This window comes from Argentina anserina, chromosome 3 (genome assembly GCF_933775445.1).
Source record: "Argentina anserina chromosome 3, drPotAnse1.1, whole genome shotgun sequence".
NCBI lineage: Eukaryota > Viridiplantae > Streptophyta > Magnoliopsida > Rosales > Rosaceae > Argentina > Argentina anserina.
Genome location: NC_065874.1, coordinates 31,386,111 through 31,527,525, shown reverse-complemented (window position 1 = coordinate 31,527,525; position 141,415 = coordinate 31,386,111). Strand labels below are relative to the sequence as shown.

Here is a 141,415-nt window from a genome sequence, read left to right as displayed (position 1 = left end):
TACGCATAAAACATTACTACGCTATGACGGACGCACTATGCTCCAAAATAGCGATCAAAGACGTCCTACGCGTAACGATTTACTACGCTATGACGGACGCACTACGTTCCAAGATAGCGATCAAAGACGTCTTACGCGTAAAGATTTACTACGCTATGACGGACGCACTACGCTCTAAGAAAGCGATCAAAGACGTCCTACGCGTAACGATTTACTACGCTATGATGGACGCACTACGCTCCAAGATAGCGATCAAAGACGTCCTACGCGTAACGATTTACTACGCTATGACGGACGCACTACGTTCCAAGATAGCGATCAAAGACGTCTTACGCGTAAAGATTTACTACGCTATGACGGACGCACTACGCTCTAAGAAAGCGATCAAAGACGTCCTACGCGTAACGATTTACTACGCTATGACGGATGCACTACGCTCCAAGGTAGCAATCAAAGACGTCCTACGCGTAACGATTTACTACGTTATGACGGACGCACTACATTCCAAGATAGCGATCAAAGACATCTTACGCGTAAAGATTTACTACGCTATGACGAACGCACTACGTTCCAAGATAGCGATTAAAGACGTCTTACGCGTAAAGATTTACTACGCTATGACGGACGCACTACGCTCTAAGAAAGCGATCAAAGACGTCCTACGCATAAAAAATTACTATGCTATGACAGACGCACTATGCTCCAAGATAGCGATCAAAGACGTCCTACGCGTAACGATTTACTACGCTATGAGAGACGCACTACGTTCCAAGATAGCGATCAAAGACGTCTTACGCGTAAAGATTTACTACGCTATGACGGACGCACTACGCTCTAAGAAAGCGATCAAAGACGTCCTACGCGTAACGATTTACTACGCTATGACGGACGCACTACGCTCCAAGGTAGCGATCAAAGACGTTCTACGCGTAAAGAGTTACTACGCTATGATGGATGCACCGTGCTCAAAGACAGTGTTCAAAGACGTCTTATGCGTAAAGATTTACTACGTTACGCCAGACGCACTAAGACAAACCAACACCCAAAGAGGCTCGAGACAGTCCATTACACCATTTGCAACTCAGCATTCCTTAACCGGGGAGTGGGGGGACTCCGAGGGGGTTTGTGGACCCACCACTGATTATGGCCAAAGGCTTAATTATTAACTCCCAATCAAGAAATTGCCTCCCTAGATTGGGAACTTGGGGGGACTTGTTGTCATAGGCTTATGCCCGCCATAATCAGTGCAACTATCAGCGTACTAAGGCTAATAAATAGCCTAGCCCCACAATACCAGCAATGAGCCAGCCGCACTAGGTGTACAATGGGTCGCCCCGCCGCCCAAACCTACTAGGGACGCGCCCTCACGCGCATCCTAAAGAAGACTCCAGAGAATACTTTAATCGGACCTTGTCCCACACCGAAAGATGAGTAAAAGATCTACCTCAACTCAACAATTAAAGGTCAAACCCTTGACCTCATAAGGTAAGTGCACTTAATTACCCACTGTTACTCTGCATAAATTATTACCAACCTGACTTGACTTGAGCATCAAAGAGTTCAAGACCACGCCGCCGTGGTCTCCACTTTGACGACTCGTGCTACTTGTGATAGGAAAGAAACGAGGAGCACGGCATGTCGCATCAACAAAGAATGTAGCGTACTGCATCAGCACAATTCACTACGTTAATAGAGGTTTTAACGACGGAGACAAGCTTGGAGCTACCGAAGCTTTCTGGCGACTTGCCGGCATTTTCCGGCGATCTGGGTTGCAACACATGTACGGTTGTAATCTCCTCCTCATGCTCTTCATTTTTTATGTTGGATGTTTGTTGTTTTGGTGAATTTTGGGGGAGGTGGTGGTGATGCGCATGCCGCCATCTGTGTATGAGGAGGAATTGCAGGGTTTTGGGGCTGCGTGTAAGGTCACGCGCACCGGTTTGGGCGGCGCGTGAGCCCCACACGCCGTCGTATGTGGCGGCGCAAGAAGAGTAATTTCGTGAACAGTAATTGCATGAATAGTGGATTTATGAAATAGTGACCATTAGTACAGAATCGACACCTGAGATTTTATGTATCATTTTCTAAGCACTTTATATGCTCTTAGGTGACCGATGAAACGAGTGAGAGAATTGCTCTCGGTGTCATGGAAATTACATGCAGGAATAAGGATATAAAATCTCACTATGACGAGTCTACCATTAGCTGTGACTCATATTTACGATTTCTTAAAAAAATTGAACTTTGACATGTATATAATATTGTGGGTTGTGTATGTGTACAAAAATGGTAAATATGATACATATATGGGTTGTTATATTATATAATGTTACGGTCTTTATTTTAAATGAGATTATATTGTGGTAACTATATTTATATTGTTGTGCAAGAGTCGCTTGGTTATTGTACAATAAACATGCATTGATTGTTATATTGTACGTGGTTTTAACATTGAGTCTTGTTAAAACGTTTTTCTGGTCTTCGGACGTTGTTGGCAGTAATCGGAACCAAGCCTTGACTGAGAGTCAGTTACGATCAGTTAGAGCTCTAGATCTGCAAGTGCAGATTAGCATGTAGGGAAAGCTTACTCTGAAGATTGCCGAAATTTATTTTTTCTATTTGTGGTGAAGATTGAGAGAATTTTACATTTCCATTTGTTATAATATTTGAGTTATAAACTGGTTATGTATTATTCAAGTCGACTGAATCGTACTATGAACTCAGTTTTGATACACTGTTATTATAAGATACTTTCAATATATTTGAGATTGTTTCAGAGTTTTCATGGTTTCGATTTCGACTTTTATCACTCGAAATTTCGGGTTGTGACATATAGTCTTTAACTATGAGCAAAGAGAAAAGAAGAAAGTTATGTGGCTTGTTCTCTGTGCTCTCATGCTCTCCATTCCTTGTGAGTCTCTGGCTTCTCACCCAAGGCAAGGTTCTTTTTAGTCCTTTGGAGTCTCTGGATCATGCTTTCCTTTGCTGTTCTAAAGCCAAATTTATCTGGAACATTATCTCTAGTATTCTCATTTACATCAGATGTTCTTTTGATGATACTTTAGATGGTTGTCGGTAGAGACAATAATTAAGGAAAAGGTTTACAGTAAGAAAAGAAGGCAGAAAATACTAGTTCATGATTTGATTGATTAATTCAACATATGTAGGAAAAGAAGTGGTCTGCAGCCACATAATAGCATAAAAGGTCCTATAATCTAGGATACAAAAGAGCACAAGGGAGTGCAGCCAAAACAGGTCATGAAATTAAAGAGACATTGCAGCTAAAAGGGACATCGGATTAGCATGTGCTTGCAGCAGATTTGGCCTAATAGGAATGGTCCTAACACATCCACGGCTTTGTTCTCCTCTATCAATTGCCTGAGGCTGCCTCAATTTTCATTCAAACTATTAATGCCGGAGAATGGTCATTGTAAGTCTGATGTGGCTACTTTCAGGACCCTTATCAATCAAGGGCTTTTGCAACACAGGAAACAACAGTGTTGCTATTACGTTACTGAGGAAGATGAACGAAAGAGGATACCAGCCTAACCCAGTTTCCTATAACACCATCATCGAAAGCCTCTCCAAAGACACACTAACTGATGAAGCATTTAGGCTTTTCTCAGAGAGAGGCAGTAGAGGTATCGCTCCAAATGTTGTCACTTGCACCTGCTTGATTCTGACTGTGCAATTTAGTCTGGTGGAATGAAGCTAATTATAAGGCTCTTGGATGGAATGTTGGATAAGGGTGTCTTTCCAGATGTCCACGCCCTCAGTGTCTGTCTGTGTTGATGCATTCTGTAAGGAAGGGATGGTTTGGTATTTGAGCTTATGCTTAGCAAGGATTCCATGGTTTGGTGTGTCATTTTCTTCACCACTCCAAAGTTCTATTCATGTCTGTTTATTATCACTTAATTAGACGAGAAATCCTGAGGAATAACTCATAAGGTGATATTCCACTGCCTCCTTAAAGATGAGCCGAATGAGATTATTTATCAGGTTAGTGAGTGGTTTAGTTTTAATTTCTCACGATGAGTCCTTTTCCGTAGATAATTCTTGCATTTCGATCATTCGTTTATCCTCCCTGTAGTCTGCATCCAAGTTTGTGTGCTAGAAGAAACTTATAGTACACACACCGGTTTAGACGTGCATATAAAGTAACAGTTTTCAATTTTTATCAAACAAATCACAGTTCATAAATGTGTTATCTCTACATTTAGTCTTCCTCTAATTTTTTGAGTTAAACAAATGTTTACCAGTGTAAGGGTATACTCAATTTGGTTGAACAACGTTGGTGTGGTTGTTCTCATTGACTCATTCTCTGCATTTAGGCTAGGTTGGCTGTGTTGCCAAGCCGGAGACTTTGGTTTCTGTATTTCTGACAATCTGGATCTAAAGGTCCACTACAAGCTTCCATAAATGCTCTGTATTTTCAGTACGAAGTTACGTTCTCATAGGTATTCAAAGAAGACACGTAGCGAGCATATAAGAACACCGATATGGATCCTTGGAGACTTGGAGTTACTCAACATACTTGAGAAATCAAGTTCTGTTGCAGAATTTCTATACTGTAGATGAGCAGTTGCGTGTCCTGAATGGTTGTCTGTTTCTGATCTGAGGTCTTTCATTCCTGAGATTTTTTTCCCAGGTATACCACATACGTACGTAAATATATACATACATATATATGTATATCATAGTAAATACTGTAATAGATCACTGCAATCAGTTCAGTCAATTGATCAACACATCCTCCAGCCATGTCTTTTCCAATGGCAAAAGACCCTCCCAAACGTGAACTGATAACTTGGATTGGGTTGTTTTTCTTTTCTTTTAAAATACTTTCTATGTTGCATTTAGAAAATTTTCAGTATGTGCTTAAAAGGTACTCTATACCAATCTGTACAGCTATACATTGAGGGCCTTCTGCATGGCAATTTGTCAAAAGACGAAGCAATCAGTCTCGCAAAATTATTTCAAGCAAATTTCACTGTCCCACCTCTTCCTACCGAACTGGTGTATAGTTACCATTGTATATGTCTGTAATAACCCGAATTTTTAAAAACTAAATGTCGAGTATTTTTAAAGTGTTAAACTTGTGAAATTAATTCAAGACGACAATTGGAGGTTTACGACATTTCAAAACAAAAACGGAAACGTTCTCGGATCGTTTAATTAGAAAACGTAACGTTACCGCAACGTATAGATCGACTTTTATTCCGTCACTCGGTTACAAAAACTTCCTTCACGAAAGTCGTAGAGCTCATCGATACGAATTCGTGGACACGTCATGCGTTCGAATCGGACGTCGGATGCAAAAGTTATTAATGTCAGAAGTTCATTTTCCGATTTTGGAAATAGTATAAAAGGAAGGAGAGGAGATTAAAAATCAGAAAATCAGATTTTTTCTAAAAATCAGATCGGGGTACTGTTCACCCGAGCTCGGGTACTGTTCACCCGACCCAAAAAAACCTTCTCCGGCCGATTTCTCCACCATCCGACGTCGCCTCGTGTCGTGCCACCTATCAAACTGACGGGCTCGACGAGCTCCATCTTTTGGGCTACGCCTTGCACTCCGACGACAACCACACACGGTGTAGCAACCGCCGGAAGTTACTGCTGTGGCGGTGCCGCCTCCTCCGACCACCATGGCTCAAGATTCTTGGGGGGTTTTGCTTGTCTCAGTCCCAGCAACATTCCCACAAAAGGAATCGAGCCAAATCGAAGTGTAAGTACCCGAATCAAAATTTCAATTTCTAGGGTTTGTGAATAGTGCCGATTTCATGTTCTTCGTTGTTTGGACTGTTTAGACTCGGATTTAGACCTTGGTGTCAACTAGGAAGTTGTTGGAAATGTTGTTTAGGTTGTGGTGGTGAAATTTGGTGATGATTGGTGGCGGTCGGTGAACAGTAACGCCGAATGAATAGTAACTATGAATAGTAACTCCACATGAATAGTGATCTGTAACAGTAAATGTGAACAGTGTCATGGTAAAACAGTATCTGTGAACAGTGTTTTAGTAAAACAGTAACTGTGAACAGTGGTTTAGTAAAAACTGTGATTAGTAAACATGAACAGTGTTCCGTGAACAATGTTTTATGAACAACATTTAGCTGTGCTGAACTCGTCTCCTGATATTTTAAGTATCATTTTCTAAGCATTTATCGTGCTATTAGGTGACTGACGAAACGAGTGAGGAAATTACTTTCAGGGTCGTGGAAGTTGCACGCAGGAAAGAAGGTGAGTAAAATCTCACTTATTTACGAATCTACCCTTGCGGTGATTCCAAGATTTTTGCAAGAGTTTTTAATATTGAATTACGACACGTATACAATATAGTGGATTACGTATATATCGTATAAATGGTAATGAGTACATATATATATAGTTTGCTATATTATATACTGTTATGAATTCATTGGAATTGGTCATTTCGAATGACGAGAATTAAATGTTGAGCATGTGATGTGATTTTTGTACAATATGAGGTGTGATTATTGTACGTGGTTTTAACATGAGTTTGTTAAAATGTTTTGTCTTCGGATGAGTTTTGTCTTCGGACGAGTTTTTGTCTTCGGACGTGTTTATGAAATATGACATGTATACGATATAATGGATTATATATATATTGTATAAATGGTAAATATGTACATATATATATAGTTTGCTATATAATATACTGTTATGATTTTATCGTGATTTATGTCATTTCGATGACGAGATTTAAATATCGAGCATGTGATTTTGATTTGTACAATATAATGTGAGATTATTGTACGTGATTTTAACATTGAGTTTGTTAAAACGTTGATTTGTCTTCGGACATGATTTTTGGTACAATATGATGTGAGATTATTGTACGTGATTTTAACATTGAGATTGTTAAAATGTTGATTTGTCTTCGGACATGATTTTTGGTACAATATGATGTGAGATTATTGTACGTGATTTTTAACATTGAGATTGTTAAAATGTTGATTTTTCTTCGGACGTGATTGGTACAATATGATGTGAGATTATTGTACGTGTTTGGCAAGTCGGAACCTAGCCTTTGGCCGGGCGAAAGTTACGATACAGTTAGAGCTCTAGTCTGTCTGCCTTAGTACTGCATGTGAGGTAACGGGTGGTTATCTGCTCATGGGTACTCAGATTGTTTTGGATGTTGGGTAGCGGGTGGCTATCCAACGTCGGCGGTGTATTACGAGAGGGGTAACAGATGTGTACCAGCGTTCTTGGTACCCGTAATATAAATGCATTTGGGTAACCAGAAGGGTTACTTAATTTCTCATGAGCGTTTTATTTCATATTTCTTTGGGACAACTAGATGGGCCGTCCACTGACTCATGAGTGCATTTATATTTGTTTGATTTGTGAATTTTCGTATATATTGATATGCGAGTTATATATTTTCATTTTACTCATACGAGCTGTAAAGCTTACCGGGTTTGTGTTTACAATCCCGGTGCACCAATTCGATGGTGTAGTGGATAACTCCGCAGGTGTGGATTAGCGGGAATTGACGGACCACTCAGAGGACTTGAAGTTATTTATCTCCAGCTTATGTGAGGATTTTGTGTGACTATCTTGTGAGGTAGTTGTGAGGATTATACATTTCCATTTGTTATAATGTTGAATTATAATTTGGTTGTAATAATCGGTTTGACTGAGTTGTATTTTGAACTCAGAGATGATCCGCTGTGACATTTTAAATGATTTCGATTTCATCGAGATTGTTTGGTGTTTAACGACTTTGAAATTTTGAGTTTTTATACTCGAAATTTTGGTCTTCCTCCAAATGCTAACATGCTATTGTGAAGAACAAGTCAGAAACGAACTCTGTGACTGAGGTAACTAAAATGGAGTAGATCCTTTGCGTTTCAACATGTTATTTACTATTTTCTTCTTTTATGTAAATTTTGATCCCTGATGTTTCAGTTTCACATTGCAGCTGTATTTTCAAATTGAGCAGGCACTCCAGGCAGTGAGGACTGAGGAGTGAGTCTATATCAGACTAACAGTATTGATGGATCTGTTTCGAAATTGTGCGGGTACAACTTTTTGATCAACTGAGGTAATTTATTTTTGGCCGAACTATATATAGCTAAATTATTGACTTGTGAATGAGTTTGAATTTAATCAGTACTTGATTTTGGATCCAATTATTAGTTTTTACACTGGTTTCTTTATTTCTCAAAATAGGACGAAGGAGCAGCTTGGGTATGTTGTTCTCTGTGGCCGGAATCAGATTTCCAATGTTTTTGGCTTCTATTTCTGTGTTCAGTCGTCCGAGTACAACCCCATCCATCTTCAAGGCAGACTGGAAAACTTTATAGATGGCCTGGAAGAGTTGTTGGTAAGCACCCCAAGTTTCTTCTTTAGTTTCGCCTTTACTACAGTGTTCTACCACCCACATTGTGGTTGGAAAGGATCTAACTGTGTTTTGTCTACTTTCATGATTTAAAATTACCTACACTTGTCTTAGTTCTGTCTTGTTTACTCGGAACTCTGTTGCATGCATGATTATTGTTGTTAGCTCGGCAACTTAGTGTTAGCTCAACAACTTCTTAACTTATGGACATATTGTATTTATGTAGTTGTAGTAATTGATTTTTGTGTTCAATGTTCATATTAGATAGGTCTCCTATAAATGTATGATATGAATAGCAATCATTCTATTATATTTGAGTTGGTATCAGAGCAAAGATCCGAAGAACTTTGTCTTTTTTTTTCGCTGCAATTTATTTGTGGAATTAAACCCCATTGTTAGGGTTATATTTCTTCATAGTATTGACAATGTCGTCTTCTTCAGATTTGTTAAGACATTTTACTTTGGGCACCCAATCATACCAGTTCTCCCGTTTTTCCGAGCTCACCGCCGCATCTCTCCTCCAACATCGACGACAGCCCAGCGTTGGCATCAAATTCAGACTCGCGTCAGCTTGGTTTTCTGACCAGTGAAAGCATCAGTCGGTGTCTGGTTACCTCGACCGGCGTCTACAGCCCATCGCAGGCGTTCCTTTTCCCAGTGTCGTCTTCGTCGTCAAATATTAGATCGACACCATCTCAGTTCCACCACAGATTGTCACCGGCTTTCTGATTCGCCAGTCAAGCATCTTCTCCAGCGTCATCAGTCCGGCGTCGGCAAGCTACCATTCAATCTGGCGTCATCTCCGACATATGCTTCAGATTGGAGTCATCTGCAGCCCACCGGTCCTCTGTTTAGTCTGGCGTGTCCTAGTCTGGCTTTAATCCACAGATACATCCGGTGTTCTTGCCAGGTGCTCCTCCAGTCTCAAAAAGTCCGATTAGTTTGCACTACCGGATTCCCAAATCGATATTGAGTTTGCATATAATAGAGCTTCACCCCATAAACTTTGTGGAGCACCTGAACTGTTCAACATGGAATTCATCATTTCTTTGAGAGTTCTGTTCTTACGCTCAGCAACTCCATTTTGCATTGGAGTGTAGGGTGCTGTTGTTTGATGAATAATTCCATGTGTAGAACAAAATTCAGAGAATTCATTTGATATGTATTCTCCACCACGATCTGATCTTAGTATTTTTATCTTCTTGTCTAATTGATTTTTAACTTCAGCTTTATATATCTTAAACATACTTAAAGCTTCATCTTTACTTGTTATTAAATAGACATAGCAAAATTTGCTACAATCATCGATGAAAGTAATATAATAATTCTTTCCAGATCTACTTGGAGTTGATTAGAAGTCACAAAGATCACTATGAATCAGTCCAAGCACTTCATTGGATTTTTCAACAGATTTGTAGGAGTACCTTGCATATTTTGATTCAATACATACTTCACATTTATGCTTATCAGCATTATTTCTGTTGTTTGATATACATTCTAACTTAGGCTTGCTTTTTGGTAACAAACCCAAGTTTATCATCCTGTTTAGAGAACGATAATTCACATGACCTAATCTTTCATGCCATAAATCAACTGAATCAAGGAAGTAAATAGAAGCAGTGCTATTGCCTGCATTATTATTATTATTATTATTATCAGCAGTTGGAATTACATTGAGTTTGAACAACCCCTCAGAAAGATAACCTTTTCCTACATACATCCCACCCTTGGTGAGTACAAATTTATGAGATTCAAAGACTAACTTAAAGCCTTTGTTGATAAGAAGAGAACCAGAAATTAGATTCTTTCTAATCTCAAGAACATGGAACACATTGGTGAGTGCAAGTTCTTTTCCAGAAGTGAGTTTCAGTATCACTTTTCCTTTTCCTTCAATTGCAGCAGTGCTAGAGTTTCCCATATAAAGGTTCTCTCCACCAGATCCTTGCACATATGTTGTAAACATGCTCCTTTCAGCACACACATGCCTTGATGCACCTGTGTCAATCCACCAATCATTGCTATTGGTCATCAAATTTACTTCAGATACAACAGCAATAAATTGATCTTCTGCCATGTTTGCCTGATTTTTATTTTCAGCAGGCTTGTCCTTCTTGTGGCGACAATCCATAGCTTTATGACCAGGCTTCCCGCACACCCAACATGCACCTTGAATTTTCTTTTTGAACATAACAGCTTTTGGGGCAGTAAGTGCTCTCTTGGCATTATCTTTTCCCTTCTTCTGATTGTGAGAAAACTTGGACCTAGAAGTATTGCCTTCAATCACATTGGCTTTTGCTTTCATTGAGGACCAATCAGATTTTTCATTCTTTCGATTCTCTTCCTCCACACGAAGCTTAAGAATCAATTGCTCAAGGTTCATCTCTTCAGATAGGTGCTTGAGATAAATCTTAAAATCCTTCCAAGAGGGAGGCAACTTTTCAATAATGGAAGCAACAAGAAAAGTCTCATTGAGTCCCATACCTTCAGCAACTAATTCATGAGCAGTAATCTGGAGTTCTTCCACTTGCTTCACCACAGACTTGGCATCACTCATCTTACAATTCAGAAATTTTCCAACAACAAATTTCTTGGCACTTGCAACTTCAGACTTGTATTTCTTATCCAAAGAATCCCACAGCTCTTTTACAGTTTTGAATGTAGAATAAACATCATACAAAGAATCATCTAATGCATTTAGGATGTAATTCTTACACATAAATTCGTTGTGCTCCCAAGCTTCAACAGCTTTCATAGTTGCATCAGGGATATCACCCTCTGTTGGCAATTCAGGAGCCTCAGATGTAATCACTTGTGCCAAGTTCAACGTTGTTAGATAAAACAACATCTTTTGCTGCCATCTTTTGAAATCCACACCTTTGAACAAAAAAGGCTTCTCAATGTGGTTCTTAACACCAACAGCAGCAGGTTGATCCATTTCAACAAATAGAATTTCTGTTTTAGATTGTTAGAACACAGGTTCAGTAAGTAATAGAATCAACTTAATCAACACACGATGTTGTATAAAATAGCCTTTGATTTATACTTCTAATTACAGCAGTAAATTGAGTTTTAAGAACCCAATTCCAATTCTATAAACACAGTAATATTACAACTATAAAATGAATTTGAAGAACACAATTTCAATTCTATGAATACAGTAATATCAATTTCAATTAAACTGAAATCAAAAAGATTGAAAAACAAAGAAACTGACTTGTTGATTTTGATAGAGGCTTGCTTGTTGCAATCTCCTAAAACAGAAATTCGCCCCTACACTTGTGCTTGTAGATCTTTGGACGTCTGTCTTGCAGGATACAAATATCGAATTCAATCGAAGCACTTCAATTGAATCCCTGGCAAATTCTACTTTGTGTTTCTCAGAAATATTGAGGAAAGAAGAGAGAGGAGAAAATTAATTTTTTTCTTTAACCATCTGCTTTGGTTTGTCATCCTTATATAGAAGATTGGTGATGCTTTGAAAGGGTATGACTATTCACTTTAGTTGAAACCCAGAAGTCGTGTCCTTTCATTCCAAAAGACACGTTTGTTTGGTTTGTTCCATCTCCACAATTCATTTTTACCCATAAATTCTCCAACAGTGTCCAGGTCCGTTTTCTATTGGTATGAAACTTGGGGAGCAAGGTCATGAAGAGGTAGTGGCTAAAATCATTTTCAGAAATTTTGACAGCATAACGGCTCTTCCACACATATTTTAGCATTGAAACTAGATCGTTCATGAACGGCCTTTCGTTCCAATGGTATTACAACAGCTGAAATTGCATTAAGACTTTGGTCGTTCATGAACGGCTGTATTGTCTGTTGCTTCGGACTAAGGATCCTGCATGAGGTTGCTCATGAACAACCTCTTTTGTTTTGCAGCAAGCTTGATCGATGGATCCGGTGCGTCAACTATTAGAGCATTTGAGGGCAGCAAGTGCGTGATGACTTTGTCCGTCAACACGCATAACAAATCACCAGGGGACCTATTAAAGGGCCGGTACATGTATGGTGATAAGGATTAAATGAAGAGGCCTGTAGCCATCTTCCTCCTCGGCTGCGTTTTCTTTCTAGCCCTGTATTTATTTTTCTGTCCGTTTCAATGTGTCTGCCTCTCTTTTTTCTCTACGTCCTCCTTGCTACCTTTATATGAGAGTAGAGCCGGATCCATGAATGTGGATAGTTGAGCCCAAGGAATGAAATATCGGCGAGAACGGAGATATCGATGATCCGAAAATTGGAAATTTCGATGGAAATTTTGAATGAAACTTTGAGAAATGTTTATTTGATCAATTATCTACTATATGTCATATAGAATTATTACATAACTATTAATTTATAGTGGGTTATAGTAATTTGAGTTGAAATAATCGTCGAGCATTATTAAAAATCTACTTAATATATATATATATATATATATATATTTACCTAAAGGAAAACTTGCTCATCACGCCTTATTTACATATGATATATTAAACATGAAATTACACGAGTGATTTAGAACCACATAAATGACCTATGAGGTACAAAAATTTCACTAATTTCATCATGTTTTTGAGTAAAATCCTTAGTATATTGTGAAGAATAGTCATTAAATGATACCTCCCCTTTCTAATTTTGCATATATTGACTTATATGCCAACCATATGAGTCATGAGTGATTAACTGTGGGTTGTACTACTGGTAGTTCCCGTTTGGATCAAGCATTTCTCGACTTTGACCATAACCATAGATTTGTGAAGATTGTGCATCCGATTGTGTCCATATGTTTTCATTTGATTACATCTCATTAGAGAATAAATATGGTGGATAAGGCATGTTGAATTTCCCCCATACGGATGCTTGGTTCATATTTGAATTTGTCAGCTAATAGAGTTTGGATGGATTAAGACACCAGCAGATATGACGGTATATATATTTAGGGAACCCGTAAAAATTCATTCGTTTTGGACATGGTTTGACCGTCCATACCTACGGTCAATAGGGGTTTTGACAAATCGGTTTCCTCGGTGTGACCGCGCACGATCGGTGACAAAAAATATGTGATTTCAGATATGCAAACGGCTTTCGATGTTCGCATCTTAGTCATATGTCTTCCCTCAGGGTATATTAGTGGTGTTTTTGGTTTACCGGAAAATCTGACGGTCAAACGAGGTCCGAATAGGATGAAATTTTTACAGTGTCACTAAATATATATACCGATCACATCGGCTGGTGTCGATTGATCTCGAGAAGTTTCCTTCATATAGTCGTTTCATAATGCGATAGTTTTATTATAAACATAATATAAAGGTTATGATACATTAGTGGACACTTAGGCAATCGACAACTCCAGTTTGAAATATGGTCGATCGACACCAGCAGATGTGATCAGTATATATATTTAGGGACCCCATAAAAATTTTGTTTGTTTTGGACATGGTTTGACCGTTCGTACCTACGGTCAACCAAAAAAGAGGCGTTTTGACATATTGAAACCCCATTGACCGGGGCTTTTCCAAATCGGTTTTCTCAGTGCGACCGCGCATGATAGGTAACAAAGATTATGTGATTTCATATATGCAAATGGATTTCCATGTTTGCATCTTTGTAATGGGTCATCCCTTAGGGCATATTAGTGGTTTTTCGGTTTACCGGAAATTCTGACGGTTAAACAAGGTCCGAATTGGATGAAATTTTTACAGGGTCACTAAATATAAGTACCGATCACATCGGCTGATGTCGATTAATCCTAAGAAATTTCCTTCATATAGTCACTTCATAATGCGATAGTTTTATTTTAAAACCTAGTATAAAGGTTATGATATATTAGTGAACACTTCAGCGATCGACAACTCCAGTTCTAAATACGGTCGATCGACACAAGCATATGTGATCAGTATATATATTTAGGGATCCCACAAAATTTTTGTCAGTTTTGGACATAGTTTGACTGTCCGTACATACGGTCAACAAAAATGAGGCATTTTAACATATTAAAACCCCATTGACCGGGGATTTTCCAAATGAGTTTCCTCAGAGCGACTGCACACAATCGGTTACAAAAATTAGATGATTTCATATATGCAAACGGTTTTTGACATTTACATCCTAGTAATGGGTCCTCCCTTAGGGCATATTAGTGGTGTTTTCGGTTTACCAGAAATTCTGACAATCACACGAGGTCCGAATTAGATGAAGTTTTAACAGGGTCCCTAAATATTAGTACCGATAACATCAACTGGTGTCGATTAATCCCGAGAAGTTTATTTCATATAGTTGTTTCATAATGCTACAATTTTATTTTAAATCTAATATAAAGAAATATAAAATTTTAAATCTATTATTAACATATATAATATTATATATATAATTATTATCAAAAAGACATAATTAATATATGTATAATATTTTATTTTTGGCGGGTTTTTGAGGGGCCGGGTTTCACATCTCTAAACTAAGTCCGGTACTCTACTAACGGAAGTGGGCTTTGGCGGGTTTTCTCGCGGGCCGGGCCGAGTAAAAACCCATCAGGCTTGCGGGCCTCCACGGACTAAATGATGAGACCTAACTGCCCTAGTTATTTGTATTGTTTTCCAGGATTTAATATTTGCAGAGTGGATGGCTATTCATATATTGCAAGTCATACATGCACAATCTCTTAACTTCAATTTCTCCATGTAAATGTACGTCAGAGTAATACATGCACAATCTCTTAACTTCAATTCTTCCATTTGGTTTTGAAGAAGTTTCACATCTCCAAGTTTAGCAGTTAGCTTCTTGTATGTGTGCTTTCTTTCTCATGTTTTTCTTGCTCTCGGCATCAATATCACCTTCAATATATGTGTGTTTGTGCGAAGTTCGACTGCTGTAATTATCAACCGTACGTACGTTTTTCAAGAGTTTCTCAGTAGATGAGTTATATATCACTACTAGAAATTAGGCTTGAGGGGACATATATTATGTGTGCCTATTGCTAACTATAGGGACATATATATATATATATATATATATCTCTATTGGCCAAAGGAGTAATTAGTGCAATGTGTCTTTTGAAGGTGTTCCTATTACTAACTTTGACACTTAATTTATGTGTTCCCAAATAAGGCAAAAATATCAATTTGCACCCCAAACTTTGCCATAATTATCAATTTGCACCATGAATTTCCATTTGAGTCAATTTATTTCTTAAACTTGGTAAAAATTTCCGATTTGCACCTTATCCATTAAATTTAAGGTTTTTCATCTAATTTAAGTCACATGTCATGCATTTGAGGGGCAATATTGTCATTATATACTTATTCATATTTAATAATGAAATAAATTAATAAATTACTACAGATGAACATTTGCTACTATATTTTTTATTTTTTCAAACATGTTATTGATTTATATATTTGTTATTTTACGTGATATGGTATGTTAAAATATATTATAAAAACATAAATAAATATATATATATAATTAAAAATAAATGTGTACGTATAAATATATATATATATATATATACAGTCTCTATCCAGAGTGAAGTTCCAATTTTGACACACTTTTCAGTTAATTTTTTTCACCATAAGCGATTCAATATTTAAGTATGCTACTTAATATCATCCCTACAAAATTTCATCTAATTCGGACATCGTTAAGGTATTGAAATTAGATTAAATCAATGAATGAATTAAAACTGTTCAACGTAAACCGTTCGTGTAAATGTCAATTTTGAAAGCTCAAACGATGTCCGAATTAGATGAAATTTTGTAGGGATGATCTTGAATACATACCTAAATACTGAATCGCTTATGGTGAAAAAAATGACCGAAAAGTATGTCAAAATTGAAACTTCACTCTGTAATTTTAGAGTTAAGCTTAACTCTGTAATTTCAGAGTGAAGCTTCACTCTGGATATGGACTGTATATATATATACAACACACTATATTTGAATGGGTGGATATGTTAAATATATAATTCGAAATAGGGTTAAGTATGTAGAAAAAGATGGAAATAAATAATTTGATTAAAAAAATAATCCTCATTTTAAAGAATTTTTTTATTTGTTTTTAAGAAAAATATAAATAAAAAATGATAACATTGCACCTTATGTGCATGATAATGTGACACAAAATTTGATACAAACAGTTAAATTTTTAAAATCAGGTGTAAATCGGTAATTTTTACTAAGTTGAGTGTATTTTGGTCATTTTGCCCTAAAATAAACACAATGGGGCTCATGGTTTCTCAACCTACAAAGTATTCAAATATGTATAGTATTCTTATACATATACATAACTATTATGGGTAGAGTTGTAAGTAGGCTCGAGCCGCTCGTTTTCGACTCGTGTTCGGCTCACTTTTATCCCGTTCGGCTCGAGCTCGTAAAGTTAAATGAGCCGTGTTTGAGCTCAATACTAAACCTGACCTTGAAAATGAGCCGAGCTTAAACAATAAGTATTTGGCTCGTTCAGCTCATTTAACTCGCGAACTAGCTCGGGCTTGTTAAAAGCTCGGCTCGTTTATTAATTAAGCTTGATTTATTAACTTTTATAGTATATATAAAGTACAATTTTTATATAAGAAATAATTTTTTTTTAATTTCTAAATTTTAAAATTTTAATTTCATAAGATTCAAGGCGGCTCAATTTAAGTTCAACCTTATCTAATAAAATGAGCTACCTGGGACCAGCTCGAGCTTTTTCAAGCCGAGCCGAGCTTGAACATGAAGTACAAAAATCAAATTTTGGCCTGGTTCGAGCTTGATCGAATCAAAACGAGCCAAACATGAATAATCTAGTATTCGGCTCGGCTAGACTCATTTACACCCCTACCTATGGGGACACTTAAGCTATATGTCCCCAATAGGTAGAAATTTCATTTCTTTTTTGCTACATGCCTCCTCCAATGAACAATAATTGCAAACCAGGCCATATGAAATCAATTCAATAAATAATTTTACAAAGAAAAATCAATTCAGTAAATAATAGAGAATAATAATCATAAAATTCCATTATATTTTTTCCATTAAACTCTTAGTTAAATATCCAACAAATTAAAAATAGATTCTAAAAACTATTACATTCTCTCTCCAAACCAACTATAGTTAATATACTAAAGTTTGAATCCTTGTGTAGAGAGATTAGAACTATTTTATGTAAATTTCAGTTGATAAATGATCTAGCATAAGTAAGATGAGTACAAAACTTTCCAATTTAAAACTGCAGAAGATACACATCTAGCCTTCAGTTGCTTTTGGCTTCAACAAAACCTTCTTGTATCATTTTGTCAATCATCTTGTGCACTGTGTTCTGATTCGCTTCTCTTTCGAGCTTGTTCTGAAGCTTTGACACTGTCACATACAACATGGGAAGAGCAAGAACAGTACCTGCATGAAAAAACAAAACCCCTCAAATCACTTCAAAAATATTATCTCAGCAATTTGGCTGCTCAAAGTAATAGAAATCCAATTCTATATAGTACACTAGTCCAAGTAATACAAGCAAACATTAAACCTAACAATTCATACCTATAACAAAGCCACAGACTTTATCCTAATTAATCGTGCAAGTACTCTATAGCTAATGTAGATCAATATTAAATATAAAACCAAACAGACTCCAAATAATCAGTAGACAAATCCCAAAAGCAGTATAATCAAACTGACAAACATATCTCTCATTTAATGGATATCATGGGCTTGCTTGATCATTATCATCCATATATCAGACCAATATTTAATAGAGCAAAATGGTGACATACAAAATGGTGATGTTTCTATACAAGAAGAGAATACAAAATTACTAAATACATTTTGCTATGAGGCAATTCCAGTCACGAAACAAAGAGGACTAGACTAGAATACATTGAAAACTTCATACCTCCCCTTTCCATGAGATGATGTAAACTGATCCATCATAATGTTGAAGTAACATATGTTTGCTATGGCTTACAATATTGCTCCTGAGACAAAAAGAAGTAATCAATTGCAAACAGTAGTTGCGAAACATAATCAGCCTAAACATGATCAGCAAATAGTCACAAGTTCACCCTATCCCAACATTCTTCACTCTACCCAACTCATTCACTACAAAACCAACCTCAACATGCTCCACTCACAAATATCTGCACCTAGAATTCACCTCGCTCACCTGATTCAGTTAAGTATTTATTACTCTACTATATCTTCATTTTAGGGTATAAGCTGCAAGTAAACACACATCATCATAGAAAAATATGTGCATCATATAAATTCAAACATAACCACATCAGAAACTAACATTCACACAAACCAAAAATTCCCAATTCCAAAAAGCCCTAATCTTGAGCAACTGCTACTTCTCAAAACCAAAAACTTTCAACCCCGAATTACCCAAATTGAGACAAAATCAAATCCAAAGTAAGAGACGCAAAAGGGGTCAGGAAATTAGATAACTCCGCTGGAAAATATAAAAAAATATCAGAGAAATACCTATTGAAATTAGATTCAATAACAAACTAAACAGTAAAACTAGATCACGAGAGAGAGAGAGGCAATCATACCTCATATTGACTCGATCTGGAACCAAGAGTGAAAGACGATAACTATGCCATATAGATCTTCAAGTCTATTTCCAAGATCACCGAGAGAGAATCGCAACCGGACGGCGTGGTGTCGAGTCATCGACCGTCAACAGACTGAGCAAAGGGGTTCGACTTGAGACCTTGAGGTGTCTCAAACTCTCAGAGGCTGAGTGGTCTGAGCGACATAGACAAGAATGGGGTTATGAGGCTGCGAAGGGTTTTTTCACTCACTATATATACTATGCGCAAACGACGTCGTTTTACTTCGTTTTAATATGTTGTTCAGCCTGGGTTTAAAGATTGGGTTTTTTTTTAATATTTGGAGAGGATGCTTTTGAAGCCAATGATGGATTGAGTCGCTAAAATGAAATAAGATCCCCAGATATTTTGGTCTGGTGCCAGGGTGAAATAAACACTCGCTTTGGGCACGGCGTTTGGAAACGTCTTCGAAGCTCAAATACTTTTAATAGCGTTTAGAAACGCCAGGTAAACAAAGTACCACAGTGTTTGTTATACACCGTCAAATAATATTATCATGATGTTTAAAATGATAGAAACTTGATTTATGTGGTTTGTGTGAATGTTAGTTTCTGATGTGATAGAAACTTGTAAGTCTCTCATAATCTATTGAAACTTGATTTAGCTATTCGGTTATCTTAATGAGTTATTTTGCAGCATAAATTGCAGAATGTTGCGAACTCTGAGAATGTTAGGGTTTTAGCCCTAACTACTGGGTTTAGAATAGAATTTAAGACAAAAATAAGTAAACAATAATTGAAGAACAATTAAGGAAATTGCTAAGAGAAGAAAATATGCTTCAATTCATCGATAGCCTTCAATACAGCACAACTGAGGATAAATACAAGAGACCATTTCATGGAAGACACGTGTCGACTCGACACTCGTCAGAACATGTCACAGCTTATCAGTCAAAACGCTGCGTTTGAGCATCAATGAAATGAACGACACTACAAGCTATTCCTTAGTCATAAGTCAACACCCTCTCCCACCCTCCTTAAAACTGAACTTGTCCTCAAGTCGTGGTAGGAGTAACATCGGTGTCACTGACAGTCTTGTAATCAAAGGTAGGGAAACGCGCAATAATCTGATCTGCATCTTCCCATGTAGCTTCCTCTGTGCTAATGTTTTGCCACTGCACCAACCATTGTGCTCCAGCCTTACTTTTTTTCTTGAAAATCATGCGCTGCAATATCTTTGTTAGATACCACTGAGGGTTGTCAAGGTCAACAACTGGGGGTAGCTATGGAGATGTGACTCCAACAGCACTCAGAGATTTCTTTAAAAGTGAAACATGAAACACATTGTGAATTCTAGCCGTAGGAGGAAGCTCTAACTTGTAAGCAACCTTACCAACTCTTGCAAGAACTCGAAAAGGGCCAAAGTACCTGGGAAAGAGCTTAGTCCAACCTTGAGGGTTCATAGACTAATGTTTGTAGTGCTAAAGTTTTGAATAGACCCAATCATTGACTTGAAATTCTCGTTTAGTGTGTTTCTTGTCATAGAATCCCTTCATTCTGGACTGTGCTAACTGCAAGTTCTTTTTTAGCACTTGAAGTAACTCATCTCTAGTTTGAACTCGATCATCAACATCTGCAACAGTTGTGGAACCAGGTAAATAAGGTACTATTGGGGGAGGTTGGTAACCATAGAGAACTTGAAAAAAGCTCATCTAAATGGCTGAGTGAAATGAAGAGTTGTACCACCATTCAGCCCATGGAATAGCTTGAACCCACTCCTGAGGTTTCTCTCCAACCACACACCTCAAATACTGCTCCAACGTCCTATTCAGGTTTTCAGTTTGTCCATCACTCTGAGGATGATAAGCTAAGGACTTGTTAAGCTTGGTACCTTGCATCCAAAAGAACTCTTCCCAAAACAAGCTGAGGAACACTGGATCCCTATCAGAAATGATATGCTCAGACATACCATGCAATTTAAAGATCTCTTTGACAAACATTTGTGCTACTGAGACTACAGAATAATGGTGTGACATGGGAATGAAGTGTGCATACTTAGTGAGCCTATCAATTACCACCCAAATAACTGATTTACCTTCAGATATTGGTAAGCCATCTATAAAATCCATAGAAATCTGAGTCCATACCTTCTCAGGGATAACATTGAGCTGCAACTAACCAGGAGGTGATATGGTCTCATAATGGTTTGAAATCCACTCAGGGTACTGGACTTCCCTAATGAACTTCATGCCTTTCAATTTGTTGACCTCCTGGCGTATTTCCATGCTTTTTCGTCGTCGAAGGTGTGACGCTTTTGTTTAACTGGATATGCGGAAGGTTTGATGTGTAGCTCGTGCATGATGATGTCAGGCGAAATGTCTGGCATATCCTCGTAGGACCATGCAAAGACTTCCATGCTCTCTCCTAGGAAGTTTGCTAGGTCCTTCTCCACTATGAGGCTAAGAGTAGCGCCGATCTTGATTTTTCGCTCCGGGTGGTGTGGGAAGGGTGTGATGCTTTTCAAGGAAGATTCAGGGTTTGATGGAGTCTTGGCTTCGTAAGGCGTGGTCTTTTTCTTGCCCTTACTTGTTGTTAAATCACCGTCGCGTGCATCGACGACCTTGTCGGTTAAGTTTATTGCTGCATGTACCGCTAAGATTTCGTGACGGTTGCGTGTGCGCCTAACTACGTGTGCTTGGCAATATTTCGCCACGGACTGTGATCCCCGGACCTGTCATGTTCCATTTGGGGTTGGGAATTTGATGAGCATCATGTACCCATCAATGAACGTTCGCATTCGGTTGAGAGTAGGCCGACCGATGATCCCGTTTAAGAACTGTAGGTGTCAACTACGATGAACTCAGCTTCGACGCAAACTGTGCATGGTGTAGTCCCCGTTCTGCATGACCGACCGCCGGAATGGGGGGGTAGGATTGAGAGTGCTCGTGTCGAAGTGCAGTTGCTTCGTTAAATGCTGCATGTGTTTTACAGGAACTTTTTGGTGTGTTTCCCACAGACAACGCTAATGTTAACGTAGTGAATTGTGCTGATGCAGTACGCTACACTCTTTATTGATGCGACACGCCGTGCTCCTCGCTTCTTTCCTGTCACAAGTAACACGAGTCGTCAAAATGGATACCACGGCGGCGTGGTCTTGAACTCTCCGATGCTCAAGTCATGTTGGTAATAATTTATACAGAGTAACAGTGGGTAGTTAAGTGCACTTACCTTATGAGGTCAAGGGTTTGACCTTTTATTATTGAGTTGAGGTAGATTTTTTACTCATCTTCCGGTGTGGGACAAGGTGGGGCGACCAATTGCACAGCTAGTGCGGCTGGCTCACTGCTGGTATTGCGAGACTGGGCTATTTATTAGCCTTAGTGCACTTATAGTTGCGCTGATTATGACGGGCATAAGCTTATGCCAATAACCTTTGATTTTGAGCTCCAAATTTGTGCTAAACCCAGCCAAGAGATCAAAATCGAGAATGTAAGGCTCGAAACTCACCGGCGACGAAACTTGGATCGGCAATGGATTTGCAGAAATTGTCGGCGTGGCTTCTCGGCGGCGATGGAGGGTGCATCTCGTCCAGGGGTTGGAGCAGTCGACCGTGCGTTGGTCTTGGGACCGGCGGTGAAGACCACGGTGGCTGGAGAAAGGAGATCGGCGGTGGTAAATTTGGTGAAGGAGGGTCGGGGTCGAGGGGAGGGAGAGAGAGCTGCGCCGGGGGGGGGGTTCCTTTTTAGGTAGGGCTGTAAACGGTTCCAAAACCGCTAAAAATAGCTGGAACCGTAAACCGAACCGTTTTAATTAAACGGTTCAATTTTTTTGTTTTTCAAAGTAGGAACTGAACCAAATGGTTCCGTTACGGTTTCGGTTCCAAAATGTTCCTGTAAAACCTGTAGCTGAAATACTGTATAAACAACTATATTCCAAAAAAACATGTCGCTGTTCAAGTGTTTTTAGTTTTCATAATTGAAGTTGCAGGGTTATTACACATTTAATTTTTTGCAAGTTCTATTCCAGTAAAGAGAAAAGATATGCAGGAAACTAAGAAATACAATGTACCAAATACACATAGAGAAACAAAGAGGCAATTAAGTGAATATTTACTTCTTCTGACTAATAATTGCTATTCTGTAGTCTGTACTTTACACACTTTAGTGCAAAATGACAGTAGAACAAGAAATATCATATATATGGATACTACTGACTGATGATCATCCAGGTTGTCGTGGATATGGCTCTCATCATCCGATAAATTACAAGTTTCTTAGCTTGATCTTCTCTGCCTCTCACATGATTAACCTTTAATATGTTATCAGTCATAATTTATCTTGAAATAAGTAGGACAGAGCTAAGAACATAAGAAGTTATCTCTCTTTCAGATTAACATAAATTTAAAACAAAGAACAATGCTAATCATCTATAACATCTTCAGTTCATGATAGTTCATTTCTTTTCCTTGTACTGAATTCATACAATCATCCCATTTCCATCTGATCTTAGAACTAAAACAACAAATGTGAACTAAGTATATCAATTCAGTTCTGATATCATTTTTTCCCATGACCTAACAACTCTACCAAATAACTTAGAGTCCCTTTATCCCACACAAACCTTAACCTTAACAAAAAAAATCCATGGATCGAAATCACTAAATTTAAGGATAAACTCTATTAATCATTCAAAAGTAATTGATTCAGTGATTTAAGTTCATTTAGATCAATTCACAAACCATGAACTATTTTCGTATTCATTCTCTCATGCGTTCTACACATAGAAACCCATAAACAGAATTCAAGATTAGAATAAAAGGTCGACTCCTCTTCCAAGGTCATTCTCATCTGCCTTTTACATACAAAACCCAGAAACGTACATCACAATCAAATGGTCATCCATTCCAAGTTCATTTTATCTATATTCACTTATTCAAATTACAAGAACCCTGAAAACAAAAATTCAAGTATGAATAAAAAGATGCATTATCTTAGTTGAGACCTTTCTCATCTGATATTTTACATACAAACACCCAGAAACATAAACAACGCTCCATGTAATACATATTCTAGTATATAACAACATGAAAGAGAAAAGAGGAAAGTACCAGGATCAGTTCCTTCAAAAAGTTTACATCCTTCGTTCTGAACCAATATGAAATACCTGGGTCCGAATCTCTTTGATGTGAAGCTTAGCAGCTTCTTCCCTCTGCGTCCAAATTTCATCTACAAGAGACTCATCTGAGCTTGGCGAATCGTCCATGGCTTCGTCCTCACTCATAACTGAAATCAAAGGCGAAAACCCATACAAAACCCACCCCAATGCGAGCGAATTGGGCAGCCAAGAGTTTGGAATCAGATTCACCGATTCAGTGATTGTTGGCCGAGAGTTTAGAATCGGACTGAGTAGTGCCGGACTGCAAGTGCTTACTGAATTCAGTGAACACCGCGGTGCCGGTGCGTACTGGGCGGCGGAGGGCTGAGAGTCTCGACGGAGAGTTGCGTAGTTGGATTTGGGTTTTGGAACGAAGAGACAGGAGTTACTCAGTAGTTGTGACTAGGGTTGTGTTCCCCCCGAATGGCCGAATGATATAAGATCTAACGGCCAGTATATTAATAACTTAAAATCCAACGGTTCGTATATATTTGAGATTTTAGAACCGAACCGAACCGAACTATATACAAACGATTCGGTTCCTTCATGTAGCATAATTTTTTATATGAAACCGAACCGAACTGTTCTTAAATGGTTCGGTCCTAATGGTTCGGTCCTAACGGTTCTTTCAAGAACCGGAACCGATTAACAACCCTATTTTTAGGAAATTAGGTTTTTCCAAAAAATTTCCTTTTATAGCCTTTTAAAATCGGAAACCAACTTCCGTCGATAATAACTTTCACATACGATATCTGATTAAGGTGTGCCGTGTGTCCACAAACTCATATCGACGAGCTATACAACTTCTCTGAAGAAAATTTTCATAGACGAGCGGAGGAATAAAACGATTTCGATTCGTTGAGAATGTTTTGGTGTTGTACGACTTTAATATTTTGAGTTTTTATGCTTGAAATTTTAGAGTCGTTACAGAGAATACTAGAGATAATGTTCCAGATAAAATTGGCTTTAGAACAGCAAAGGAAAGCATGATCCACAGACTCCAAAGGACTAAAGCACCTTGTCTTGGGTGAGAAGCCAGAGACTCAAAAGGAATGGAGAGCATGAGAGCACAGAGAACAAGCCACATAACTTTCTTCTTTTCTCTTTGCTCATAGGTAAGGACTATAGGACCTTGCCTTGACCAGAAACACGTACTGCAAGTTCCGACACTTGGGAGATGATGACTACAAATCTGTTATGTAACAGCGGATCTGTTTTGCAGACTCAAAACATATACCTCAGAGTCACAGCACAAGTATTCGAAAGATCAAGGGGTCAATTGGTCAAAGTCTAGACAAAGCATTAGATCAAGCAGAGTATAAAGTTATACGCTATTTTTTTTGGGTGAGTTCAATACTTCTCAAAGGAATCATCATCCAGTCCATGCAAATGCGCTCGACCAAGAAAAGCAAATAAGTTAAATCATGTTGGGGGGGGGATTGTTTTGCAAATGATTCAAGAGCCCAATGTACTGAAAAAATAGTTACTGCCAAACGAGTAGCCATGAATGTCCAAAACCACTTGAAAACGTCAGCAAGACAGCAACACATTTGCATAGAAAGGTTCGGAGCTTTTTTTTCGGAAAAATAAAAAAAAATATAAACAAAAATAAAAAAACAAGAGGAACCAAATTGTGACGTAGCAACAGCTGGGTATAGTTTTCGTTTCAAAAAAAACAGCTGGGTAAACTAACTCTTGTATCAGGCAGAGGATAGCTTCCAATAGTTGACTTCAGCCAATTTGTTCAAAGTTTGAATCTACACAAATACATAGCATAAATAGCCTGAAACTTGTAAGCAGATATCAACAGAAAAACTTCATGTCTGCATTATACACGGCAAAGAAACTAAGACTTTAGAAAACCAAGAAGCTGCTATGAAGCCTTCGAAAACAGTAACAAGCAAGAAAGAGATGGTGGCTAACTTCTGTGCCACACCAATATACTGAAATTAAAATCATCATTTATTGCCCCAAATAGTTGCCAAGGGATAAGCTTCCTCTATATATACTGAACTGCAGGATGGCAGCCTAGAATTTAAACCACTACAGGAAATCTAAGGTCATAACAAATAACTGTAGCAGCAACAACTAAAAATAATCAACAGATTAACCAACTGGAAGCGCTAAAACCCTGGTCCTTTGGTTCCAAGGGGTTGCTGAACTTTCCTCGGAAAATAATGTAATAACGTCTCCGAATGATAAGAAACTGAACAGTTTAATGAAGCTTGAGAAAGGGCTCGTTGCACTGCTCATCCATGATCCAGAGATTTATGCTCGCAAGTCTCCAACACTAGGGACATGATTGTTGCAAACATGTTTTGTAACAGCCGATGACATCCTTGATCCTTATGAATGCTTCTCAGTAGTTCTACTTCCTGTTTTGCAGATTCAATCATATGCCTCGACGGCTTCATATCAGAGCACAAGCATTGGAAGTTTAAGAGATAAAACTCCAGACAAAGAATTGTCTAGACAAAAAAAGTTGAGTTTCAAGAGTTGGCCTCAGCCAACTTGTTCAAACTTCAAAGTTTGACTCTACATGATACAAACCATGAATACCCGGAAACTAGTAAGCAGTGTTATCAACAGAAAGCTGCACCATCTGCATTAGAAACTAGAAAACGGAGAAGCTGCTGCTACAACCTTTCATAAAAGTAACAATTAAGATATATAGGGTGGATGTTTTCCATACCACGCAGAAGACTCAATTTGAAATCATCATTAACAGACCCATATACTTAATTGCACATTGGCAACCTAGAATTAAAATCATTAACATAAAGCTAAGGTCCTAGACTCCCAGCTAATCACAGTGATTGCAAATACTATATATAAACAATTAAAAAAAACAGAACCGGATCCACAGAATCCTTACAATGAAACTAACATATCTGGCCTTGAGAGAGTTCAAGAAATTTTTTGTGAACCCTATACAAAAAACTGCAACAAAACCGGATCCACAGAATCCTTACACAGTAAACCAATTATCAATTCCGTAGTTGATGCATCTGCATAGAAACCACACTTCTTCATTTCTTCAATAAGTTTCACAGCCAATGATGTCTTGTTGTTATTTAACAAGCCTCTGATAATGATGTTATAGGTGCAATCATCTGCCGGACATCCTTTCCCTTCCATTTCTCTCAGCAACTTTTCTGCTTCAACTAATAAGCCCTGGTGACAAAGTCCCTGAATCATTATACTGTATGTTCTCACATTTGGCTGAACTCCTCTTGACAACAAACTACTGAAGATATTTCTCGCAGATTCTATATTTCCAGCTTTGCACAAACCTTCAATAATTATATTGTAAGTTACAACACCAGGTTTCAATACGCTGGCTTCCATCTTTTCAACCAATTTTAATGCCGTTGCAAGTTTCTGGTTGTTACACAGGCCATCAAGTAAAATACTGTATGTTTGAAGATCTGGAAGCTGGCCGGAACAATTCATCTCAGAGAACAACTTTTGTGCCTCTTGTAGTCTCCCCACTTTGAAAAGACCATCAATGAGAGTGTTAAAAGTGACGGTATTGGGAACTAGTTCCATACAATGCATTTCCTTGAAAATCTCGTAAGCCTTATCGACCTTTTTGGCCTTGCAGTATCCGTTGATCAACGTGTTACAACTCCGGACATCAACCATAGAGCCCTTGTCAAGCATAAAATCAAAAACTCGTCTGGCCTCTTCCATTTCCCCACGCAAACAGTAACAGTCCATAAGTGAGTTGTATGTGATTGTATCAGGCTCAATATGTCTCTGAATCATCATTTTAATCATTCTAATGGCTTCCACCACATTCCCTTCCTTACTACATGTATCAACCAAGGTATTGAAGGTGTGGACATCTGGAAAGACACCTTTATGCAACATTTCTTCGAGCAAACTTGCAGCTTGTTTCCACTGGCGTATAATGCAAAGCCCGTGAATCAAGCAGGTGTAGGTGACAACATTTGGAGCAATCCCCCTGCTGCTCATTTCAGAAAAGAGCGTCAGTGCTTCATCCATGTGTGTATACTTGCATAGGCTGTGAATGATGCTGCTATAAGAAACAACGTCAGGCATGCATCCTTGTTTTTCCATCTTACTCAGTAAAGTAATGGCAGCAATGTTGTTTCCCGTGTTGCAGAAGCCCTTGATAAGAACATTGAAAGTAACCACATTGGGCTTACAATGACCTTCCTCCAGCATTTTGACTAAAAATCGTGAGGCCTCAGGCAATTGATTGTGGAGAACAAAACCGTGGATGAGAGTGTTGAAAGTGGTGACATCATGTTGGAGACCCAACTTGAAGGAATTCCCAAAGACAGATAGACTGAAACCTATTCGATTCAAATGGGAATAGCATTTGATGATAATAGACAGAGTATAATGATTAGGAGAAATTCGATGCAGAAGCATTTGTTTATAGAGGGATATGACTCCTGGGTATTGTTTCAGTTTCACAAGCTGAGACAATATCTGATTGAAAGGGATGACAGGAGGCCGACGACGCGAGTGAAGCATTCCATCGAACATCTTGCGGGCATCATCAGCATTACTCACTTGAGGTAATTTGGTTCCTCTTGAATGAAACAAAGCCATGGAATTGTTGATAGTAGACGAAACCATACCTCTTGTGCTGCGCCTGACCACCATCGCCATCATCAAAAATTGAGCTTAGCTTTCTTTATGTTCTCACCCCTCTGTGTTTTTCTTGGGTACAAGCTTTTTGTTTTGATCGAGTCTCTCGGCCTTTCCTTCCTCTATATATATTTATTTCCTTCGATATTGCATTATTCTTGGTTGCAAAAAGTAATAAATAATGACGCACTATTTTGTTCTAGGTCACATCCCACATATTGTACAAGTCTCGGGACATTTTGCATTTTTCTATGTACCCCTGTTTTGCTCATTGATCATGTGTAAACGTAATACTAATCAAAGTGCAATGTAATACTGATCTAATTGGTGTTCCGATAGTATTAGAAATTATCCAAAATTTTGAGAAATGTATCGAGGCTAGTGTGACACCACCTAGCTAGTTTTAGGAGATTTTCTGATGGACCGTTTTAAGGCCATCAATAAAACCATATAAGAGATAGTATCGTTATAAGTCGGAAATTGAGGTTAGACATAAACTATTATTATTTACAAATATATATTAACTACATGTATTATATACATTTATATACAAGTTGTCTTAATGAATTTGAGAAATTATTTTATCAAGATTCAAGAAAACATAAAGAAAGAAAACCATATCTACTATATATATATATACACACACACACAATTATATACACTTGATCACCTCCCCTACAAGACAGAATAACACAAAGTCATGTAATTGAATTGCCTCACATCATGTAGCCTTAAATTAATCATGCAAGTTGAATATGAAAACCGAATTCGAAGTATATTCCGTAGCGGCTATATACTACATATAATTTTCTATGATATCCTAAGTGATTATCTCTAACCCTAAAGAATTTCATGTAATACGTCACGTTAATATGTAGCGCATCCATTCAACATATAACACGATCATTAAGATCAAAGGAAGAATTCAGACATGCAAATCAATTATCCGTAGCAGCTTAATAAATATACATAGACTTTTATTTTGTGTTTTGAGCATGTTAATTAAGGAATCCTTTACCTGGAGAGATCTTGCAGAAGAAGTCATTTTCAGTAGAAGATAGAACCCTTTACCCTAAAATTCGTCCATGTGCTTTATGGGGTCAGGCCATAAATAGAACTTTGGTCCACAATATTATTTTCAGTCAAACTAACTTTTACTCACTAAATCGAACATAATTTCTTCAAAAAAAAATTATATTTTTGCGATTTCAATGGCTATGCAAAGTATACTTATAAGGTTTTCCATCGATTTATTACTCATAATTTTTCTCCATGTAGTTTGTCCGTTATGGTCCATCGAAGTTGACTGTTCTACAAAGACAATTCTAGATTTTCAGGTTTCTTTGCTCCTTTTGGTCTTTTAAATTTATCTTTCTCTTATTTTTCTCCAATGAACCTAAAGACAATAAACAAAGTTTAAATGAACATTATTAAGAGAATAACTTAGATAAATATAAATGCGAGAGGTAACATATTAAAAACGTTGCATTATATGCTCTTATAAGACTCATCAAATAATTAAAATCAAATAATTAACTGTATAGACAATACTTCCATATAAGATTGCTAGTATTAATACATGTGCTCTAAACTAAGCTGAATGTGGCATTGATTCTCTTGATCAAGTAGAACAACAACAGAAGTAGAACGCCAATTAAACTATGTAGGATCAAAGTAAATGAGCCGGAGCTGCTACTGCTTGGAACAGCAGGGGAACTAAGAGCAGGGAAGGGTTGAAGGTCGCCGCAATAGTATAAGCTCGATTCGGAAGAATAGGGTAGTCATCTGGAGGTTCGTAATGCTCTCCATCCCCATTGAAGGAAATTCTTCTTGGGAAAGTCCATCCTTCTGTGAATGTGAAAATTCCTTCATCCTTGTGCAACAACATTTCTGTACGTTTGTGCGAACCCTTGGTCTCCCGAGGTTAGTATCATATCGATCGTTATAGTATTTGGCTATCTGATGCCCCAAAACATGCCCGTATCATCTGATAATGTATTGGTTGCTTATCAATATATATAGTACTAATATTCAATCGAACTTAAAAAATGTAGGATGAGATGGAGGAATTGGAGGACTTACGGATGTTTCCCCCAACGTTTTTTTCCACCCAAGTTGAAAATCTGAAAAGCTGCCTGACGCTTCTTAAATTTCGGTGCTGAACAACCAAGTTCCAATCAGAATAGTTTTTTACAAAATTGAGATTGGTTATCGTGATCTTCACCCTCCAATATTCATTGCACTGAACTTGGATGGGGCACATGTAATGACCTAATTTTTCGGAATAAAATTATTTGAATTTTTAGAAATTAATAAAGTTTGTAAAATTAATAAACCGCATTTGTTTCGCTTCGCGACGTTATCAAATCGAAAACGGAACCGTCGTCGGAAATCTAAATTTGAAAAACATTATGTTTCCGTGACGCGGGAGTCGACTTTTACTCCGTCGCTCGTTTCTGAAAACTTCATTCACGAAAGTTGTAGAGCTCATCGGAGGAGGAGGAGATGAGGAGGCGTGAAGGGGGCAGGGAGGCGGCCTGAGGCCGTACAAGGGTAGAGAAGGAAGAAATGAGAGGTTTTGGGCGGTGGTGGGCAAGCCACGCGCTGCCACTGTGGGGAGGCGCGTGAACCCCACGTGCTGCATCATGCGGCGGCGCGTGAACAGTAAAATTCAAACAGTAATTTTTTGTGAAAAGTGATTTTTATACGGTGAATGTAAAAAATAATTTACGTACAGTTAATGTAAAAATATTTTACGTACAGTAATTGTAAAGTAAATTTTGGAGGGTAAATCGGTGATTAGTATTTACTGGCAGTATTTACTATGAAAAGTAATACGTAAACATTACATATATGAAAAATAATACGTAGACAGTACGTATATGGACAGTAAAACATTAGTATTGTTTCGACATTTGAGGTTTTACGTAACGCTTCTAAATCAAGTAAATGATTCACTTGCGGAATTTTGGAAATTACGCTCAGGATTATAAGGTGAGTAAAATCTCACAGTGACGAATCTACCCTTAGTTGAGATTCATAATTATACTTATTTAAAAAGATTGAACTATGATATAGTGGGTTGTGTATGTGTGTATTTGGTAAAATCGATACATATATATGGGTTGCTATATTATATACTGTCACATTTTCGTTTGCAAATAAGTTCATTTATAGCATTGATATTTATTTATTTGAGCATGTCACTTGGTTTTGTACAATAACATGTGATGATTGTTTTGTACGTGGTTTTAACTTGAGTTATGTTAAAACGTTTTTGTTGTCTTCGAACCTGTCTTCGGACGTGTTGGTATGTCGGAACCTAGCCTTGGCCGGGCAACACATACGATATAGTTAGAGCTCTAGTCTGTCTGCCGGTGTACAGACATGAGAGGTAACAGATGGGTTACCGGCTTATGAGTACCCATATTTTTGGGATTATTGGGTGACAGATGGGTTTCCCAATGCCTGTCGGTGTACTGCATGAGGGGTAACTGTTTGGGCCTAAAATAATACCCTGGTATTATCTAGATTCTTTAGGCTCGTGGACCGGTTATTTTGGGAAAATCTATCGAAGAGAAAGATTACATTCCTTATTGGAATAGATTTCGGGGACTAATGTTGTATAGAATCTAAATTGAATAAGGAAGGTGAATCCAAATCAACTAGGAGGTTCTCAAGACTTCATCCGCAAGAAAGAACAATCTGTGTTCTCTATATAAAGGGGTCGAATGTGCAAAATAACACACACACAACGTCAAACAAACTATCGCGCAACCGCATAGTCAAGTCTTCCCACGGAGCAAAAGTCTGATTAGCTTCGGCAACCAAGTCTCCCATCGGAGCGGAGCTACCCAGATGTACGCCTCGCGCTGCATGTAGCAACAAGTCCGATTAACCTCGGCAACTAGAGTCAAGTCCATCGAGTCGCTAGCCTAGCTTCTAGCAAACACAAAAGTCTACACTAGTCAGCAATTCCCTACAGCAGGAGAGTCCCGCTATCAACGACACATTATAAGCTCTGTTTTTCCCCAAGCGGTCTAAAGTAAGATGGACCATCTACTTGAGGTGGAGTGAAAGGTACCTAGCAACTCTGGTTGTGTATTGGTCATTCGAACTTCATCGGTTTATCAGCAACTGCGGAACAATCGTTTGAGAAGAAGACAGTACGTGAGCGCAATCATCATCAACAAAGCAAGAGTTGTACCTAACTCAAAGGTACTGGCACGCCAAGCGACAACAGAGAACGAAGGTTAGAACCATCTAGGGTTCAAAACCGGGGCTTGCTGATTGTTCTATGAGGAGATCTTTTTCCCAGCTCGAACATTTGGCACGCCCAGTGGGACCTTGTCAAGATAGCAAGCCGGAATCCTTACTCACGAGGATATCCTCCTTGCTCGAAACCAGAGCACTCGCATTGTGTTCCTCACAACACAACGACTTGTAGAGGTTTAACAGTGGTTGAGGCATTATTGAAATTTGGAGTGATGGTGACACCGGAAGACATGCAAACAGCTTTCAAGGAGTTGACAAAGGTAGTCAAGTCATTGGAGGAGTCATTCGGCGAGCGGATGACTGCGGTCGAGAGAACGTTGGATAATGTGTCGCAACTACAGTCGACACAGGGTCAGCGTCTGGCTTAGACCAACGACAGATTGAAGAAGCTGGTCTTGGGTGCTAACGAACACGCGAACAATGCTCGTTTAGAGTTTGAAGGCCAGGACGAGGGGTTTAAGCAAATCGAAGAAGCGTTGGGGATACAACGGACTGTCACCGGGCTTTACGAGGAACATAATCATGACAAGCCTAAGGCCACCAAAAAGGCTGAGTCCAATAAGAAGGTTAACGCCAGTGACGATGACGCCGGTGAAGAGGATGAGGCCGGTGACAACAATGATGCAAAGCCTATCAAACCCGCAAGGAAAAAGAAAATGAAGGCTAAAAATGGAAAGTTCACGTTTGGAAGTTCAAGACGTTCAAACACATTCGAGTTTGAAGTACTTCAGAGGGCAGTGGCGCTTCTTCAGCCAAGCGGGAGACAAGAGCACCAACACTAGTTTCGTCGCGAGTGTCGTGATGAGCATCGAGAAGAACCTGAGAAAGAAGTAGAAGGGGGCCAAATCCTTACCAAAAAACAGGTTCAGAAGATGATCCAAGAGAGTGTGAGGACCATTCATGGTCATGCTGCCGCGAACATATCTTATACAAGTCCATTCCCAGAATGGGTGACAGACTTTCTCAGGAGAGGGGTCCGAGAATGCAGCTGAGCACATCTCTCGTTTCCACAGTGATTGCGGGCCATATGCATCTGATCCAGTCTTCAAGATAAGGGCTTTCGGTTCGTCTCTGTCGGGATCGGAATTATCTTGGTTCTCCAAGTTAGCACCAAGGTCCATTTCAGATTGGTCCATGCTCGAGACAATGTTTAAGACGACTTTTGGAAGTGTTGAGCCTGAGGTGGATTTGTCATCTTTGACTTCCATGTATCAACAACCAATGGAGTCGGCAGTAGAGTTCCTGAAGAGGTTCAAGGTTCAGCAAGCAAAGTGCAGAACACCACTTGCGGAACAAGATGCCATTCGCATTGCTATAAAGGGTTTGGAAACCCGTCAGCGGGCCAAACATCATGATGCCTACTTTTCTAGCATGGCAGACTTAATGAACAAGGTAGGATCCTACCAAGTGTTCCTCAAGGAGATGGAAGACAGTGCTATAGTTCCAAAGGGTCCACCTGTGTCCTATCACCCTGGTACTCTGAAACCACGTTATGCAGTTCCATTTGGAACTAAGAGGGTTTGCACTATCTATTCGCATGTAGATCCTTTCTACACACCATATTCATACGAAGAGCAGTGGGTTGAAGAGGTAGATGATGAAGTAGCTGCAGTGGAGCTAGCCGGAAGACAAGCATTGAAGTCTAAGGCTTTGAAGATGTCTAGGGACCCTGTCAAGATTTCTACAACAGCATTCACCAAGCCTGAGTACGAGTCGTATACCTACAATGCTCACAAGGCTCCAGAGATTCTGGATGAATTGTTCGCGAGTGGAAGAGTGAAGCATGATACTGCAATGCTTACTGCAGCGCAGATAGAAGGGAAGAAGTACTGCAAGTTCCACAACTTGTTTAATCACCACACAGCCGATTGTGTTAAGCTCAAGGATCAACTGCAGACCTAGATTAACAAAGGCATGCTTGGGTAGATACTGAAAGAGTTGCAGCATGGGTCGATATTAATCCCTTCCCTACAGTGTCAATGGTGGAAGTTACACCATTAACAACACCTTTGAAGACTCATCGCCCTTCTAAGTTTGCTGAGTACACTTATGATGCTTCATTGACTCATGAGATCTTGGACAAGCTTATTGCTGAGGGTGAAACCATTGTACCATGGACTGAGTTTCCGACTGTGGAAGAAGTTAAAGGTAAACGGTATTGTAAGTTTCACAACGTTTGGACTCATGATACTCGTATTTGTATACAGCTCAAGGACCAGGTACAACAGTGGCTAGATGAGGGAGTGTTGTCTTTTGCCTCAGAGCCTAAGCCGGGTAGGAAGACAACAACGAAGGAAGTGCCCGTGGCGAAGGAGGTTGCAGGAGCCAAGCAATCTGAGCAGGGTAAACAAAAAGGTGTAGTCCAGAGCAAGGAACAAAATGTAGCAAAGGCAAGAACTCATGTCCTTTGCAATCGATGCAAGAAAAAGTGTTCTATAAACTGCGACAATTCTAGTAGACACGAGGAAACCAGAAGACATCGAAGGCCTCACTCGCCGACGAATCGATACGAGAGGGAGAACCCCAAGAAAGCTAGAGTTCAAAAAGACACTTACGCCCAAGCGCTAAAGAGGCCAAGCTCAAGTCTTGGTGGGGTCGCGAATGGAAGGAAGCTTTCGACAGCCTTATTGCAGAAAAGAAGAAGATAGCACGGCTATATGACAAACGCACGAGAGGTCGCAGCTTTGTAGTTGGTGACTTAGTTTGGAAAGCTTGCTTGCTCTACAGTGAACGAGTTGATGGTCGTGGTAAATGGTCTGCTAAATGGGAAGGTCCTTTTATGATTGATTGAGTAATGGGCAAAGAAGCTTACTACCTTCGTAATACTTATGGGAATGTTCACAGAAATCCTATGAATGGTCGCCATTTTAAGAAGTACTTCCCTACTGTTTGGGAGTATGAAGATCCACCGGCAGCGGTGCAGGCCAAGTAATTGGTGTTCTGACTTAGTGTTTCCTTGGTTTTCATCCTTTCGACCAAGTAAACAGGGGGCAACACCATGGATAATCAATACTTGATGGTCGCAAACGTTACTAATGGTCGCGAGCGTTGTCGAAACTCGCAAGCGTTACTGATGGTCGCGAGCCCAGAAATTTTTTGAGTTTCTGAAACGTTATGAGTTTCTTAATCATGCTCCGGAAATTTTTGTAAAAACATTGGACCAATACCTGTGGTCAAGAATTTAGTGTAGCTTTTGTTACGTACAAATGAAACAATACAAGTGTTTTGTGAAACAAGTTGTGTTTTATTCATATGGCTTTGTGGCCAAAAACTTTACACAAGACCTATACTATTACATATAAGCTTTAACAAGCTTTATACCATCTATGCTAGGTGGAAAGGTCTTCGCGGTTCCTCCTGTTCATCCCACCACCTCGAGAAACCTGCGATTGAGCTACACCACTCGCGGCCAACTATAACCAGCTTGGTGCCAAACATAGGTTCTAATTGGAAGACTGGTGGTAGCATGAGGGATCCAGAGCCTTGATTTGTACATTTCTCCCCGCACTTTGTTGGGCAAGGGAGATTGGAAGATATTGCACATAGAAGATGCAGCAGCTCGCGTCCCGTATCAAAAGAGGTACGAAACGAGCATGAAGCACCAATTGGCTCTGGTCCTAAATCTGGCTACCTGCTTCCTGATGCCCGGCGATTAAAAAATGTTGAACGGGGCTTAGGAAGGGCTGTCATTTCCTCTCTCACTTGTAATCCTTCACCAGGAACAGCTCATAATACAGGGCAGTTCCCTAGTGCTGAACTACAAAGAAGGGAAGATGTGAGGGTGGAATAAGACTCCCACCTCACATTTGAGGGAAGAATAAGACTCTCAAAAGTTGTTACAGAGTTTGCAAATCTGGGAGATAAAACTTAAGAAACCTAAGGGGTTTCAGAGGAAGAAATAGAACAGACATTTTTGGAGGCTACAAAGGGGAGTGTTTTGTGTTCTTGCCTTAGGGTTTCGTTTTATAGTAGAAGAAACTTGGATTCAAGGGCTGAGATTAGAAATACAGATTTGGAGATCGCGCCCGGGATTTATTACAGCAATAGTGGTCAAATTGAAACGATTTGTGCGTTTCCCGAAATTGATTGCTCATGTTTTCGAGAGTTTGCATGCAAACTTGGACGGTGGCGAGTTAGGCTGGGCTCTGGCCTTGGGCCTTTGCTTTGATTTTTTATCGGGTCAAGGAGACTAAAATAGGGTGATCAGAGAGAGATAAACCATAATTACCATTACTAAGTTACTTCATTGTTCAAGCTACATTCTATGTCCGACAAGGCGGATATCTAAAAGTAGTTTGCTAGTGTCATTGGCTTTGTCACAAATCAGGTTGTTGATCCTCCTTTCCTCAGCATCAGAGGCTGCTAGTTGCCTTTTACGCTCTTGTACTTGGGGGGGGGGCAGCACTTCTTATCTCTTCCTCCACAGCCTTAAGCTCTCTAGCTTGTTCAGCTTCAATCTCCGCTATCTTTGCTTCTATTGCAGGTTGTTGTTGCCGCAATGCATTATGTTGCTCTGAGCGACTGGTCTTAGCATGCTGAAGCTTGGTCTTAAGTTGGGCAGGGCCTTGAGCAATGAAGTTTCTAGCAGCATCATTGTGTTGCGGCCGACTCTGAGATTGGTTCTTCAAAGCTTGACATTCTGCCAAAAGGCATAGAATGGTTCTTAGTGCCTGCTCTGCCTTCGTTACTAGGCTGGGGTCAGGTGAGCGTAGTTTGAGGTAGTGGAAGACATCTTGGACCTTAGCCAGGCGCGCCAGATCGGCTAGATCCTCAGCGGATACATCTGCAAGTTGTGCTCGGGCCTGGACGAGTTCTGGAGACTCGAGGGGTGTCAAGGTGATGACAGGACCCAGCATATCGTCTAGAATATCTTCCAGAGATGGACTAGAGTGACTATCTAATGGATCAACAACTGGTGTCAATCCAGAGGCTCCAACAGTCAGCATGATTTGAGAGTTGGAAGCGTTCGTGATTGCTACAACCTGCAGATGGTAAAGAATGGTTAATAAGACAGTTAAGTGTTTACAGAAAGAAAGGAAAACGAAACATATAAACCAAGAGGTGGTTAAGTGTTTTACCCCATCAGTTTGAGATTGTTCTGGAGAGATTTTGAGGTAGATTGGGGAGGGGGAGCGGAGAAGGAAAAGGAGGATTACCGCCGCCTAGAGGCGGCGCGTGTGAGGGTGTGGGGTGGCTTGGAGGAGACGTGAGACAGAAGGAAGGAAGAATGGAGGAAGGAGGATGATTTTGGGGCGGCGGTGGCATCACACGCGCCGTGGGTGGCGTCGGCGAGTGAACCCCACGCGCAGCCTGACGACGGGTGGCGCGTGTACCCCACGCGCCGCCACGTGCGGCGGTGTGACAGTGTTTCCGATAGGGGTATTTTGGTAATTTACTTAAATGTAAATGTAAATTTTATTTACTACGGTAAATGTAATTAAATTTTACCTTCAGTAAATGTAAATATAAATTACTTTCAGTAAATGGAAAAAGTAATTTGTAAAAGGTAATTAGTAAATTTTATTTACTGAGATTGTATTTACATTTAAATAGTACGTATACGTACAGAAATACGTATATAATATTTATACGTACAGAAATACGTATATAATATTTATACGTACAGAAATACGTATTAATTATATATTTGTACAGTAACCATGAATAGTAACAGTGAACAGTAACACTGAACAGTAACTTCGTAAAACCGAAAATTACTGAACAGTAACCGATTATTACAGTTTTGGCATTTAAAGGTTTACGAAACGATTCTAAATTCTTTTCTTATCTTTTCAAGGTGATCGTTGAATCAAGGAAAGGAATTATTTTCGGGAATTGTGGAATTTCGCTCAAGTCAATAAGGTGTGTAAAATCTCACATATTTACGAATCTACCCTCGCGGTGATTCAAGATTTTGCAAGAGTATTTAATAATGAATTACAACATGTATACAATTTAATGGATTACATATATACTGTATAATGGTAATAAGTACATATATATATAGTTCACTTTATTATATACTGTTATTGATTCATTAGAAATGGTTATTTCGATGACGGAAGTTTGTGTATTGAGCATGTGTGGTGAAATATGACATGTATAAGATATAGTGGACTATATATGTGTTGTATAAATGGTAAATAAGTACGAATATATATAGTTTGCTATATAATATACTGTTATGATTTAATTGTGATTATATTGAGCATGTGATTTGAATTGTACAATATGATGTGAGATTATTGTACGTGATTTTTAACATTGAGATTGTTAAAATGTGAATTGTCTTCGGACCTGATTTTTGGTACAATATGATGTGAGATTATTGTACGTGTTTGGCAAGTCGAAACCTAGCCTTTGGCCGGGCGAAAGTTACGATACAGTTAGAGCTCTAGTCTGTCTGCCTTAGTACTGCATGTGAGGTAACGGGTGGTTATCTGCTCATGGGTACTCAGATTGTTTTGGATGTTGGGTAGCGGGTGGCTATCCAATATCGGCGGTGTATTACGAGAGGGGTAACAGATATGTACCAGCGTTCTTGGTACCCGTATTATAAATGCATTTGGGTAACCAGAAGGGTTACTTAATTTTCTCATGAGCGTTTCATTTCATATTCTTTTGGGACAACCAGATGGGCTGCCCATTGACTCATGAGGGCATTTATATTTGTTGATTTGTGATTTTTCGTATATTTTGATATGCGAATTATATTTTGATTTTACTCATACGAGCTATAAGCTTACCGGGTTTGTGTTTACAATCCCGGTGCACCAATTCGATGGTGTAGGGGATAATTCCGCATGTGCTGATTAGTGGAGGTTGAGCGACGACTCCGGAGGCTCGAAGTCGTTCGTATCCTACTTGTGGTGAGGTTTTAGCGTGGATTTGTGTGTGAGAATTGGTGTGATTCTATTTGTGAGATTTGTGAGTGATTTGTGAGGATTATTACATTTCCATTTTATGTATGGATTATAAATTTGGGTTGTAATAATTGGTTTGTCTGAGTCGTATTGAGAACTCAGAATTGATCCGCTGTGACATTTTAATGATTTCGATTTTATTTGAGATTATTCTGTGTTTAACGACTGTAGAATTTTGAGTTTTTAAGCTCTAAATTTTGGGGTCGTTACACTCTCCATTTCAACTTAGGTATTAGTTCAGCTTGGAGATATACTTGATCGAGGTGAGGACGAATTAGCCATTTTGTCATTGCTGCGATCCTTGGATATCCAGGCTAAAGCTGAAGGTGGAGCAGTTTTTCAGGTTTGTACAGAAAATTTGATACTGTTTCTCTGCTGTACTAGCTTTTGTGAAATGCCAATTTCATGTTATTCACTGTACACTAAATTTAAAAACTATATTTTCAGTTAAATCACTTAAATGCAAAAATTCAATGGTGTTCTATTCCTTGTAATGATTTAGGTCAATGGAAATCATGAAAGCATGAATGTCGAAGGGGATTTTCGATTTGAGGAGAATGGAGGATTTGATGAGTGTGTTGAACTGTTGATTTCTTGGAAGAGTTTTTTTCATCAACAGTCCCTCAACTCTGGTGTACCTACCAATGTGATACCTCAACTCTTAATCGTACCAATGTGATACCCAGACTCTAGTATTGCTATCATTGAAGTACTTCCGTCAGTTTTTTTTCAACTTCTCCGTCATCTTGGTGACGTGGCAAGTACGTGAGGCCCACAAAAAGGGTTAAAAGACAAAATTAACCCCATCTGAGAGAAACAATGTTTTTCCGGCCCTTTACCTTGAGAAAGACACCCAACAATTCCAATTTTGGCGCCAATTTTCCCTCCTTACTCCTTAATTTGTGTCTCTTATCTAAACTAAACAACTACCGCCAACCAGTCGACCACAATCTGATAAAACCTAGATCAATCTCATTTTCTATTTTTACCCTAGCACTTGTTAAACTAACAGAATAAATATAGAAATTTATATGGAACATCTCATTTCCACAATCTCATAAGAATATAGAAACACATAACTTAACGAAATTCAAATACATGTGTTAAGTACCATTAGTTGCCACCTTTTATGTTGATCTGCCATGATTTTTGCTTGTAAGAACTAATGGTACTTAAACATGTAGTTGAATTTCGTTAAGTTATGTGTTTCTATATTCTTATGAGATTGTGGAAATGAGATGTTTCATATAAAATTCTATATTTATTCTGTTAGTTTAACAAGTGCTAGGGTAAAAATAGAAAATGAGATTGATCTAGATTTTATCAGATTGTGGTCGACTGATTGGCGGTAGTTCTTTAGTTTAGATAAAAGACACAAATTAAGGAGTAGGGAGGAAAAATTGGCGCCAAAATTGAAATTGTTGGGTGTCTTTCTCAAGGTAAAGGGCCGGAAAAACATTGTTTCTCTCAGATTGGGTTAATTTTGTCTTTTAACCCTTTTTGTGGGCCTCACGTACTTGCCACGTCACCAAGATGACGGAGAAGTTGAAAAAAAACTGACGGAAGTACTTCAATGATAGCAATACTAGAGTCTGGGTATCACATTGGTACGATTAAGAATTGAGGTATCACATTGGTAGGTACACCAAAATTGAGGGACTGTTGGTGAAAAAAACTCTTCTTGGAATATTTGGATGACTGTAGAAATGACTGGGACGAAGCTTTTGTTGACTGGATTGGTGTTTCACGAAAGTTAAAAGAAGATAGGAAAATGCCTCAAAATTATTGGGATCCATGGAATCTAGTCAAGGTACTGAAGTCCTCTACTTCACCTATTAATTCTTTTCAGCTGCTTTATTGTTGTTGATTTTAATGATTTTTTTTTTAAATTAGGACAGAGGCAAAAGGGTGTGATTGCCAGATCAATCCTTCTAAGACCAGGTGGTCCATTGGCGTGCGAGTTAGCGCGGCATCCTGTTGTTCTTAAGGTCAATGACTGGCTTTTCTGTCACGGTGGTCTTGTTCCTCACCATGGTAAACAATAGTCCTACAGTTTGATGGAAGTGGCTTCCATGTAATAGAAGCAATGTTATTCATTTCTTGTTTGGATGTCCACAGTTGCATATGGAATTGAGAGAATGAATAGGGAAGTATCTCAATGGATGAGAGGCCTCAGTAAGAGTGAGGACGATCCTGAGATCCCTTTCATAGCCACAACGGGATATGATAGTGTTGTTTGGAATCGTTTGTACTCAAGAGATCATTCAGATTTCGATGACTACCAGAATAACCAGGCAAGTAACTAACAATGCTTTAATTTCATTACCTTTGAATAGGGAGTGTAAGAACTAGTTCAGCATGAGTTTGTCGGATAGTTTATTGGTTCTTTGATTGACTCGTATCTTTTGTCTTGCTTGGTGGCTTTGAAAAAAATAATTATCGGTCAGATACACTATATTCTTGAAAAGACACTACATGCAGCTGGTGGTAGGGCATACTCCTCAAACCGTAGGGGTAAACTGGTATGGTTCTATTATACTTTCTGTGCCCCCCATCTCTTTTATTACTTCAAATAAAAGTGAATTAGATTCGACGGGTTTTCCTCACCTTCTACAGCCTTAATTCCCATGTTTATGCATTCTCCTTGCAGTAAATACGATTGTAGCATATGGAGGATTGATGTTGGAATGTCAAGTGGAGTTCTTAATTCAAGACCAGAGGTAAGCTATATAGTAGATGCAGGAGACATAGAAAACGAGCACGCATGATTCATAAAATTTTATAGTAACAGCGGTACAACTGTTTATTGTCTGATATTTCAAACTAGCCAACGAATTAGATGATCCATGTGCTTATATTCACCAGTCTAAACCATGAGGCGTCCCAGAGCTCAATATCACGGACCTAGCCACTCGGCTGCCACACTTGGTCCGTGCGGCACTCCATCCCCATGGAGCCAGCCTTATCCAACGGGGCAATACACTGGTTTCGCCCTGCCTTGAGCTCATCAGGAGATCAGCTTCAGACTCCTACCTGTGTGTAGGGCGGCCAACTCGCCTCTTTGACGTTAAGTCCTCGACTAGCGACAAGCTCTCCGAATGTAACCGGGTCGGCATGCCTGAACCCCTCGGAAGGAGCAGCCATATATCTCCCACACATTAAATCTTGGAGCAAATCCCACATATGTTTGATGTTCTTTTAACCAGCGACGTCCACGACGACACTCTCAAAATAGGGACGTGACATCAAGCTCACTTCCTCGTTGTCTTATAACTTGTCACAATACAGTTGAGTTCTGTATGAATATTTTGACTTTGTTTTACAATTTACAGGTTCTTTTGGTTAGGGACAACAAACTTTTTTTTTTTTGCAAAATAAGTTTTAGTGGCTATCCTATATAAGGATATAATGGAATCAGCGATATCATAGTATCTGCCTTATACTATCTTTCTTATAAATGTTGACCATTTGTTTTACAGGTTCTTGAAATAATAGGCAACAAAGCAAGAGTTATCAGAAGTTGAGGGATAGCTTCAGTGAACTCAATGTTGTTGATTACATATAGTCAAGCAAGCAAGTTGCTTTCATGGCTCAAATTGTTTATACAACAGAAGATTAATCGACTCTGATGAAAGTTTAGCACCATTTTTGACAATCTTGAGAGCAGAAACAGAAGAGCGGAGAGGAAAACCCAGCTATTGTATCATATATCATACATATATACACAAAACTGAAGATTGCGTGATGCAAAAGAACCAACTGGATTTTGCATTGACTCAGTTTGATGAGCTACAGATATTCTGTTATCTGGTCTTCATCGTAGAGATGTGTTCGTGTGTTAGTTGTTTCTTGTTAATATTTACATTCTTTTTTCAGGCGTTCAGCTTTGCTTGTAGATCATGTAACTTGATTTATTGAATATAGATGAAAGTTATACTGCAATGCATGTTTCTTGTCTTTATAGAGTGATCAATAGCGCCTGAACAGCTAGGATTTCTTTTGTAATAGTTGGTTATTAAACACTACTTAGTACTCAGGACCGGCCTTGTGACAAAAAGACCTCAAGGCGAAAAAAAAATTACAGACCCCCTTAGACAATTCTTCTTCTTCTTCTTCTTCTTCTTCTTCTTCTTCTTCTTCTTCTTCTCTCTCTGACTCTCTTCGTCTATTTCTCTCTCTTTCTCTAACTTTCCCTAATCCGCTAATCCCCGTGCAAACCCCTCACTTTTTTTTAACGTTAAAATACAAATAGATAGATAAATTAGTAAGTAAACTTACATCAGTGTTGTTCACCTCGATCAGACGATGATGATTACAACAATGGAGCTATTGTTTAAGTCGATAGATGTCGTCCTGGCATCACTTAAACTCAATATATCAATCTATCTGTTATCCATGACAACCATCAACCATAATGTCCATACATATATGCTATCTTTTTTCACCTGATAGATATTCGAGTTTTTGTTTCATTCTTTGCAAGATTTCAAAAAAGGGAATGAGCCGCTCGTAACCACCTGTTGAGATTTACATGATGAGATATTATCACATTTTGATATGTCAAGATCCAACACGGGAAGCTCAGAAGCCACTTTGCTCAATTCCTCATTTTGGAGGCCCCAGTGGTAGGTCTGCTTCGCCTGTTGGAAAATGATTAGGAAAACTATTTAAAACCAAATTTTAATTGATTAATTTAATTAAGTTAAACTTATAATTAATCAAAGATGAACATAGATTTGAGTTCTCGATAATGAGGGCTACAAGATCATATGTTTGGTTGTGTAATTTGGTTTGTGGGTGAATAAGAAATTGTCACTCAAAGATGGCTACTTAGAATGAGGGAAATGTGTTTGTCCCACATTGGAAAAAAAAGTGTTGAAAAGATTTTATATAGAATCCATTGTGTATGGATTGTAAAGTGTGTAAGACCCCTTATACCCTCTCGCGCACGTGCAGGGGGGTGCAAATCCCAGGTCACAAGGGAAACTCGTGTATGCCCGTGCAACCTGCGGACACGAATGCAACACCGAATTGAGGGTCGGAACGCAGATCCTTTTTGCATTTCTGAAAATTCGGTTTTGACTTTTAAAATTCTCTTGACTGTTCAGATTCTTCTTTTGTAACAACTGTGTGTATGTAACTCATATATGTTGTGATTTTTTTATTTCTATAACAGCCATCTTATTCATTACTGATTGCAAATCCTCACTGTATAAATAGCCACCATCATTTCTAGTTTTTCATCCATTCGAAACACAATCCTCTCCCACTCTCAAAGTTCTTAGTTTTTCTCTGGTGATAGAAAGATGTACCTTTTGAGTTCGTTGAAGGTTTGCAACTTTCTAGAATTGTTTAGTCATTATATCCTGGGAGACAAGCGCCGAGCATCCTTGCACTGGTAGAGGAGGCGTAAACGTCTTAAGGACAGTTATTTTGGTTCAATTTCTTTTCGTGTTCTTCGTTATTAGAGTTACATGTTTGGTTTCTGATTTATAATTATTTATAATTCAGTTTATTAAATTATATATGCATTATATCACTGCTTTCTCTAACAATCTTAAGACATTTATTTTTTATATTGCTTATATAATTTGTATTCGATATTTATCTACAAATGTTCAAGTAAACTTACACTTTGTGTGTGTGTTTCAGTTTCCGAAAATGACTAACAGAGAAAATTCTGGAAATGGCAAGGGACCTTTGGTGCCAACTGTGTTTGCTGCCCCCATTGTACCTGTCTCAGTATCCCATGGAGAAAAACCTGAGAAGTTCAACGGTTTGCATTTCAAAAGGTGGCAACAAAAGATGATGTTTTATCTAACCACTCTGAATCTGGCAAGATTTCTGACGGAGAATGCTCCTGAGTTCAAAGAAGATGACCAAGGCGATCAAGCAAAGATTGCTGCTGTGAATGCATGGAATAATTCTGACTATTTATGTAGGAATGGTCTAGCCGACTCATTGTACAATGTGTACATTAGCATGGGAACGACAAAAGAGCTATGGCAATCCTTGGAAAAGAAATATAAGACCGAGGATGCCGGCGCCAAGAAGTTTATCGTGGGCCGCTTCCTTGATTATAAAATGGTGGATTCAAAGACCGTGATGAGTCAATTCTCTGAGATTAAGCTAATCCTGCATGAGATTCACGCTGAAGGAATGCAGCTAGGTGAAAGTTTTCAAGTGGCATGTGCTATTGAAAAGTTACCACCTACTTGGAAGGACTTCAAGAATTATTTGAAGCACAAACGAAAGGAAATGACCATGGAGGATGTAGATGTTAGGCTTCGCATTGAGGAAGACAACTGAGGATCCGAAAAGAAAGCATGGATATAATGGCGTCTCTGCCAAGGCAAACATGATGGAACATGGTCAAGGTTCCAAAAACAAGAAAGGCAAGTATCAAGGGTCCAAACTAGGGCCGAAAGGAGCCATCTCTAAAAATCCAAGGTTTGAAGGCAAATGCTACAACTGTGACAAGACTTGTCACAAGTCCGTCGACTGCAACAAACCAAATAGGAACAAAAAGAAGTAGACAAACCTGATTGAAGCCGTCACTCAAGAGGTTGCTGACATGAACCTCTGTTGCATGATATCAGAGGATAACATGGAAAAAGTCAGTGATTATGACTGAGGACTAAATGACTTAGAGCTATGGTATGACCAAGCCAAGTTTTTGGATTGATCTGTAGAACGGAACTAAAATTATCGAATAAATTGATGTATGTTCTTAAGGGTTTATGAGTATAAAACTCAGTGTTGACAAATGTGTTTTGTCTGAAATTGATATAGAGCAATGGGTGGTGGATTGTTTATTGTCAAAAACTAGTTATTACACCTATATAAGTCTTCCTAATTTATGGCAGTGAAGAATATAATATATGTCAATTAACATGCATAAGTGTAAACTTGTGTAGAGACAAAACTGACTAGATCATCTTTCCAAAGTGTTGAAAGAAACACTGAACCCCTTGATCTGATTCATACAGATATGTGTGATTTAAAATCAACGTTATCTAGAGGGAATAATAAATAATTTATTACCTTCATAGATGATAGCACGAAATATTGCTATGTGTATTTGCTAAAATCCAAGAGTGAGGCTATAGAGAAGTTCATTCTCTATAAAAATGTGGTTGAGAACCAACTCAACAAGAAAATTAAAGCACTAAGAAGAAACCGAGGGGGGTAAGTATGAATCGCCATTTGTTGAGATTTGTGCTCAGAATAGGATTATACATCAAATGACTGCTCCATACTCACCACAATCCAATGGTATAGCAGAACGCAAAAATCGTACTCTAAAGGATATGATGAATGCTATGCTACTCAGTTCTAAGATGCCACCAAACATGTGGGGAGACGCGATTCTCAAGGAAAATTACCTTTTAAATAAGGTGCCCAAAAAGAAAGAAGAGAAAACTCCATATGAGTTATGGAAAATGAGAAAACCATCCTACAAATACTTAAAAGTATGGGGATGGTTGGCAAAAGTAAAAATTCCTAAACCTAAAAAGGTGAAGAATGAGCCTAAAACAGTTGATTGCATCTTTATTGGATATGCACATAACAGTTTGGCTTATCAATTCATAGTCCACGATTCGAATATTCCTAAAATTCATAAGGATACGATAATGGAATCGAGAAATGCATCCTTCTTTGAAGATGTATTTCCACGGAAGTCTAGAGAGGAATTTAATTCTTCTAAACGGGCACGTGAAGACAACCGAGCCGAAACTGATGATGCTCAGGATCAAGAATCTGAGTCGGAGTCCGAATCTGAGTCGGAGTCTGAATCTGAGTCTAAGGTTGAACCTAGACGAAGTAAAAGAGCAAGGACCGCAAAATCCTATGGACCTGACTTCCTGTCATATATGGTTGAAGGTGATCCCCGTACCTTCAAAGAGGCAGTCAGCTCTACTGATGGTCATATGTGGAAAGAAGCAATCAAAAGTGAGGTTGATTCCATCATGCAAAATCACACTTGGGAATTAGTGGATTTGCCACCTGGGTGTAAGCCTTTGACTTCCAAGTGGATTTTCAAAAAGAAATTAAAAGCTGATGGGTCAATAGACAAATACAAGGCTAGACTTGTTATTAAAGGCTATAGGCAAAAGGAGGGTTTGGATTATTTTGACACTTATTCTCCTGTGACGAGAATAACCTCCATACGGATGGTATTTGCAATTGCAGCGTTGCGCAAACTTGAAGTACACCAAATGGATGTAAAGACGGCTTTCTTAAATGGAGATGTAGAAGAAGAAATCTACATGGAACAGTCAGAAGGTTTTTCTGCTCCTTCTCAGAGTAAGAAGGTGTGCAGATTGGTTAAGTCATTATATGGCTTAAAACAAGCACCAAAACAATGACATGAGAAATTTGATAATGCCATGATCACCAGTGGATTTAGAATAAATGAAGGTGATAAGTGTGTATATGTCAAAGACACTGAAAATGGATATATCATTCTATGTCTGTATGTGGATGATATGCTTATCGTTGGGAGCAACGATAAGATGATCAAGTCCACTAAAGACATGTTGAATTCTAAGTTTGACATGAAAGACTTGGGACTTGCTGATGTCATTTTAGGAATTAAAATTACGAGAACATCAGAAGGGCTTGTGTTGAGTCAAACGCACTATGTGGACAATATTCTTGGGAAATTTAACAAGGAAAGTTCTGGAATGGTCATAACTATTGTAGATATGAATCTACATTTGTCCAAGAATAAAGGTGAAAGTGTTTCTCAATTAGAGTATTCAAGAATAATTGAGAGTCTAATGTACTAACAAGTTGTACAAGACCAGATCTAGCTTATGCGGTTCATAAGCTAAGTAGGTACACGAGTAATTATGGAGCTATGCATTGGCAAGCGATTGGAAGAGTACTCAAATACCTAAGGTATACTCGTACATATGGGTTGCACTACACATCATATCCAGTTTTTATAGAAGAGTTCACTGATGCGAACTGGATATCTGACATGAAAGACTCAAAGTCTACTAGCGGATATGTATTTACCCTAGGGAGTGCAGCCGTGTCCTGGAAGTCCTCAAAACAAACAGTTATAACTAGATCCACAATGGAGTCTGAGTTTGTAGCACTAGACAAATGTGGGGAGGAAGCAGAATGGTTACGCCAGTTCATAGAGGACATTCCTAGATGACAAAACTTGTGCCTGCGATTGGTATACATTGTGATAGTCAATCTGCAATTAGCAGGGCACAGAGCAAGATATATAATGGTAAGTCTAGACACATTCGTCGAAGACATAATACCATTAGACAACTACTCTCAACTGGAGTTATCTCTATAGACTATGTAAAGTCTAATGATAATATTGCTGATCCTTTAACCAAAGGGTCAAACAAAGAGTTAGTTGAAAAATCATCGAAGGGAATTGGATTAAAGCCCATTGGAAATTAAAAATTACTACAGTGGATACCTAACCTAGCTCACTGGAGATCCCAAGATCTAGGTTCAAAAAGGAAAACCAGATTGTGGAGATTAGTTCGGATCACTGTGGGGAGTTCCCCAAGTCCATTCCTATGATGAAAAAACAGTGATACCCGTAAGGATGAGATTAAGCTAAAACTTTTAATGATTCTTATGCGTTGAGAAATCGAGCAGAGTAATGCGGGTTACTCTTAATTAAAAGATCACCTATGCAAGAGAGAAGTGAGGCCGCTTCTAGGGGAGTTAATGAGGGCATAACTCTTATCAAACTACTTGCAGAACCAGACGTGTGTTCCATGGCCAAAATGGGCACAAAAATGAGAACCGAAGTGTACCAGAGAGACTCCTGTATGAAGTATGTCATCATTTACACAAATGACGAATAGTTCAAAGACATCGCGTCTACTATTTAGTTAGTAAAGTAAACATACTCTCATAAGGGAAGGTTCAAAGGGTGAAATCTACCTATCCTATGCAGGTTTCAACCGTAGAAATCTATCACCAAATTCTATCGATTCTTTGATGGCCAATTTCATTCATGTGGGGAATTGTTGGAAAATGGTTAGGAAAACCATTTAAAACCAAATTTTAATTGATTAATTTAATTAAGTTAAACTTATAATTAATCAAAGATGAACATAGATTTGAGTTCTCGATAATGAGGGCTATAAGATCATATGTTTGGTTGTGTAATTTGGTTTGTGGGTGAATAAGAAATTGTCACTCAAAGATGGCTATTTAGAATGAGGGAAAGATGTTTGTCCCACATTGGAAAAGAAAAGTGTTGAAAAGACTTTATATAGAATCCATTGCACACGCAGGGGGGTGCAAATCCCAGGTCACAAGGGAAACTCGTGTATGCTCATTCTCTTTACTGTTCAGATTCTTCTTTTGTAACAACTGTGTTATGGAGAATTATAACAGAATTGAAATCAGTGTTTGTAACATATGTAACTCATATATGTTATGATTTTATGGTTCAGTGTTCGACTAGTTCTTCCATCACCAATCGTTCGGTATTTTGGTTCAATTTCTTTTCGTGTTCTTCGTTATTAGAGTTACATGTTTGGTTTCTGATTTATAATTATTTATAATTCAATTTATTAAATTATATATGCATTATATCACTACTTTCTCTAACATCGCCATGGCCCAGGGCCGGCCCTGTTAGTACTTACACCATAAATCTGGAGATTGAGAAACTTCTTAACCTACTCAGCTACTCTGATGATTTTATAAGGTGGTAATGAGGAAAGCAAATCTCAGCTGTTATTCAGCTACTCAGCCGAGTTAGTAAGACCGTAAGAGACTAAGAGCCTATGTATGAAACCCCGATACCTAGATTCGAATCCCACTAACGCTAATATTGGAGTTATATTAAGGTGTTTCATAGTGACCATGAAAGAAGAAGCGTTATGCCAAGATCCTCACGTGTGGAACTTTCATACCCATGGTGTGTTTCATAATTTAACTATATTTTTTTGTTACAATAATTTAACTACATTTTCAAATTTAGATTAAATTATATTTCATGTATTACTATTCTAATACTTGTCAGACTTGTTGAAATTATGGTCTCACAGTTTCTTTTAATTATAGAAATTGTGGGTGAGTAAGTCAGCAAACGTAAAATAAAAACTTTATTTTTTCGTTTATATTTGTCAAGTTACACTCTTATTTCTCATAAATATATATATATAGTGATAATTAATAAATTCTGGAAAAATTAAGCAATGTAAAAATTTAATAATTTGACTTTTTTTATATTTCTTAAGATCGTTTTAAGAATTAATTTAAAAAAAATGATTTTATAAGCAAAACATATAAGGGAAAATTATAAAAAAAAATATCTCCCAACTTATATTAAAAAAAATCACTACTTATTAATTAATTATAAAAAGATCATTACATTTAAGTGGAAATTATAAAAAAAAGTTAACAAAATTAAAAAAAATCACTTTAATTTTTTTTTTCTGGACCATTTTGCTCTTTTTCACTCTTTTTTTTTCATTATTTTTCTAATTTCGGTCATAATTTTCTCATCCGGCGATAGATTTTGACGAAATTGGTACCGTTAGAAAGATCTCGCTCCCCTATTTCATTTGATATACTACCCACTCTGAATCGACTAACCGTACAAGACGCAACAACCATCGCAAAGGGTTGCCTCCATTGATGGCGGTGCTCCAAGTAATTCCAGCGAAACCGAAACTCAAGGTTTTCCTAATTCTAGTTATTCTCTTCACTCTGAGCATACTTATACCAATCTCATTTGAATTTTAACAAAATTTCGCATATTTCCACATTTCCTCTCGGCATGTCACACCTCCTGTCACAACTACTATCACAGACACTGTCACACTAACTGTCACACCCACTGTCACAACCTCTGTCACACTACCTGTCACACCTCATGTCACACTACCTGTCACACCTCATGTCACATTACCTATCACACATTCTGTCACACTACTTGTCACAACCGCTGTCACAACCACTATCACACTAACTGTCACACCTGCTGTCGTAACCGCTGTCACAACCTCTAACACAACTATGTCTGAGTCACATAGTTGCTGAACCTTGTATGAGTCTAGCCCTGCTGTTGTAACCGCATTCTTGTAAATATTTCCAACTTTAGTAGCAATGTTATAAGAGATTTAAGAATATGACTTTTTTCTAATTTTGAAATCTTATCCGATTTTTTTTCTAATTTTATGAAATATGACTTTATAAACTTTTATATAAGAAAACAGTTAGCCGGTGTACCTTGATTTTGCTGCCCAAAATCTTGCGACGTCTAGGAAACTCCGCTCACCTGCGCATTATATCACTTAGGGGTGGCAATGGTATAGAAAACCATTCCAACCAATTTGTATACCAACCGTACCAAATATGTTGGTATATCAAATACTTGGTACATGGTATATGGTACAGTATACCGTACCAATATTAAAAATACGGTAGGTAGGTGGTATAGATTTTCCATATACCATGGTATATCGTACCTACCAACTTATATTATATTAAATTATTTAATTAAAAATATATATATCTTTAAATTTCAATTGTAGATTTATTGAAAAATAAATCCAAACCATATATATCTACTAACCTTAATTTAATCTCTCTGAGTTTCTTTCTCAAGTACACTATTTTTCTCGTCTTCAATTTCTTTATTTAATTATGAATGAATCGATTCAATCGAATTCCCAAGTACAAATGCTTAGACCTATCAGTAGCACCATCACTGCTTACAACATGTCAACACATATCGCATTTAAACCTATCATTTATTTTTTCAATTGTTTTGAGAATTCATAAGTACTTTAACAGGTTGACTATTTGGACTTTGACTTTCTATTTATGACTTTGTATTTGATAATTTGGTTGAAGTTATATAAGACTTTGAAATTCTATTGTTATTTTACTTATTTATTATTATTTATTTGGGTTGGGCCTTAAAATTTTTGGGCCTTAAATATGTTGGTACAAGCCCATTACCAACCGTACCAACCGAGTACCAACCGTACCACTTAATTGGTATACCAATGTTATTGGTTGGTATAAATTGTGGATTTTTCATACCAAATATATATTGGTTGGTATATGGTATTGGAAAATTAAGACTGGTATACCAACCAATCCAGCGCTAATATCACTCCCTCCTCCCCCTTCTTAACCTGCACCAACCCCACTCCCTTATCCTACGCACCCGACTCGCCGTCATGTCTGCCGCTTCTCTCGCCGTCATGTCTGCCGCTTCTCTCGCCGTCTCCCCCATTTCTCTCAACTTCTCCGGCCTCCGAAATGGCTCCGCCCGCCCCGTCCTCGGATTCCGCAACCTCTCCCGATCTAGGGTTTCCATGAGCGTCTCCGTCGGATCATCGCCGACTGTCACCGACGAAGCCTTGTTCGCCGATTACATGCCCACCAATGCCTTCCTCTTCCCCGGCCAAGTAAGCTTCTTGCTCTACATTGTCGCTGTTCTGAGGATAGTTCAATTTGGAATTGCTTCTTGGAAATCTAAGTTTGATATGGAAATTTGTGATTTGGAGTTGAATTGAGTAGTTCAATTTTGCTTAGGTGAGATTATTAACTAGTGCTTAAAATTGAGCTGAATTTGATTTGTGTTTGTGGTGAGTTTAGGGTGCACAAGGACTTGGAATGGGGAAGGAAGCTCAGAGCGTGCCGGCAGCTGCGGAGTTGTACAAGAAAGCTAATGATATTTTAGGGTAGCATTCGAATTGTTTTCGTTGATTTTTCACTTGGCAATGTGTGATCTTTTTATCTCCGGAAATGATTTTGTGTATCTGGTGATTGCAGGTTTGATCTTTTAGATGTTTGTATTAATGGACCGAAGGAGAAGCTGGATTCTACTGTTATAAGCCAGGTACGCGTTGATTTCCATTGTTTGGTTTATAGGGAGTGCTGCGTGACAGGGGCTTTTCAGGATAGGGATATTAGAGGAGATTAGATCTTGTAGCGATATGCATTGATTAGTATCTGCTTGCAGCCGGCTCTTTATGTCACCAGTCTAGCTGCTGTTGAGTTGCTTCGTGCACGCGATGGAGGTCAAGAGATTATTGATTCTGTTGATGTTACATGTGGCTTAAGTTTGGGAGAATACACTGCTTTGGCATTTGCTGGTTCATTTAGGTGAGTCTTTGAATTGAGCTAAAGATTTCAGTCATGCTACAGTTGGAACCTGGAACCCTATTCAAGCTTCATTTAAACCAAAAATGTGTATTAAATTTTGTATAAAATACTATTCTTTAGCTCATCAACTTAATCATGTCATTTGTGCGATTATATACAAGTAATGACTCGTGACCTAAAAAGCTCAGATTCTGGCTTTCCCTAATTATTAGATAGTGAAGATGCTACCTACTACCTAGGGCATTGGTACAGTGTAGGAGATTCATGCACTAGCTGTATGTCGCATATTTACTGCATTTCCCTAATTATTAGATAGTGAAGATGCTACCTAGGACATTGGTACAGTGTAGGAGATTCATGCACTAGCTGTAATTCGCATATTTACTGCATTTCTCTGATCTTGTGTAGTGTTCATTTTCTCGTATTAATGTTCCCTATATTTTTGGTTTTTTCGCAATGTAAGCTTTGAGGATGGGCTCAAGCTGGTTAAGCTAAGGGGAGAAGCTATGCAGGTAACATTTTAGTTGTAAAATATGCTCGTTTTAGCTCAAGCTGGTCTCGATTCATAATCTTGAAAGAGGATAGATTTTGATGTTTTTGTACTCTTTGTAACTTTCTCCAGGAAGCTTCTGATGCTGCCAAAGGTGCCATGGTCAGTGTCATAGGGCTGGACTCAGACAAGGTTCAGCAGCTGTGTGAGGCAGCCAATGAAGAAGTTGATGACAAAGACAAAGTTCAAATTGCAAATTTCCTATGCACTGTAAGGTTTTTGAATCCCACTTAGTAAGCTTCACCAGGGAATTGCTTCTTTATTGCTTTTATCAATAAACTTGGCCATGACACCACATGATTCTACTGTGGCAGGGAAACTATGCTGTTTCTGGAGGTGTGAAAGGAGTGGAAGCACTAGAGGCCAAGGCAAAGTCATTCAAGGCCCGAATGACGGTATTATTCTTCATCTATTATTCAAATTGAGTTTCAATGCAATTCCGCACCTACATTATTAGAAATGATGAAGCTCCCTGCCTGCTTTCTTCTACACTCAGGTGCGTTTAGCTGTGGCTGGTGCTTTCCACACTAGATTTATGGAGCCTGCTGTATCCAGATTGGAAGCAAAACTGGCAGCAACACAGATTAGAACTCCTAGAATACCAGTAATCTCCAACGTTGATGCGCAGCCACATTCAGACCCTGACGTGATTAAGAAAATACTGGCACGCCAGGTAAGCAGTCGGAACTGTCCTCTTCATTCACCAACACTCACCATAAAGAATATTAATCTGGACCCTTGACTCCATATCACAGGTGACTTCCCCCGTTCAATGGGAAACAACAGTCAAGACTCTCCTCTCCAAGGGGCTGAAGAAGAGTTATGAATTGGGACCTGGAAAGGTCAGAATCACTTATATTTTAGCACACAATAGTTTCCTGTTTAATTTCTCCATTCTGAAGTTTATATTCGGGTCATCTATCAGGTTATAGCCGGCATTGTGAAGAGAATGGACAGAAGCGCTGAGGTTGAAAACATTGGAGCTTAGGAAATCAACCCAGATGCAGTTGGGATACACCTGCAATGTGATTCTGTCGCCAATGCGTGTAGCTGAAAGAATTTGTGGCGCATATCGGCAGAAGTTGTTTGTTCAGCCAAACCAATACAGCACATGAAAATTTGAATTTTCCGGGAAACTTAATAGCATCTAGAGTTAAGTACTGTATCATCATAAATAAACGTTGGGGTTTATGTTTTTCTCAGTTTGTAAGGTTTGTGATTCAGTGTAGAGCAGAGTGTATTGAACGGAAAAAGCTGGTTCTTGTAAGTTACATTATGAGAAGCTGAAATGATAGTACTCTCATTAATCAAAAAGGAAGAACCTTTAATCCAAATGCCACATTTTTCGAAATCAATTCAGATTGATGAAAACAAGAACGATCAACTCTGGGGTGACTGCCGGAGCCGGCGAAGCCGATCGATCCAGTTCTCTTCGGGGATCCGTTCAGCCCAGTCTGGAGCCACTCCGGCAAACGAGATCCCCCTCATGGCCTCCATAACTCTCGTCGCATTCTCCGGCGTCAACGGCGCGTTGCGGCGGCTCTCGTCCTCCCTGATCGCCGAATCAGAGCCCTCCCCAATCTCCTCTCCCTCTTCCTCTTCGTTGCCGCTGTCATTGACGCCGTCGTTTAATCTGAGCGACGACACTCCCCTCTGCGCCTGGTCTGTAATCACGCCGTTGGGGAGGAGCTGCGAGTGAGAAACGACGGCGTCGTGTTGGGGATGCTGAATGTCGTCGTCGTCTTCGGAATCGACGGCGGAGACTGGCTGGTAGTACTCGGCGGCGGCATCTTCGTCGTCGATGTTGGTGTCGGAATCGCTTCCGCTGTGGTTTTCTAGAGCTGCAAAACACATGTCATCGAAATATGAATCAAACAACGAACACAGAGAGAGAGAGTTTTTGATGATTAAAAAGTGAGGAGGAGGGAGACCTTGGATGAAATCGTTTGGAGAGGTCGCGTTCATGGTTTTGCAGTCTCTTGAAGAAAGAGCCCAAGTTGTTGAGAGAAGCTGAAATAGATTTGCGACGGAATAAAAAGAGTTGTAAAACAAAACAAATGCACCAGCCGGGAATCGAACCCGGGTCTGTACCGTGGCAGGGTACTATTCTACCACTAGACCACTGGTGCTTCTCGCAAGCTTGGACCTGAAATTACAATCATATCCCGAGTAACTGCACACAGTCACAGATTGCGAGGCAACACAACTACCACTCATTTGGGCTGTGCAAGCTTTGCCTAGAGCTACTAGCTCTGCTGCTACGCAGAGGGAGAGAAGGAGAGTGGAAGCGGGATAAATGGCAGTTCCCATTTTCAGGGCCACAGTTCCCAAGTTTCACTCACTCATTCACCCCTTGTTTTCTACTTCATTTCCTGATGAACCTTCAAAGAAGAGGAGGCTGTTGGTCTCCTGTGCTCCATCAGAAACCAAGTCAGTTCGGTGAGCCAATCTTCAATCCTCATTCCTCGGCCCCATGTCTTTGTTTTCATTTAATAACGTTAGTACTGTGAAAGTATGGTAACTTGAGCATTGGAGCTTATAATTTCTGTGGCATATTTTGTAGGGAAGGGCTGTCTTTCTGTGTTGGAACTCACCTTATTCCACACCCCAGCAAGGTAGTTCACAATTGCAAAGCTTTAATCTTTTTATTTCCATCATGGATATTTGTGTTGGGGCTGCAATCTTTTTGCATGTTATTTTGTTTAGCTTTTATCAAGGCATTTGTGTGTTTACGAGTTTTGATGTTTGGAAAGGTTGAAAAAGGAGGAGAAGATGCTTTCTTTGTGAGCAGCTATAATGGGGGAGTTATTTCTGTTGCTGATGGTGTCTCTGGGTATGAATTCTAAGGTTCTCAGTTGGAAAAAGAACGAAAGTGAAAGATATGTACACTTAAATCATTGATAAATTGCAAGAAATGAATTGAAAATCGGGTTTATGAAATACGAATTAGAGTTGAGTTTTTCAGTTCCGGAATGTGTGATTTTCTCATTTTTGATTTTCCAGTTGGGCTGAACAGAATGTGGATCCATCACTGTTTCCTAAAGAATTGATGGCTTATGCTTCATCGTTTGTGGAAGATGCGGAGGTGAAGAATTGGCATTCTTTTTTGCAGCAGTATATTCTTGAGTTTAAGCATATGTAGGTGTTTTATAATTGATCCACGTCTTCTTGCCGATGTAGCAGGTGAACGATAATCCTCAGGTTCTGATAGGAAAAGCACATGCTGCTACCTCCTCTGTGGGTTCTGCTACTGTGTAAGTTGATCACTCTGTCAAGCTACCCTTGCTGTACTATTCATTTCTTTCAAGCATTGAACACAGTTTTCCATACACACATATTTAGTTTTGCTTTACTTCTTATGGCTAGGATTGTTGCCATGCTGGAGAGGAATGGCATTCTGAAGATTGCCAATGTCGGGGATTGTGGACTCAGGGTTATTCGTGGAGGTAATAACAGAATAGTTATGATTTGTGCAACGTTGGGAGCTGTTGTTTGTGTTTTTTTTTTCTCTAGATTCTTAGATGACTCCATCGGTGAACTTGCAGGTAAGGTATATTTTTCTACATTGCCACAGGAACATTATTTCGATTGTCCTTTCCAACTTAGCTCACAAGCTTTCGGCCAAACTTACCGTGATGCGGTGGTAATTATCTTTAATCCAACACTATATGACTGCCATCTACATTTTGTTGACTGTGAATTTTTCTTACTAATCTATTATAAGTCGAATTTTAAAAGTCTGGTAATTCTGGATCTTCATTTCCAATTGCAGCTTAGCAGTGTTGAGTTGATGGAGGGAGACACAATAGTAATGGGTTCCGATGGACTTTTTGATAATGTCTTCGACCATGAAATTGTTTCGACATTGACAGGATACAGAGATGTTGCAGAGGCTGGTAGATGTTTCTAAAATTAACAACTGCTATGCAGATAAGAAAATATTGTATGCTATGCTCTACTAACTGAAAATTGATTTTAATGCTAGCAAAGGCATTAGCTAATTTGGCAAGCAACCATTCTAAGGATTCGAAGTTTGAGTCGCCCTACATCATTGAGGCCAGGGCCAGGGTAATATAACATTTGAAGTTATCTGACTTTACTAACTTATAAGTGATAGCCCATGACCGGTTAAAAAAAAACTTGAGCACATGCCTTTTCTCTCTGTCTTTCAGGGTTTTCAAGCACCTTTTTGGAAGAAAATGCTTGGAATGAAGCTTACAGGTAAACTATACCAAGTTTAATGTCACAAGGCCATTTCACACCTCATACACTGCAGCCATTGTTCGAAAATTTCAAGTTTCATCTGGAGAAGTTATTCCAAACAGAGTGAAATGAGAACTGCTCCAGTGTTTTAGCGAGATTAATTTTTCTTGAAGACCCCATTGTCATTGCCAATGCCTCAACGTTTTACTCTGGAGAGTGCAAACTGTACTCAGGCCTTCTGCCTTCTGTTGATTTAACTACTGACCTCAATTTATGCAGGTGGAAAACCAGATGATATCACTGTGGTGGTTGGTCAGGTTACAAGTCTATGAAGCATTTTGATCTTCATATTCAAACTTGGGGTAGCTGTTGTATACAGTTTTACTACAGCTGTTTTTAACAGTCATGCAACTCGATAAAGAAGATTACAGCTACCAGATATAAGCATTTCCTCGAGAAATGGTGGATTACATTTATGCAGAAAGCAAGGCAGTTGGATTTCAAAATAGTAACATGTACTTTCGTACTTTAAAGCTTTGATAAAGCGTCAATTTCTGATACAAAATGTGTGATTTGTCACGCTTCATCCCCTAAACAGCCTTTTGGTAACAAAAAGAAAACCATTATTATTTTTGAACCATAGTTCAACCAAGTGTAGAGTATACACCAAATTAGCCAATTAGGAGTTACAAATTCAATTGAAATTTTGATATTAGCACATTTGCTCACCACACAACCTGATTTAACAGGAGGATTGTCAGTGCTATAACAAAAGCAAAAGCATCCAACTATTAAGCTTACAAGCCATCCCAGAAAAATTCCTGAACTGGAGAAATAGCAGGATTGAAATCATCGTATATCTGTGAACTGTGTATTTGTGAGAGCTGGATTACTCAAAAACCTTAATAATCAACAACAAACCACATTTTTCTCGAAAAAAACAATAAAACACTTATTCTTCTCTCTTTGGCATAAAATAAAAAGATTTATCTTAAATTATTGGGACAAACACTGGGCAGGTGAAAAGAAAAACTACAAAAACAGACTACAAATGGCTACAATACAAACAACTCAACCAGCACCAATGAATTTGACTTGCTGACTAATCCTGTGTATTGAATCTGTGTATCGAATCGACTGCCAGTGAAGCCTGAAAATTTCCAATGGACTGACTTCCTTACTCAACCATCGTGTGATGCAAACTTTTACAAATCTATCGCTAATGCAACGAAAAAAACTCCTTTGTCTTGAAAGGTTATTCAGGTCACAGTGCCACTGTTACTATCACTATCGTTGAGTTCTTGAAAAAAGGTCTTTGACGCTTCATATGTTGACCAGCAGATAGCAGCAGCAGGGGCATGGAATAGCATTCTTGGAGCCCATCCTCTCACAAGTCCTCTGTATCCATCCTTTCTCAGTATTGTTCGAACCACATCTCCAATTGAACCACTTTTAAATCTGTCACACCCGCAAATTCCCTGTATGGCCGACAGATGTATCCAAAAATGTCACTGGCTTCATTTAGAAATGCACAAGTATTTATCTATCACTGGTATTAATTGTAAATTGTCCAATCAACCTGATCATAATTGAGTAGAACATGCAAGGAAGTTTTCAGAAGAGCACAAGCAAATAAGTATACAAATAAGGGAAGAAGCAGGTAACAGTGTCTGGATGACTCTTCAATGAAAATGATGCTTACATGTGAATAGTAGAAAATGTAAGTCTTCTGATCTATAATCATTTACATCAAACATTAAGCTGTAATCAAGGAAAAACACTTTATGTATGAAGTTTAAGATCCAAGTCATTTCAGACCTTTAATCTAAAATCTATGGCGTTCGACATATTATTTTCTGTTTCTTCTTCACATAATTCTCTACCAAAAGAAAAGAATAGCATAACACTGATAAATCCTGTTACCCATATCCTAGAGTATAACTTAGGATGTTGGATACGACGGACCTGAAGCATCAGTGCGTCCAAAATATAGCTATTTAGATTGTCAATTTGGTCATTGAAGTATATTGTATAAGTATATTATCTTATTTAGTTTCGTTAGGGTAAGCAACTTGCTTCAGTTGAAGTTTGTTATTTACAGTGTGACTAATAATCAACATCTCTGGACACAACTAGTATAGATTGCTATGTATCAACATTAAGGTTTTCGATTGCACGAGCTAGTGTCATAATTGTATCAGATGTCTAATAAAGCAAGAGAGATTTGGGTACAAATTGCACAATCCATTTCACAGCCATACTTCAAACTACGCCAACATCAATGACATTTCCAAGACAACATCAATATAAGTTAACTAACCTAAAAAAAATCAGTAGATACCTGACATTGTAACTGAGTTTGGACATAAATAAACAGAACATACCTGACATTGTAACTGAGTTTTAACCACATCAAGCGGCGTGGTGACGGCCGAGGCCAATCCTCCAGCTGCAGCACCAGCAGTAGCATGAACAATCAGCCTCTCCTCATCCGCATGCTCGGGCGAAATCTCCATCAACCCCTTCTTCACCGCCTCATACGTCGCGAAATGCACCGCCGTGAACGGCGCATTCATCAACACCGTAGTCCTATAACTAGCGTAAAAAGCCTTAACCCCATCTTCCCTAAACACCTTCTTCACACAGTCCCACACACCCTTGTAGGGGCTATTCCCCAGCTGCAGCCTCTGCTTCACCATATCCATCGGCGTCAAAACCGCGTCGCTCGCAACCGTCGCGAAAACCCCGGAAACAGCGTGGGCTGCCGAGTTGTTCGGGTTGCCGTGGGAGAAGTACTTCTTGGAGGCTTCGTACACCGAGAAGTAGACGGCATGGGCCGGGCCGGCGCCCAGGCCCATGGCGCCAATGCCGCGGTAGAGCCCGGCGGGGCCCTCGACTTTCATAATGGAGCCGAGTGCCTGCCGGATACCGACCGACTTAATCGGGCAGGACCCGAGAGCTTGCATATGGGTCTTGACGGTGTCGACGGGGAACATGGCCATGTGCTCGACCATGCCGGCGATAGAGCCGGCGATCATGAACTGCCAGAAGTGGAGGCCGTCGTGGGCGGAAGCGGCAGTGGGGGTGGCGGCGAGGTGGTCGACTGGGGCGTAGTCGGTGGGAATGGGGTGGAAGTCCGGGTTTTGGAACTTGGGCTTTGCGTCTGTGGCCATTTGGGGATTGAGAAGTTGGGATTTAGGGTTGAATGTGGGGATTTTAGGGTTTGGGGCTTCTCCATAAACAGGTGCATCAGCAGGTAGAGGATTGGAGTTGGATCATATTTTAATCAAAGAGGGAGGGGTTTAAGTTTGACGGGTCAGAGAAGAAAGCTGGAGAAGAAGAAGAAGCAAGATTGGATTTTTTTTTCGGTTAGATTAGGGCTCCAAGATTACCGGAATTAGGGTTTTTCCTATTTGGGAGAAAAAAAAAACGACACCAGGGGGTAATGCCGTATCCTGTATGCTCTGTTTGTTTTTCTGGAAGTATATGTGAAAATAGCAACATTGCAAGGCCCAATGGGCTATCGTTCTATCTGATTCTGGCTCCTATCCCAGCTCTCTCTTATCGCTTCCTCTCGAGTTCTCATGTCTAAACAATTGATAACTCTTAAAAACACCAAGCCATCTTAGACTCTTAGTTATGTTAGAGAGTTTCGACATAAATAAAATAAAATTTACATAGGTCTAATACATTGGTTCTCTTACTTTCTATTCTAATTCTATTTTGATCAGAAGTGAAACAGCAAGTCACCTCGGTTACGTTATCTATTAAGTTATATATTCAAATATTATGTATCAAGTCTTATGTTTTTGGTAGAATCAATTGCTTATGTGCGAGGTTGTTTTGTTTAGTTAGTCTATTGTAGACTCGATTGCTTTATGTAACATCGATTTTACATGCATTTCTAGGTGTACTAGAAATATCAAAATTTTTTCCTATTTCCTTATATATTCAGGGCTGCTTGTTTAGATCAGCATTCCCTATTAAAGCACCTACGATGAATGAGAAAAGTCCGTTCAAGCAAAATCGAAATTTTTTTTGATCTGGCTGAAAACTTGCCTGCACAACTTGTGTTAATTCAAATGTTCATCCTCTGCTTTGTCTTAATTACTTTTCTAATGGAGTTGGCAACCATGGATCAAGCAAAGGATATGGTAGCTGGCTTAGGCGAGATGCCATCGGCAGTGGAGATGTTGGGAGTCTTGGTGATGGTGGTACTAACTTTGGTTGTCGGTGGAAACTCTATGGGCAGAGATGTGATAAATTTCCTAAGGGACCAAATAGCCATCTACAGAAACTTTAGAGTCGAAGGGACCATAGTCTATGATGCATGGATACGGCAAAAAATTTAAAATGTTGTATCGTATCTGTACTCAATACGGATTCGTGTTGGATATGCCTTGGATACGTATCCAAACTTATTTTGACGTATCTTTGATTTCATATACGCGTTTGACCAAATAGACACTTCAGGGATACGTTTTTGGATAGATTTTAGGGCTAATTTTGTCTTTCTTCATCAATTAAAGATAAAACCTTTTAATTCCTTTTTTGGTTAACTTCTTGCTTATTTTAGTAAAGCTTATATCAAACAATTTAATTAACCTCTTTTCCATTATTTTTATATATGCAAATTTATGCCAATAGTTTCAATAATGTTTATATTATATATATATATATATATATTATAGTATATATTATTTTAATAATTAAAAACGTATCCAGTAGGATGTTTTTCTTGAAAATTCACGTATCACATATCTCCGTATCACGTATCATGCACCCCGTATCCGTTCTCGTGCATCATAGACTACGGTGACTGTGCAACATCTTATAGTTGTTACAGTCATATTACTTCTGGCAAAACTTATAGCCTCAGTAATTATAAATTGGTTAAGAGACCAAATAGCCAAGTACATTAATAAATCCAGAGTCAAAGTGATTCTGGTGATGGTCCAGCATGTTGTAGTTTTTGCAATCATATTAGTTCTGGCCATGTAATAGCCTCAATGCTTACTAATCTGTGGTCTATGAATCAGGATTATACTGATTTTGTCCCAACTTAAGCTGAAACCATTTCAGCTCAAAATATCTCCATAAAATTGATAATGATTCACTCACTTATATTCTTGTTTGTTACTTTTCGATGTATTATACTTTTTTTAGTTACTTTTATGTGTATCTGTTGTTCTCAACGAGGAATCAGCAAGTGATTACATAAGTGGAGCTGTAGAGGTGTGAACTCTGCTCTGTTGTTCTCCATCCAGTTAATGCAATCTTTCTATTTGTGAACTAGCATTCTAGCATAAATCTTGTTGGTTAGTACTCAAACATGATTGAAACATATTACTGAAAAAAAAAAACAATAGCAGCTGTAACAGGAACTGAATATGCAACAGCATCGTATACGGATCCTAATAACCATATCCGTTCATTCATGTGAAAGGTTTATATCGAGAAACACTGGTCAATTGATTCAACGAACTCGCAAGTACACACCAAGCATTAGTTAATTATATAGAAAACGGAAAAGAAAATTCCAAACCAATACTTGAATTGCAAAAATCAGCCTATTTCCCTTCACCATCCTACAAATCCATGAATTTGCTTGCCAGCCCTGCAATTTCTTCTCTTGTGTGTGACACCACCTGATCGACTATTAATGAAAGAATGGGATCCATTAAGAAGTAAAAAGACAGAGCTACAAGGTTGAGAATCAAGGCACTCTAGATAATTCTGATCACTACTCTAGGCAATGAAAACTCTGCTCTTAAAAATGTAGATGACTGTAGTTTCAAGCTCATAGATAGAAGCAAACAAGAGATATTGTGTTTTGGGGACCCAAGAAAAATCCTCAAAAATATTTGCCAGCTTATATGGGTTGCTTCAATTTTATGAAGTTCTCAATTACTGTACAGACAACCAGTTCATGACTTCAGAGTTCAGACACAAAGCTAATTTGAATATATTGAATTGAACCTACAAGGTCATGGCATCCATTCTTATCATGCTATGGTTAAGATCGAGGTATCAGACAGCCGCAGCTTTGGTTATGTCCATGATAAAATCATCAAGATTCTTGTCAGATGAACCACCTTCTGCAATTGCTCCATGACACAAAGTGCTGAGTTCCTTAACTCTATTTCTCATCTCCTTTCCATCACTGCTTTCAAGATCCATAAACCTCCGCACAAGGTCAGCAATATCTTCCCTAGTCATCAAATCTTGATCGCATTGTACTTCTCTCTTAATAATCTGGCCAATGTTCCAGTCATCAACTATTCGCCTACTGTTTGGAAACTGATCAAAAGCCAAAGGGGAAGTAAGCATTGGAACACCAGAAAACACAGCTTCCAGAGTCGAGTTCCACCCACAATGTGTCCAAAAACCACCTACAGAACCATGACACATTGACACAACACCTTTAATTGCTAACACCATGGCACCACTAACCCCATATCACCACACCTCTGTTTCAACCTATCACTCTCTCCCCTAGCAACCCACAAGAACCGGATGCCACTCTCTTGAAGCCCGGCAGCGAATAAATCCATTTGGGTGCTCGAAACTGAAAGATAACTCCCCAACGAAATGTACAAGACAGAGTCTTTTGGTTGGGAATCTAATTATTTCAGATAGTCAAGCCCATTGTCACATTCTAGCTCTAAATAAGGTATTGCAGGACCAACTGGGTAAACAGGGAAATGGTATTCTGCTTGTAGAAAGTCTATAACTTTGGATTCAAGCTCATACACTGAGGTCAAGTAATTTGCCTTCGAAACCATTGAAATGTACTCCATTGCGTGCTTGGTTACTCTTGTGTCCTCTAACTCATCTGTTTGGTCCAATTTCTGGTCTCCATCTTCCATCACACAAAAAAACCAAACAAACCCAATTGCCTAATCAATTTCAATTATTTTATTTCCTTCTACTGAACAATCATAGACAACTACAAAGATCAAAACTTCGTCACATACCTAACAAACCCATCTTCAGCTCTTCACATGTGGTTGCAAAGACCGACGCGGATGCCGTCCAGCGCGACGCCACCGGAATATTTCTCCGGCGGGCGGCGGGAATAGCCCAGAGAAGTTCGGTATCGACTATGATCACCGTCACCGGAGGCTGAATTCGACCCATCAACTCCTCAAATGGAGCTTCCATTTTTGTCAGCACTGCTTCGTAAAATTCAGGGTAGTTTTGACTGCGAACTAGTTCGGATGGAAGAACGTTTGGGATGGTGGGGCTTAGGATCGGCGGCTATGAAGGCAAGCCAATCCTCGGTGAGGACAATGGTGATTCGAAAGTTGTCTCTCTTTAGAGATAGTAGCTTGCAGAGGTTGATCATGGGTTGACGCGGCCTCTCCCGGGAAAAGGAACCGCCACCACGTGGCAGACGGTAGAGGTTGTGTTCATGCATGGCCGGTCCTGAGATTTCGGGCTCGACGAGAAAATTTGGCCCCTTGTTAAAAAAAATTAAAACGATAAATTTTTTAAAACAACAAAACATAACAATAAAACTTTCAATAATAATAAAATGTTATAAAATTTGAAACAAAAATATAAAAATTACAAATATCAGTATCTTTTACTCAAAAATTGTCATTCTTGCTTGAACCTTCTTTAGCGCCTCCTTCGTCTGAATCTTTTTTTTTTAGCCCTAGAATGATGCTTCCTGATTGGAGCCATATAGCACCCTGCAAAATATAATAAAATTGTTGTCATAATCTGATAAAACCATAGAAAACAGATAATAATGTTCAATTTGTATCATGAGCATGACCTCACCACCATGTTTTTCATTCCAAAAACTAGGAAACCCATACAATATAAATTTCTTAACGGCTAGAAAACACAATATGATATACAAAAGAAGAGATGCAATATGAATAACATGGAAATGCTACCATAACTAACAACTACACTATGTAAACAAAACAGCCAATTAAAACTAAGTTTCATCAAGTCAAGCACGCAATAATCTCCTGCAAATTCGTTTTCCTTACAATTCATTCAATCATTTAGAGTTCTAGACATTTCTAATCACCGGAAGATTGCTTCGGAAAAAATCAAATGAGCTAGAAATCCAAACACTGATGGAATCTATCAATCTAATATCTAAGCTCAGATCTGTATCGAAAAGCACACATACATCTTCAACTTTACCAAACACCACAGATTCTCAATCTTTCTTCATACTTTCTCCAAACAAAAGCATATACAAAATTGAAAAGAATTAAAAGAGGAGACCAGTAACGTACCGGAGAGAGAAAGTCAGAAAACTGAAAATGATAGAAGAACGTAGCATCATTCTTTTACGACCCAGATTTTTTTTTACTATGTGTATATGATTAATTTTAGGAGCCCTTAAAATTGGGAGCCCAAAGCTGGTGCTTTAGTGGCTTTAGCCCAAGGCCGGCCCTGTGTTCATGTGTCTCCGATCAAGAAAAGGGAGTTTGGGGGGTTTTGAGGTGAGGGTTTTGACAATGAGGAATTGAAACAGATCCGTTCGATATTGGACGAGTTATGTCACTTCTGTGTTCTTTATTTTGGCCACTCGTTGATAGGATTATGGATTATTGAAAGTTAAAATGTTGAAACTGTAGATGAAACGCAGAAACGGATTACATGACTGTATTGTGATTCAATTTAATTAAGGAGAATAGTACAACAAGTCTATGTAGGGATAACAAGCAAATACCTATACTCCCCTTATATGACTAACACCCCCCTCAACTATATGTTTGGGGACAAGCATAATGGTTGGATTTAAGATACACAATATAGCTCAAGTAAATGAAGGAATGAAATTACAAGCTAACATCCCAATTCAAAATCACCCGGCATGGCAGCAAAGACAAAACACTGATGATCTCTGCAAATTTGACTTAAAGCTTGAATGTTGCAAGTTACTGCTAGTAGTCCCAACCAAGTCAGATGAATGAGTTTTGTAGAGCAGATCTGAAGGCAGCCTTTTGACAATTACCAATGCATGGCTATGACTACATGTTATTACAAACAAGATCAATTCTTGTAGCCGAATGTATGTAGCCACAGATTTGTCATTCCACAATGATCACCGGCTTAACATCCAAAGAGAAGGCACACATGAGTACATAAGACTCAAAAGCTAACGCCAGGACAGATTCAGGTCCATGATAAGAATATGCTGCGAATGTAAGAAAACTGTAGCATCCAATGACAAATTAACATCCACTCCATATCAAACTTCAAATGGGCAGAACGTAGAGGAACACTAGTACTATTCTGTTACACTTCAAGTATCCAACAATATGTATTATGAAGCTTAGACAAATGGGGTAGACATTGAAGTGAACCATTGCGGCAAGCAACAGACAACATAACACAAAAGACAATAATCTCATCATCGACAGTAGAGGATGGAAGAAAACATATCTGTAAATTTGCAAATGAGTATATTTGCAGAAATATAACCCCAAGTTGCACACGGACAGCTGCATATTCACATGCCTATTGGATAATCTTGCACAAACCCTTTGAATTTACGTATAGAATCAGGAAGAGTAATATCCTCATTTTTTTCCTCCCTCTCCCCGCAAGCGCACTTTCAGTGGCGAAAATTTTCTTCTGACCCGACCTAGATTCGGCCGATCCGACCCGATTTTTCCGACCGACTACGGTGGTTTTTTCAGGCGACCGGGCCAGCCCAGATCACTTCGCCTCCTTCTTGCACGCCTCCATGTGGTGGTGGATCGTGGAATAGTATGCCGGTTTCCATGTATCGAAACTCGGAAGTCGACCTGGAAACCTGACGGTGACCCAATTGTGTTCTTCAATTTTCTGGTGACCTCCGGCGAGTTTAGGCTTCACCACTGGTCTCAAACTCCTTGCCTCAATGTCGTCAACAACCCCTGCAAAGGTTTTGAGCTAAATCAAAAGGTAAGAACTCAAACCAAGAAATTTCAATTATAGGGTTCTTGATTTGGGATTTTTCGGAAATTCTGAAATTGGAGGTTTTAAGCTTTGATTTAGACTTTGTTGTGAACTAAAAAGTTGTTAGGAATGTCATTTAGATTGTGGTGGTGAAATTTGGTGGTCATTGGTGGTGGTCGGGAAATAGTGGTGCCGCACGAATAGTACGGTGAACAGTAATGTGAACAGTGGTCACGACCATTAACTGTGAGCAGTGTTCTGTAAAACAGTAATTCCGAACAATGTTTAGTAAATAGTAGAACATGAGCATTGTTCTATGAACATTGTTTTATGAACATCATTTATATTTATTGAAATCGTCACTTGATATTTTATGTATCGTTTTCTAAGCATTTTATTATGCTATTAGGTGACCGACGAAATGAGTGAGGGAATCGCTTTCGGTGTCGTAGAAGTTGCACGAGGGAAATAAGGTGAGTAAACCTCACAGTGATCATCATGATCAAAGTAGTGTTAGAATTATTGAATTTAGTTTGAGTTGTTAACATAGTCGTTGCATCACTAGTTTATAAAAATTATTTTAAAAATATGTTTTGGTTTAAATTACGTGAACTTAATCGTCTACGGTTCATGGGTAAGTGAAACGCTATTTTAATAAATGATTTAAAAAGGTTTTATTGATTATGTATTATGGTGAAAGTGAGTAAATCTCACTATCACGAGTCTACCATTGGCGGTGACTCATATTTACGTTTTATTAAAAAGATCGAACTATGACATATATATAATATATGGGTTGTGTATGTGTATAAAATGGTAAATACGATACATATATATGGGTTGCTACATTATATACTGTCACGTTCTTCTTTCCAAATGAATTATACTGTGGCAACTATATTTATTTTATTTGAGCAAGAGTCATTTTGTTGTAGTACAATAACATGGGTGAATTGTTATTGTAAGTGGTTTCAACATTGAGTCTTGTTAAAACGTTTTCTGTCTTCGGACATGTTTTTTCTGTCTTCGGACGTGTTTTCTGTCTTCGGACCTATTTTCTGTCTTTAGCCGTGTTTTTCTGTCTTCGGACGTGTTGGCAGAATCAGAACCAAGCCTTGGCCGGGTGACACTTACGATTCAGTTAAAGCTCTAATCTGTCTGCCGGAGTATTGCATGAGCGGTAACAGATGGGTTGCGTGAGTCTCATGAGTACCCATATTTTTTAAAGTGACATTGGGTACAGATGGGTTGCCCAGTGTCTGTCGGTGTACTGCATGAGGGGTAACATATGAGTACCTGAGTCTCATGAGTAGCCATGTTTTACATGATTTTAGGTAACCAAATGGGTTGCCCAGTGCCTGTTGGTGTACTGCATGAGGGGTAACAGATGAGTTGCCTGAGTCTCATAAGTTTCCATGTTTTTAAATGATTTTAGGTAACAGATGTGTTGCCTAGTGTCACATGAGTACGTTTGCTTTAAATGTTATTTGACATATTTATTTTGTATGCGATGTATGTTTACTGTTGATTTACTCATACGAGCTTAAAAACTTACTGGATTTGTGTTTACAATCCCGGTACACCAATTTGATGGTGTATGGGATAGTTCTGCAAGTGAGAATTCGCAGATTCGGAGGGTTTACTCTGAAGAATTATGTCTTCTGTTTGTGGTGAGGATTGAGTGAATTTTACATTTTCATTGGTTATAATACTGAGGTATAGACTGGTTATATATTATTCAAATCGACTGAGTCATGCTGTGGACTCAGTTTCGATACACTGTTATGATATGATGATTTCAATATATTTGAGATTGTTTTAGAGTTTTCATGGCTTCGAATTCGAATTTTTATCATTCGAATTTCAAGGTTGTGACAGTTGGTATCAGAGCGTAGGTTGCGTATTTGATGATTTATCAATATCATCCAGGAGCGATGACACGACTACAGCAGATTCCCATCACATGCTCTTCGGTATTGATATGTCACTGAGTACGCAAGAGTGTTTGTAACGACCCCAAAATTTCGAGTATAAAAACTCAAAATTTCAAAATCTTTAAACACCAAACAATCTCAACGAATCGAAATCGTTTAAAATGCCACATCGGATCATCTCTGAGTTCAAAATACAACTCAGTCAAACCGATTATTACAACCCAAATTATAATTCAATATTATAACAATGGAATTGCGTAATCCTCACAACAAACTCACAAGATAGTCACACAAAATCCTCACACCAGCTGGAGATAAATAACTTCAAGTCCACTGAGCGGTACGTCAATTCCCACTAATCCACACCTGCAGAGTTATCCACTACACCATCGAATTGGTGCACCGGGATTGTAAACACAAACCCGGTAAGCTTTACAGCTCGTATGAGTAAAATGAAAATATAACTCGCATAACAATATATTCGAAAATCCAGAAATCAAACAAATATAAATGCACTCATGAGTCAATGAACGGCCCATCTGGTCGTCCCAAAGAAATATGAAATAAAACGCTCATGAGAAATTAAGTAACCCTTATGGTTACCCAAATGCATTTATATTACGGGTACCAAGAACGCTGGTACACATCTGTTACCCCTCTCGTAATACACCGCCGATATTGGATAGCCACCCGCTACCCAACATCCAAAACAATCTGAGTACACATGAGCAGATAACCACCCGTTACCTCACATGCAGTACTACGGCAGACAGACTAGAGCTCTAACTGTATCGTAACTTTCGCCCGGCCAAAGGCTAGGTTCCGACTTGCCAAACACGTACAATAATCTCACATCATATTGTACCAAATCACATCCGAAGAAAAATCAACATTTTAACAATCTCAATGTTAAAATCACGTACAATAATCTCACATCATATTGTACCAAAAATCATGTCCGAAGACAAATCAACATTTTAACAATCTCAATGTTAAAATCACGTACAATAATCTCACATCATATTGTACCAAAAATCATGTCCGAAGACAAATCAACATTTTAACAATCTCAATGTTAAAATCACGTACAATAATCTCACATCATATTGTACAAATCAAAATCACATGCTCGATATTTAAATCTTGTCATCGAAATGACATAAATCACGATAAAATCATAACAGTATATTATATAGCAAACTATATATATATGTACATATTTACCATTTATACAATATATATATATAATCCATTATATCATATACATGTCATATTTCATAAACACGTCTGAAGACAAAAACTCGTCCGAAGACAAAACTCGTCCGAAGACAAAACATTTTAACAAACTCATGTTAAAACCACGTACAATAATCACACCTCATATTGTACAAAAATCAAATCACATGCTCAATATTTAATTCTCGTCATTCGAAATGACCAATTCCAATGAATTCATAACAGTATATAATATAGCAAACTATATATATATATGTACTTATTACCATTTATACGATATATATGTAATTCACTATATTGTATACGTGTCGTAATTCAATCTTAAAAACTCTTGCAAAATCTTGAATCACCGCAAGGGTAGATTCGTAAATAAGTGAGATTTTACTCACCTTATCGACTCGAGCGTAATTCCACAATTTCCGAAGATAATTCATTTCCTTGATTTATCGATCACCTTGAAAAGATAAGAAAAGAATTTAGAAACGTTTCGTAAACCTTTAAATGCCAAAACAGTAATAAACTGTTACTGTTCAGCAATTTTTGGTTTTTACGAAGTTACTGTTCACAGGTACTGTGCACATGTACTGTTCACAGTTACTGTTCATGTATTACTGTACAAAAACACGCATAATACGTATTTCAGTATGTATACATACTGTTTACGTATTTATGTACATATATATACTGTTTACGTATTTTTGTACGTATATATACTGTTCAAATGTAAATACAATCTCAGTAAATGAAATTTACTAAATTACCTTTTAGAAATTACTTTTTACAATTACTGAAAGTAATTTATATTTACATTTACCGTACGTAAAATTTAATTTACATTTACCGTACGTAAATAAATTTACATTTACATTTACCGTACGTAAGTAAATTACCAAAATACCCTTCTGGAATACTTTTCACGCCGCCGCACGTGGCGGCGCGTGTGGTACACGCGCCACTCGCCACTCGCCGGTGACCGCGCGTGGTGCCCACGCGCCGACGCTAACCACGACGCGTGTCACGCCACCGCCGTGCGCAATCTCTTCCTCTCCTCCTCCTCTACCTACCTACGGTTCCAAACCGCCCCTAGGCTACCTCACACCCTTCCCACGCGCCGCCTAAGGCGGCGGTATCTCCAAATCTCCTCCACCCCCGATTCTTCCCCAAATCTCCATCAATCAATCACCAAACCATTCACACACATCACAACATCAAATTGAATGCATTCTTACCTAGATCGGAGCTCAAAATGCGTCGGAAGTGATAGAATCGTCGATGAGCTTCTCGCAGGATCTTCGATCGTCGATCCGGCTCCTTGGCGGCGAAACGATGCACGGGGTGCTTGCAGGTGGCAGCTGAGGGTCTAGCGATGCCCTAGAGGATGGCGGTGGAGGTCACTGCAGCTTGGAGGCAGAGAGTGAGGCGCGAGGCAGAGGGAGACTCGGGGGAACGAGCGAAGCTTTCGGCAGCGAGGCAGAGCGCCGCAAGCTCGGGGTCGCTTGCAGGGGGACTTGCGAGGCCGTAGGGAGCGGCGGTGCTAGCCACGAAGGGTTGAGGACGGAGATCGGGGAAGGAGAGTGACTCGGGAGAGAGGGGGAAGGAGGGAGGCGCGAATCGGGGAGAGAGAATGGGGAGGGAGGCAGATGGAAGCGAGAGATAAGGGTTTCCTGAAATGGAAACCCTAATCACAAAATACCCTTTTATACTCGTTTTCAAAATCGGAAACTAACTTCCGACGTTAATAACTTTCACCTCCGACGTCCGATTCGAACGCGTCACATGTCCACGCACTCGTATCGACGAGCTCTACAACTTTCGTGAAGGATGTTTTCGCAACCGAGCGACGGAATAAAAGCCGATATATACGTTGCGGTAATGTTACGTTTTCTAATTAAACGATCCGAGAACGTTTCCGTTTTCGTTTCGAAATGACGCAAACCTCCAATTGTCGTCTTGAATTAATTTCACAAGTTTAACACTTTGAAAATACTCGACATTTAGTTTCTAAAAATTCGGGTTATTACAGTGTTAGAAGCCACACCTTAAGGTTTTGTCCTCTAAATAGAAGTATTGTGATAATACTTCGATGATTCATCTTCCCTCTAAATATCTTGGTTAATAGTGGGACACAGCAGTGGAACGTACCTTACCTATTTTGACTACTTTGCTAGAGTACTGTTTGATATGGGAGCATCACACTCTTTTATTATTAGTTCGGTAGTGGAGGTGTTAGGGTTGATTCCTACATCTCCTGGACGCTCTTTATGTGTCACTTCATCTCTTTGAGTGTCTCTCGAGCTTGAGACAATCTACAAGGCTTTTCCTATTGTGATTGGGGGTAGGGAATTCTCTGCTTCCTTGATAGTGATTCTGGACCACACCTATGATGTGATCTTAGGAATTGATTGGTTGATGCCACATCATGCTTTGATCGATTGCTTTGACATGGGAGGATTTTTCCATAGTCCCGGGGAGCCAATTTTTCGTTATCGTTGCCTCAAGTCGGATAATGCCATGAGAGTAGGAGTCTTGGCACGTGTGGAGTTTGTGGATCAGGAAGTAGCTATTACATACATTGTTGTGGTATCCGAGTATAGTGAGGTGTTTCAGGAGATACCGGGTTTACCTCCTCGGAGAGTTGTTGAATTATGCATGGATGTCGTTGCCTTAAGTCGGATAATGTCATGAAAGTAGGAGTCTTGGCACATGTGGAGTTTGTGGATCAGGAAGTAGCTATTGCATACATTGTTGTGGTATCCGAGTATAGTGAGGTGTTTCAGGAGATACCGGGTTTACCTCCTCGGAGAGTTGTTGAATTCTGCATGGATGTAGTACCCGGTACAACACCTGTGTCGAAGGTGCATTATATGATGGGGCAGAACGAGCTTAAAGAGTTGAAAATGCAGATAGATTGGCTATTGGACCAAGGGTTCATTAGACCTAGTGTCACACATTGGGGTGCGCCGGTGTTATTCGTGAAGAAGAAAGATGGTTCTCTGTAGTTGTGTGTGGACTATATGAAATTGAATAAGGTGACCATCAAGAATATGTATTTTTTACCTAGGATTGATGACTTATTTGATCAGCTTAGATGGGCTACGGTATTCTCTAAGATTGATCTGAGATCCGGTTACCATCAACTCAAGGTGAAGAAGTTACATGAATGCTAACTGGTTTGAATAGATAGATTTCCATCAGAGTAGAGACCTATCAAGAAGTCTTGATGGAGAGTGTTGATCTTGCATTGAGAGATATTGAGTGTTTCATGAATTATTGAAAGCTAAAATGTTGAAACTGTAGATGAAACGCATAAACGGTTTACATGACTACATTGTGATTCAATTTAATTAAGGAGAATAGTACCCCAAGTCTATCCAGGGATAACAAGCAAATACCTATACTACCATTATATGACTAACACACTCGTCAGTCCAAAGTCCCACCGTCACTGTTTTTGTCATAGTAAACTAACGGAACGAAATGAATAAAATTGTAAATAAATAAAAGACGAAGGATATACAAATTAAAATTCAAACCCGAATAACAAATACAACGTCTTTGTTACTAAGTACTCACTTTTCAGATTGATTAACAGTATCTTTTACAAAACGTATTCTATATACGGCACTGGATGAACAAATCATGATTTTTGAGACACGAGAATGCATCAGAGCATTCAAAAATAGGAGAAATAACTCATATTTATGGATTTAAGCTCGCTTTCTCAACAATTTACGCACAACAACGACAACATTAAACATGGTCATATACGATAAAAACATCATTTTGAAAACACATTCATAAACTTACTGAATTGAATCAAGTAAAACATGTCGTTACACATTTTTAATTAAACAATAGTCCAAATGCAATTGACCATGCTCCAAAATCATATTTAAACTATCACAATACAATCTCCAACAAGAAGACCCCCTTTTTTTTTGGTCGAACTCCAACAAGAAGACTCACTTATGCTTAATCTCCTCTGAAATGTCTCCAACGAAGGCATTAATATTGGCTTTAGTTGATCCACCTTTTGCAATGGCACCTTTCCATATCTGTTGGAGTTCACTTGCTCTCTCTCTCATTTCTTTCCCTTCATCATGTTCCAAATCCATAAATGTTTTCACTAACATTGCAATTTCCTCACTAGTCACCAAATAGTCGATTTTTGCCTCAGTACTCTTCACCCTCCACCCCGTTTTCCAATCCTCCACAATCACCTTACTGTTCATACCTTGGTCAAAAACTATGGGAAAGGTAAGAAAAGGAACACCTGAGAAAGCACCTTCTCTAACTGAGTTCCACCCACAGTGTGACCAAAATCCACCAACAGAAGAATGGGACAACACCCTTATTTGGTCACACCAAGGAACAACTAACCCCATATCACCAGAAACCTCCTGTAACCTATTCATTTCAGCGCGCGCCACCCAAAAGAATCGAGCACCACTCTTGCGTAAACCAACTGCAATCTCATCCATTTGAGCACTAGAAACAGAAAGAAAGCTTCCCATAGAGATATATAAAACGGAGCTACAAGGTTGAGAGTCTAACCACTGTAGATGGTTAGTACCACTAGCACTAATAGCTTTGAAGATAGGTATTAATGGGCCAATTGTGTAAACCGGTAGTGAGAGTTGTGATCTTAAAACATCGATTACTTGGGTTTCAAGCTCATAGATAGAGGTGATAAAGAGATACTGTGCTTTAAGCACCCAAGTAAAAGCACGCTTGAGGATATAGTCTAGAATTTTTGATTGCTTTCCATCAATGGAACTAGTAGTGTCCGCTAATCGTATGGAAGAAACTCCTGGGATGTAGTCGACCCGTTCATTGCCTTTCTCTGTCAACGAAGTTGGAAGACAACAAAACAATTATGCTAAACGTGATTTAAATCGCAATTGATTCATAACAATCACAATTCAGTGTGTTATATAATGAACTTCTTTTCTTTAGATAATGAACATATTCTGTTCAGAAAAAAAAAACTAGTGTGATGTAAGTGTGATTCATAAAAGAAAAATCAAATAGATTCTTAAATTAAAACCACGACTTACTTTCTGAATTTTGTAAAGACATATGTACGTGTTAGTGTCCGGTGACTTCTCCATCAAGATTAACTTATTTTTCTCCTAGCAGAAAATTAAGCATCTCCAACATATTTCTCATCCCAAATTTCAAAATCAATTCTTTTTCCATTGTAATATTTAGAAAAGTTCATGGTTTAAGCCAATATATTGTACGTACCGAAAAAGAGAGATGGACTAACAGATCGATCGATACTCACCTGACAAGTTAACTGGGAAGTGTCCGTTTTGCCGGAAGAGATGAAAATGGTGGTACACAGAGAATTCAGACCCGCACATTGGCCAAAGCGATACCGCAACAATATTCCTCCGGTTGCCCACTGCGACTGCCCAAGGCAGGAAAGTATCAGCCATAATGGCACTAGGCAGCAGCTCGAGACCATCCAGCAGCTGCTCAAACGGAGCTTCCATTTTGGTCATGACGGCGTCAAAGAATGCAACCATGTCGGACGCACGATCCTTCTCCGATGGGATTACATTAGGGATTGTGGCGAAGCGAATGTTGTCCGGTTTAACTTCGGAACCAATTAAGCCGAGCCACTCTTCTGTGAGGACGAAGGTTATTAGAATATCACTCTTCTGGGAAAGTAGTAAGTTGCAGAGGTTCATCATAGGGTTTACGTGACCCCGGCCTGGATAAGGCACTGCTACTATGTGGCAGACGCCGTAAGGTTTTACTGTGGCGGAGGAATCCATGTCGTTTTGTATGATGAATGATGTCTCAGTTTAGAATTTTGGTTGAGGAGGATGCATGAATGGCTTGTGAAGAAGAAGAAGAGCAAATTTAAAAGAGAATGACCAGACGTACGCACTATAAGTCTATCATGCGCTAATCTCAAGTAGGAAGAACATATTTAATTAGTACAACGCGAGCCTTTCGATTCAGACAACGTGGTTGGTGACCCAGTGATCGGTGCCTGTGGAGAGATCGATTATATCTATTTGAAAACGAGACCATGGAAACCATGCACGGACCATTGATGAGAGGATATTTAATTTAAGAACCGAACTTCACACATGTTTTACTCTAATTTAAATGTAATTTAATTTTGTTAACTTTAAATAGGTATCTAACGTCTATAATCTCACTCAAAACTTGTACATGTCGTCAACCCTTCCGTTTCATTCTGAATTTTCTATCTATCTTACAAAGGTAATTGTGTCATTTGAATAATTGAATCTAATTAATTCAATCACTACTTCAATTCCAATCTACTGGGTAAGGACTTAATAGCTTCGTCTCAATTGCATAGATCAATCCCCCATCCCCAAATCATCTTGAAAGAATCACCATATAATCATATATACTTCAACTCCAACTCATAGAAGTTATTCATCACAACCCCAAAGCTCTTGTTTTCCAACTGTCCATACTTCAACTCCAACTCATATACTTTGTCAATTCGACCTAATCGAAAATACCCTAAGACCATGAATAATTCAAAATCGTAAGCCACTTTCTCATGCGGCCTAAAGTGGCTGACGTTCTGCATAACACAGCTTGAGAAGAACCCACCTTTGTTGAAGACATTTCTTGGGATTTAGAAAGAGTTGAAGACGTCAAAAGCCCAATGGTGGAAGACGTCGATGATGATGCAGCCGGGTGGGTGTTGGGAGAGGAAGTGTTTTAGGGACTGTTGGAAAGCGGAGGTGTTGGTGAAGGGGGCGGTATCGTTTAGGAGGTCGATAGTGATGCGACCGTTGGGGGTTTGGTATGTGGAAACTGAGGGCATTAGAAGAAGTGGTGAATACAATTACCCCTGCTAATTAGACATAAAACTTTGAAACAAACCCACTGGTTGACGGTAAGTAGAAGTCTTGAGTTGGATTATAGACGTTAGGTACCAATTTGAAGTTAATTAATAAAACTAAATTACCTTTAAATTAGAGTGGAACATTTGTGAGTTACCGTTTTTAAAATTTTCACTAATTAATAATATGGTAATTTGAGTTTTACATCCGAAATCATTTAACTACCAATGAAGTGAATTAAATTTTTTATAACTTAAAAATTCACTACACGTGCATGTAGCATGCTCTCAAGTTAGAAGCTTCCCTCGTCAGTTGAAAGAAAATATATGTCTAAACAACCAGACAGTTCAAAAAGTGTTGAGACTTTAGATATCACATGAAAAATTTGAGCCATCAATTAAGGATTTATAAGAACTTTTGGGTCACTATTTATTATTAATTGATCTTGGATGTGAACGCAAACTGTTTTATCACGGTTCCAAAGACAATGTATCGAACTTGTGCATGTCTCAAGGCCACGTCAACTCCAAGTAACTTAATGTAATATGTTTACACATATGACTTCACTACTTAAGTACTTATGCATGTGAACGAGTGCATAATTTACATATCTCATATAGGAAAATGAGACCATTATAAAATGTGTTACCAAGTAGCTCCACTAATTTCCAATTGATTTTAGATGTGAAACAACGACAAAGTCCATTAGAAAAACCTAAGTAATTGAATAACTTCTAGAAATTATATGCTATGCCCATACACTGCAAATTACCTGAAATATAACAATTGCAAATGTATGTGCATGCCTCTTCGTTTTTTTTTTTTTTTTTTTTTGCATCATATGAAGAGTCTTAAAGAAAATCAAACCTCTAATTTTAGCATCAGTACATCCAAGAAGATGGTTAATTTGCTACTGGGAGATAAGAAGATATGATGTATTGTTATTCGCTTAGTCCTCTTAGTATTGCAAAATGCCTTGAATGAAGGCATTGATATTAGTTCTAGAGGAACCACCCTCTGCAATGGCACCTTTCCGGCTTTCCATATCTGTTGGAGTTCCCTTGCTCTCCTTCTCATTTCTTTCCCCTCATCATGCTCCAAATCCATAAATGTTTTCACTAACATTGCAATTTCCTCACTAGTCACCAAATAGTTGGTTTTTGACTCAGTACGTACTCTTCACCCTCCACCCCGTTTTCCAATCCTCAACAATCACTTTACTGTTCATTCATTGGTCAAAAGCTACGGGAAATGTAAGAAAAGGAACACCTGAGAAAACACCTTCTCTAACTGAGTTCCACCCAGAATGTGACCAAAATCCACCAACAGAAGAATGGGACAACACTCTTTTGGTCACACCAGGGTACAACAAACCCCAGTTCACCACAAATATGTTGTAATATGTTTGTTTCGCTGCGAGCCACCCAAAAGAATCGAACACCACTCTTGCTCAAACCAGTTGCAATCTCATCCATTAGCACTCTAGAAAATGAAAGGAAGCTTCCCATGGAGATGTACAACACTGAGCTGCATGGTTGAGAATCTAGCCATTGTAAATGGTTAGCAACAGTAGGACTATTAGCTTTGAAGGAAGGCATCAATGAGCCAATTGTGTAAGTAGGTAGTGAAAGTTCTGATCTTAAAACATCAATGACTTGGCTTTCAAGCCCATAAACGGAAGAGACTAACAGAAAATCAGCTTCTGAATTAGCCCATACTCATAAACAACTTGAGCACTTTTACAAATATCTTACATAGATCTTCAACCAGAAATAAAATCTGCAACTAAGAACATCCATGTGTGGATAAAAATAGTTAACTTATGTATACACATATATATGCATTATGCATATAACTAGCCAACGTCCTTGTCTTCAGCATTCTAATCTCATCAATACCATCATCACAGGTACGTAGGCCACATTTGCATAGATCAAAAACTTGACTTCCAGCTCCTCTACTGTCAATACCATCTTCCAAATCACACCTGAATATATTTTTGCACATTTTTCAACTTATTCAATCTCGATTAACTAGCCTATATGCTGGTGTGTTTAGAAGTAAGAGAACTTAGTTACCTGCAATGAGAGTGATACATCAAAAGATCAAAGACAAGCTCTTATTACAGATAGATCTGCCCAGCTGTCTGTTTGCCCTGCAATTTCTGAAAATAAAAGATAAGTAATAAATATTCTTCTTGTTTTTTTTTGTTAGAGGACATCCAAAAATAATAAAGATAAGTAATAAATCTTAAATTAGTGATAAAATCTGCAACTACATAAGGACATCCATATGTGAAGAAGATAAGCAAGGTCATAAATATTAGCTTACCAAAGCCGTAACCGATGACCAACCTTTAGTCTCAGACTAGAAAAGATCCAGCACACCAAAAAAGGGAGCCATGCTAGCTAAATGAACCCCAAGGTATTATAAGTTGAAAAATATCAAAAATAATTTCCTTGTAATGTCTTGCCTCTATCTTTTCAATATCAATATATTGAAATGCACGACATATTCCTATACAAATTAGAGTCATAAGACAAAATACGAAATAAGTAATTGACATACAGAAACATATATAAATGTTCTTAGTAAGATTTTTAAGACACATAAAAAATTACTTTACTGGTTCTATAATAAAATAAGATTAAGATTGAAATTTAGTATACCTCTATTGCTAAGCCAATTATCTGAATAAGCTGGTCAAATACACTAGTTTTTCTGCTTCAAATGACTTCCAGTGGACAAGACATTTGTATATAGTGATTGCTGCAATTGGCATTCCTTCATTAAATCCTAGATCATCAATTGTTACACATTTCATCAGAGCATCACTAACCTGCAGAATATAAATAAAGAGTAAAGAAACAGTTCCAGGAAAAAAAAATAATGAAAGCTCAATTTAAGTGCAAAAAAAAAAAATTACATGTTGCCTTTCAATTTGCGATCTCCTGAAAGACTCTGGGCCAAACTTTTTTTATGGTTCCTATATAATGTAAAACCCTCACTTTATAATCACATATAGAATATAATAGTGAATTAATATATTGTAAACCAATCTTGCTTTGTAACATTTACTTACCTGATGACCATCGACCTGTATTATAAGGAGGGGGGGGGGAGTTAAATCTGAAATGAATGTTCTTAAAAGCCTGCAAGGATCAAAGCCAAAGCCATGCCAACTCAAATAGATATGAAGGAAAAACTAATAGAGAATACTCAGGAATGCAACCACAGAATTTACTTATATATCAGAAAGCATTCATGAGAAAAATTGCAACAGATTAATGACATTTACTTTCAGCTTCTCATTCTCAGATTGTTGGACATCTAATATAGCAGGAAAAATAAACCAGAGATACCAAAATTCAACCAGAACATTTTTAAATTTAACTAGATTAAACATTAAATTAAAAGGTACTTGCCCAAACATCGTGTATGACTCCTTACAAATGAAACATATACAAATAGATAGGGTACACATTTAGCAATGCTTTTATTTTCTTAAGTTCATAAGCAAAGCCCATGGTAGACGGTGAATAAAGTCCCACCAAAACCACATATGGAATAGATAGTGATCGACTCACCCACAACACCAAAACCATTCAACCAAATAAGAAGCTTAGCTTACCTGGAGTTGAATCTGTCAAAAGTCCCTGATAAGACCCCAATCAAACCAATCGCCAAAATGAGTAGCTTCTGCACTCTAAAGCTTCTAAACCACAATAAACTAATCAGTATTTTAAAGAAAAAACTATAACATATTGGCAAAAGAATTCAATTGGCAACTTGACAATTGACATATTTAAGTGGAATGAAAACGAATTTGATTTGGGTGAATGAAAGGCACCTGAAGAACTAATTCGTAGTATAGTTCTCACCTGAATCAAATTGCATTTCCATAAGCAAATCACATCAATAAAGAGATTACAGAATCTCACAAAGATGAATCGGTATTCAAATTTCTTAATTAATACAAACAATCGCAAAGTGGATTTTGACGATGTGCGGTTGTGATACGGAGAATTATAATGGTGAATCAGAACAGTACTTACCGAAATATTCAGCGGTGAATTTTCAGGCTGAAGCTTGATCAGTGTTCTTGGCGGTGGAGTTATATGGACACATGAAGTCTCCTCCGTTGGTTTTCAGATTTTAATATTGGATCTTGTGGCTACCTGTTGCTCCCATTGTATGGTTTAGAAAACCCTAAATCTAGAGATTTGAACGAATCAACGAAATCTAGAACACTCACCTCCGCTAAATCATCTTTAGGTTTTTAACATAATTTTTATGTCAAATTTACTGCTTCGTCCTTGTTTATAGATATAGTTTCCCAGTATCACTATAAAGAATATTTACATAAAAGTATAATTTTTTTTCACAAGGGTCTCTTTTTTCTTAACAAAATAAATCATAATATTTCCCTCTTAGTTTTGAGATGGATATTTGTTGTCACCTTATTTGTCTCCTACTAGAGTGAGATGGAGATTTTTATAACAAAACTATTAGAGGCGGAATATATTTTTTTGTCTCTAATCACATGTATGGGGGACAAAAATTTTGTTTGTCCCAAAAGAAATTGTCTCCAAAAGGGTTTTCTCTAGTAGTGAAATAATCAATGCTTTCCTTTTCAGGTCATGGTCAATATTAGGTTAGAGATAATCCCTTATTTTCAAGGTCATGGTTTTTTTTCTTTATCAAAGAACAAAAAAAGAGAGGAAAGAATAGATGGAATAGTAATGATCAGATTAATTAGAAGAAGGAAATTAACAATTTAATCATAATTATTTCCTCTAAATAATTAGAAAAGAAAAATATAAGAGTGTTAACCTTAGTTAGATTGTAGTAAAAAAATGGATATGTGGTATCTTATTAGAAGGTGGACGTATCAACAGTGAGTGACAAATTTACTTCCGCAAAGAGTTAGTAGAAAATATGAAATGTTTGAGCTTAATTAATTAAGCAATATAGTTAAGTAATTAACATCTCGAAATATCCTTGATAAAAGCATCAAGATTGGAGTCTGAAGAACCACCCTTTGCAATTGCTCCATGACAAGTCTCTTGGAGTTGTTTTGCTCTTTTCCTCATCTCCCTCCCTTCATTGCTTTCAACATCCATAAACCAATGCACAAGCTCTGCAATCTCTTCTCTGGCAACCAAGTCTCCACCTCCAACTTTATCCTTCTTCATTCTATACCCGATCTTCCAGTCGTCCACAATTTGCTTCCCATTTGGGATTTGGTCCATAAATATAGGGCAAGTAAGAACCTGAAGACCAGCATAGACAGCTTCTTGAGTTGAGTTCCAACCACAATGCGACCAAAACCCTCCAATGGACTGGTGGCACAACACCCTCAATTGGTCACACCAAGGCACCACCAAGCCCATGTCACCAACACCATCTTTGAGCTTAGAAGCATCCCCACGCGCCACCCAAAAGAACCTAACACCGCTGTTCTTTACTCCGGCAATGATTTCGTTCATTTGGGCGTTTGAAACAGACAAGAAGCTTCCCAGAGATATGTAGAGAACAGAGCTCCTGGGTTGAGAGTCTAGCCACTGCAGATAGATTAGGTCATTACCATGAGGATTTTTTGAAAGCTCGAAGTGTGGAATGCTTGGGCCAATAGGGTAGACAGGTAAAGAGAATTTGGCTTTTAGTGCGTCAAAGACTTGAGGCTCAAGCTCGTAAAATGAAGTAAACAAGAGGTACTGTGCTTTGTGAGTGCTGGAAACAGCTTCAAGGGCTCTGTCGAGGGTAGACAAACCATCTCCATATAATATAGTGGGAAGATCAGCCAAGCGTGTGGTGGAGATTCCAGGAATGTAGTCTATTACTTCATCTCCACGGACTTGCGTACATGCATATTTGGCAACCAGGAATATGCACAGCAAAAGTGCCATCAGTTAATGTAAGATATGGTTTTTCCCACTTTTATGGCTTTTAATTAAGCTAGCGTGTAATCACATTCAGATAAAATATATGCCTACCAGCACATATATACTTCTATCAAGATTCAAGACTACAATAATATTGCACGAGGTGTTCAGAGACGGACGTCCGCAACTCTCCAAAAGTGCGGACGTCTCAGCTTTTCCGACCGATTGCACGTTGGCGACGCCGTTTTTATTGCTGGAGCAACTACATATGCATCCTAGACGTCATTATCATGAAGATGAAGTCCCAAGGAGAGTAGGTTTGAAGTTTCGGGACAGTTTCCGGTTCGTCTGAATAGATCAAAAATCAGTCAGGAGCGGCTCCACCGGTAAGAAGAAGCTCCAAGTAGAGACTTAGACACCATCCGGCAATGGAATATCCGTCGTCAGCGTGCGATTGGTCAGAAAAATTGAGAAGTCTGCAATTTTAGAGAGTTGCTTACGTCCGTCCTTGATCGCCCTATAGTAATGTTCTAATAGCAACAAAATATAACACGTTAGTTACAGGTCTAAGACTTACGGCCGTGTTTGTTTAACCAGATATACGGGTTGGATTTCATAAAAAAATTTATATCTGACCTCACGTGATGTTTGGAGAACTAGACATGGTAGGGCCGGAAAATTTTATTCCTATCAAACATGGATTTAAAATCCTGCTCACGGGTGTATTAAAAAAAGTCCAACTTCATTTGAAAAATTTCGCCGTTAAAGTAACGCACTATGCAAAGAAAACTACGACATCATCTCCTCCACTACAAGTCTGCAGCTATCTCATTTTGCTCTGTTCTAATTTCCGGTCATCTGTAGTAGTTTTCGACTCCATTCGACTGTTGTTCATCGTTGGTCTCATTCAATTATTTTTAGGGAAAATTTTCTCTTCAAAGTTAACTCTTGTTTGTGGTTTTCGATCTCTAGCCGCCATATCATTTAGGATATTCAATTTCAGTCCCATTTTCTCTAATTGGATGGGTTTTCTTCTCTATTGTTGATTCGAATCCTGGGTAGTAAGAATTTATGTTGAATTGAGATCAGTGTTCTATTGGTTACAAGATCTGGGCTTCCAATCAGCCATACATACATGGCTACCAAACGTGTGATTGGAAAAGGAGTGGGATTCTTTCAATCTTATCCTTAACCAGTCTGATCAAGATTTGATTTGTAATCAAATACAATCCAAGTTAGCAAACACAGCCTATGGATAGCATAATTCGAGATAGCATTGTCAAGGACTCAAAGTAGTGTTGAGGTTCTTTATCTCAAGTTTCATACTTCCATAGATGTATAGCTGATCGATTTACTTCACTTAATAGGTCATTCATATCTAAACAAATTTTCGGATTTATTCTAACATTGCGTACTATTTAATCTATTTTCATTAAGACAGATAAGCTAGTTATATATTTAGAATGATTACAAACCCATGATGGACATAGAATCCCCACACCATTTCTAATATATATTAGCAAAAACAATTGTTACAAATCATTCACATGCATTTACTTCACTAAGTTGGTAAACTATTGCGAGTGCGTATACGTACCTAACACATCAGCAGCAAAGTGGCCGTTTTCTTTGAGCAGCTCGACGTGATCAAACGTCGAGAACACAGAGGCTGACATCGTCCAAAGCGAAGCCACCGGAATATTCCTCTTATTCCCAACGCTTACGGCCCAAACCACGTATGTATCCGCAACTATAACGCTCGCCTCCGGCACGAGCCGGTCCAGAAGTAGCTCGAACGGCTCTTGCAGCTTGGTGTTCACGGCCTCCACGAATCCCCGAAAGTCCTTGGCCCGGCCGATCTCGGAGGGTATGACGTTGGGGACCGTAGCGAACTGGATGTTGTCGGGTTTAGGGTCAGATCCGACGAAGCCGTGCCACTCTTCGGTGACGACGAAGGTGATGAGGATGTCGTGTTGTTTCGAAACGAGAAGCTTGCAGAGATTCATCATGGGGTTGATGTGGCCTCGACCAGGGTACGGCAGCGTCACTACGTGGCAGGGAGCGTTTCGCTGGAGCTTCACAGTTTCCATTTCTGATGATATACCAGTGACGGCCGAAGACTTGCCGTAGCTTTCAGGGTTTGATGGCATAGATGACCATCTTTATCTTATCTATATATACTGGATGGCTACTAAAAGCCGCCCTAAAAGCCTTTCATGAATATTCTCTTGATTAGCTAAGCGAGCTCGTCATGAAACTGGTCGAAATACCCGAATCATCCTCCATTTTCGGAGGAACTATCAAGAGGTCGACTGTGGGAACAAGCAACTTGGGGAGATCGATGTGAAGAACTAAATTGTTAACTGCATCGAAGCATAGACGCATTTGTCTGCTACTAATTTTGCCCCCTAAATTATATATGTAATCTACATGGACATTTTGTGTAACAAGTGTACGTTCCCTGTGAGAATGAACTTAGAACAAAGATATATACGACTATAAGTGTACACCAACAAATGTCTAACATCATTTGCATGATGAGCCGCTTCGATTAGTCTTCCACTTGAGTTGAATCTTCAAAGATGAACTATCAACCAAATTAATCTTTAATTGAATGTAAATTTTGATTTGTCTATATTATGGTTTGGATATGCAATGTTTGTTTTAATTATTATTACTTTATACTAATTTTATTTTGCTTTGGGAAACAGGGATTTGATAATGGAAACTAATAACAAGAGAACATCAACAACAACGAACTGCAGCAGTATAGTCACTTAATAAGTTAATATACTATTAGGATCTTTAATTTATTCCCACCGGCCAATTGTGCATCATATATGATTGTGATATCACAATGCACATTCGTCATCCAATATTGCTTGAAGTTGCTTCTAGCTCTTACATCTTGATTGATAGCTAGGTCACTTCATTTTTGATAGCTCATTGATAAAGGCTTCTACACTGTTATAAGACGACCTTCCTTTTTTAACTGCTTGTCTGTAGATAGCACTGAGCTTCTTTGCTCTTCTTCGCATTTCCTTTGCCTCCTCATTTTCCAAATCCATAAAATTTCTAACAAGCCCAGCAATCTCCTCTCTGCTAACCAAACCCTTCTTCACCTTCCACCCAATTTTCCAATCTTCAACGATCAACTTACTATTAGGTACTTGTTCCCAATATATAGGAAAAGTCAACATCGGAACACCATCAAAAACAGCCCCGGTGGTCGAATTCCAACCACAATGTGACCAAAACACACCCAAAGAAGAGTGACACAACACTGTCAATTGGTCACACCATGATACCACCATCCCCATGTCACCACAATTCTCTTTCAGCTTCCACACTTCGCCCACCCATAAGAACCGGACACCGCTCGCCTTCAATCCGGCGGTGATTTCATCCATTTGAGCTTGGGGAGCTGAATGCAGACTGCCCTGTGACACATACAAAACTGACCCTCTAGGTTGCTTGTCAAGTCAGTCAAAATGATCCTCATCGGGCCTTGAATGGGTTTCCACTTTGAAGTAGGGTATGGTAAGCCCAATATGGTAAATCGGGATCGGAACAGTTTATTTTAAAGCATCGATCACTTCTGGTTCAAGCTCGTAAACTGAAGGTAACAGAAGGTATTGTGCTTTGGATAGGGATGAAACTGACTCTAGAGCTCTATCCAAGACATTAAGCCCTTTGCCGTAAAAACATGTGGGAAGATCCGCCACTCGTGTGGAAGGTAGCCCTGGGATATAGTCCACCTGCTCTTCTCCCCTCTCTACCAGGAAAGAAAAAAACACCAAACGGTTTTAGTGTATATATGGAGGTATATATGGTATAATACTGCGTTGGTATTTGGTAAGTTGCCTCATTTGTTGAAGCTTCCTTCTATAAGACGACTAAATTTTAGGTAAACTCTATAATAAAAGGACTTGCGGCATCAAACGATTAGAAGGCAGACATACATATGATCGAGCAGGCAAACTAATTAAGAGTGAGCGGCAATTTGTTTTAACTATTCAAAAACTACGTACTCAACTTCACATAGTAGTATAGATATTAATCCTAAGAAGGTACTATACTACGTACTATTCTATCACTAGCTACATGAAGTTTATTTATTAACATCAAATCTTAAATGCGTAAGTAAACTGCTCAATGTAACGTACTCTTATTTTTTTTGGTCAATACGTACTCTTATTGATGGTCGGCTAATTTTCTCTAAGGATAGTGGCAAAAAAATAGCCGTGAACATTCAATTATATTTGTATAAATTAACATCCTATTATAACTCCGTCTTTGAGTAAAGTTTGGTAGATTGATCTATGATTATCAATATATCACATGAAATTAGTGAACATTATATGAATTCAGATCAACACTCGTGAATTAATACCCTTAAATCAAAATGACCAATTGATTTAGATTTACATACCCTCTAGTTTAACCGGGAAATGTTTGTTATGAACGAGCAGATTAAAATACTGAAACACCGAATAGACAGAGGCCGACATGGTCCAAAGAGAAGCCACCGGAATATTCCTCACATTCCCGATCTCAACATACCACACCAGATACGTATCGGCGATCAAGGCCGTCACCGGAGGCTCGAGCTTATCGAGTAGCTCCTCCACCGGCGCTGTGATCTTCCTCAGAACAGTCTCATAGAAGCTTGGAGAGTCCTTGCCGCGACCAATTTCCGAAGGATGACCTAGGGAATGGTGACGAATAGCACGTTGTCAGGTTTGGGGTCGGATCCGATGAAGCCGAGCCACTCTTCGGTTAGGATGAAGAAGACCGTTGTGTTGAGGGAGACGGCGGCGATGGAGTGGCAGAGGCATAACATGGGGTTGATGTGGCCATGGGTATGGTAAGGTGGACTCAAGTCCACCCACATTTTTGGGAAAAAAAATCGTCTACTATATATTTTATATATATAGTAGAACTTTTAGAGTACTAGTTTATACATTAGTAATAAAAAAATGTATTAATGATTTTACATAATTGACAAAAGAGCCCTCAATCTCTCTAGTCAATCATGATGAAACAATGGCGGACTAACAAACTTGTCACTTTCTCTCTGCTTCAATCTCACTATTTTTCTCTCTTGCAGTTTGTCTTATTGAATTTCTTCAATTTGGAGACTCAATTCTAATGTAATTTATTATATTTCAATTTTAAACATTAGAGTTAAGGACTTAAAATAGGATAATATATACGTTACCTTATTCATTGGTTTATTTATGTGTACATTAACTCTTGTCTTTTATTGCATTTGAGAGATTAGCTCTTATATCTCACCCTGATTAATAAAGTCCTCCAGCACCGTCGTGAATTTTTTCGTTACAAAGTTCAAGTCCACCCAATGTTGAATTTATAGGTCCGCCACTGGATGTGGCCGCGGCCGGGGAAGGGCAACGCGACGAAGTGGCAGGGGGTGGTTGGTTGGGGAGTGTGGAGCTCCATTAGGGTTGGTTTTTTGGGAATGGGGGTTGATAGTCTGAGGAAGATAAAGAAGAGTGAGCTGATGAGGCTGGGCGACGACAACGATGAATGCGACCGGCGGTTAATGTAGCGCCAAAAAGGGATGCGTTCAGGCAGACGTCACACTCGTTTCTATACTTTGTTGGGCTAATTTTGATCAAAGCCCACCAAGATGGGTCATTAATTTTTGTTTTAAGAAACATAGATTTTATCTTAAACAGTTTAACAGAGATGAAGCCCAATATAGTGATTTCTGACTGCGTACTGTAATTCTTTTCGAGAGTCAGTTGAAGCAACTGAAAACGGTAAATCAATGCATACCTTTTAGCTGAATATTTGATTATCGGCCCTGTGATCTTAATGTTGAAAAAATATGAGTCTATTTAAAAAAAAACAATGGCCCATTGGCCCACTGTGATTGGACAGAATTGTCCAAGGACCACATATGATACAATGTTCCACAACAAAAACAAAATGACATAAAGAAAGCTAAAAGTAGCACTAGTAGAGGGTAGCTATTAAACGGATGGACTAAACTTTGGGAAAGTTAATGTATGCATGTTTTTTTCCTTTGGCTAAGCCCCAAAAGGTTGCTGTTAAGTCATAATTAAAGTTCAAAATATCGGTATCGGGAGATATATCGGGGATATTGGAAAACAAATATCGTTCCTCTTTCGAAATTATTTATTTATTTATTGTTGAATTACATACAAATAAATATAATTATTAATTTTATCTAGTATCAGAAAAAAGCTCTAGGTGCTTAAAAAGACGCACGTTGGTCAACAAAACTACAATACTCATGAAGAAAGATGTTCCATTTGTATGGGATGAAGCTTGTCGCAATGCCTTTGAGAGCATAAAGACCTACCTGACAAATCCTCCGGTGTTAGGTGCACCTATCGCCAGGAAACCTCTTATCCTTTACATCGTGGCTCAAGAGAGATCACTTGGGGCCCTCCTTATTCAAGAAAATGAAGCCAAAAAGGAAAAAGCCTTATACTACTTAAGTCGGACTCTCACCGAACCTGAGCTGAATTATCCGCCAATAGAGAAGATGTGTCTTGCACTCGTCTTCGCCATTCAAAAGTTGAGGCATTACATGTAAGCTTACACAATGCACTTGGTGGCGCGAGCCGATCCAGTTAAGTTCATATTATCTAAACCAGTTCTAATCGGGCGCATGGCTAAGTGGGCATTATTATTGAACCAATACGACATCGTATATGTGCCCGCTAAAGGAGTGAAAGGAAATTCGTTGGCTGATTTTCAGGCATACCACCCTATTCCAGCAGATTGGGAAATCTCAGATGAATTCCCGGACGAGAAAGTCTTCCTCGCAGAGGTCCTCCCTACTTGGAAGATGTTTTTCGATGGCTCATCTAGGGCAGACGGAGCAGGGGCCGGTGTTATCTTTGTCTCTCCACAAAAACAAATATTGCCTTATTCTTTTACTCTTGGGGAACTGTGCTCTAACAATGTCGCAGAATACCAAGCGTTGATCATGGGATTGAAAACAACGTTAGAAATTGAAATTCAAAGTCTCGAAGTGTATGGGGACGATAATCTGAAAACAAACAAGAATGCAGACACGTGTACAAATAAAATGTGATTTATTTATAATCAAGTGCGGGGTTACAATCTTTGTGAACTCCTCTGATTCTATCTCCGTATGTGACTTGGCTCAACGGTGACATGCACTTGATCTTGAGAATTTGAGTTTGATTTGGATTTGGATTTGATGAAGAACGATCGATTTGGCAGCTTGATGATTCTTCGTGGACTTGAGTTTGGATTTGGATTTGATGAAGAACAAGCGATTTAGTAGCTTGACGATTCTTCGTGTACTTGAGTTTGGATTTGATTTGATGAAGAACGAGCGATTTGGTGGCTTGATGATTCTTCGTGGATTTGATGATCTTCGTGGACTTGAGAAACTTCGGGATTTATCGAGAGTGATATTGCTCAAGTGATTTTCTCTCTTCTTCTCAAGTCCCCTCTCTTCATGTTGAAAGGGGTATTTATAGTGTCAAGGTTTCTATTTTATAGAATATTTTAATGACACTAAAATAATAAATTTCTTTTAATTGTATAATTAAATAAATATGTATTTTCCAATTAATCTAAAATTAGTTATTCTCATAACTAAATTAAAAAGAAAATAATAGTTGATTTAATTATAACTGTTAAAGAATTTATTAATTTAATCAAATGTCCGATTACCATTTCGAATCGTCAATGACATTCAATTTTCGATTTAAGTCAGAATCACGTAGTTTTGATTACGATCATCCATTTATGTGCAGACACGGATTTTATTCGGATCCGCACCAACTTTGTTGACTTTTGGGCCGCGTATGCAATTTTATTCGGGTCCTTGGTCGATTTAATTATTTAATGAAGATGATTTACTTCATTAAATTTCATGTGTCTACAAATGCCCCCACTTCAAGCCGTGTTGCAAACATGTTGTCGTCACGTGCCGAAAGCGCAGCTTGAAGTATGCAATTTTGATTTGGAGAATTTGTGGAGCTAGCTCCCGAGGCTCCACGAATTTTGGTGGATGCAGAACCCTGCTTTCTACTAAAGAATTATTTCTGTACCTTGCCTTTTCCACTTGTATTATTAGTGTTCTTCTTTTCTGTCACGACTATGAATTCTAAATTATCATTCTTAATTATTGCCTTGGTTGAAGAATCATCAATTGCATTCGTATCAGCATTCGGATTCTTGGTTGGCCACTTAGCATTTCATGCATAAGTACACCAATGCTCCACCAATCCGCATCTTTGTTGTGGCCTTTAGACAATAATATCTCCGGAGCCATGTATTTGGTGGTTCCACACATTGAATTTGATCTGCTATTTTCATTAATTTCCTTTGCTAGTCCAAAATATGTCAGCATCACATGGCCATCAGCATCCCTGAGGGCATTTTCCGGCTTCAGTGGCCTATGCATGCACAACCCCGCACTTGTGAAGATATGACACAGGAACCACTATCTCAGTGGTAAGGTGATGTGGAAGTTTTTTTTTTCTGTTTGATTTGCATGTGTGAATGGTGGCTGACCACTTACACCTCAGAAGTACACCGATGCTGCACCAAGTTTCAAATATCTCACAAACCAACTTTTCATTAAAAAACAATCTGTTCAATGGAGACTGGCCATGTGTTTTGAGACAATCGTTGTGGGCGAGAATATTTTAACATGGCCACATGTGATTAAGCATGCGGAGACATCATGAAATTGAGTACATTTTCTCTTTGATTCGACACAGCAACCTCAATGGAAGAGAAAGCTCAGAAAAAGTGGAAAACACTACATCCTTAAGAACCAGAAACTAGGCTTGCTAGAATTACAATTCCTGAGACTCATCTCCACTATTTTCCCAGGGTTTCAACCCATTCAGATTGTGATGCCGGTATGATGCACTTCCACTCATCAAGTTTGCTAAGATTAAGAGAATACAAGTCATCCAGTGTAACTTCTTGATCCTTGACCTCCATTCTTTCAATTTTTGCCAATTCCTAACAGCAGCATAGCAGAGGATTCCAATTGACAACAAACCAAAACCAACCCCAACCCAGAATCTAGCGTTTGACTTCAATTCAAGATAGAGAACCAATTCGTCCTTCTCTAGCAAAGCCATGAAACAAGGAAGATCATTTGCACGATTTGGTTTCCAGTGCCCCATTTTGGAATTTGCAGACGCCGACAACACTGACTTCAACTCCCACAGGAAGCACTTTCTGTTCATCTAGTAGACCAATCGGGTGATCATGAAAAGCCAGAAAAAGGAACTCTATGCAGGAAGGATGGTTTTGATGCTGAAGTCTGCACATTGTGACGAAGAGGCTCCCACGGTGTTATTCAAGCTTCTTAACGACTCTATATTCAACAACTCTGCGCGATGCGGTACCTTTCGAACTACCGGCGGTTTTACCTACACAGAGTGCTACTGGGAGTGGGTAGAGGACGTTTTAAGCCGAAACAAAGACCTCATCTGAAAACGGGCCTCTATTGAGCAGTGTTTGCGTCATTGTTCAGCTATGATCGTTTTCCTCCTGTTGTGCGAGCTTGTTGTGAGTATTGGTGCCCTGCTATAAAATATTTTATACACATCGCAAGGGGAGATGTCTATATCTCTTTTGGACCTTGAGCATATTGGAGGCTTGTCTATCCTTGGAAGGTTTTATGACGAAGTTGTTCCACCCATTGCCGAGTTTTCTGCAAAGAGTAAAGAAGGGGAACTTCTAATCCCCAAAAGCTATCGTCATTTGTTTCTTGCTTACCATAGATTGTGCAAGAGGGAGCGTGGCAATGTGAAGATAGCTACATGGATACGGTATTGGTACAAAGGCGAGATGAGATACAAGAGGCCTCCTACCAAGAGTACACGAAATAAGAGGGACGCGCCCACTAATACTCACGATCCATCGGGCGCCATTCCAGGGATTTGCTGGCGAACTCCAGAAGATCTTTTACCATTCGAGGACTTAGGCGTAGAAGAAGAAAGCATGGAATCGGTTTACCTCTCTGCCTTTTATGTGTGCTGGCTTTGTTTATTCGTATTCCCGAAGAATGATTCAGGTTTTATTCGTCCGGGAGTTTTTAAGATCGCTCACAAAATGGCCCGAGGTCAACACTACTGTCTGGCGGTTCCCGTATTGGCGAATATATATCAGAGTTTAAATGCCATATTCGTCTCGAGTGATCCAGGAAGTTGTCCAACTGTGCTTTATTTTCATTACTTGTATGGGTGGTTGGGCGAGTATTTCAGCATCTATTTCTTCTCTCGACATCTAGAAAACTCCAGGCCTTTAATGGTTCATATTTCAGAGGAATTGTCGGCAAGACATTTCGATGATGAACCGGCCCGTGCCTTGTTTACCGCTTGTGATAATGTTTGAATGGAACGATTTGCCAAAGTTTCAAGTGCGCGCAAACTTATCGTTGACACCCACGGAGCCCTTCCTTCAGATTCCGCCTATCTCATTAGCCTTCGCTCCGGATTTGTGTCCCTACGGCAAGATAGTTGGCGAGTAGTCGAACCCTATAGCCCTAAGCGATTAAGTCGACAATTCGGGTATGTTCAGGGTGTTCCCGGAGGTTCCCAAAGAGATAGTCGACCCATACCTTTGACTCGGACATACTCGTTTTGAGATAGCTTGACGAAGCTTGGCACAAAAGGTGAGGTAATTTTGCATATGAAAAGTGACACCACCAAGTTTATGGTTATTCAGGACTACATCGAATGGTGGTCCAAAGTTCATCACTATGCGTTGAAGAGGCCTATGAAGATAACCATTGTAAAATTGCCACAACAAGAGCCTCCAAAAGTTAAAGGAGACGACCGTGCGACAACTCCTCTCCAAATTTTGGTTTCCGCCGAAGCTTTGCCCCCGGTTGACAACTATCAGATTCAACCTCCTCCAGTTTTGGAAAGAATCGGAGATTCAGCAGATTTCCGAACCAAGTCGAAAGAGAATGTCGCTACATCCAGAAGGCATAGTAGAAGCAGCAGTAGTACCCATAGTGACGTGAACTTCAAACGTCAAAAGAGGGATGATGCTGATCTTGGACCTATTTACTTCAATCCTAATGCCGACTTTGATCTTGGCGGCAATTTTCTTGGGGATGTTCCTGGTCCTTCAAAACTCGTGCCTGCGCATGTTGAGGTATTCACTTAAACCATTTTTGTTGTATTTGTTTTTGTGTTCGTCCCCTTTAGCTATGTATCACATTCAACAATTCACTTATTGCTAACTTGATTCAATTTTGTTCTTCCTAGCTTGAAGATATCGGTTATTTTGACGAAGTCTGCTCAGGTGACGGCGTTCAATTTCCTTTTGAGGAGTGTGCAGCTAACATTTTCCCAGAAAAGGACGTACGTCGAAAGGAGAGTGAACCACATTCAGTCGACCAGAGAGGTACACGCGATTTGTTTATATATTATTTTCTTATATTTCTTCAATAATTTATGCTCATTTTCACCCTCATATACACAGGTTTGTCCATGGCGATGGGAAGTATAAAGCCTTCAGAAAAAGCAATATTTCCTGAAGCTTCTGTGTGCGATATTGAGGTAGTGGACACAAGTTAATGGCTCCGCGATAACCGCATGCGAGCAGCTGCGGAAGTTTGTGCAAAGATAGAAGGCGTGATAGCGACGTATTCTCTGAAGATGATTATTGCGGGGAGGTATGAGCTTGATATGTTGCCGAATGAACTTAGCAAATATGGAGTCGACCCATCAACAATAAAAAACAAATTGGAGCAGTTGATGACAAGCGCTACCCTATATGACTCGGCAAGGCTTGCATGCGCTCACAAATTCACCATGGGTACAAGCACTAAAAAATTGGTAGAGACAGAGTCTGAAATCACGACAGCCCAAGAAATTCGACAAAATAGTTTTGATCAGCGTTAGTCTACACTTGAGTCCCTTGAGAATTTGAAGAAAGAACAACATAAGGTAGAGCAAACGTTGGACTCGCTAGATGCAAACATTTTTCTTCACGATGCAAGACTTGCTGATCTAGAACAAAAGAAGTGTCAAATCCGAGAGATTCCAGAACTGACTGCAACAGAGATTGAGGAGGCAAAAAAGTTGCGAGCCAATTTTGAAGAACATCGTAGCAGTTTCAAGGGTTTGACCTGGATGTGATAGCTGACTTGAATGATCAGGACTTGCTCCTCTTTTTTTCTTCAATCATCTTGTAATCAATCGATTTTGAAATTCAACTTATTATCGGTGAAATAAGAATTTGCTTTATGATTGGCAGACAAAACCCTTTTTATTTTGATGTGATTGAACTTAAGATTGTTATTCTCAAGCTGCCTACGTATCCTTCTAAAGAAGGAATCAAGTCATCACGTAGTTCAAGGGTTTTTTTTTGTTTTTTTTGTGCCTCGTGCAGTTTAAGCTCATGCAGGCGTGAAGCATTTTTTTTTGTTTTTTTGTTTTTTTTGGTCTTATGCAGTTTAGGCTCGTGCAGACTTAGAGCATATTTTGACGTTTTCAAGCATGGTACTTTTCAAGAACTTGCCGTTGATGGGACCGATCCTCAAACCGTCTTCCGCTAAAATTTTGTAAGCTTCATTGGTGTAAACTTCTCTGACGACGTAAGGACCATCCCACTTTGACTTGAATTTGGAGCCAGACTTGTGCGTCATAATGATGGGTCTTCGAACAGCAAAGACTAAATCATCAACTTGAAATGACCGTGGTCGAACACCTTTGTTGAAAGCGTGTGACATCCGAGCTTGGTAGCATTCCAGGTGTTGTTGTGCGTCAAGCCTCTTCTCGTCCAAAGCTTCTAACTCTTGCATGCGCAACTTGACATTTTCTTCATTTGTGAGACCTTCATGCAAAGTGATTCTCAATGACGAGATTTCTTTCTCTAATGGTAACACGGCTTCGACATCATAGACGAGAGAATAAGGTGTAGCATTTGTGGCTGTCTGATACATCGTTCTGTAAGCCCAAAGAGCTTCACCCAATTTTTCATGCCAATCCCTCTGCTTCGTGCTGGCAGTTTTCTTCAGAATGTTACATAGCGTTTTATTGAATGCTTCTGTCAATCCATTTGCCGGAGCGTTATACATCGAAGAGAAGTGAAGCCTGAAGTGAAATTTCTTGCTCAACTTTTCGATTGCGGTATTCGAGAAGTACTTGGCGTTGTCCGTGATGATGCATCGTGGTATACTATAGCGTTGTATAATGCTTCCTGTAATGAAGTCCACAACATTTTCTTTCTTTATTTCTTTGAGCGGTATCGCCTCTGCCCACTTTGAGAAGGAATATGTGGTTGCCAAAATGTACATATGACCAGCTGATGATTTCGGAGTGATGAGTCCGATTGCATCCATTCCCCAGACATCGAACGGGTGCGAAGCAATTGTTGGCTGCAACGGTTCAGGCGGCTGATGAATGAAGTTGGTATGAAACTGACAAGCTTGGCATTTTTGTGCATACTCCATACAATCTTTGACCATGGTGGGCCAATAATACCCTAGTCGTCTTACTTGAAAATGTAACTTTGGTCCTGACTGATGTGCTCCACACACTCCAGAATGAACCTCTTCCATGGCTTTGACTGCTTCATCTTTTCCCAAGTATCGAAGGAGTACTCCGTCAAATGACCTCCGATATTCAGTTTCTTTGTAGTAAAGGAAGCGCGGTGTTCGCCGCTTGATGCTCCATCTTTGCTTCGAATCTTAGGGAAGCTTGTTGTGCTCAAGATAGTCGATAAAAAGATGTCTCCAATCTTCAACATCAATGGTGTGAACTGACACTACATGAGAACAGACACACTGGAGTGAAGGCTTTGTTATCACGATCCACCTTTGGCAAATTGAGATGTCCAAAATTTCGTCTCCAGACAATGCCAAGGTCGCCGCCAAGTTTGCCAATGCGTCTGCCATTTGATTTTCTTCCCGTGGCACATGTATGAGTGTAACATTATCAAAGCCCTTCAAGAGTTGTGTGGCGAGTTGTAAATAAGGTACCAAATCTTCCTTCTTGACTTCGTAATTAGTGAGCAGTTGATCAATCACCATAAGCTGGGTTGAAAAATTTAAGATAATCATGTTGAATTGTTGAAAACTGCTATACGGACCGCAGACGCACATTTATTTACTAGTTCATATAGCAAGATTGGATCTTTGATTGCAACTGCAAATGAATTAGACAATGAATGAATGATTGTCTTCCAAGTTCCAATCAACTTAACCAAAGTAATTTAGATCAATATGCACAACCGTTGAAGCCTCACTTCACTCTGGATGAGTGATTGAGTGACACAATACGTGAGTGATCATAGTTGTGAAGCTAGACAATGACACTACTACTATCCACACACAAAGTGTTACAAAGAGTAAGCAAAAGAAAATGGTTCTTGAGATGGACCACTAAGATGCAATCAGCTAATATCAATAATAGTGCCCATGAAAAAATCCAATGCTTGACACTCCACTTAAGCTAAGTTGACCCTGCTCATTTTGTGAGCAGTGATCGAGATAGTACGTCAGAATTTCCAGCACCAAATAATTAAACAATAATAATAATATATCCGCTGCAATACATGCATGCATAATATTGAGCATATGCAATTATTCATTAAGCATTGCTCAGTTTAAAATATAAGATCATTAGAACGTAAATTTAAGCCCGCACCTCACAACGTTGAAACAAAATCAGAGCAAAGGTAACACCCTAACAACATATTAGATAAACAATCTGTCAAATACGTCATTAACCTTTTAACGCAATGTTTCGATATACAAAATAATTACTCCTATAACATGTCAAAGGGACCAAGATGATCATGTCTTGATGATAAGTAGACCCCAGATACAGAAGCCTTGGGACTCGATTAATCAAGGTACTTCCAGAAGAAGAAAAAATATAGACATTTTTTTCCATCATTGGGTCTTATAAAGACATGATAAGGAGGAAGATATTTTCTGGAAAGGTTAAGTCGACGGGTTGGATGAGATATTTGTTGTAGAGATATTTCATCAATCCTTCAGGAAACTCTCTTCACAAATCGACCCTGCAACACCATACTAAACTAGTCTCAAATTCAAGAGCTTTCAAATCAATGATAGGGAAATGGATGAAAAAGAGGGACTGAAGGCAAATAATTGACCTAAAATGACTTACCTTGTGTCTAGGTCTTTTATCTGCATTGAGCTTGCGGACTTGGTACCTTATCTTCTTGGAGAAGAGTCTAGACTGGCGTTTCTCTTTGTATCTCAGAACACTTGCCTCCCTTCTTGTATTTTTCTCTTCTTCCATTACTGGCACCTCCCCCATCTAGTAATTTATCAGAAGAAATGCACACGTACTAATTAGAAAAACATTCATATTTCTAGTCCCAGATTTATTTACACTGAAGTTACACAATTAGAAGGTAATTAGAATGTAGTTTTCAGACTTGACACTGTCTAAATGTTTACGTGTTATCATTTTCAGATTGCCATTTTGCGCTCTTTTCTTGTGTTTTAAGAAAGTGAGATGATTTTGAAGCGCAGAAAATGGAAATAAAAAATAGCAATTTTGCTTTTGAGAAATGAAATATATATTAAATGTATAATTGTATATCAAGTTAGTGAGTAACTGTCATTACATTACTTGAAACAAAAGAATTGAGAGTTCTAATTAATTAAGCGTTTTCGTACAATTGGAGAGTGCTAATGACATTCTTATTAGAAACCAAGACACTAACGAGGAAGGACACTAAATGCATGCAGGTTATATGATACTAAGGAGATTTGATATTGGGGGATAAATATGAAAGTATAGAAGTAATGAAAAATGGAGAATTGAAAGAGAAGTCAATGGAGCAGTAGTACTGACATAATTGCCATTGCTAGCAGCCATGGAAGAATGCGATGAACAATCCACAGCCCAAAGAGAACCACGATCAGACCAAGCATCCAATACCTCTTGATAATTCAAGTTCAAATTCAGCTGGACCTTCTTCATATCCTCATCATCATCACAGAACCCAACAGTACCATACTCTTTCTTCACAACCTTCTTACAATAGCTTTCCTCTTCGAACAAGCACCTCTCTGAATCACCAAACACCTCATTCTCTACCTCCCCATCCCCTTCTTCACCATTAGGAAACTCATCCCAATTCATGAAGTCCCAATTAAGATCCTGACCAGCAAACATGTTGTGACCCTTCGGTAGCTTCTCATCGTCTTCATCTCCATCTTCGATCCCCCAAATGCGCTCCAAGTCGTCCATGATATCAACCTCTCCATTGGCATAACCATCTTTGATAGTGTCAGAGAATTCCTCATAAGAATTAACACTGTCCGGCACCTGCTGCTCCTCCTTTTTTGGGCTTCTTAAGAATGAATGGTACCTCATCTTAGTATCTTATCCCATTGTCTCTCTTTCTCTTTCTTTCTATGTACCAAGTGAGCAACCAAATTTGAATATGTAGCATATAATGAAAAATCGAAAACGTATATAGGGTTCTTTTCGTCCTACGTGTTACCTTATCTTATTCCCATTGGATGGTTCATGCCCTCATCAGAGAAGTTGCAAATTAGGACCCTACATAAGCTTTTTACTACTACATATGCATGACCAAAAAACTTTGTTCAAATTTTTGCATGAAGCACGTGAACGAAAAGGATTTGATAAGAGAAACAAATTGTCCTCTTATTATGCTGACTCCATGTCCACTCCCTTAAATAAATACAAAGTGTATTTTATATTATTATACTTTGTATTTTATATTATTATAGTTATAAATTTATTAAGAAAAATGACACTTAACATTTAATTAGAATGGTAAGCATGAAGTAAGCACATCAAGGTGAGTTACAAATTTGTTTTCTTTAATAAGGATCATCAAAGGCTTTGTTCACTTGCTCTGTATGCATCTGCATATGTTGACAGCCATAGTGGAGTAGTGTATAGTAGCTTCAAGAAGGAAAAGATCTAGAAAGTGGTCATGTATACAGTGTCCAGATATAGCTGGGAATAGTATAAATTAAAGAAGACCCATATTGTTAAAGTTACAGTCTTAGATTTATAATTTGAAAATGCCACAAGCCACAGTTGTTGGCATGCCCAACTTGTGGGCGGAGTTGGTAAGGCAAGATATTATCATCGATCCCATTCCTATTGAGTCAAGTCTGCTCTGCAATATGCAGTCTTATGTAGAGAAGCCCCATATTTAGCGATGGAAGAACTAATGATTGGGATATTCACAATCCAAAACCCACAAGGCCACAACACACTCGACATCGTCACTCTTTTTCTCTCTCTTGCTAGATTTCTTCCTATAGAGAGGAGGAATCCGGGAAGGTGGATCAGTGGATGGTTGATCGATAGTGGCTGGCACCCAAACGGGTATTTTTGCAATGCTGACGACTCACATAGTTTTGAAAACTTATGACGAAGAACCTGTCGTTAGTCTGGAATGATCTGATCTGAAAATATGAGTAAATACAAGCTTGGTCGATATTGAACATGTACTGAGTACTATAACAAATACTTAATTATGATACATAGCAATTCAGGCGTAAAGCTTTTATTTTGTAATCATTGAGAGATTTATTGTAATTTTGTCTCAATTTTTTAAATAAAGAATGCGAATAACATGACTATGGTTTTATACATGCATGCATGTAGGTGGTGCACGGAGATAGATAAAACACTGTGTGCTAGGTTGTCGTCATAAGGCGCCAAATTCGGTATTGCAAACCTAAGTGGTATGTCACATCATATTGTCACATCAACAATTAAAATTATATAAAAATATCATTTTAAATGAAAAACTAATCATATCATTTTCTTAATCTAACGGTTCTAAATTATTATAAAATTATATTTTTATTCTTTTTATCATTTCTTATTTTTCATCACAATAATACTTCTAAAATTAAAATTAAAAAATTAAAATTTACGAAAAATATGCTTGAAATATGTGTGTACACGCGATATATATATATATATGTGTGTGTGTGTGTGTGTGGTGCTAATATGGTAATTGCATTAATTAATTATAGACATTAATTAATCGTATATGTAAATTAATTAAATAAGAAAGTCATAAATCTTGACATATATATATATATCGTCCGCGCACACATACATGCATACATATATATATATATATATATTCAAACATATTTTGTATATATCATTTTTTAATTACATGTTGAAAAATAAATGATATAAAAAAAAGAACTACATTGTTTATAATAATTTAGAGCCGTTAGATTAATAAGGATAAAATTGTTTTTTAATTCAAAAATGACATTTTGTGATTATTGTAATTGCTGACATATCAAGCTGACATGACATGTCATATGAGATTGCGCCGGATCTGACACCATAATATGACACTAAAACATTTTCCAAATGGGAAAAATTAAATTCTACAACGTTCTTATGCAACCGAAATCATGCAGTCTTCATTACACATGTGTGGATTGAGAGAAGTTCAATCAATTATCAACCGCAATATATATTTCAAATTGCATAACATGCAACGATGCACCTTAATTGTTGGTTACGTACTAATAGCTATTCTGAAATATTTTATCTTAACATTTCGTTCAGTACGTGGCGGATCTATGCCTAAGCCTGCACAGCTAGAGAAGAAAAATCATTGAGGGTCTCTTTCTCCTTGTAGAAACTTTCTATCTTCTTCTGATCTTCCTCAAACAACACAAAATTTCGGCAAGAAAAATATGATATATATATTATATAAGTTTAACATTAACCTGTTCACATAATATATTGATCCTCGTTCTGCCCCCTCGTGTCTTACATTTACGAAACAGAACAAAAATATTAGGTGAAAGTTGTTCATACTCGAGATATAGCCCAACACTGGCTTTCAAAGACAAAAATGTAGAGCGGAAAGAATTCTAGTGTCTCCAATGAAACTAGCTAGACTAGCAAGGTAGCCAACATTCATACATGACATAGAAAAATGATTTCCAGCTGCTTAGAGGATAAATGTGTACGTTATAACGCATACAGCCACCGCCCATATATTCCTAATAGGGTTTTGCCTTGACAATTTGTGCTAATACTAATACTATATGCAGTTGCAAATGCACATTATTAAAATACAGATCATTGTGGTCGTCTGATCTAGTTATTTTGTATTTAAAGGATATTTCGTTTTGGTCAAGCCCTTCATGTGAGACCCTAAGTCCCTAACTAGCTGAGGCCTTCAAATTTTTTAATGGAAGCTTGATTATATTAGCTAGCTGTAATATTAATTATTAGGGGTGTTTGGCCTATTGATTGAGTTGCCATGCACTCCTTTCTGGTCAGCTGAGATCTTGAACTCGACCCATGAAGAATCTCACTTGTCAGCGTTATAATTCTTAGATAAATCCCACAGTCGATCTCCACCGATTGTACGTTGAACATTATGAACAAAACACATTATAGATTATTAATGTGAACATAAATATGCTTATATGCACTAGTTATATTAAGGGGGACGTACACATTTGTCTCTACTAGCTATATGAACTTTCATCCTCGAATTGCCGGAATTGATGATATATATTTCAAGAAACAACACTATAATGGGTGACTAACTATATATGACTTCATATAACGTCTTAAAGCATCTAAACGCACATTGATGGTCTAATGCAAGAACATCGAACATGTTTTGGCCGGAAGTTGGTTTATATGGATTAATTTTGTTACTAAGTGTAACGTGTACGTAAAACATAGCCTTATAATCATTCCCTTAATTTTAAATTTTTTGTTCTTTTGTGTTAACAACATCAGGATTATCGTGATAGAGATATTGCATACAACTTGTTTGCATGGTTTTTTTTGTTCATAGTCTTACTCACAAGGGGTTTAGATGGGTCTGATGTCGAGCAAAAACGAGTAAACGAAAATGAAAGAACGATACTAGTCAGAGAGAGCTACTTCAGAAGCTGGCGTCTATACTAAGAAAAATGAAGCTTTGTAAACCCTACTTTACTCCATCTCCCACATGCAGGGGTTGACCCAGAATTCCAGATCCTCATCATCATCATCAATGCCCTTTCTCTTTTTCTCACACGCACAAAAATTGAAACACATGCCTTCTTCGATCACAGAGATGATTAACAGGAAAACTACTATTGAAATTAACGATGATGGATTGACAAAGCTAACGATCGATTCGAAACTACGACGTTAATTCAAGTCCACAGGGACTCTCTCTTAAGAGGGTCTTGGATTACATTGCTGGAAGAACCAAAGCTACTGAGGTACTGTGGAATGTTGTTGAAGTCGTGACTATTGGATAAAAGAAGGGATTTCTGATCGTGATCTTGATATTGGTGGTGATCTACCATCTGTGATGCCGGTAACGTCGCTGCAACTGGCTCCTGTTGCATCTGAATGCAGAGTATTTCGGCCTGAGCCACCGCGAGCTGCATTTGTAGATTGGAAACTTGATTCTGCAGGAAAGATATGGCACCGACGCAGCCGTAGACGGGGTCTCTTACTCTTGCATTGGCTTCATACACCAAGCTGCTCACAGCATCTCCTCTTTGATGAAGTGGAAGCTCCTGTACGTCACAAAACAATTAGCAACAATGCACAGAAAACCTAACTAGTGTTACACAACTTCAGTCTTACAGAAAAGGTCACATGATTGTCATGTAACAGTGCGAGGGAAGGTTATACGCCACGATATTTTGTATGTAAGAAATTTTCGGAAATGAAAGAAAAATAGAAACCTGCAACATTTTGCTGACATTGCTAGCACCAAAGACCTTGTGAACAATGGCAAACTTGTGGGGGTCATCGGAAGGGAAGTAAGGAGCAAAGATGCAGTCCTTGGCGCAGCGGCGCCTCAACAACTTGCATGAAGCACATGGTGAATTTCCTCCCATTTCACCCTAAGAACAAACCCAAATTTTTCTCTTGAAGTAGAAGTATGGAACTTAGCTAGAGCTACTGGAAAACTACAACAGAAGGAAACTAGCTTAGTGCATGTGTGTGTTGAAGGGGGAGGAGCTGAGATTGCTTATTTATATTAATTCAGGGGTGGTGGTCTAGGGTAGAATGGTTACACATGCTTTACCAATAGAATAATGGTACTAACGTAATTAACAATTATAATCCACTTCATAGACTTAAAGCCTGGGAATCTGGCTATACCAAAAGAGACAACTTAAGTGTTTTCATATATTGAAAATCTCCATTCTAGCCACAAATTTCTTGGATTTGAATGTGATCAGGGAGGGCAGTTTAGTCACTAACCTATTCAGCATTGCAGAATAGATCCTTCTCTGGTTGACCACCGCCTAGGCGCGTGAAGGGTATGAAACTATATGAAACAGCACTAGGTTGGCAAAGCCATGCAGTTGTGTGGTTTTCACGTTCTGGTTTGACCCTTCTATTTCCATTCTGCTTCTGCATTTTCATGTCTTGGTGTTAGCAAAACGAGTAGGGGAAGAAGAAAATAGGGTGATTAATGAAATTGTACACAAATAATATCAAATCTTAGATAATGTGCGTATTTTTGTGTGGAAGCCATTAATGGGGGAGAGAGAGAGAGTGTGATTAGGGTTTTAAGGGTAAAGTAATGCACACATTAAGAGTGGTGTGAAACCCTAACCCGGACCAAGACACCGAGAGAAATTGTCGACTCAACGTGAATGTTTGTTGGGCGTCCATTCACATGGAGAAACATTACATTTGTGACATTAATCTCTCACTCTATCTCACACACCCCAACAACTCCTACAATTTTAACTTCGATACATCTAGGAAGTGCATACTAATTATATATGGCTCTGTTTCTAATTTTCATGCAGTCCTATAGTTAGTCTTGAGTCTCTTGACCAACAACAATTCTTAAATATCAATTCCTTAAACCTTGATTTTAAGGATCATCTCTAAACTAAAGATTTGACACGTTAGGAATGTATATGATTATCTATAGCTTCTAGTATATGGATCTTAAACCTAAAACCTCTACGTTAAGGATCACTCATGCATAACATCTAAGTTTAACATTTACATTTTGACAGACATTATGATTGTATAGTATTTTCACTATTTTGTAAAGAGACCTGTATACTTTGCATGCATACAGGTCCTTGGTAGTTGGTACTCTTGGTTTTGCCTCTTGTTCTACTTGGTTTCCCTCTTGTGCTACTTGGTTTTAATACTTCGACTTTCTTAATCATCTACCAGTCATACAAAATGTGCACATGGAAAACAAAGAAATAAGTCTATTGCTCTATGGATAGCTTTTCCTAGCTGCAAAGACATACACAGACGAAACATAGCTGTGAACCAAAAGCAATACTTCAATAATTTTTTAAGAAAATCTTACAAGTATTCTTCACCAGAATATTTTAAGAGTTATGATATTAACACACCCTAAATTACTATTCACACGCCTCTTCTATGATGAGAGTCAATTATAAAACCAAATATAAGGGGTAAATTAGTAGATCCAATTGAATTGTAGTGATAGACAAATGGAGAGGGTGTGTATAGTAATCAACCCTATTTTAATCACACATGCAGACAATTAATTAACTATAAAATTTATGAAGATAATCAATAAACAGGTCAAATGAAGTAAGAGAAGTGCTTGAATCAAAGGGTAGGAGTCACACCTCTGTTTTCTGCTACTAACCTTCAAATTTCAGCTCCAGCAATACTTAAAGGAAACAAGGAATAATAATACATGCATGGACAACATTGCATGACTGCAAACCATCCAATATTAACACGTCACAACCAGTACTGTAACATATTTCAATCAATTTGAAGTATATATCCCTCATCACATGTATACATTATATTAATACAGTTTAGCATATATGATAATACGACTCCCACCAGGAAATTAATGTGACCCAATTAATGAGATCCGACATGAAGCAAAGGGTTAATAATCTATTAAACAGGAAACCCATTTCGAGAGAGATTGAAACTAAAACAATTAGGAAGTGTGGAACCCTAAGACCTCTTCTCACTCTCTTGCATTTAATGTTCTCCACATGATTCCAAGCTTCTAATCTTTTGTTCCGAGAAAAACAGCACTCTTCCCCTAGTTGTCATGGCATATGTATCTCTCTCGTTTATTCAACTGCATAATGTATTATCTTACTGTAGAATGCTCGACTCAGTACATGTAACTAAATCGTTATTGTTTACAAGCCGATCACAATTTTCGACACGTATTCAACGACGAAAAATCAGTCATTAAAACAAGAAAGTGATGAAATTGTGATCGACTGGCAAGAAATTGATGTTTACATAGAAGCAGTCCAGCATTTTGTTCCCTATCTTTGATTATGAACCAAGTCTAAGGTTTTTAATAAACTCTTAAGAGATGTAGTAAGGGCAATGGAGCCGTAGAAGTTGAATATGATTTAGTGCAGTACTTCAGAAAACGCGTGTATCTATAGAAGTTTCAGTTTTCAGTTTCAAGTTTCAAACCCCTAAGCTCTAGGAAGAAGAAAAACTTATACGCTCTAGACGGTGAGATCCATGTAAACTTTTTTGTTTCTACTGCATATTATAAGCAAATGAATAGAGTAGAGGAAAAACAGACATCTTTCACCAACTTAGAGAAAATATAAAACATGCAACCTTCCGAAGCAAACATTGAATACACTTGCTTGGTGATATGGAAGATTCGATTCTTGAGATATGGATCATATGTATGGTTTTCTTAATTTTTCGAATCCAAATTCTAAAATGGAGGATAATATTAGAAGCAGTGTTTGAAAATGGAAGCTTGAGAAGTGGGGAAGTTCAAATGGCTACTGACCTGAAATTTCAATTTGCTTGAACAGAGTGGTGTTGGAATTCCAATGCCATGACAATACTGGGGGGTAAAGGAAAGTGGTATATAAGAGCCACACTTATAATTTTGTTACTATATAGCTGTTAGCTGCAGCCTGCAAATATATTTTCCATGTAAGATTCCAATTAGTACCCAAAGGACTATGCCTAACATAAAATATACAAGCGCACAGATAATACAGAGTTACAGACTAGAATATGATAAGCAGAATAATCAAAAGAAAAACAGATAAGTATGACAGCAACTTCTCTTTGTCCTTGGACCCTATGAAATGAGCAAGGTGAATGCCATCTGTGTCCCTCTGCCTACTGCAAAAACGGGTACCTGGCTGCAGGGTATCAGTTACACACAACTTTGTGTCTATCTCTTTCATCAAGTAACTTGATAGTTGATATACAAATGGTTCTATAAAACTGTTCATATAGAAGATCAAATGCCACTGATATTTTTTCAATCTGTGATAGTACAACCAGCTAAAATACCCGTAGTTCAAAACAATATACAGGTACGGTTTCTGTTATTGACATATATGGGATCAACCAGATCATTCTATAACAGTTGATCCAAAATCCAGCTCTGAAGTACAGAACTTATGCACACAACCAGATACAACTAGTCTTTCTCTGATGAGTATGAAACTCAAGCTTCCTTCATAAGCAGAGCACAAGAGTGTTACAAATGTCCATGATTTGACTAAGATATGAGCCATCAACCACTCAACTCAACCCCAATAAGCTTCTGCTTTCATTCAATTTTCGTTCATTACGCTTTTTAATTCCATTTCTGAACAAAGTGCTTGCTACACATGTTGTCTTCTTCAGAACTGGAGAGCACACCATACTCTTCTGTTTTAGTCTCTTATTCATGTAGTCTGCCGTTTGTGTTTGAACTGAGATCAGCAAATTATATGTTAACACAAATCCTTTGACAAAGATGAATCACAAGGAGTAGTTTAATACACAAACAACATAGGAAAAACACACCATGGAATGTCTGAGATCAAGAATCACAAGTCAATGTTGAACAGTAGCAGTTACTAATAGTAGCATGAAGACATACGTTTCATGCTCTTGCCTACAACGTTACTGGATATTAGGGAGCTCAGTAAAGATTCTTGCATGTGATATAGTAGCACACTAGCATTTGATACAGACTCTTATAGATATAATTGACCAAACAATCATTTACTAATGAGTTGAATGTTAAGATGTCTTATGTCTTAAGGTAAAACTTGATTAAAATATCTGTTAACTGTGGACTGCAGCTTATGCTGCCTATCTTAATTTTCAATTTATCACCACCTCATCTCAGATGAAAACTTGAAGTTCTTTCAGGAGAAACCCTCTCATTTTAAGCTACAGGCATAATGGACTGAAACGTTAGCCCCATGTCAGGACTCAGGATTAGATTAAACTGTGGTCAAGGAAGGCAATTCAGCATTACCAATTCAACCCCGTAAATTGACTCCAATACCTTGGCATGTATATCAAAAACGTGATATAATCTTAACAGACCTAAACATACCTGAGTGAGAAGAAGCAGATGCCATGGCACACTCCTTGAGCCTCTTTATCTTTTCAATAACTTGCTCATTTTCAGTGACTTTGTCTGTTTTTGGGTCTTCAGAAGATATCCTCTCACTGAAAACTCCATCTGCTGTAGGCTGTTCAGCAGACTTCCACTTAAGGGATGACAACGCATTTTCACAAACCTGTAACAGCACCACAAAAGCTTAGAAGAAAAATCACAGACATCAAAGTCTCATGATATTCTGATCACAAGATCGAAGCCCAATATACAAATATGGAGAAAGTAACCATACTTATTCAATACAAAAATGAAAATAAGAACTTTAAATATCTTCTCCAACTTCATCTGATAGATAATAAGACTTTACATTACACCAACGAAAACAAGCCATAAGAAAGATCAAATGAAGTTATCTTTAAATCAAATATCATCAACAAGCTCATTTGCTCCAAATTCCTCCATCAGCAATTCAAACAATTATTTATAAATTTCTTATAGTTAGTGACAATCAATTAGTCTAGGAATACAAACTGCCGGCGTAAATCGACAATTAGTAACAAATATAAAAGGAAAAACGAAGAGTAATGAGGACAATCAAGCACACCTTTGCAGCAATTGAATAGAAACCATTGTCCAGTAACTGCTGAGCAAAGTTGAACCATTCCAGATGTGGAACCTTCAGCCATTGCTGAGTAGCTGACTTCAGATCTCGCAAAAGCAAAGCCTCATATCTCAAAGCTAAGCAATTCTGCAAAATCACAAACCGATCTACAATCATTACCCAATCAGATCCACATAATCAACATCAAAATCATTAAATTCGATCCTGGAAATTCAATTTTTGACTGAAACAGATGAATCATAAACAATGAAATCGACGAAATTGAGAGGATGTGAGAGGAGACGAACCTCAACATCGCCGACGAGCGCGAACGTGCGAACGAGAAATTCGAGAACAAGAAGCTTCTCCGCGACGGTTTTCTGAGAAATTTCTTGGAGAATTGAGAAGGATTCGGATCTCATGAATTGTCTCAGGGCAGATCGGACTTCTATGGAGGATTTGACGTCCTTGGAAACCAGAATCGATTCCAGAACGCGAAGAGTCTCATCGCCGAATCTGCAAAATTTAAGCTTCTTAATACAGAGAGAGAGAGAGAGAGAGAGAGAGAGAGAGAGAGATGAGAGATTGGAGAAGAAGGTGAAAGATCAGACCTTCTGTTCAGAACGAGTGAACGAAATGGCTCAAACATTTTGGCGGGAAAATATGATGAGGATGAGATTTCACCTTATCGGTTTATTTTGTGTGATCCAGGGTTTATATATGTGGTTTATTGGTGGTAACTTGGTTGGGCAACTTTTGCCAATCCAAACTCAATTTTCACTCTAAACTCTAATCAGTCGAGCACTCAAGATGAGTTTTATTATCATTTAAAATTAAAAAAAAAACATACTGTATAAATTAAATATACGCGTAATTTAAATAATTTAATTGAATTCATGGATATATTTAAACATATTGTGATGAATTACACTATGAATTGTGTTAAAAGTAAATTCCTTTTTCTAATTGAAATCACTCAGTTCTTTCAGGACCTTGGTTAATGGTTATCAAAAGCTACATAGTCACTGATGATTAACTGCAATCTAACTCTAAATTTGTGTTTGCGAAATTTAAATCCGAGTGAACCGTTTCGTATCTAAATTTTTACCAACTCAAACACAAGTGAGATAATTTGAGCAGTAAAAATATTTATTTTTTTGGACAATAAAAATAAAGTGTTTATTGGCACACTCGGCGAAAACGAATTAAACAAAATAATTTCAGTCATCGGCGTCGTCGCGGCAAAGCAGTGAGGTATCAATTATGGCCGGAAGAGAGACCCGGCACCTCCACCGCCTCCCTCAAATCGTCAACACGACGGCCCTCGAGGACCGCATCAATCTCCAGCAGCGCGAGATCCAGTCCCTCCTCTTAGACAACCAACGCCTCGCCGCCACGCACGTCGCGCTCAAGCAGGAGCTCACCGCCGCGCAGAGCGACCTCCGCAACCTGAAGGCCGTCGCCGGCCAGATCAAATCCGAGAGGAACGCCGAGGTGCGCGAGGTCTACGACAGGTCGTTGAAGCTGGACGCGGAGCTCCGCGGCCTGGACGACATGACCGCCGAGCTGAGTATCGTCCGGAACGACATTGAGGACCTGAGAACGTCGAGGATGGAGCTGGCGGAGGAGTTGAAGAAGATCCAGGGAGAGATTGAGAGGGCTAGGTCGGATGAGTCGAAGCAATTCGAAGCTAGTAGAGACGAAATTGAGACCTTGAAGGTTGAAATTGGGAAAGGAAGGTAAAACTGTTTCAATTTTTTTGTGAGAGAATTATGAAATTTCTGAGATTTTGATATGAAAATTTGAATGTATTTGATCTGTAGGGCTGCAATTGAGACTGAAAAGAAAACAAGAGCTACTAACCTTGAGCATCGGCAAGCTATGGAGAATTATATGGCGGCGTTGGCTGTCGAAATCGAAAAGCTTCACGGTGAGTTGGCAAATGCAGAGAAGAGAGCCAGGGCTGCTGTAGCAGCAGCAAATCCAGGTGGTTGTTTGATCCTTCAATTGTGTTCTTTTCATTGAGCATTGCGTTTGAGATTGGTTATGGTGCTTGTTGTAGGGAGTGTGTTTCATGGGGATAATGTAGATATCTTCTTTCTCTAGATGTAAAAATGCCAATGCTGTGAGTTTTTGATGGGCTTTGGGTTGTTGTTTTGTTGCAGGTCCTGGGTACCCTATGGCTTATGGCAATGCTGATGTGCTCTACGGAGGAAATGCGTACCCTGACTCCCACGCCATGCATCAGGTATGTGAATGACCCTGGCTTCTTGATGTTTTCCTATCTCTGTTAAGGATCATTAAGTTGAGGTCTAAGTCTGAGAAAGTGAGAGTATAACCAGATTGCTATTGATCTCTGTAGTTGTGGTGTATTAGTTCAGAGTACATATGATAACATGGAGGTGGGGTGTAAAAAGCTCTCCTCAATAAGATACATAGCGGAGTCACAAAGATGATTGAGTAGCCAATTTTTGGAATGTATCCATTTTGATTAATCTAATGTTTGGCCAATAAAAAAATCGAATGTCAGAAAACAAAATTCTCTGATCTGATTATGATGACTTGGTCCTCAGTTGGTATCTTAAGATCTCCATACTCTAGGAAGAATGAACTGCTTTCTGGTGAAGCTGATTTTTATAGTCTGAAGTTGGAAAACTGAGATTGGAGCTGGTTAGGTCTTGAAAGTTGATAAGATAATGAGGAAAACTTTGGCTCTCTTACTAGGATTTATCGGCCAAAATTACTAGAGTGCTAAGCTATTTGAAAAAACCTTTCAAAAACATTTGCACTTGCAGCTGCATTTCACATATACATGTAAATGTGCAATCTAGATGGATCCTCTCTACTCCATGATATAGCATTGTTTGCTGCATGCGTGTCTTCCCATGTATTCTAATTATATCATATCCGTTCTTATGTTCGTCAACTTTGAAGCAATATATCATCTGTACTTCAGGGTCACGGTACTGCTGACGGTACCTCTCAATATGGTCCTCCTCAAATGCCACACTAAGACCTTCAACAAACGCATGTACAGAGATAATAGTGAGATGGGGCATTCAGACGACCGTAACCAGACCACAGCCTTGTTTTGTTGTATGGCTTCAAGATGTAATTATCCAACATTTCCAAAAAGTTTTGGATGAGCATACAAGAGTTGAGAGGGGCAATGCTATGATTTCCTTAAGCTCCATATGGTAATCATCTTACCATCCGTAATTCTGATTGAAGCTAGCAGAGCGACCATAATCAAACACAAGATTTTCGGTGTGAGCGTTTTTGATTTGGGGCCCTTGAGTCAAATTTCAGTTGCATCAACGCTCGGGAGAATTGCACAAATGGGTGCAAGTGAAGCTATGATCCGTGCACCTTTCATGGTTTTAGATCACTAATGAAGAAGTCGATTTGATTTTAAATTATTTGTACACTATGAGAATAAGAATTCAAGTACAGTCCATTGTTGGTTGGCCCCGAAGTTCTTTCCAACACAAGGTGAGATTTCTGCAGCATGTAGGGTATCAATTCCAATTTACCGCTTTTTTCACTTTTGACAAGAATTTCAATTTAGTGCTTTCAACAAAAGTCTTATATAGACAAGAGACAGAGAACCATTCGGCATACAATTTGCTTCAAACTCTATTCCGAATTTATTTCAGATTTCCATCCAGATGACCCTGTATTAGCGAAAGCTGACTGGACTTTTTTTTTTCAGTGAGGGCGAAGCTGACTTGACTTTTTGTTTCAGTGAAGAGGGCGATCAAAATAAAACATCACTTCTCCATATAGTCATGGGGCTACAGTCCCACCGAATAAGTTTTACTTGAGCAATCATTAAGGCCATGACCCTTCATCGCCAAATTAAGACTGAAGATTTACTAGTGCAGAGCTGAAAATCCACAAAACCATCCATTTATGTGCAATAACCATAACCTACAACTTTATTCCCCAGATTTAAGTCGATGTTCTACAACTGCTAAATGCCCCTAGATCATAGCCAACAGAGTTGCCAGCCCACAAGTACACTACTTGATATCAGATATTGAAACACATAGGAAATCCATAATATTGAACATGGCATTCCTTTTTATTCAAGTACAACGTAACTAATATGGATAATGCATTACAACCAAAAATCGAGTCCAAATCATGCACATGCATAAACATCATATTCATGATCACAGGCGTGCGCATCTGGGCAATATATATGAAATGATCAGATGCAAACAAACATCCAGTGCACTATGGATAATCTCCAAACAAGTGTAAATTAATGATTATGAAAGAGCAGCACTCACCTGAAAAAATAGACCTACCTTAGCAGCAAGCAATTTGGAGATTATCCACTTGTCACTAAAAAAAACATCCACACAACTTAATCAATCCAAAGCGCCTATAATTTAAACCCTTCCAGGTATGGGTAGTTAAATTAAAGGAGGACAGAGGTATTGCCCAGGGTTATTGAACAACCTACCTCTTAGTCTCCAGTTTAAGATCCCTCCAAAACGAATACAAAAATCCTCAAACAATTCTCATTACATAAAATGTGCTTGATCTGGAATTTCTCTCAATAGGGACGTGAACGATTTCCACCATGCTGATGTCTATCAGGTCCACCATAGTTCTCCCTGCGCCTGTCACCGCCCCCATAACCACCTCTACCACCACTGTTATTACAAACAAATTAGTCAGCACACAGTTCAGGAACATATTGAAATTGGCTATAACAATAAAATAAAAAAAGACACTCCGTTGAAACAGACATGCCACATCAAGTCAGCTATGAACATGACATAATCCGAAAATATAAAGTGGCAACCTGCAAGCAATTAATCAGAAAGCATAATGCCATAAAATGAAAACTAGAAGATATCACAAAGCTGACTGATAATAATCCTATTGTGACCGGCCAAGCCGGAGGACGAATGCATAAACAAATTACGTAGTTCAGTTAAACTTCATATTAAATTATGTACAGTTGATAGGTAGATACCCATTGTCGTAAGCCTTAGGTGCCGACCTCTCTGCCATTGCAACACTAATCTTATAGCCTCTAATGTCATGACCTGTGAGCATAGCACATGGTGAGTACACAGATTACTACATCTGTTAAACTTCATATTACTGCAAGAAGAATGACAGCTAGACATTACCATTGTAAAAACTGCCAGCTGAATGTGCAGCATTTGGATCCTCATAGGCTAAACATGCATCACCTTTGTTCTTGCCTGACTCATCTGTGTAAATCTTGATGTTATATGGCCACTGATCTTTGTACCCACGTTTCTGCTTAATTCTTCCGACCTAGAACAATAACTTTTGATGAGCTAACCATTTCAAGGCATTATATGCTGATGAAACAACATAAACATTACTAAACCAATATGGCAAGCTGAAGCTAGAAAGAAGTAGTTAAAAATTAGTGGCATATACTACATAGAAACAGAAGGATTTTAAACTGCAGGCTTCCTAGAATGCAAAAGAAGTGGAATTACTTGTCCAATGCCTCCAAAAAGAGCTTGCAGTTCATCAACTGTGACATCCGGTGGCAGATTCGATATGTAAATTCTAGAATTGTCACAAGTATCATTACAGTTCTCGTCGCATTGCTTCACCTTAGCTGGGGCCTCTGTAGGAGCACTTCCATAACCACCTCGACCACCACCACCACTACCATCATATTTAGCAGGAGGGCCACCTCGGCCACCTCTCCTTGCATCACCAGGACCATCACCACCATAACCACCTGCGGGACCACCATAGGATGGGGGATATGAAGCAGGCCCACCAGTATAGCTACTAGGAGGAGGCACTGCCTCTGTTCCATAACCAGCATTATATGACTGTGGGTAAGACGGAGGAGCAGGTGCAGGAGCCTGACCGTACCCACCGTCATCTCTTCCTTGGTTCCCACCGTAAGAACCGCCTCTACTCCCACCTCCACCTCTACTATCAAAACCACCCCCACGGCCTCCATCATATCCACCACCTTTACCTCCTTCATAGTTGCCACTACGACCCCCATCATAATTACCACCTCTGCCTCCACGGCTATCACCAAAGCCCCCACCACTTCCACCTCTATTGTAACCACCTCCACCGCCACCGCCACCGCCAGGAGAGGGAGTACCACACTTGTTACACTCAGTTCTTCTTGCAAAGTTCACATTCCCACAGCTATATACAAGTATTTCCAGTTTCAATATCATAAATCAAATGCCCGAGTAAATATCAATCAAAATCAAAATCTATCTACATTAGAACTACTCTAATTATGCAAGACGATATCAAAATCGAGATAATATATATCAGAAGACCATAAAAAGACACATAAAGAAAAGGACTTACCCTGGATTAGGGCAGGGCCAATCACCATCCCTTCCGCTTCCGCCACGGCCACCTCGGCCGCCGCCACCACCACCTCCTCGGCCGCCGCTGCCGACTTGATATCCTCCACCTAAAACAAATACAACCAGCTCAAATTAACCAAAACTAATTGAGTTTAAAACTACAGAAACCCTTATCGAATCAAAAAAAAAAAATTGCTCATACATACCTCGACCACCGCCGCCGCCCCCGCCACCATAGCCACCACCACCACTTCCACCATAACCACCTCCACCTCGACCACCACGGCCTCCGCCACCGTAACCACCGCCGTCACCTCCTTTACCTCCATAACCTCCGCTACCTCCGTAGCTTCCACCTCCTCCACCACCACCACTTCCTCCGCCTCCGTATCCTCCGCCGCCGCTAGATCCATATGGCGGAGCGGCGCCACTGCCGCCGTCCTGACCATACATGCCAGCCATGATCTAGGTTTTCAGAGAAGGAGAGATACAGAACGATTAGGGCAACAACTGCTCAGAATGAGATGTATCCTCGGAGGAACTTGGAGATTTATATACTCTTTAGTCGTCGTGAGATTCTTGTACTTTCACTACATTTACACGTGTTCTTTCTTTAATGGGCTTCCTACTCTGGGCCCCCGACCCGTTTGAATAAACTTCCTGTATTCATCTAATTTTTTTTTTCTAATTTACAATGGAGAATGTACAAATCAAAGGTTACGAATTATAAGAATTTGATTCGTATAGTTTACGAAAATCATAAGACTCTTAAGTATACTTGAATTTCAATTGTATTTCAGTTCAGAAAGAAAACACAAAACTTATGTATGCACTTTTCATTTAAAAAAAAAACTTATATATGCACCAATTTACTATACACATGCTCTAAATTGAAACTTTGAAAGATCCTATGCCTATTTGGCACACACAATTGCTTTAAGTTCCAAATGAAGAAAGCACAGTATCTTTTTTTGTTCAATGCCAAAAATCTTTTCAGGAGTCTTGAGACTATATGTTGAGTGGAAGACCCTACAAATCATTTCTCAATTCACCACACCCTACTTCTGTACATCAAATTTCATAAAACAAGAACTTAAACAAAAAGTTCAACCTCTCAAGGAGTTGCATTAACAGCACTCACAGACAACATGGGGACCTGCAGACAAATTTCTTTGGATACCTATTTTCTACAAAAAAAATTCCTCCGAATGTATATCTAGGTAAATCGTGGTAAAAGTAACAAAATGGCTGCCAGTAGCAGGGTAGTCCACCCGGAAACAGAGGCCGGATGGAGAGTAACTGAAAGCGATGTGTTCAGCTGAACCAAAAACCTGCAGTCATCCACTGATGGATTAACAGTTGTGATCAAACCAAGGCCACCAAAGTCGCAGCTGGCTGCACTCTGATTATGGTGTTGATAGTAACTATTAAAGGCATACGAGATATTCCCAGGCCAACTGATATTGAAACAAGATCCACCAGGAGACAGTGAGGTGCAATCAGCAAGGGAACATGCCTGTAATGCATTAGCACTGGCGTTTGATAAGTCCTCATTATTGTTCACCACACACCACCTCGAAGGAAGGTACTCAACATCCTCTGCGTTCACGAGGCTGTTTGAACCTCGTGTAAAATCAAAACGGTACTTGGCTTGACCATCAAAAGTGAAAACGCCCCAATGTCTCTCAAAATTTCCAATGGTTGTGCTTCTTTGATCTTCATCCAAGAGGCTAAAAATGTATGTTTCAATTGGAGGATTTCGAGGTCTAAGTGGGGTCCCCAGTTTGCTACGAAGGCGGTTCATCAGGCCTTTCATGAAGGTCTCTGCAGCGTACGAGGTGGCATTTACTCCTGCATCTGTAGGCCAACCAATCTGTGACACAACAATTCCAATCTTAGGAAACCCTACTGTTGACAATGCATTAACCAATATGTCATAGTTCAAGTCAAAGCTGTTTTTGTACATTCTGCGACTGTCGTTATGAGCTTTGGTGTATACTCTGAAGAGAGTAAAGTCAAGGGAAATGTTATTGTTCTGTTGGAGAGCTAAGTACGGGGAAATGCTTGCGAAAAATGGTGAGTTGTGCTTGCTGAGAAAAGTGAGCAGTTGAATCATAGTCTTATTGACATCAGCTCGGAAATGTCCTTTCGATGGTAGGCCATTCTCTGATAGGAAGGAGTCAAAACTGCAGGGAACCACTACTTTCACACTGTCATCCAAGTTTGCTCGGGTCAAAGCTGTTTGGATATTGATTGCTGCTCCAAGCACAAAAGGATGAAATTGATCACCATAACTCTGGAGAAATGGCTCATCTCCCACAGCAATGTACCTGGATTTCTTCGAGTTAGCTACCAATATAGGAAACAGCAATCTAATGAAAGAGCAACGTGCCTTGCATTTGGATTAAATTAACAAAATACTAGTATACAGTCATTTAATGAGTCCAATGAACAATGAAACTCCTGCTACAAACATTCATTTTCTAATTCTTCTTGTGTTGCTGACTAGCCTAAAAAGGACTCATACTCGGGATCTACCATATTGTGACACTCTAAATGATAGACCAGTCCTAATGCCTTTCTCAGGAAAATAGACCAGTCCTAGTCCAGTGAATGCAGTTTCTATTTAATATTTTTCCTGTCAGCAACAACCTTGCGCTAAGACAATGATGCGGTGAAGGAGGCAACATGCTCCACTTTATAATTTATGACACAAAAAATAGTACTTTGTTTCTCATTTCTTAGAAAGCGTCTTCTTTTCTTAAAAAAGAAGCATATATGCGTTCACATTCCTAGAAATCAAGCAACTGTGAAACTAAAAGTTCAATCCTCAAGCCACCAGCTACTGCTAGCATTGAAACATGAATACCAGCACGTAGCATTTTCACGCTTCTTGCATAAAAACACTCAAATAATCACCTCTAAATGCTCTATGCAGATCATATGATATCAAAGACAATTCATGAAACCAAGAAAACTACCATAGTTCTAAGCATCATCATCGCTAGTTAGCTGCGTATTTTGCATTTAAAGCTCGCAACTTTGAAAAACAAACTAAATTCTCCGTCTTATGTAACCTAATAACTTCTGCACAAATCTACCATCTCACTTCAATCATAGCAATTGAAAGCAACAAGAAAATAATGACCCTCAGTACTACTCCAACAATCACAGTAACAGTTTCTCAAAAAAAAAAAATCACAGTAACACATGCACAAACGCACTGAATCAGAATCACTGACTACTTGTAATAGTCGATCACACTCCACAAAATCTAAATGCACATTATCCAAATCTAAACACAAACCCCGTAAGGAAAAAGCGATCATACTCGATGTTAACGCGGCTCCCACCACCAGAAACATAGCGAGTGACATTGTCATGGACCCAACTCTGCGCAGCCTTTCTGGACGAGTTCAAGCTCCTAAGCAACCCATTAGGAATCCCAACAGTGACGCCCAGATTGGACCCAGAAAGCGCTTCGAGCACAAGTGGGTCTGCGTCGAAGAGCTTCACTCTGGTAATGTTGTTGGATTTCAAGAGCCTGACGACCTTGGCCGGCGGCAATGGGTGCGAGGCCGTTGTACCCCAGTTCACGCCCACGGCTACGGAGCCGTAGACCATTGTGGCCAACAGGAAGATTAGTAGGGAGAGGGTAAGTGGTTGCATTTTTTGGGATTATTGAGAAGGGGTATTAGAGCAGGAGAGGAATAAATGAGTGAGAATATTGGTGGGAGATTGTTCGGAGTTATGTTGTTTAATTTGGTTTGGTTTGACCGTTTGAGATTGTTCTGGCCTTCTGGGGCAAAGACAGCGCGGAACCAGCAGGCAGTGCGCAGCTGCTCGAGCACTGGAAATTAACTCCTTTTGTCTTCTCTGTTTCGGGTCGGATCGTATTTTGGTGCAAACCAGCTGCAAAACCCATCCACTTGTAACTTACAAAAGTCCAAACTTTAACAAAATTCTCAAAAAATTTGATAATTCAATTTGATATCCAAAGTTTTGAACATAGAAGAGATTAGAATCGCAAACTCGAATATTTATAACCAAATCAAACTAATACAAAGTTACAAACATATGTAATCATTGTAACTTTTCAATTGTAACTTAATTCAGAGGTCTACAACAAGATGATATTTGTTTTTATCTAAAGATCTTAGGTTAGTTGTTAGGAAAAATTATGCAAACAGTATATGACGTTTCACTAAATATGTACTTTAGTGTCTCACGTTCTAAAAATATCAGAACGGTGTCCGACATTTCAAACACAACCCAACATCAGTGGCTAGTTCCGTTAGCTCTATAACGGTGGTTGTTCGCCGTCAAAATATTTCAAGGGCATTTTTGTACATTTAATTATTTTTTTTGTTTTTTACTTTAAGCATTTTTTTCTCTTCTTCTTCTCTCTTTCCAGATCAAATAGTCCTCATTTCATGTGCTGGTTTGACAATCTAATTATGTTTCAACAATCTTTCAACTAAGTTTCGGAACAATCTCATTAACGATTAAGATGTCATTTGTGGACTTATTCAACCAATAATGTGGACCTTCTAAGTATTTTATAGTATTGGTTGATGCAACGACGCGTTGGTCACACGTCACTTTACTTTTCATAAGGAACGCTGCATTTGTTAGCTAAGTTCATCAAACTAAGGGTACACCACCTTTCCATCCTTTCAACTCTTTTCGATTGGATACCGTTGGAGAGTTCACCTCCAAGACTTTTGATGATTTTGTTTTACATGTCTACTGGATCGTCATTGAACATCTAATTCATCATGTTCATTCACAGTATGATCCAGCAGAGCTCGGACTTGGTTATATGTACTAACTTACCGGTCTTTGCTTGGGGATATGTAATGATGTTGCATGCAGCGAAACTTATTCGTTTCAGGCCCACAACTCACCAAGCGTTTAGTGTGTACCAGATGGTTACTGTATATGATCCCAACATTCTTTTCACTAACGTTTATTTGGTTAAGTTGTTTATGTGCCTCTATTGTAGTAATCTCAATAGGTCTACTTTAAACGCTTAAGTATTTTTGGTTGGTTATGATTTATGAATCACCAACACTTGTCCGTTATTTCCAATCTACAACCGTGGATATCTATCCTGCGATATTAGCATACAGTTACTTTGATGAGACACACTTCTCATCGTTAGGGGGAGATATGGAATGCCCAATTCTGGTTTTAACGCCAGGAATTGACGTGGTGTGGCACTATGTGAGGTTTTAATTACCGCGACTTCAATGTAGAATTATTCAGAGGGTAGTCAATACTGAAGAAAGAGAGGTAGGCATGTCCTTGGTTGAGGCTTTCGAGGAATGGATAGATAGATGATGGTTATCTGGAATCTGGAAGTCTCATTCACGCCCAAGTCTCTATGTGCCCAACAACTGATATCCATCCACCAGACTGGCCACCATTGTAATAGGTGTCAAACAAAGGATCAGTACCACTCATCAATTGCCCCTCCTCGATTATGCATGGAGAAGACGGGTAAGGTTGGTTTACCAACATGAAATGATCCTTAGCGAACTGAAACATCTGAGTAGCTAAAGGAAGGGAAATCAACCGAGAGAATACAGGCCTAGATCGTTTGTACAGACAGACCTCAGCCTTGGCCCATTAAGCTATTTCCGCTAGCTACGGTAGTGGCGAAGGGATTTGGAAAACAACCAAAGACTGAACTTTACCCATCCTCGAATAGCATTAAAAAAATCTCTATACGGATCCTTAGTATTACGATTACTAACAACCCTTCTATAATAGGGTGTTCCCCTAGTATGAAAATCCTGCTGCTGATTCTTAAGCCTTTTCGAAAAAGCCTCCGCTCTTATAGGTCCCGGTCTAGAACCTGTAGAATACGCAATCCGTCTCGTAGGTGCTTGCTGCTCGTCAAAGCCGTAGCTTGCTTTGCTGTCTACTAAACGAGCCTTCACTGCCCGCACGGCCTCTATCTTTAATCTTAAGTAAAGTGAATGAAGTCAAATCAATGAAGTGAACAACCCAACTGAAGCTTTGCCAGTAAGCTACCAGTAGAAGATTATGCAGCTACCGCTGCCCCCGCTTCCTCAGGCGGAACTCCAGGTTGAGGAGTTACTCGAAATGCTGCCAATATATCAGTATCTTTGGTTTCATAATTGGGTGACAGATCGGCCATAGGAGTACTCCGGGGGATAAACCAGGGCAACAAATGTCGAGCATACGACGATGCCGCCCGTTTTCATTTCGTGGAAGTCCCCGGCAGAGGAAAGGGTTGTAGGTGATGGCGCGTTCCACTTCTTATCTAGAGGAAGGCGCTGAAATCGTTCCTATTGGGCCGTGCCTGGCAGCTGGTATATATGAATAAAGGCGGGGCGAACGAGACCTATTCTCTTAAGGCGGGAAAGCTTAATAGGAAAGGGGCCGAACTGACTGATGATAGCCTTTTTAGTCTTTAGAAAAAGGTTATCTCATTAATATCTTGCACTACTCTAAGTTGGTAAGAAGTGCAACACATTATCGTCCTCCAGAAAGTCAAATATTTAATGCTCAATGACTTTACCGATATTGCGAAAGTGACGTGATCGCATATAAATGTTATGATGTGCCGGTAAGATCGAAACTCTCAGAATATGGGAGAATTTCATATGACCTGGTCCTAGCACCATTGGCACCATCCCTGACAGTGGAAAGAAAGCTGGCGATGACACCATCGTACGCTATGGTGTTGTCGGCGCCCATGGTATTGAACCACAAAACAAGGGCGACAAACGCAAAGATGGACTTGTAAGGCTCATAGCTTCGATCTTGGCTCCTACCTAGATGAGGAGGAGACAATTATTCTCTGGAATAAAAAATCATAAAGAAATGAGGTGCGTAGGCACAAGTATTTCTCCCATCATCAAGAGATATTCTGTGAACATGTGTATCAACTAAGTTTCTGTGGGACGCCACAAACTTTTTTTGTTGATGTTGAAGAAAAAAAGAAATCTCTTAATTGATCGTATAAGCGCGCGCGTGTGTTTAATAGATTGATCTTCCATAATTGATGATGTATTCGCTTATGCTCTTATTCCGTTGTAAAGAATCAACGATGAGCAATTTAACCGAAATGGAAAGAATCAATACATGCAGAACTAGACTTATTAAGTTAGTCTTTGTTCGTAAGTATAATGATGAAGTCATGCGATATTTGCAGGACTTATGGGGCAAAGATTGTCTCATTATCCTAGTATTGACTACGATGAGTTATATTCTCTCGTGTTAGACATAATTGTTTTCTGCTACTTGATCAGTAGTAGTGTCCATGAAAACTTATTTGCAACATATGATAGTGGTCATAAAATATATATAAAGGGATCTTGACACAAATATGAAAGTTCCTGAAGGTACTTAATTTTTTAATTAAATGCCTCCAGACAACGGAGAGCATAAGTAGTCAGATTGCGACATTCGAGAGAACGTAATATAATCAGTTGTAAGAACTCATACCCATATGTGTTCATATGAAAACCAATTTTGGACTCTTTATTCCGTCTAAGTAAAGATGATGAAGAGTTTCAATGAATTCCAAAATCACATAACTCGAACCAATATTAATGAGAAAATTAACCGGGACTTGTTTATCTTTAAGAAATGAACCAAGGTCCAAAATTCATTATTTGAAAGTTAGTCATTTCCTTATTAAATGCATCTATGATGTTCTCATAAATTATAAATGTATGATGATGATGAAATATTTGATAGTTAAAATTCATATGAAATTTAAAACGGGACGGGACGAAGCGGGATAAAAATTATTCGTCGCACATCCCGTCCCGGGATCGGGACGGGACAAACGCTTTTAGACTTCCGTCTCATCCCATCACATCTCATCCCTATGAATTTCGGGATGAGATCGAGATTCAGCTTTTTATGTCCACCTCAAACTGTTTGTATAATTTTTCCTAGTTGTTAACATAAGATTCAATTGAGATAGTTCTACATTAGAATTTAGTTCAATTGGATGCGATGATATTATGTGAATTAAATTTTTAATTACTTCCAATATCGCATCATATAGATTTAGCTATTTAGGTTTGAACATATATCTGTATCAAAATAGCTTTATGAGTTTAAAATGTTATATATAAGAGGATAAGATAACTGATATAATTGTGTATACATATTATAGGTTGTTGTCACATGCAAACTAAGAGAAACCAATATCATATTTACTTCATTTCGATTCATGATCTTCTCGCATCCTTCGTCACACAACATAAATGCCATATATTTCATGCTATTATCTGCTGCTTTTTAATGTATACCTCACCATATTGAAGATGACACTTTTTTAGGTTGTCACAAACCACACCTCCATTGACAAAGTTTCACTAAAATAAACATTCATGCAGTGTGACCATCTAATTTAGGTTAAAAAAACAAAAAGAAAAGAAAATGGTCATTAACCCATAAAGACAAAAATCATATGCATCTTCTTCTTTCTTTTCGCATGGTTAACTCAGTGCTTAAGACCTTAAGTCATTCATGAATATTTTCATGTAATGGTTCAACACAAAAGCCTAACCCTTGGTAGTATTATAGTGACACCACCGGCTGGTAATATATTAGAACATAACATCATCCATAAACCAAGTTTAGACGTACGAGGCCTGCAGAGATGAGCAATCCAATGCAATTAAATTGTCCATGGGAATCAAATGTAGTGAACTAGTGATCGACATATTGATAATTAGTCGGCTTCTTGAATCAAAGGAATCAAACTCTACCTTGTTGCTTGCTCTATATATATACACTCTGATTCATCTGACAAACCACAGATACAAGCACAAGTACAACCCTAATTTTGAAGCAAAACAGTCTTTGCTTTTTTACATATAGAGATACAGGAAGATCATAGCCAAGTCCAGCAACAAATTGGCAATAGCTATTAACTTGATTCTGGTGGTTTCTACCATGATTTCCATCTCTGAGGGCAAACACATTGGAGTGAATGGTTTCGATGCAGATTGCGATTCTGTTTACGGTGCAGAGTTTGGTGATTCCTGCAACAGTGTCATGGACAAGTTCGGGATAAGTAGTTTAGACTTCTTCCTTAGCATCAATCCTAATTGCAACTGCGACGCCTTCTTCAAGGGGCAATGGCTTTGTGTTGATGGCAACCCAAATGAATGATCAAAAGGGTGCATTGTATTCATCAGTTTTAGTTCAGCAAAAAATACTGATTTGATGAATAAAGAGGATGAACTAGCTCTGGTTTGGCCTCCTCTATATATAATATACGATCAATCAGTCATGCATTTCTTAATCTTGTTTTTTTTATGGGATCTTAATCTTGTTATCTCTTGGATGATTTTATTTACAAATTACCCGGAGTCCAGTATACCACATTGCAAATTTCAATGGACAGTTGACAAAACTATCACCTATCACCCAATAAAACATACTTCAGTTATAAACTTACATGTATTTGAGGAGGAACGAAACGAGAATAATAACAACGTGATGGAACATGATGTAACTCTTTATTAATTGATAATGAGGCCTATATATATATTTAACATATAAAGTATCCTAAAGAATCAGAGATTCATATCTATTACATTAAGGCATAATCTACACTAAGCTTTGTGTCGCATGCCTAGATTGCATGGTGCACATAACGTTGCTTTAGTAAAAACATTGTCAAACAAAATAAAACATCTTAGGTGAAAAACAAAAGCTTGGTCGAAAGAGGAAAGAAACACAACACACCATCTACATTTGATAGCATCATGTAACGTACACTCCCCCTAATGTATACGAAACAACTCCCTTGATTAGTGTCATAATTATGGAGTACAAATAACAACGTATACAATGTTCATTACATGTTTCTCAAAAATAGTCTTGGGCTAATGATTAATTATTAATCTCACCACACATCCTTAGATCTACATGCTATACATATCCAAACTTAGATATTAGGAAACAAGATTGCATAACAACTCAAAACAAGAGTTTGCAACGAAAATCAGATTCTCGAGTGGAATGACCTTCACTCACTTAAACGGCCATAACTTCTTCGTCACAATAGGAATGAGTGAACCGCAAATTGTTCTGGAAAATAGACACCCGTGGCTTTCCAATGACATGAAATCTATACCTAATTCGACCAGATCTGTTCACAACTCTCTGTCGAAGTTGACTGATTACAAATTCCCGGACATAACTGTATTACTTTGATAAAATGGCCATAACTCACTCAGTACGACAGATATAATTGAATGGTTGGTGTCTATGGAAAGTAGACACATAGACCTTTCCAACATTACCAATTTCACCATTTTCGATCTAGTAATCTGTCATGTAGGTCTCATTGAAGTTGACCTACGAAACTGAACAGTTTTTGAGTTGTTACATTCAATGTGTTTTTCACAATGAAATGGGGGAATGGACCAATGAAAGACTAATTTTGGTCAAATACAAAACTACATGCATCCAATATTCTACCAGTGTCATCTGCAACACCAAGGTATACGTTGGTGGGAGTAAGCTGCTGATGGCGTTGGTTTGGATATGATTTGTGTTGGTTCACTAAGTGTAGAACTAGACCCATGTCAATGGAACAATTCAAGTCCAATGACGATGGATAGGCGCATTGTGTAATCACATCATAATGAAAGTAATAGTGTCTCAATAACACTTACATAAATGAATGTTTAGCTCATTGAATCTCTTCATCATCTTTACTTAGATGGGATAGAGAATTTTGAATTGACTTTCATATGAACACGTATGGATATAAGTTCTTGCAACCGATTGTACTACGCTCTCCCAAACGTCGCAATCTAACTACATAAGCTCTCCGTGGTTTGGAGGCATTTAATTAAGGTCCCTCAGGCACGTTCATATCTGTGTCAAGATGCCTTTACAGATATGTTATGACTGCTATCATATGATGCAAATCAGTTTTCATGGACACTACTAATGATCAAGTAGAAGAAATAAATTATGTGTATTACGAGAGAATATAACTCATCGTAGTCAATACTAGGATAATGAGGCAATCTATGCGCCATAAGTCTTGCAAATATCACATGAGTTCATCATTCTATTACACTTACGAACAAAGACTAACATAACAAGTCTAGTTCAGCCTGTATTGATTCTTTCCACTTCGGCCAAGTTGCTCACCGTTTATACTTTACAACGAAATAAGAGCATAAACGGTTACATCATCAAACATGTGAGATTAATCCATTTAACACACACACACATTTATATGATCAATTGAGAGATTGTTTTTTGTGCTCTCTCATCAACAAAAGGAGTCTGTAGCGTCCCACAGAAAACTTAATTGATGCACATATTCAGAGAATATCTCTTGATGATGGATGAAATATGTGTGCATTCGCACTCGCTTCTTTATGGTTTTGATTCCACATAATTGAATGCTCTCCCCTCTTCTAGACAGGAGCCAAGGCCAAAGTTATAATCCTTACTAGTCCATTGTTGTGGTTGCTTCCCATAGTTCATGTAAATGCAACTTCCACATTGCACCATGAAGTGCCGACAACACCACAGTGAATGATGGTGACGTCGCTGGTTTCATTCCCACTGTTATATGAAATTATTTTATACTTCAGGAGTTTCATCCTTACCGGCACATCACAATATTTATATGCAATCTTGTCACATTCGCAATATCAGTAAAGTCATTGAACATCGAATTTTTGATTTTCTGGAGGACGATAATGCGTTACACTTCTTACTCACTTAGGGTAGTGCAAGATCTTAATGGGACATAATTCCACACCACGTCAATTCCTGGTATTGAAAGTGGAATGTGAGCATTCCATATCTCCCCTTAACGACGAGAAGTATGTCTCATCAAAGTGACCGTCTGTGAATATCGCAGGATAGAGATCTACGGTTGTAGATTGGAAATAGCGGACAAATGTTGGTGATTCATAACTAATCAAAATACTTAATCGTCTCATGTAGACTAATTTGAGATACTAAAATAAAGGCACATAAATAACTTAACTAAATTGGGGTTAGTGAAAAGAACGTTGGGATCGTATCTAGTAATCATTTGGTATGCACTAAACACTTAGTTAGTTGTGAGTCTGAAACGAATAAGTGTCGCTACATGAAACTTCACTGCATATTCTCATGCAAAGACCGGCAGGTTAGTACCCATAACCAAACCCAAGCCTCTGCTAGATCATTCTGTCAATGAACATGAGGAATGAGATGTTCAACTATGATCTCAATAGACATGCAATAATCCTTAAAAGCCTTGGAGGTGAACTCTCCAACGTTATCCAATCGAATAGATTTTTGAGATGATGGTAAGGGTGGTGAGCCATTAGTTTGATTATATCAGCTAATAACTTAGTAAATGCAGCATTCTTTATGGATAACAAAGCGTCGTATGATCAACGCGTTGACGCTTCAACCTATACCATAAAATACCGAAAAAGATCTGCAATTCGGTTAGATAGGTCCACAAATGTCATCTTGAATACGTTTGTAAGAATGGACTATGCTCAATTGGAGCCTTCACATGAGATGTTGATAATAAGAGTCATCAATTAAGCAGGTTTTGTAAAATAAGTGATCGGCATGAAGAAATAGCTATGAAAGCTTAACAGAAAGCCTCACAAGCCCCTGTGAAAGGGTGGACGGCATCATGGCCTGCATAAATACCATAACGTAGCCGTGAGGAGGCCCACAGTCTCTCCATGGAATGACATGGAGAAAAATCTTCCAAACGTTTCTTGAATATGAAAAATAACAATTATATGAATTCTAAAGAACTCTAATCATCATATCACGTTCATAATGACCAAAAATGATCATGTCAAAACCAATAAAGCAACAAAACCAAACCCATGATTCAAAGAATCTTGGGTTATATAAAACTAATGTTGTAGGCAAGCAAAACTACTTATGAAAACTAACAAAGCTATTGTCAGAGCTTGAAAAGGCTATTATCGATTACGAAATCTAATAAAGATATTATTCTTCATTCTTAACATAAGTATTTAGATAAAAATTATTGGCATGTATGACCTTTAAAACTTAGTAAGGTGCGAAGATATATAAAACACAATCTTTGCACGAGATCAGTAAACAACTGCATGCGCCGTAGAATAGTGTGGGTCGTTGCACAACCGCGAAGATATATAAAACACAATCTCTGTACGGTGTATTGCGTCACAGTACATTATCAAAATAAAAAGAGAGTCAACGATACGGAGAACGTTTCTAGACAATACACCGTAAAATATTGTAAGAAAGATGATCAGAACAAAGTGCAATCTCATCGAATGTATCACATGGTAATAGTAATACATTCTTCAACTAACACTACTACAATAACTTCACTACACAACGGTAAATCACGGTTGTGTGAAGTATGACATAACTGTTGTGTATGGCGATGTTGTCTGATTGAAATATTCATACAACATGTTAAATTTAGTTGTGTGACTCTCGGCAGAATGCTCGGCAACTGCTCGACAACATGCTCGGCAGATTTCCTCGGCATGTGGCTTTCAGACAACAAATGCATATCACAATATTTGTTGTGTGTTCCTTATCAGACAACTAATTAGTTTAGGTGATTTTTACAATTAGTTGTCTGTAATGAAAGCATACAACAAATATTATTTCTAATTTACTTGAGATTCTTCTATTTGTACAACTAGTTCTTTGATTCATTTAGTTGTGGAAGGTTTCAGTTGTACAACAAAACTTATTTTCTAAATTGGTTGTATGAGGGTGGAGTCAAACAACTAACTCATCTTATCACATTGTTAATTAGTTGTGGGAGGGCTGCACTCCTACATCAAAACTAGTTTTGCCTTTGTTGTATGAGATGCTTTTTTAACCAACTTCATTTAGTTATGTGGCTTTTTATTACACAACCTAGCAGAATATGAACTTGTATAAACATTGTCGGGCAAGCTGCTATATGGAGAATTAAACATGAAAACAAATTCCAAAAGCTGTGTTGTCAAAAGATCTCATACCATTCAAATATCCAACTACATAGGTGTACAAACTTAAATCCTAGGTAATGTACATGTATAATGATCAACATCGTTTCATAATCATCCAAGTCTTCCTCCTTTGCTCCATCACCATTTGGTATGTTCCTTTAGGATCTATTTCCATGTAATAACCAAAATCAGCAATGTGTCCAACAAAACATTATGATCCCAAATAAATATTTTAAAAGGAATGGCCATTACAATGAAGTAGGAGCACTAATAAGAAAAATATCATTCTATAGAACTATTTGAAGATCTCTATCATGTTACTAAGCTATAGCAAGCATATACTACAATTATATGTACATAATGGTGTCGAATAATAATGTTGCAGACATTCTTAGTGCAAGGACACCTTAGAAAGGTTTTCATCTATTCTAGCTTGATGGTTCATCTACAACAAGTTGACAGCAGAAACAGTCATGAAAAAGTACAACATACTTAGCAAAGTAACTAAATGGCATATTGAACATTAACTTTTTTGGTTGGGCCTAAATGCAATGACCATAGTTCACAAGAGCATATGCATTTAAAGATAAAAGAAATCACAGAAATTCAGTGTTTTGAATCATATATATATATATATATATATATATATATATATATTTCACCTTAATAAGAATCTGCATCCGCATCAAGTATCAAAGGTATCACAACTCCGAAATTTCAAATGATAAAAATTCAAATTCGAGTCATGAAAACTTTAAAATAATCCTAAATATATTCAAATCATCTTACATCACAGTGTATCGAAACTGAGTTCAAAGTATGACTCAGTCGACTTGAATAATACATCACTAGTTTATACACTCAAGTATTAAAACAATTGGAAATGTAATATTCACTCGATCCTCACCAAAACGGAAGAGCGGGACCTCAGTATATCTCCGAGCAATCCCCACCTGCAGAACTATCGCTTACACCATCGATTTGGTGCACCAGGATTGTAAACACAAACCCGATAAGCTTTTCAGCTCATATGAGTAAACCAACATTTAAACATACTTACATACATCACATACAAAGGAAATGTACAATTAACATTTTTTAAACATGTATACTCATGAGACTCGGGCAGCCCACCTGGTTACTCGAATGTACAACTAACATTTTTAAAAACATGTATACTCATGAGACTCGGGCTTCCCCCTGGTTACTCGAATGTACAACTAACATTTTTAAAAACATGTGTACTCATGAGACTCGGGCAACTCACCTGGTTACCCCTCATGCAGTACAACAAAAGACAGACTAGAGCTCTAACTGATCATAACCAACACCCGGCCAAGGCTTGGTTCCCGATTTAATGTCATCACCGTTCGAATACCAGAAAACATTTTAACAAAACTCAATGTTAAAACCACGTATAATATAACAATCCACACATGTTTATGTACTACAACCAAACAACTCTTGCACAATAATATATAACAAGTTACGCCAATAATCCATTATACCGGAAGGTACATTATCTCTCCTTCCGGTCTCATCCGCCACAATTAATCGAAACCAATAAAATCTCATAAATGAAATAAAAACTGTAACGTTATAGTATATAGCAAACCATATATATATATTGTGTTTATCATTTTTGTATAAATACACAACTCACTATATTATATCGACGTCAAATATGTTCCAAATGTAATGATAATATATTATTCTTCCTAACTTGTGCTTTTTGTAGCTTAAAGAATCTTTTGTATCATCTGTTATGTTCCTTTATTCATACAATTAAATTGTTTAGTTGGCCAGGCTATATGGTCCATATGTTGATCATCTCCAAACCCTTTTTAAAACGGTAACAAGAGTCTCCCATAGATAAAAATATGTCATCATTTGCCACTTTTAATTTTCCAACTAATTTGATTGTAACACAAAACTAAGGACATTTGTCCGTTTTTACCTCATTCTACGCAAATTAGTGTTTATTTATTTATTTTTGAGAAAAAAGAAGACTAATTTTCTACTCTCAAACATTTGGAAAGTACCCTTTCTAGTCTATACTAACAAAAATCCACCCCATATTTATGAAGTTTACTACAACATTGTACATTTTTGTGCAGGCCGGCGCACTAGGCCCAAAACTAAGGGGCATAAATTCTAGTATTATATATTTAATACGTAATAATTATATATTTGATTATATCTTTAAAAAAGACTGATTTTATGAAATAACTCCAATTAATATGAATTTTGCCATTCTCTTCCCTAAACCTAACCTTGGAAAAAAAATTCTTGTTCAATTTACCTCTTCAGCTCTTCTTACTCATTCTTCCAGAATTTTCTCCCAATTTCCCTCGTTTAAACAAAATCATAAATACAAGCCACCGCCAAGAGTAGACTTATCATAATGAAATTTACTCACCTTATTTCCTCGGTGCAACTTTTACGACACCAATAGAGATTCCCTCACTTGTTTCATTGGTCACCTAATGGAATAAGAACGTGCTTAGAAAACGACCCGCAAAACAACAAATGAATATTAATTATAGTTAAAAATAATGTTTCACGAAAAACTGTTCATGAAACACTGTTTACAAAAAACTGTTCACGCGTCGCCTCATCGATAGCCGCGCGTGGAGCTCACGTGCCGCCCAAGGCAGCCGCGCATGACCTCACTCGCAGTCCTCAAATTTACCCATCTTTCCACCTGCATCAACCTACGACCTAATACCTTCTCTTCGCCGCCCCACTTCCTCTCACGCACCGCCCTATGCGGCGACACGCACCCACAAACACCTTAACCCAAAACTTCATCGAATCACAAAATTTTCAACATCAAAACATAGATCACAAGTAGTAGATCGTAACCATACATGCAGTTAGCTCCAATTCAGTCGGAGACCGCCATAAACGATGCCGCAAGAAACCAGATCGGAGGATGAAGATCGGAGGTGAACCAACTCGATTCTAGCTTCACCGCCGGTGGATTCGCGCCAAGAAGGAGGAGGGAGGACCTATGACGGTCGCCTCGTGCCCTAACCTCAACGGCGACGTCAAGCTTGACGGTGTCGTTGTTGTGCGCTTTCGGTTGCGGCTGAGACTCGGTGTGGGGTGGGTCGCCACTACCAATGGTCGATGTGGTCCGGTCGTGCGGTTCCAATGACACCGGTGGTGTCGAGCATAACAGCCGGAAGAAGGAGATTGCCGGAGATAAAGAATCGGCTGAGATGGAATCGGGTCAGGGTCGAGCCAGCTCGGTTTGCTTTTTTGGTTTTTTTGATTTTAAGTTTCCAAAAATGTCATTTTATAACCTTCTAAAATTAGAAACCAAACTTCTGTTGCTAACAACCTTCAAACACGATGTCCAATTAAGGCATGCCACATGTCTACAAAATCGTATCGACGAGCTCTACAACTTTTGTGAATGAAGTTTTCAGCGATGAGTGACGGATTAAAAGTCAACTCTTGAGCTACTAAAAACGTAACGTTTTTCAACCTTAAATTTCCGAAAATGACTTTCATTTCGTAAAGACATCGACGAGAATGTGTAGAATGTGAATTTACTCGAACTAATAAGCGTAATAATCTATGAGACAATACGAGGAATGAAACTCGAAAAATTCGGGATATTACAAAAGATCAAACCTGAAAAAAGCAAGCATCAACTACTATGATCAATTGTATGTAATTAATTGGGTCATGCAATATCAAGGGATTTTAAACTGAAGAACCATAAATCACTTCCACCTAACAAATAACCATATATCTCAAATCCTAGAGAGTAGAAAGGCACCAAAAATCAAAAATTTATAATTTTAAAGCAAATAGGGAATGGTATGCCTTTCTAGCTCCTAATAGCTCTTCTGAAGATCTATCTCATGCAATCTCTACATTGACACCATGGACCTCAAGGCCTTTGTTCAAGGCCTCCTTCACCAAGCGAGCATCTCTTTCCCATGGATGCATTGTCCATAATACCACAACATTCAAACAAAAATCACATGTAAAGGAACTAATCAACACCTTGTTTATCAAACTCGACATAGTAATTTGAAGACAAATGGTCATTTCATTTGACAATGTCACATCTCAGATTATAAGGGTGTGATTAGTTGAACATCAATACGAGCAAACATTCGAAAATCGAAGTAAAAATGCGTCCTGAAGAGTAGGATAAATGGAAACATGGAATGATAAAAGACACCTTAAAGTGCATGAATTCATGCTTGAGAAGCATGACAGTCATCATTTTGCGTTCGTCCTCTTTGAAAAATTACGGGGAGTTCCTTTCCTCTAACATTTCCTTTCCTCAGGATGCGAGTTTCGCAGTACTTATATCAATAACTTCTCACCAACTACAAGCCCTGCATCAAATCATCACCATCATCTAACTCAACTATGTCATGACCAAAATCCAAATCAGATAAGCAAATATTTCATAAATATATTCACTACCCCAAGAAAGAAATTGATCAAAGTGGGCAGTAGGTAGGTAGATAAGGAATGTAATCAAAGAACAGGTAGACAAAGAATGAAAATAATATGAAATGTGGAATCTGAGAAAGCATTGGTGAGTGTCTTCAATGCATCAGTGAGAGCCATTGTTTCTTCAATTCACCAGGCTTTATATCCATACATGCTCAATCATACACCTTTATATTTCACATCTCTTCAATCAAGCCAATTGATTTCATACAATACAAGTAATATCATAATAGTTTCATGTCATAACCAAGGACACCGAAAGAAAAAATCGTTTACAGTTTCCGACGATGGCGAAAGTATGCAATTAAAAAGCTAGAGAGAAAAGAAAGAGGAGGAATCGACTTACTCTCAACGATTTGATGACGGAGTCGTTGTTGGGGCAGGTTTGACGGTCGAGCTTGTTGTTGATGTTGGCGACGAGTACGCCACCATTGGCGAGTGAGTGCAGCTCTGGCCACAATCTCGTGTGGATGTATGTTCACCGGCGTCAACTGGTACTTGAATGGTGGTGGTGGTCTTACAATGGCAGGGGCTTCAAAATGGAAGGAATCATCTATGTGTACGACAGTGAGGAGATCGAGGATGTCGTTAGGTGTTGGCAAAGTTACAAGAGAGAATGAGCTCGTCGACGTTGCAGTGGAGGAGAATTTCGGGGTTGGAGAGATTTGTAGGTCAAGATTGATAAGAAGAGTGAAAAATGTCGGGGGGGGGGGGGGGGGGATTTCAATCGAGAGAGAGAGAGAGAGAGAGAGAGAGAGAGAGAGATTATGGTGAGATTATGGCCGGAAAGATAAGAACTCTCGATGGTGGATTGACATGTGAAGGCAGAGATGTGATATGATGGTGGATGCCTCATGGGTGACATACGTTTGGTTTTGGATGGAGAATCTAATGGTGGTGGTGGTGGTGGTGGTGGTGGTGGTGGTGGTGGTGGTGGTGGTGGTGGTGGTGGTGGTGGTGGTGGTGGTGGTGGAGAGAGAGAGAGAGAGAGAGAGAGAGGTGCGGCCTAAGTAGCACTGACACGTCCCTCAGCTACCGTATCGCGTGTACGAATGTACCCGGACACGAGTATCGGAAATGGATACGGCCCGGACACGCGAGTATCTGCATCGGACACGTGGACACACACAAACTCATGATAAAAGTAAAAGTGCTTATGGTGAGATTCAAACCTTGGTCATCCAAGCCCAAAAACTCATCAACCATTCCAATAGATTCAGTTTTTGTTATATTTATACACACTTTAATATATATATATATATATAAGGGGATAAACTCAAGATAAAAATAAGAATGTTTGTGCTGAGATTCGAACATTGGTTATCTAAGGTACTTATCAAGTCCTTAGCCATTCCAACAAGTTATGTTTTTATCATTTTAATGCACACTTTGACATATATAAACATCTAAATACTTCAAATTTATAAATTAGTTTTTTTAATAAATATATATATATATATATATTAAAAATAATATTTAATTAACGTGTCCACCACGTGTCCGTGTCCAAAAAAATTTCGATATGCTGTGTCTACGTATTGAATCGTGTCTATGTCCGTCCTACTTAGGATGCGGCTGAGAGGGAATGAGAATAAAATGAATTTAGGGTTTTTCTCCCAGTGTTTTAGTGAAGGAGTAAATGTCTTAATTTAAGTTTCCTAGCTATTACAAGTATATTATACAAAAAATTGTTTCATCAATGTATGATTGTACTTTAGATGGAAATTTTCAATAAGTCAATCGGAAGGAGGGAAGCTAATGTAATATTTGGGGGGGGGGGGTGGGGGAGGAGATTGGGCAATTGTCATGATGGGTAGAAATGCATAGTTGCATACATCATCACACAACACAAGCGGCAATATTCACGCTTTCCTAGCATTTGAGTGAAAATGCTTCTAACATCCTCTTACAAAACAAAACAAACACTGTTTGTTGTGGAACTATTATTATTTTTATTACTTATTAAGTTCGGTTGTAAATTTTCAAGAGCAACGATATGAAAAACACTAACATTGAAATATTTGATCGTACTATATGAGCCTCAAATTGAAACATGTCAAAAAAGTATGTCTTTTGGCAAAATTTCATCATTAGTCTTGTGGTTACTTTAGCATAAATGATTAACGGTTATACAAAAAACAAAAGATATAACACTAGTTGTGCTTGACAAATGAGATATTTGCATCTAACTATAATTCAATCACAATCTAGTAAAATATTCTATTAAAAAACACACATGTCAACAATAGAATGAAATATAACCTGATTAACCGAATCCAATACATATCACGTGGTGCGTTCATAAGGTCAACCATAATATTATTTGTCACGATTTACGATTGAGACCCGAACGTTGCCGTAAATTTTTAAATCTTATACCACATGTGTATTTCATTGTAGTGATCACATTCTACTATTGAGTTCCCATGTAGATAGAGAGATTTTTTTTGTTTTGTGAAGTTTTGACATTTACATCACAACATATATACTAATGTGGTATAATATTCTTAATACGTTATATATGAGCGTGTGTCATACATAGTTAAATATAGTTACGGTACAAAATTCATTTATTTTCAACAACAATTAGATCTCGATCGATGCAGTCAACCCATATATATAAACTACTTATTATATATATCCTTATAACCCCCTAAGGGTAGCCGCGTTACACGAAAATAAATCTCTAGAAATTTTTACATGGGTGCGTAGAGCGTACTACCATGCGAGCGTAATGTTTTTTGACGAATTTTTCAGAAACCTAGGCTATTTTCTATGATTTTTGAAATATTTCCGTTATTTGAATATTATCTAATAGTCAAACATAGCTTATGTGGCACAATGCTGACCACTTATTCAATTAATTTTAAATTATTTATATTTTAAAATTACTTTTCATAATATCATAATTTTATTTTTTAACAAAATACAAAATTATTTCTCATTTGAAACCCTAAACCATAACCCTTTATTCTAAACACTAAACCCTAAACCCTAAACTCTAAGTACAAAACTAAAATCCTACAACTAAAAAACTATGTTCTGTTGTAATAGTGCTTCACTCATTGCAAGTGACGTTCCCCAGCTTATATTGAACTATAATCTCACAACAGGCAAAATATAGTAGTTGTATAGATCTTAATTGACTTCTAATTCTTACAAGACAAGATTCATTTTCTATTGTACATTTAAATGCACATGACATCCCTTAGAACATATTGAAAGTTTTGAAATATAAGTACACAACACAAAAGTTGTATTAGTTGTATAAAGAATTTTGGCATCTAATTCCTACAACAAAAAATTTATTTTCTGTTGTACAAAGTTTTTAGCAAATTCAATTGGCATGTCCAAGCACATATTGTAACATGGTCAGCCAAATAATACCCAAAATGAGTTTCTCTCAAACAAGAAAACATATATTGTGTGTTGTAAAAGTACCAGTCATGTAACTAGTAATTTGAATTTATTGTTTGCATTTTGCGCAAGTTTGATGGAGGATTTCTATACAACTCGCTAATTTCAAATGTATTGTGTGATGAAATTTGAAAATGAAAAGTCATTGATAACACAAGACATAGTAAAAAAAATTAGTTGCATAAAGAGAATCTAGTCATGAAACAAGCGGACACCTTCATTCTATTGTCTGATGTGTGTTGTGTGAGTGAGTTATTGTACTAGTGTAAAGAGTTGATGACGAATATTAGAAAGAAACCATCCAAATGGTGCGGACAATCACTAATAATAAAGTCAGAAAACAATGTCAAAATAGCTCGAAACTAGGTGAAACTTTGTCGGGAAAACAGTTCAGCAAAGAATGTTGGAAATATATCAGAAAAACAACAAGAAAACGACACAAAATCACTGGAATGTCAGCTAGCGGCGGTCGAAATCTGGCCGTTATGGAGGCCAGACTGTAGATCCGGCGGGAGTGCCAGCAGGGGCACTAGAGCGGTTGCAGGAGGCCGAAAATCGGCCGGAAACTAGCCAGAGTCACCGGAAGATGGCCTGATCCAATCCAGACTTGCCGGAAAAACTTGTCGAACAAGGGATGGATAAAAATGACATCAAAATTTGACGTTCCGATGTTTGTTTTCCAATTGTTAAATGTCAAATTCACAATGTAGTGCTATTGGGATCCCATGTAACCCAAAAACATCCAATTTAAAAACCACGTGAGTTGCAAACGTTGACCGTTCATGCTAGGTTTAAGATAAATAAAATTCTCAGGATATCATTTTGTAATCAAGGAATACGAGAAATTTTATTGAATAACAACCTTTAATACATCAAAATAAAACTTCCAATTCCATTAAATGACTATAACCAAAGTTGATTGAGAACATGACAATTCCAACATTATACTTGAAAAATATTAAGCAAAAAAACATAGTCAAAGGAGATTGACTAATCAAAATCCATAGCAACAAAATCTTGCACATCGGATTCGATGGAGCCTTAGCTTGAGACTTAAAAATCTATTATCTGGAGATTGGAAGAATGTTACATTTTCATCTCAAATGTTCCCTCAATAGATATAAATACATGAGCCAAAAATGGCTTGTGTGTCTTGGATGTGGAGCTTGAACCAATGTCAACTCTGGTAGAACAACGTCATTGATGTTTATTAAATCACTTTAAGTGTGTCTCATAGAATGTTGAGATCTTTTGTCAACAAATAGTGCTACTTCATAGTATAAATTTCAACTCAAATAAATGGGTACAAAGACCTTGGGATTATTGCCCATAGACATGAGTTAAAGAAACTCAAAAATACAAATGATAGTTGCGATGGCGACGCATCCACAAGAAACGAGGGTTGTGTTGGTTTTGAATGAATGAAACTACTCAAGTATTTACCCGGAATTAGAACGGTGATTCTCATGATTGCACCCAAAATAGCGGTAGACACATGACCACACGAAATCGATTTCTTGCCTTTAAATAATAACGTGACTCCTCCAGGACCGTCACACTAAAAATGTCGACCAAGAGGGGAATCATATACCTCGTTGGTCTCATCGGTGCTATAAGAAGAACCGAAAAAGAGACATGAAGAAGGCTAATAGTGCCTGATAATTTATATGTGTGTGTGTGTGTGTTTGTTTGTTTGTTTGTTTAAAAACAGCAACTTTAAGAAAAATCATATTTGTTGGTCTTCCAAATACACCGCATATAATTGAGATAGTCTCCAAATTAGTCTTCACGCAAAAAAGTTGATTAATGAAATATTTTTCGATATTCGTACGGAAGTCATAAATTGCTTTTGAGGAATGTTCATCTCTGGCATGTATGTCATCACAATGGTATGACGATTGAATCAATCATTTTCCTATACAAGCACGTGAAAAATAGTGAGACTAAAACGCACAAATAAATGATTAAAGAAACAAATAGGAAAAGAAAGGGAAAATAGAGTTTAAAGCCCAAGGCGCCATTGGGCTCAGAAGGCTTGAGGCCCAAAAGATTTGGATTGGCTGAAATCTTCTCGCCGGGTCGGACTCGAGTGGACCGGGTCGAGAGCTGGGAATCCAGGTCGAGCATGTCTAACGCGGATCGGATCAAGATCCATGACGTTGTCACGTCAATCAAAGGATGCGAGGGATGTCGGGCCGAGGTATGCCGTCGGAAGGACGAATCCGGGATTTGAGTGCTGATGCGCGGGGTTGGGTCATGGCTAGGTTTGACGAAGTCGGGTCTGTGAGAGACGTTGGGGGACGTCATCGGCGCCGAAGCTTCCAGGTGACGCCGGGACTCGATGAAAGTCATGGTCACGGGTAGGAAAACGCTCAACGGGGCGACGCTAATCCATGGCGGAGGAGCACGAGTTCTAGACAGAGAGCGCATGGCATTGCAGGGTCCTAAGTTAGGCGGATAAGGAGATGGGGTGCCCTAAGCAATTGCGATTTGGGTTGTTTTCTTTTCTTTTCCGACAACTACTTGTCGATTTCTCAACTTTTCCGACTATGCCAAAAGGAAGATAGGCTAGGGTTCTTTATTTTTCTGGTGGCCTCATTGCTCAGACACTTTAGAACAAAGTGCATGATAACGTGTTCGAGTATGAACGAAACAAGAATAATAACAACGTGATGGAACATAACGTAACTCTTTATTGATTAATAATATGGCC

General features: G+C 38.6%; 14 protein-coding genes, 2 long non-coding RNA genes, 1 other non-coding gene and 3 pseudogenes across 24 annotated transcripts; 5 read left to right on the top strand and 15 right to left on the bottom strand.

Moving 5' to 3' along the window:
* The first annotated feature begins 5,439 nt into the window (after positions 1-5,439).
* LOC126785867 (uncharacterized) lies at positions 5,440-7,580 on the top strand. Its single transcript, XR_007671125.1, has 3 exons — positions 5,440-5,728; positions 6,177-6,240; positions 7,485-7,580. It is a non-coding gene; the product is annotated as an uncharacterized LOC126785867 (long non-coding RNA).
* Positions 7,581-17,345: 9,765 nt separating this feature from the next.
* On the bottom strand, positions 17,346-19,072 carry LOC126785866 (uncharacterized). The gene is made up of 3 exons (XR_007671124.1): positions 18,873-19,072; positions 18,212-18,293; positions 17,346-17,718 (listed from the first exon to the last, which is right to left on the bottom strand). It is a non-coding gene; the product is annotated as an uncharacterized LOC126785866 (long non-coding RNA).
* A 7,881-nt stretch (positions 19,073-26,953) lies between these two features.
* On the bottom strand, positions 26,954-28,546 carry LOC126787493 (putative pentatricopeptide repeat-containing protein At1g12700, mitochondrial). The gene has a single exon (XM_050513367.1). It carries the CDS (start codon positions 28,541-28,543, stop codon positions 26,954-26,956), a length of 1,590 nt encoding a protein of 529 aa, XP_050369324.1. The 5' UTR covers positions 28,544-28,546.
* Positions 28,547-37,921: 9,375 nt separating this feature from the next.
* LOC126787492 (shewanella-like protein phosphatase 1) lies at positions 37,922-43,591 on the top strand. The gene is given in 11 exon segments (XM_050513366.1): positions 37,922-37,936; positions 40,076-40,189; positions 40,349-40,428; positions 41,524-41,656; positions 41,745-41,880; positions 41,965-42,140; positions 42,294-42,325; positions 42,327-42,368; positions 42,497-42,566; positions 43,326-43,365; positions 43,368-43,591. Coding segments are annotated over 11 exon segments (882 nt in total). The 3' UTR covers positions 43,412-43,591.
* Positions 43,592-52,978: 9,387 nt separating this feature from the next.
* Positions 52,979-55,746, top strand: LOC126785853 (uncharacterized). The gene is made up of 10 exons (XM_050511515.1): positions 52,979-53,264; positions 53,455-53,540; positions 53,632-53,698; positions 53,822-53,964; positions 54,428-54,476; positions 54,587-54,724; positions 54,829-54,909; positions 55,011-55,187; positions 55,270-55,356; positions 55,440-55,746. The coding sequence occupies exons 1-10, from the start codon at positions 53,034-53,036 to the stop codon at positions 55,500-55,502; spliced, it is 1,122 nt and encodes a 373-aa protein (XP_050367472.1). The 5' UTR covers positions 52,979-53,033; the 3' UTR covers positions 55,503-55,746.
* A 49-nt stretch (positions 55,747-55,795) lies between these two features.
* On the bottom strand, positions 55,796-56,513 carry LOC126785865 (uncharacterized). The gene is made up of 2 exons (XM_050511530.1): positions 56,446-56,513; positions 55,796-56,355 (listed from the first exon to the last, which is right to left on the bottom strand). Exons 1-2 carry the CDS (start codon positions 56,477-56,479, stop codon positions 55,895-55,897), a joined length of 495 nt encoding a protein of 164 aa, XP_050367487.1. The 5' UTR covers positions 56,480-56,513; the 3' UTR covers positions 55,796-55,894.
* A 59-nt stretch (positions 56,514-56,572) lies between these two features.
* TRNAG-GCC (transfer RNA glycine (anticodon GCC)) lies at positions 56,573-56,643 on the bottom strand. The gene has a single exon. It is a non-coding gene; the product is annotated as a tRNA-Gly (tRNA).
* A 125-nt stretch (positions 56,644-56,768) lies between these two features.
* Positions 56,769-59,290, top strand: LOC126785856 (probable protein phosphatase 2C 26). Of its 2 annotated transcripts, none has more exons than XR_007671123.1 (11): positions 56,769-56,953; positions 57,078-57,129; positions 57,268-57,347; positions 57,518-57,599; positions 57,698-57,768; positions 57,881-57,960; positions 58,060-58,157; positions 58,287-58,410; positions 58,505-58,582; positions 58,687-58,735; positions 58,997-59,010. XR_007671123.1 is itself a non-coding variant. In XM_050511519.1 (11 exons), exons 1-11 carry the CDS (start codon positions 56,811-56,813, stop codon positions 59,047-59,049), a joined length of 915 nt encoding a protein of 304 aa, XP_050367476.1. In that variant the 5' UTR covers positions 56,769-56,810; the 3' UTR covers positions 59,050-59,290. The 2 variants fall into 2 exon arrangements, 1 of the variants encoding a protein (XP_050367476.1); XM_050511519.1 differs by having other exon boundaries at positions 58,500-58,582; positions 58,997-59,290.
* Positions 59,291-59,577: 287 nt separating this feature from the next.
* On the bottom strand, positions 59,578-62,078 carry LOC126785854 (uncharacterized). The gene is made up of 2 exons (XM_050511516.1): positions 61,102-62,078; positions 59,578-60,195 (listed from the first exon to the last, which is right to left on the bottom strand). The coding sequence occupies exons 1-2, from the start codon at positions 61,888-61,890 to the stop codon at positions 59,977-59,979; spliced, it is 1,008 nt and encodes a 335-aa protein (XP_050367473.1). The 5' UTR covers positions 61,891-62,078; the 3' UTR covers positions 59,578-59,976.
* A 2,243-nt stretch (positions 62,079-64,321) lies between these two features.
* LOC126785852 (UDP-glycosyltransferase 87A1-like) lies at positions 64,322-66,133 on the bottom strand (annotated as a pseudogene).
* A 9,631-nt stretch (positions 66,134-75,764) lies between these two features.
* On the bottom strand, positions 75,765-77,585 carry LOC126787491 (UDP-glycosyltransferase 87A1-like). Its single transcript, XM_050513365.1, has 2 exons — positions 77,090-77,585; positions 75,765-76,645 (listed from the first exon to the last, which is right to left on the bottom strand). Exons 1-2 carry the CDS (start codon positions 77,583-77,585, stop codon positions 75,765-75,767), a joined length of 1,377 nt encoding a protein of 458 aa, XP_050369322.1.
* Positions 77,586-79,599: 2,014 nt separating this feature from the next.
* Positions 79,600-82,538, bottom strand: LOC126787490 (UDP-glycosyltransferase 87A2-like; annotated as a pseudogene).
* Positions 80,286-86,714, bottom strand: LOC126785847 (UDP-glycosyltransferase 87A1-like). 5 transcript variants are annotated; one of them, XM_050511501.1, is made up of 10 exons: positions 86,124-86,714; positions 82,697-84,498; positions 82,492-82,522; positions 82,273-82,356; positions 81,724-81,793; positions 81,568-81,627; positions 81,311-81,480; positions 80,973-81,158; positions 80,720-80,805; positions 80,286-80,628 (listed from the first exon to the last, which is right to left on the bottom strand). In XM_050511501.1, exons 1-2 carry the CDS (start codon positions 86,674-86,676, stop codon positions 83,624-83,626), a joined length of 1,428 nt encoding a protein of 475 aa, XP_050367458.1. In that variant the 5' UTR covers positions 86,677-86,714; the 3' UTR covers positions 80,286-80,628; positions 80,720-80,805; positions 80,973-81,158; positions 81,311-81,480; positions 81,568-81,627; positions 81,724-81,793; positions 82,273-82,356; positions 82,492-82,522; positions 82,697-83,623. The 5 variants fall into 5 exon arrangements, with proteins under 5 accessions (XP_050367458.1, XP_050367457.1, XP_050367454.1 ...); XM_050511500.1 differs by lacking the exon at positions 80,973-81,158 and having other exon boundaries at positions 80,287-80,628; positions 80,720-80,796; XM_050511497.1 differs by lacking the exon at positions 80,973-81,158 and having other exon boundaries at positions 80,288-80,628.
* Positions 86,715-87,444: 730 nt separating this feature from the next.
* On the bottom strand, positions 87,445-89,989 carry LOC126785851 (UDP-glycosyltransferase 87A1-like; annotated as a pseudogene).
* Positions 89,990-99,236: 9,247 nt separating this feature from the next.
* LOC126785860 (zinc finger protein CONSTANS-LIKE 7) lies at positions 99,237-100,929 on the bottom strand. The gene is made up of 3 exons (XM_050511524.1): positions 100,372-100,929; positions 99,676-99,828; positions 99,237-99,565 (listed from the first exon to the last, which is right to left on the bottom strand). Exons 1-3 carry the CDS (start codon positions 100,894-100,896, stop codon positions 99,539-99,541), a joined length of 705 nt encoding a protein of 234 aa, XP_050367481.1. The 5' UTR covers positions 100,897-100,929; the 3' UTR covers positions 99,237-99,538.
* Positions 100,930-104,526: 3,597 nt separating this feature from the next.
* LOC126785863 (LOB domain-containing protein 12) lies at positions 104,527-107,213 on the bottom strand. Its single transcript, XM_050511528.1, has 4 exons — positions 107,145-107,213; positions 105,775-105,927; positions 105,249-105,410; positions 104,527-105,077 (listed from the first exon to the last, which is right to left on the bottom strand). Exons 3-4 carry the CDS (start codon positions 105,402-105,404, stop codon positions 104,706-104,708), a joined length of 528 nt encoding a protein of 175 aa, XP_050367485.1. The 5' UTR covers positions 105,405-105,410; positions 105,775-105,927; positions 107,145-107,213; the 3' UTR covers positions 104,527-104,705.
* Positions 107,214-108,941: 1,728 nt separating this feature from the next.
* LOC126785862 (protein DOUBLE-STRAND BREAK FORMATION) lies at positions 108,942-111,123 on the bottom strand. Its single transcript, XM_050511527.1, has 5 exons — positions 111,086-111,123; positions 110,783-110,990; positions 110,478-110,621; positions 109,868-110,054; positions 108,942-109,232 (listed from the first exon to the last, which is right to left on the bottom strand). The coding sequence occupies exons 1-5, from the start codon at positions 111,121-111,123 to the stop codon at positions 109,060-109,062; spliced, it is 750 nt and encodes a 249-aa protein (XP_050367484.1). The 3' UTR covers positions 108,942-109,059.
* Positions 111,124-111,698: 575 nt separating this feature from the next.
* Positions 111,699-114,615, top strand: LOC126785859 (protein FLC EXPRESSOR). Its single transcript, XM_050511523.1, has 4 exons — positions 111,699-112,213; positions 112,298-112,461; positions 112,640-112,722; positions 113,431-114,615. The coding sequence occupies exons 1-4, from the start codon at positions 111,738-111,740 to the stop codon at positions 113,485-113,487; spliced, it is 780 nt and encodes a 259-aa protein (XP_050367480.1). The 5' UTR covers positions 111,699-111,737; the 3' UTR covers positions 113,488-114,615.
* A 150-nt stretch (positions 114,616-114,765) lies between these two features.
* Positions 114,766-117,314, bottom strand: LOC126785849 (transcription initiation factor TFIID subunit 15b). 3 transcript variants are annotated; one of them, XR_007671121.1, is made up of 7 exons: positions 117,028-117,314; positions 116,820-116,928; positions 115,967-116,648; positions 115,625-115,775; positions 115,465-115,537; positions 114,946-115,138; positions 114,766-114,824 (listed from the first exon to the last, which is right to left on the bottom strand). XR_007671121.1 is itself a non-coding variant. In XM_050511502.1 (6 exons), the coding sequence occupies exons 1-6, from the start codon at positions 117,281-117,283 to the stop codon at positions 115,039-115,041; spliced, it is 1,371 nt and encodes a 456-aa protein (XP_050367459.1). In that variant the 5' UTR covers positions 117,284-117,314; the 3' UTR covers positions 114,845-115,038. The 3 variants fall into 3 exon arrangements, 2 of the variants coding, with proteins under 2 accessions (XP_050367459.1, XP_050367460.1); XM_050511502.1 differs by lacking the exon at positions 114,766-114,824 and having other exon boundaries at positions 114,845-115,138; XM_050511503.1 differs by lacking the exon at positions 114,766-114,824 and having other exon boundaries at positions 114,845-115,138; positions 117,094-117,314.
* A 533-nt stretch (positions 117,315-117,847) lies between these two features.
* LOC126785846 (glucan endo-1,3-beta-glucosidase 9) lies at positions 117,848-120,625 on the bottom strand. Its single transcript, XM_050511495.1, has 2 exons — positions 120,153-120,625; positions 117,848-119,151 (listed from the first exon to the last, which is right to left on the bottom strand). The coding sequence occupies exons 1-2, from the start codon at positions 120,488-120,490 to the stop codon at positions 118,038-118,040; spliced, it is 1,452 nt and encodes a 483-aa protein (XP_050367452.1). The 5' UTR covers positions 120,491-120,625; the 3' UTR covers positions 117,848-118,037.
* Between the last annotated feature and the right edge of the window lie 20,790 nt (positions 120,626-141,415).

What these genes read in the sequence shown, in the direction of transcription:
- LOC126787493 (XM_050513367.1), bottom strand. Translation starts at nt 28,543, where the DNA reads ATGTTCGATGGAATGCTTCACTCGCGTCGTCGGCCTCCTGTCATCCCT.
- LOC126785853 (XM_050511515.1), top strand. Translation starts at nt 53,034, where the DNA reads ATGTCTGCCGCTTCTCTCGCCGTCATGTCTGCCGCTTCTCTCGCCGTC. An exon ending in AGAAAATACTGGCACGCCAG is followed by an intron (nt 55,188 to 55,269) that starts GTAAGCAGTCGG and finishes TCCATATCACAG; the next exon opens with GTGACTTCCCCCGTTCAATG. An exon ending in ATGAATTGGGACCTGGAAAG is followed by an intron (nt 55,357 to 55,439) that starts GTCAGAATCACT and finishes GTCATCTATCAG; the next exon opens with GTTATAGCCGGCATTGTGAA.
- LOC126785865 (XM_050511530.1), bottom strand. Translation starts at nt 56,479, where the DNA reads ATGAACGCGACCTCTCCAAACGATTTCATCCAAG. An exon ending in TCCAAACGATTTCATCCAAG is followed by an intron (nt 56,356 to 56,445) that starts GTCTCCCTCCTC and finishes TGTGTTTTGCAG; the next exon opens with CTCTAGAAAACCACAGCGGA.
- LOC126785856 (XM_050511519.1), top strand. Translation starts at nt 56,811, where the DNA reads ATGGCAGTTCCCATTTTCAGGGCCACAGTTCCCAAGTTTCACTCACTC. An exon ending in AAACTTACCGTGATGCGGTG is followed by an intron (nt 58,158 to 58,286) that starts GTAATTATCTTT and finishes TTCCAATTGCAG; the next exon opens with CTTAGCAGTGTTGAGTTGAT. An exon ending in GCTTGGAATGAAGCTTACAG is followed by an intron (nt 58,736 to 58,996) that starts GTAAACTATACC and finishes CAATTTATGCAG; the next exon opens with GTGGAAAACCAGATGATATC.
- LOC126785854 (XM_050511516.1), bottom strand. Translation starts at nt 61,890, where the DNA reads ATGGCCACAGACGCAAAGCCCAAGTTCCAAAACCCGGACTTCCACCCC. An exon ending in AAACTCAGTTACAATGTCAG is followed by an intron (nt 60,196 to 61,101) that starts GTATGTTCTGTT and finishes TCGGCCATACAG; the next exon opens with GGAATTTGCGGGTGTGACAG.
- LOC126787491 (XM_050513365.1), bottom strand. Translation starts at nt 77,585, where the DNA reads ATGGATTCCTCCGCCACAGTAAAACCTTACGGCGTCTGCCACATAGTA. An exon ending in CTTCCCAGTTAACTTGTCAG is followed by an intron (nt 76,646 to 77,089) that starts GTGAGTATCGAT and finishes CTTCGTTGACAG; the next exon opens with AGAAAGGCAATGAACGGGTC.
- LOC126785847 (XM_050511501.1), bottom strand. Translation starts at nt 86,676, where the DNA reads ATGCCATCAAACCCTGAAAGCTACGGCAAGTCTTCGGCCGTCACTGGT. An exon ending in CTTTGCTGCTGATGTGTTAG is followed by an intron (nt 84,499 to 86,123) that starts GTACGTATACGC and finishes CATGTACGCAAG; the next exon opens with TCCGTGGAGATGAAGTAATA.
- LOC126785860 (XM_050511524.1), bottom strand. Translation starts at nt 100,896, where the DNA reads ATGAGGTACCATTCATTCTTAAGAAGCCCAAAAAAGGAGGAGCAGCAG. An exon ending in CTGCTAGCAATGGCAATTAT is followed by an intron (nt 99,829 to 100,371) that starts GTCAGTACTACT and finishes ATAAATTACTAG; the next exon opens with ATGGGGGAGGTGCCAGTAAT. An exon ending in ATAAAAGACCTAGACACAAG is followed by an intron (nt 99,566 to 99,675) that starts GTAAGTCATTTT and finishes ATGGTGTTGCAG; the next exon opens with GGTCGATTTGTGAAGAGAGT.
- LOC126785863 (XM_050511528.1), bottom strand. Translation starts at nt 105,404, where the DNA reads ATGGGAGGAAATTCACCATGTGCTTCATGCAAGTTGTTGAGGCGCCGC. An exon ending in ATGTCAGCAAAATGTTGCAG is followed by an intron (nt 105,078 to 105,248) that starts GTTTCTATTTTT and finishes TGTGACGTACAG; the next exon opens with GAGCTTCCACTTCATCAAAG.
- LOC126785862 (XM_050511527.1), bottom strand. Translation starts at nt 111,123, where the DNA reads ATGTTTGAGCCATTTCGTTCACTCGTTCTGAACAGAAG. An exon ending in TCACTCGTTCTGAACAGAAG is followed by an intron (nt 110,991 to 111,085) that starts GTCTGATCTTTC and finishes TAAATTTTGCAG; the next exon opens with ATTCGGCGATGAGACTCTTC. An exon ending in ATCTGCTTCTTCTCACTCAG is followed by an intron (nt 109,233 to 109,867) that starts GTATGTTTAGGT and finishes TGCTGATCTCAG; the next exon opens with TTCAAACACAAACGGCAGAC.
- LOC126785859 (XM_050511523.1), top strand. Translation starts at nt 111,738, where the DNA reads ATGGCCGGAAGAGAGACCCGGCACCTCCACCGCCTCCCTCAAATCGTC. An exon ending in GTTGAAATTGGGAAAGGAAG is followed by an intron (nt 112,214 to 112,297) that starts GTAAAACTGTTT and finishes TTTGATCTGTAG; the next exon opens with GGCTGCAATTGAGACTGAAA. An exon ending in ACTCCCACGCCATGCATCAG is followed by an intron (nt 112,723 to 113,430) that starts GTATGTGAATGA and finishes TCTGTACTTCAG; the next exon opens with GGTCACGGTACTGCTGACGG.
- LOC126785849 (XM_050511502.1), bottom strand. Translation starts at nt 117,283, where the DNA reads ATGGCTGGCATGTATGGTCAGGACGGCGGCAGTGGCGCCGCTCCGCCA. An exon ending in TGGCCCTGCCCTAATCCAGG is followed by an intron (nt 116,649 to 116,819) that starts GTAAGTCCTTTT and finishes ACTTGTATATAG; the next exon opens with CTGTGGGAATGTGAACTTTG. An exon ending in AGCTGGCAGTTTTTACAATG is followed by an intron (nt 115,538 to 115,624) that starts GTAATGTCTAGC and finishes CTATGCTCACAG; the next exon opens with GTCATGACATTAGAGGCTAT.
- LOC126785846 (XM_050511495.1), bottom strand. Translation starts at nt 120,490, where the DNA reads ATGCAACCACTTACCCTCTCCCTACTAATCTTCCTGTTGGCCACAATG. An exon ending in GGGAGCCGCGTTAACATCGA is followed by an intron (nt 119,152 to 120,152) that starts GTATGATCGCTT and finishes GAAGAAATCCAG; the next exon opens with GTACATTGCTGTGGGAGATG.